Here is a 144,179-nt window from a genome sequence, read left to right as displayed (position 1 = left end):
GAAGACTGAGAGGGGACATGATAGCAGTTTTCAGGTATCTAAAAGGGTGTCATAAGGAGGAGGGAGAAAACTTGTTCACCTTAGCCTCTAAGGATAGAACAAGAAGCAATGGGCTTAAACTGCAGCAAGGGAGGTCTAGGTTGGACATTAGGAAAAAGTTCCTAACTGTCAGGGTGGTTAAACACTGGAATAAATTGCCTAGGGAGGTTGTGGAATCTCCCTCTCTGGAGATATTTAAGAGTAGGTTAGATAAATGTCTATCAGGGATGGTCTAGAACGTATTACTCGATGACCTCTCGAGGTCCCTTCCAGTCCTAGAATCTATGAATCTATGAAACTCCGAGTGTGATTTGGCCTTCCTGATTTCACTCCTGCATGCCTGAGCAATATTTTTATACTCCTCCCTGGTCATTTGTCCAATCTTCCACTTCTTGTAAGCTTCTTTTTTGTGTTTAAGATCAGCAAGGATTTCACTGTTAAGCCAAGCTGGTCGCCTGCCATATTTACTATTCTTTCTGCACATCGGGATGCTTTGTTCCTGCAACCTCAATAAGGATTCTTTAAAATACAGCCAGCTCTCCTGGATTCCTTTCCCCCTCATGTTATTCTCCCAGGGGATCCTGCCCACCAGTTCCCTGAGGGAGTCAAAGTCTGCTTTTCTGAAGTCCAGGGTCCGTATTCTGCTGCTCTCCTTTCTTCCTTGTGTCAGGATCCTGAATTCGACCATCTCATGGTCACTGCCTCCCAGGTTCCCATCCACTTTTGCTTCCCCTACTAATTCTTCCCAGTTTGTGAGAAGCAGGTCTAGAAGAGCTCTGCGCCTAGTTGGTTTCTCCAGCACTTGCACCAGGAAATTGTCCCCAACACTCTCCAAAAGCTTCCTGGATTGTCTGTGCACCGCTGTATTGCTCTTCCAGCAGATATCAGGGTGATTAAAGTCTCCCATGAGAACCAGGGCCTGCGATCTAGTAACTTCTGCTAGTTGCCAGAAGAAAGCCTTGTCCACCTCATCCCCCTGGTCTGGTAGTCTATAGCAGACTCCCACCACGACATCACCCTTGTTGCTCACACTTCTAAACTTAATCCAGAGACTCTCAGGTTTTTCTGCAGTTTCATACTGGAGTTCTGAGCAGTCATACTCCTCTCTTACATACAATGCAACTCCCCCACCTTTTTGCCCTGCCTGTCCTTCCTGAACACTTTATATCCACCCATAACAGTACTCCAGTCATGTGAGTTATCCCACCAAGTCTCTGTTATTCCAATCACATCATAGTTCCTTGACTGTGCCAGGACTTCCAGTTCTCCCTGCTTGTTTCCTAGGCTTCTTGCATTTGTGTATAGGCATTTAAGATAAGTCGCTGATTGTCCCGCTTTCTCAGTCTGAGACAGGAGTCCTCCCCTCTTGCATTCTCCTGCTTGTGCTTCCTCCCAGTATCCCATTTCCACACTTACCTCAGGGCTTTGGTCTCCTTCCCCCGGTGAACCTAGTTTAAAGCCCTCCTCACTAGGCTAGCCAGCCTGCTTACCTGGCTGGAAATGGGCAACTGGGGATGGATCACTTGATGATTACCTGTTCTGTTCATTCCCTCTGAAGCACCTGGCCTTGACCACTGTCGGAAGACAGGATACTGGGCTATATGGACCATTGGTATGACCCAGTATGACCATTCTTATGTAAAAATTAATTATAATAATAAAAATGTTTAGTACAGAAACTCCCCAACGTAATGATCTCTCAAGATAGCAACAATGTGAGATAACCTTGGGAAATAAAGCATTTTAAAAATCTGGGCCTACTAGGAAACATATTTATATAAGTTTCCATTTCCAGTCACAAATCTAGCATTCTGGAGCAAAGTCACTAAAATATAATCCAACAAACAAGTGTTTATTTAACATGCCCCTCACTTTTCCCTCCACCGTACCCCACTCACCGGTGTTGTCCTTGGTCAGTGGAGACTCAGAGTTGCTTTCACGTGAGTATACCTCCCAGGTGGGGGGCAAGAAGGCTCCTTGCTCGTTCCTCCAGCTGCTCACTGTTCGCTCTGGCCACTGCTGTTCATTGTGCCACCGTTCACTCCATCACTCGGTTGCCAATGGCCCTGCGCCGTCACCTTCTGCTGCCACCTGCCACTGTGACCTCTGCGAGTTGGTCTCTTGAGGTTCCACCAGCTCTCAGTGATTTCAGCTGAGCTCTCAGTGGGGGAACCTCGCTGCTAGTGCAGTCTGGGCCGTCTCTTCCATGGAAACACTGTCCCCACAACAGGACTAAGCACTTAGACCTGATTATCAGTGATTTCAGCTGCAGTGGTCACTTAACAGAACAAAAGACTATCTATGGAGCCTAATCAGCTCTGTCTTTAAACAGTGGAGAGGGGCAGGTCCCCACCCTCTCTCTTGATGCCCTCAATCAGCACAGGCTAGGTACAGTTCTACTGGCCTTTACTCATACAATAAGAACAACAACATTTCATTCCCCTGCCCCGTCCCCCGCATTCAAGTGATTTGTAACCCAACCCCAGCCAAAATCTATCACTTGGGCAACACAGCTCTGTTTGCTGGATACTTAGGTAGATTAGGTGTGAATGTAAATACAATCTGGTCCTGAAGCCTTTCCCCCCAGCCCCAGCTCATCACTAGCTATCAGGGAGATATCATCATTTGAAATTACACCTCTGCCCCGATATAACGCTGTCCTCGGGAGCCAAAAAATCTTACTGCGTTATAGGTGAAACCACGTTATATTGAGCTTGCTTTGATCCGCCGGAGTGCGCAGCCCACGCCCCCCCCCCCCCCCGAGCACTGTTTTACCGCGTTATATCCGAATTCATGTTATATTGGGTCGCGTAATATCAGGGTAGAGGTGTATTAGGTTGGCAAAAACAACAAGGAGTCTGGTGGCACCTTAAAGACTAACAGATTTATTTGGGCATAAGCTTTTGTGAGTAAAAACCTCACTTCTTCGGATGCATAGAGTGAAAGTTACAGATGCAGGCATTATATACTGACACATGGAGAGCAGGGAGTTACTTCGCAAGTGGAGAACCAGTGTTGACAGGGCCAATTCAATCAGGGTGGGTGTAGTCCACTCCCAATAATAGATGAGGAGGTGTCAATTCCAGGAGAGGAAAAGCTGCTTCTGTAATGAGCCAGCCACTCCCAGTCCCTATTCAAGCCCAGATTAATGGTGTTGAATTTGCAAATGAATTTTAGTTCTGCTGTTTCTCTTCGAAGTCTGTTTCTGAAGTTTTTTTGTTCAATGATAGTGACTTTTAAATCTGTAATAGAATGACCAGGGAGATTGAAGTGTTCACTTACTGGCTTATGTATGTTACCATTCCTGATGTCCGATTTGTGTCCATTTATTCTTTTGCGGAGGGACTGTCCGGTTTGGCCAATGTACATGGCAGAGGGGCATTGCTGGCACATGATGGCATATATAACATTAGTGGATGTGCAGGTGAATGAGCCCTTGATGGTGTGGCTGATGTGGTTGGGTCCTCTGATGCTGTTGCCAGAGTAGATATGGGGACAGAGTAGGCAACGAGGTTTGCTACAGCGATAGGTTCCTGGGTTGGTGTTTCTGTAGTGTGGTGTGTAGTTGCTGGTGAGTATTTGCTTCAGGTTGGGGGGTTGTCTGTAAGCGAGGACTGGCCTGCCTCCCAAGGTCTGTGAGAGTGAGGGATCATTTTCCAGGATAGGTTGTAGATCGTGGATAATGCGCTGGAGAGGTTTTAGCTGGGGGCTGTATGTGATGGCCAGTGGTGTTCTGTTATTGTCCTTGTTGGGCTTGTCTGAATGCACTGACATTGTCATAAAAAACAACAGCTGTATAAGGAAGCTAGTCTATGTTCATACTTTTCAAAGCTATTATACTTTTTCAGATACAGGTATTTTATCATACACTGTATATGCTTTTAAAGTGTGTATTAATGTTTCAATTTCAATTCAAATTTCCAAACAGTCCCTAAATTGGCATGTCACTAGTTCACAAAACTGGCGGGGGGGTTGGGGAAATTCAGGGGGCATGTAGGGAAATCACTGGCCGCGGGGCTTGCTGAGCTCTGGCTGGGCGCGGGGCCCGATTCGGGGGAATCTGCCTAAAGCCAGCCCTGTCCCCCTCCACACACAAATTTGGAATTAAACAATTGTTTTTAAAATCCCATGAAAAACAATTGCCACTTTTCATAGCTCTAGTCAGGCCCCAAGTTACCCTGAGAGCATTTGAATACAAGATTGGGAGGGGGGGAAATGACCAAGAACTGCACAGAATGAAATTAAACTAAAACACTTAAACTTCACATACAATAAACTCTGCTGAATGCTGGTCACTTGCTTTAAAAGACTAAAAAGGCCTGTTGTAGAAACGGTGCGAGGAGAAGCAGCTAGGAAGAGCCTGGGAGCTTAGCTCTAGAGACAAGCCAGGTTTGAGGTGACCTGGTTAAAGCAGACAGAACCCTGCGGGGACTGGCTAGCGGAGCTTATATAAGAATTCTTGAGCAAGTGTCACATACAGGACCTGGGGGGCATGAACTCCCGCTCAGGAAAGGGCAGTCCCTGCAGGAATTTTAAACCAAATATCTTTATGACAGAAGTCACTTTATGAAATAGAAGGCGGGGGAGGAGGAAGGAGCAACAAATGCAAATAACTTAAACATAAAGGAGGCAGGCAAGTACTTAGGGAGAAAGAGGATGTGCAGGGTACCATTGCTGATTAGAACAGACTGGAAGATCTCAGAGGTAGATGAGCAGCCTGCTGCCTGGATCCTTCCTTATGTTCCTATCAGCATCTGGGAAAGATCTTTCATTTCCCAGCTGGTCCCCCTCCCCCTGGGGCCAGTGTAGAACTGATCCCTATTGTGCCATTATTACTTGTATTCTGGTAGCACATAGCAGCTCCTACTGAGATGGCAGCCTCCTTGTGCTAGCACAGTGAGAGCCAGACCCTGCCCTGAAGAGATTACAATCTAAATAGATAAGGCAGACAAAGAGGGGATGTTTCCCCCATTTTACGGTTAGGAGTCTAAGGCACAGAGAGACGAAGGGACATCTTGAGGTGGAGCTGGAAACTGAACCCAGAGTTCTTGAACTCTGGACTTTAATCACATGACTATCCTCCCTCTCATCTCCTGAATCCCAGCCCAGTGCCCTACCCACCGGGCCTCCTTTCCTTCCTGAAGTCTATTCTCCAGCCTCAGTTTAAATGATTCAGGTTTCCACTGAAATCTATTCCATATCTAGCCCCCTACTCCCAGTCATACCCCAATGTATTACACAACATTCTTCTTCCTTGCTTTGGGCATGCTTCAAAGCCGCGCCCACGCGATTTGTAGACTGCTCGCTGGCTGCCCATTACTCGTCATTTAGCCAAGCTATTGAGGGCTCAGGTTTCTAAATTTTTCTTCATACGTTGATCCCCCCTCCACCCCCAGGCCATTCCTCCTTTTAGTTGCCCTTCTCCCATTTCCTCCCAGTTTGTTTCCATTTCCTCCTGGCACGGAGATGCCCAGAACTGAACTCAGCGATCCCTCCATCCCCTCCTCAAATGCGGCAATGCAGCTTGCTGAGTGACTATCCTGCGAGACTGAACGGTGGCATTAATGGAATGAGTGGATTGTGGTTACCCACGTAGATGGCTATCAAGCAGTGCCGCGGGCCCTCCGACTTCCCTTACCACCTAGAAGGCCTGTGTCTTTTGGGTTAGTGCATTCGGCTCATATCACTGCTGGCATCAGACTGCCCTCTCATCACATCCTGGTGGGCATAAATGAAGTGTCAGGCCAAGATGAGTACCAGTGGTTCACCTCATGCGCCACTTACCTGTCAGAAATGTCAGTCTCGGTCCCTTGCTATTTGCCAAGGCTGAAGGCTTGGCTTGAGTCTCCCCGGCCACAGCTGGAGAACTCACAGGTAGCCATTAAGAAGGAGGCAGGTGCATTGCTGTGTTTCTTTACAGTCCCTGGGCCGATCAGACACATCAACATTTACTCTGCATGGAGCTTTCACATGCCAGCTCTTCAACAGAATGACAGAGGTCAGAGATAAGACAACATACCTGTTAACTGGTCCATGGCTTTAGCCAGAATGCATGGATGGGTAGGAACAGCACCAGAAAGACACACCTCCTCTTCAGCCCACTGGGAATGGCTGGATGGACAGGAGGTCTTTGCCTAACAGTACAGTTGAGAAGAGATAAGGGCTGGTGATGTTTCTGCCTGCAGTGAGCTGGGAAACATTATATCCTATATGGGTTACATGAGCAAGGAGAATATCTTGAAACCCCATGATTGATCTAGTCCAGTCATTTTCGGCTAGTGGCCAGCACCAGCTGCTTGAGAAGAAAGTGGAAGAAACCCTGCAGTAGGCATTGCGAGATAATCTGCCCAAGGGAAACTTTCCTCCTGAAGCATATTAGTTAGGGTTTGGCTTATGCCCTGACGCATGAGGGTTTATATCCCAGACATAATTCTTCGCTTGGTTTTTTAAATCTTTGCTATTATAACAGGATGTTCTTGTTATCCATAGAAACATACAATCCTTTTTTGGATCCTACTCCTCACATACACTTAATAATATCTTGTGGCAATGAGTTTCACCAGCTAACTATGGGTGGATGAGAAAATTATTTCCTTTCCTCATGTTTAAACTGTCAGCCTGTCATTTTCACTGAATGGCTTCTTGATCTCATAATTCTGGGACTGGAAGTTAGAACCTAGGTTCTATTCCCAGCTTTGCCTGGTGGGTGACCTTGGGCAAGTCACTTCACCTCTGTTTGCCCTCACACCCTTTGTCTGTCTTACCTATTTACTCTTTGAGGCAAGGACCGTGTCTCCGTGTTTGTACAGCATGTAGCACAATAGAGCTCTGACCTGAATAAAGTGTCTAGGGTGCTGCTGAAATAGAGATAATTAGAGCTGGTCTAAAACACAGGAAAATAGTTTGTGAACATTTTCATAAAAATATTGTCCCTTTCTTTTATCCAAAACAATTCAAAATTTGAATTGCTGTACCAGCAAATAATTAACAATAATCTGTAGAGCTGGTCCAAAAAAACCCTGAAAAGTAATTTTGATGAAAAATCTCTTGGTCAGAAACTAATTTCTTTCTATGAAAATCTTCATTTCAATGGCATTTCCTGGATTTTTTAAACCAAAAAGACAACTTTTTTTGAGCAAAACACAAGTAAAAATGACCAAACAGTTTTGAAAACCAGTTTTTATTCCTAAAAATGTCTTCTGAAAACCAATTTTTTTTAAAAAGGTTCTTCAAAAATGTACTTATAAAAATTGTGTAAGTTTCTATGAAACCAAAAGAAACATACTTAACATTTCCCATGGATAATATGTGGCATTTTTCAACCAGCTCTAATAATCTTGCTGGAGTAAACAGTCCCAAATAAATAGGCCTCCTCTGAGCATTGGTGCTGAGCACAGCTAATCTTAACTTGATTGCCCTAAAAACAGCACAACATTTCTCCTCACAAGGGAATAGAAAAAGAAGAAATGATTGTTTGACCTTGAAAATCTTTGCTCATTAGAACAAGCTCCTTTCCTACCTCTGTCTCCTATCCCATCCCAATGGTGCCTCCTTGCTTTTCAGGTGTCTTCTTAGGGCATCAAACTGTTGGCCGCTCCCTTGATGGCTGGGGGCAAAGAGCTTGGAAATTTATGCACAACATTAAGTGAGATGCCTTGGTCTCCAACTAGGTTAAATTGCTTTCTATATTTAAATTGCCTGCTAGCTGGTTAGATGTGAGAGGCACAGCTGTGAAATGGATAGTTCCATCCAGTAAAAAGAAGAATGTAAATCTTAATGGATTAATCTGTTATAATTAGACAATTTGCCATGACTTTGACACACAATCCACAAAACCATTTGGTAGGGGCAGCAGAACTGTAGTCCGAGGAGCAGCAAGATGGTAGCGGGGGGGGGGGGGGGGGCGAGATGCATGGTGCTGGCTCTGAATGTCAAATTGCTTTGGAAAAGAAGCAGCATCCCTCAGAGGTAGGAGCTCACGCACACAAACAAAATTCTCAAATTAAAGATAAGAAAGAAATAAACTGTTGGTAACAAGGAACTTGTTCTGCTTTGTTTTTTGTCGGCATTAGCTGGAGATTTCCGCTTGATATCATCCCTGAAACACTCTGTTGGAATCCCATTAGTTTCCGTTCAGTCCTTTTTATCTAAAGGGCATTACCCTGGATAGCTGCAGCACCGTGGAATGATTAGAACTTCTCAATAAAACTTTGTATGTTTGCCTTTTGTATTCCCCTTGCCCCGAGCCCCCCTTTCCTTTCTTCATGCCATTCAGATCCAGTTCAACGACTCCTTGTCTCCAAAGTGATCCAGAAGAGATGATGGAAATACCTGGAAGGGATGTTGAGAATGAAACCATAGCAGGCAGACCATTGGGAGGCCTGGGGCAACACGCAGAAGGGGATGACCGGAAGAATCCCTCTGCTGAATACTATTCAGAGAGGACAGGCACAGAGTGGCCCAGGATAGACTGGGATGGCAATGGATGTCATTATGGCTTTTCTCTACTTTCCAGGGTCCATAGGGGATCCTGGGAAGCAGAGCAGCCTTGAGGCTGCTCTACCTTTGCATGGGGGCCAGGCAGGACCCCAAAAGACCCCAGAACACAAGGGGGCTTATCACCACACCTACCCGATGCATGAGAGCCCAGCACCTGAGACAGAGAACCGAGTGCCTGTGTCATCCTAGCACAGTGTGGGTGCTACTATAATGCACTTAATAAGAAGCCACTCTCCCCTCACAGTAATTGCCTGTTGCTAAACCTGCTGCTATATTAGAAAAGCTGATTGAGTAAACTGAAGCCAAAGCCTTGCTCTTTTCACAGCGTGAGCCCAGCATTGTATCCCCTACTCCTGCTCCCGGGGGGCGTACCTCTGCTTGACACAAAGGGCACCAGCAGTGCTACATTGCCTCTCAGCTGGGAGCCCTGGACCCTCTATGGTCTGCACGTGCCCTGTTATTGACCCCATTGTATACATCTAACTACTTAACAACTGCAATCTAATTACATTCCCTTTCTGAGCTAGCGACAGAGCCATTCCCAGGGAATTACACACTACTTTGGGGTGGGGGGTTAATGCTGCTAATAGAAAGCTGCAGCTGAGCGCAAGCTGTGCCAAGACCCTCACTTTCTTTCTTTAATACATTGCAAACCTCTCTGTTTATTGAGTTGACTCACATATTTGAACACTGACTCAAAAGGGGCCTTCTCCCAGACACTGTATATCTGACAAATAATTCCCCTTACACTAAGATATGCATGAAATTCAGGGCAAGCAAGTCCCTGCCCCCCTTAAATTTGCCTACAAAGCTAGGAGAAGATATAAAATATTCTACAGTTAGTTCACGTGTGCACACACCTCACCAGATACACCCCACAGGATCCCAAAAGGCAGACGGGGGTTATGTGCGCACACACACACACACACAAGTACACAAAGAACCAGAGTCAGACCCAGTGTGAGCAGTTGCAATTCCACCCTTCTTAGCAGGGATGCATGCCCTTAGGTCTGACTCCATTCAGGGCCAGCTCTAGGCACCAGCAAAACAAGCTGGTGCTTGGGGCGGCACATTTTTAGGGGCGGCATGGCCGGCGCCAGAATGCCACCCCTAAAAATGTGCCCCGGCCGCCCTAGCTCACCTCCGCTGCTGCTGCCACGGCGCGCGAAACAGCTGATTCGCGTGCCGCTACTCGCCCTCCCTCCCAGGCTCTCAAACCTGGGAGGGGGAGATCCCGAGTGGCCGTTTCGCGCACTGCTGCTCCCCCTCCCTCCCAGGCTTGGGGGGAGAAGCGGCGCCTGCGCCGCGGCCACTCGGAGTCTCCCCCTGCCTCCCAGGCTCTCAAACCTGGGAGGGAGGGGGAGATCCCGAGCGGCCGTTTCGCGCACTGCTGCTCCCCCTCCCTCCCAGGCTTGGGCGCCTGGGAGGGAGGGGGAGAAGCGGCGCCTGCGCCGCGGCCACTCGGAGTCTCCCCCTCCCTCCCAGGCTCTCAAACCGTTTCGCGCACTGCTGCTCCCCCTCCCTCCCAGGCTTGGGCGCCTGGGAGGGAGGGGGAGAAGCGGCGCCTGCGCCGCGGCCACTCGGAGTCTCCCCCTCCCTCCCAGGCTCTCAAACCTGGGAGGGGGGGGAGACTCCGAGTGGCCGCGGCGCCGCGCCGCTTCTCCCCCTCCCTCCCTCCCTCCTAGGCTTGAGAGCCTTGGGGGAGGATGCAGGGCTGGGGATTTGGGGAAGGGGCGGAGTTGAGGCGGGGCCGGGGATGGGGTAATTAAATAAGGGGGGGAGCGGCCAAAATTGTTTTTGCTTTGGGCGGCAAAAATCCTAGAGCCGGCCCTGACTCCACACCTTTGTAACTGTGACTATTTGCCTAATCTTAACTAACCCCCAAATCCAGGATTTACTCAGTGAATTCAAACTGTACCCCTAAATCTCTGCATCCAATTAGGGAAGCAGCTAACGAGTTCTGGGCTGTAGCTGGCACAGGGCAGGTTGTTGTGTAGGTAATTGCAGAAACTTTCCTCAGTTCAGTCTTTTCCCCAGAAGGCCCCTCTTTCTCCTCTGGTCTGTAGAAGCTGCTGCATTTCTCTCAATTAACTCCTTGGCTGGCGTCGTTCCAGTAACAGTTAGCGGCGTTCACAGGACTCCCGTGTCCTGCGTTACAGCTTCCTAATATAATTACCACAGCCAATTAACAATGAATTGAATCAAGGGGAAGGGGAGGGCGGGGGATAAAATTGTGTACAACCGCAAAAGGTCAGGACCATGAGTGTCTGATGAGAGGTATTTCTCAGAGCTAGTTCAGGGCTTCTATCCTTCCCGTTCAAATATGGGAAAGGGACGATCCCAAGGGGTAAGGCTGTGAAATCAACTTGGAATAAGAGACTGAGGGGAAAGGCCAAAATGCATTGTGAGACAGCCCAAGAATCCTGGCAGAGATTTCCTATGGGGATGACGTCATGAATTTAGCGCTGGCATGGCAGTCTGCTCACTGCAAGGGAAGATAAGGCAGTAAAGGATCACAACTGGGCTCTGGTGCTCACCGAAGCAGCCTGAGTGCATGGAAAGGAGAACTAGAACTGGATTTCTGTGACCTGTGCCTCTGGGTACAAGTCCTGGGAAGGGGAGAACCTGGAATAGTTGGTCTGATATAATTTGGTAGTCCTAAATAGAGCCCTGTGCGGACCTGTTTTTAATCCTGTTCCTGTCCCTCTCCAGCTATTATGGTCAGGGCCGGCTCCAGGGTTTTGGCCGCCCCAAGCAGCCAAAAAAAAAAAAAAGAAAAGCCGCAATCGCGATCTGCGGCGGCAATTCGGCGGGAGATCCTTTGCTCCCAGCGGGAGTGAGGGACCGTCCGCCGAATTGCCGCCGAATACCTGGACGTGCCGCCGCTCTCCGGAGCGGCCGCCCCAAGCACCTGCTTGCCAGGCTGGTGCCTGGAGCCGGCCCTGATTATGGTGGTAGCTTTCAGAGTTTCTTTTAATTCCCCAGTTCCTGCATTCATGTCATTACAGGACAATCTCAGGTCTCTTTGAAACACCAAGAAGGTTTCTCATAGAGCTGGTCAAAGAAAATTTGACAACAGTCTGCCATTAAATACCGCAGTTCCGTCAGAATTGAAAATGGTTCAGGGGAACATTGATTTCCATGAAGTTTTCAAGGGGAAAAAGCTGAAAAAAATCATTTCACTTTTCGTCTTTCATGTTCAGAATGTTAAAACATTTTGTGTCAATAAGATAAAGATGTTTCATTTTGACTTGATTGTTCCAAAATATTTCATTTTGACTTTTATACTAAAATATTTATTTTATATTATATTACATTTCAGATAGAAATGTACACCAATGCGATGGGAAGACTGTCATGAGAAGCATGAAGAGCAAAGGTCTGGAGCTCCAAGACGTACAAACACACGCTCTGGCACCTCTGACCCCATCTAAATGAGAAAAGGAGTCAATAAGCGAAATGAGGTGATATTGCCGTTTATATTTTAATATATATGAAATATGATAAAGTCAAAGTGAAACTAATTGAAATGCTAGTGGAAACATTTTGACTTTTAGAAATGAAATGTTTTGACATCATCAAATAAAACTATTCTACGTTATCAAAACAAAGCGTTTTGATGGGGTCCTGAACCAAAACGTTTGGAATTTTTGTTTTGTGGAAGAATTTGAAAAATCCAGCTTGTTCCAATTCAGAACATAAAAAACCAACAGCAGCTAGTCAATTTCCTAGGACACTGAAATTCTGATGTCCAACCAGCTCCGGTTTCTAGCCAGAGTTGCATAGAAAAACTGGAAAAGTGGCTCCTAAAGGCTCACAAAAGAGAAGGCACGTTGAAATATATATTTGTAAGTCTCATTATTTGGGGACAGGGGAGGGGGCTGACTCATGGTTTTTGAACATTTGGGGTTGGCCATACTGAAGGCACAATGAATATTGCACCAAAGGGCACAGTTAGAATCATAGAACTGGAAGGGACCTCGAGAGGTCATCTAGTCCAGTCGCCTGCACTCAAGGCAGGACTAAGTATTATGTCCAGTTGGGCCTGGGGGTGAAGATAGGATGGCTCCTATCCTAGGCTTTATATACTTGGTTGGGTAATATCTGTGACTTGTATTACCGTAATGTCAGCTGAGATGAGGGTTCCATTGTGCTAGGGAAGAGCCTGAATACAAGTGCTCTACAAGTCTCATATGGGGTGTGTCCACACTACAAGCAGGGGGTATAAATGCAGCACATATAGCCGTACCTGAGTTAGCGTTAATCTAGCTAGCTTGTGCACTGATGCTACACTAGCATGGACTTCAGCAGCATGGATTTCAGCATGGGCTAAGCCCTCTGTGATTACTCAAGCTTACGCAGCCCGTGCTGCCGTGGCTTCACTGCTATTGGTACTCGCACTAGCTCGATTAAAGCTAGTTCTGGGAAGTCTGCACCCCCTGCAGTCACACACCGCAATTACAGTGTGCATATATCCACAGAGAGACAGGTCCTGCCCCGTGAACTTATAGTCTAAATACACAAAAGGTAGGAAGGGAAACAAACACAGGGAGGGAAGCTTGACCAAAGTCACACATTGAAGCCAGGAATAGGCCCCAGTTGTTCCAATTCCAAGCCCAGTGCACCATCCATTGGGCCACCCTTATTCTCAGGTGCACCGGCTAAAGCGAGCGAGCTAACAACACTGCTTGGAGCTGGGAATGGTGAGGACAAGTCCTTTGCTAGCGTCTTGCATACACAGCTTATTCATTGCCAGAGCTGCGGCGGGGATAGCTCACCCAACCCTGCACTTTGCTCCAGCCTGAGCTACCATCCCAATAAAACACTAATTCAACCCATCTTTCAAAACTCCAGCTAATAACACCAGAACTGCACACTCAGCTCTCCCCAAATCCTTTAAATCCCTGGGCCTCCGGAGGCCTTGGGACCTGTACTAGTCCTCTGAGCTCCATTCATAATATTAAAGATAAGCAAAGAAATCGATTCCGCCTCCTCCAGGACCTCATCAGACAAATGATGGTTTCGCCCAGGCATTATCCCCTGGGATTATCCAGAATAGACTCCAGTTAACCTGGCATTAGAGAGACTCCTTCCCCCTAATAAAGTGCCTGCTATGTGCCATCATGCTTAAATCCACAGGCCCCGCTCTGAGCTATAAGCTGCTGCTCTTCCCTTTCATGACCTGTTTGATGCATAAAGGCCCTGTTCCCATTGTGGCACTGACTAAATCCACCCAGCTCCCTTCAATTACATTAAGCAGTGGCCATTATGTCCATGGAGCTGTATGTGCCCTATTCCTTCCTCTAATTACAGCTGGCTTATGGGTACAAAGCAATTGAGGGACAGGAGGAGGGGCCTTTCCCATAATAAGACAATGAGATGGAGCCTCTTGTTATTTCCTTCCTCCTCTCCCAGAGTTTACTTTCCCATTGGCCTCTCATCCCATTCAACGGCTCCTGCTTCATGCATCTCCAGACAGGCATGTGAAACAGCCTTTGTCCTGGTGAAATCTTGGCTGGGTTACTTGGCCCCCAGGGCCAGAAAAAAAAAAAATCAAGCACATAGAGGAGAGGCAGGACCCGGCTGTGATGACTAGAGAGAGGATGCTGTTGGATACAGACACACCATATGGTTCCACCTGGCTTTCCAGCTCCCAGCCTGACTCATGCAGCCCATGCCGCCCAGGGGCTAATTCTCAGTGCTAGCCAAGCTCCATTCCAGTACAGGAAATGGGACACACAGAAGTGGCATGTTTGTGCCTTCCCACATCATGGAAGTGGCTGGCGGTGTGGGGGTGTAGCAGGGTGGACACCCGCTCCTGCCCTGAAGGGCTTGAAACCAGCCCTGAAAGAGGGCTGCAGGGGTTAAAAGCAGCCCTGCTGAGGGCTGCAGCTCTAAAAGCTGGGCTGATTGGGGAAGTGGCTGCAGCTGGGCCACGCCCCAATCAGGCCCCAGCTGGCCTGTATAAAATGGCTGTGAGCCAGAGGCCCAGGATAGTCTCTCTCTGAACACAGAGAGAGAAGGGCTTGGCTGCAGGGAGCTTAACTAAGTGCCTAGAGTGGAGCAGGGCTGGGGAAAGGCCTTGGCGGCAGGGAAGCCCTTGGCCAGCAACTCCCCAGGCTGCAGGGCCTGGTCCTAGGTCCACCTAGGTATTGGGCTTGCAGGGGGCAGTCCATGGGTAGGCAGAGGCAGCAGGTCGGAACCACTTTGCCTGTGATGAGTGGCTGATACTGCAGTCTGCCCCAGTGAATGGGGGCTAGATGGAGACTGGGCAGTAGCCAAGACTGAGGTGAAGTGGGGGTTCCCCAGGGAGGGGAGACCCTAAGACTCAGGGGTTACTGCCAAGGGGCAGCACCCCAAGTACAAGGGCACTAAGGTCCTGGGAGGGACAGGGGGCCACAGGTAAGGCTGATCACTAGCCTGCAGGGGGTGCTCCAGATGCTGGAAGAGCTAATTCCCGAAGTAACCAGCAGGAGGTGCCACAGGGGTGAGTCTGCTCCTCTACAAGGGGTGTCTCACCACCGCCTGACTTAAGTTAGAGCATCCTCACAGCAGCTGTAGTTGATACACTCAACTGGCCACAGTCCTAAGGCACCACTCCAGGATTTCCAGCAGACAAAGATAGCGAGAGCACAAAGGAGCTGCTGCCCTGTGCCCGTCTTCCAGCCATGCCTCTTACATCGGGGATTGTGAGGGACACCACACAAGTGCTATGATTCAAAGGAGCCCCCTCCATGCTGGGGGCCATTCCTTAGTGACTGATCCACCAACTTGCAGGCTGCTGGCACAGCAGCTAGGAGCCATAGGTCAGTGGGGAATAGGGTCCAGGTTCTCCATTAGAGCTGGTCTGTACTAATCAGCAGTCTACACTGCTGCTGTTCCCCCGGCGGTGTGAATACCCAGACACTCCATACCACACAGCCAACCAAGTCCCACAGGTGGCACAAACGCCACACATCCCTGGGAGCTCGCTGACCCCAATTCTGCCCCCAACCAATGTGCTGCAGCCGATCACTGAAGAGGTGCTCGGAGCCCGGCTGGTATCTCAGCACAGTGCCTTTACACCTTTCACTGCCTCATGTGCAAGTGTGTTCCCATGCCAGGAGCGCACAGCCTGTACAACCTCCCTATGGGATGTAACGCTGGTTGGCACAGGCCCAAGGAGTGCAAACCAAAACAAGGCTATTGGGAACTTAGCAGCTGCAGCACAGCTGTCTCTTTGTGGGAACGCAAATTGGCTAGTGCCAAGAGAGCTGGCTATCTGATGCTGGAGGATCCTGGAGAAGAAGTTATTAGTTAATATCTGAGCTAGCCACAGCTGGAGACAGGTGTGCAAGAGATCCAGGAAAAAAGGGAATGGGCTTGCTATGTATATCAGTTGTCCAAGTGCAGCTGGGATGTGAAATATTGCTCATACCAGCCCCAGGAGATGGAGCTGCTCTTCCACTTCGTAACTAAAAGATCTCAGGGAAGCACTGCAGATCACTGAAGCGTGGGCTACATTGGCGAGAGGTTGGCCTGGGAGCTAAGGTACATGGCTGGAACTCAGGAGATCTGAGTCCAGTTCCCAGCTCTGCCACAGCTTCCCTGTGATACCTTGGGCAAGTAATTTAATCTCTCCCTTCCCCACTTCCTATCCCCACTCTGGGATAACAATACTTCCCTTCTCTCACCCTTTGTCTTGTCTATTTAAATGATAACGATTTTTGGGCCTGCCTTTTACTGTGTGTCCGTACAGCACCAAACACAATGGGACCCTGTTGCTGGTTGAGGTCTCTGGGTGCTACTGTAACAAATAACAGCATAAGTAAGAGTGACAGTCTGCACCCCCTATGTAAGTTCTACTTATTCTATATGCCATATCTATCATCATGGCATCTGCGTGGAGCTGCTGTTTACAAGTAACCACAGGTCTTGCTTTTTCTTTAAATCTCTTCAAGGTTTGCAGTCTCTCCCTTTCTTTCCCACTGCTTCCCCTCCTGCCCACAGATGGTGGAGGCTGAGAGACAATTACCATAAGGGAAGCAGTTTGGCGCAATAAGCGATTTTATGAAGTTCTGTTGGTTCTCTGCGCACGTTAGAATCTTTCAGTTTCATCGTCCTCCCGAGATTGGATCTATTTCCTTCCTCATTTGGACAGGCAGCTGTTGAGCTCACGTGTAATGAGCATGGTGATTTCTAACAAGCACCACAGCCTGGCCTGTGAAGCCCTTTCGCAATTACCTACCTAAAGAAGTGAGCTCTGATTTTTTTTATTGTCCTCTTAAACAAAATGATCTACTTCTTCCATTTGGTCTCTTTAACCCTGCTGCTGCTGGACTTCCACAGGGATCATAAAGTAAGCTGCAAGCTGAACTGGTGTGGCCAGGTCAAGTGGGGCCATGTTTTTCTCCCCAAAGAGCTCAGCTGTAGGGCTGGTGGAAACACCTCCCTCAAAAATTCTTCAATGGATTTTTTTTTTTTTTTTTTGACAAAATGACCAGTTCCGTGGAAAGTGCCTGTTTGCCTGAAAGTTTTTGATTATTCAAAACAGGACAAGAATGTGCGGAGTGATGTTTTCAGTCAAAAACTATTGGATTTATTTATTTTGGTGGGGGAAAAGGGGTGATGAAATGTTAGAAATTGCTGGCGAAAACTTGAAATTGTCTGTGGGGGGAAAAAACCCTTCTCCTGACCAGCTCTGCTCAGCTCCCAGGGTGCTGAACGGCTGGAAATCAGGCTCTTAGGGGTGTTCTTACTCCTGGGAGGCTATCCAGCACTTTGCAGAATCAAGCTCTCAATAATTCTGCGCCTCGGTTCCTTGTGCATAAAATGGGGGAGAATAGTCTGTTCTTAGCCCCCCCCCACCTTCTCTATATAGACTACAAGTTTCCCAGGGCAAGGACAGTCTCTTACTGCAGCACCTGGCCTAATAGCTCTCTGACCTTGGCTGAGGCCTCCAGCTACCATTGCAAGGCAAGCAATGCCAACCGAGTGTCCCAGCCCTCTTTTAAAGGGCCTGGGCCCAACTTGGGGAGGGATAGCTCAGTGGTTCAAGCATTGGCCTGCTAAACCTAGGGTTGTGAGTTCAATCCTTGAGGGGGCCACTTAGGGATCTGGGGCAAAAAATCAGTACTTGGTCCTGCTAGTGAAGGCAGGGGGCTGGACTCAATGAACTTTTGAGGTCCTTTCCAGCTCTATGAGATAGGTATATCTCCATATTAAAAAACAAACAAACAAAAAATACTCTGTCTAGTCACTTCAGCTCAGGCTGCCTCCCAGCAACTCCCTCTGAAAGCCCATTCAACACCCTGAAATCCTGTCCATCTCTGGGCTTTCCCCAGCGGGCACCAGAATCCATGTCAGCCAAAGAAGAAATAGATATAGCATATGCTCATTGTGCAAAGTCCTTTGGGACTTCCATCGCTGCTGTAGATGGCACTAGCCAGTGCCACCCAGCTGAGACCTGTGAGTTAGGATTCGTGGGTTAGACCCCAGCTCTGTTATCAGCTTGCTGCACAGCTTTGGGCCAGTTACTTCCCCTTTGCTGGGCCTCAATTTCTCCCCTTCCGGAATGTTAGTGGTATTTATCATTTTGCAAAGCAGTTTGAGGCCTGGGGCTGGAAAAAACACCATGCCCATGCAAAAGGCTATTATTGTGTCTTTAAAATTAAACACAGCACAATGGAAAACAGTTCCTGGGAAGTGAAGCAGCTTGGAATTGTTAATGAGGCAAAAGTATCTGCTCACAGGAAAGCGAGAAGTGTCAAGAGAGCCCCAAGGTGATAACTTATGTAATAGAGAATTAAGAACAGGGGGGCAAGAGGGCACCTGTCTCAGCATGCTGGCTCTGGGGTGCTTATTAAAGTCTGAATGATAACATCAAGTTAATTAGAAGGGGGCAAAGGTGCCATTCCATCTATTTTAAGTACCTCTGCATGTTGCAAAGGTCGTCGGCTGTCACCGGTATTGCCCTCACTGTTTGAGTCAGGCCAAGGCTAAGCGCTCTCCGTGGCAGATGAAATAATCACTGGTTGGATTTTGTTTATTTGATCGAAGGAGCTGCCTCCGTTTGCAGGAAGAGGCATGGATATTTCTCCTTCTTACCTGCAAGAGCCGCTGCATCCAGGGTAGCCATAACAAAGGGATAGCAGAGACCATAGAAAAGAAGGGGGGTTGGCCCTTGGTACTACAGTGATGGGTGTGAGATGGCCATCAAAAGAGAGAGGCTGTTCTGTGTGTCAGGCTTTTCATGGGCACTCAAAAAACCTGGGCCCAGGCAAGTCACATGCATCAGATTTTGAAGAACTCAGGGTCCAAATTTCAAAGGCTCAGAACCCACATTTGGAGCTGTGTTTTCAGAGGAGCACAGTTCCCATTTAGGTACCTAAATAAGGGCCAGATTTTTAGAAACATTCAGAACCTGGCAGCTCCCATGGTGACCTTTATGGCCAGATTTTCCATAAAGCCCAGCACCTGATGGGTACACACGTCAAACCTTTTGGAAGGGCTGACCACCTTTTTCAAGTGCAAAAACGAGATGTGATCTCTCCCCGTGACCTCAGTTCTCCAGCTGTGAAATGGGGCTAATAATGCTTCCTCCCACCTTTGGCTTGCCTATTTCGATTGTAAACTGTTCAGAGCAGGGACTATGTCTTCTAATGTGTCTGTGCAGCACCCAGCACAATGGGCCCCGGATCTCAGTTGTGGTCTATAGGTGCTACTGGAATACAAATGCATAACTATAAGCATTGGGGTAGAAATGCATGCTGTGCTCATAAAGAAGACTGGAAGAGAAGTCTTCTGTTCTCTCTCTCTCTCTCTCATTTCCCTGTCTTTTAAGAGCTGCATCCAAACGAGAATGGTGAAGGAAGATTTCTGTTCTTCTAGCCGAGCTGAAGCTGAAACCGGCTGAAAAACGCCAGAGCATTTTCCCTTCCCTCAGAGGATTTCTCTGAACTGCAGGGCCTGGCTCAAGACGTGAAAATTTGAATGAGAGAGAGAGAGGAGAGAAAGAAATTATGAGGGAGATTCTCAGTGGACCGCACACTACAAAAACTTCCATCACCAGAGGGAAAGATTTGAAAAGCTGCCTAAACATTAGCCCGAGATGTGGGAGTCTTATCATAGGGTCAGAAGGGACCCCCAAGGGTCATCTAGTCTAACCGCCTTTTAGCCTTCTTCCAGCTCCCTAGGAGATGAGACTAGGCCAGGGTGGAAGGGAGAGCTGCTCCACACAGCTTGAGTTCCTTCCATTCATGCCTCTCCTCAGAAAGGACTGTTCCAGAAAGTTTTATGCAAATAAAATCCTTTTCTCCATCAGATAAGGTGGCTTCAGTGTAGCTGGAGTTCCTGTGATTTACAGCAGTGTCGGTTATTCAGAAAAAATTCCCACCTCCTTTTTCCTTCCTGTGACACGTCAACTTCCCGTCCCTTCATGTGACATACAGTCCAACCTCATTCTTCCCTGTGACGTCACTTCCCTTCTTCTTGATATGCTGTCTGATATTATTGCCTTTCCTGTGACATCACTTGTCCTCCTGTGACATGGGAGCAAACATCCTTCCCCTCATATCACATGCTCTTTGTCCCATCAATCTAATGAAATCAATGCTGCCAATTAAAAGAAAATAACCTAACCGTGATAAGATCCATGCTCTATAAAATCTGGTAACCCTCCCATCACCAAAGGAAGGGGCTGTGGTCACACCTGCCAATCACCAAAACATACATCAGGAATTTATTGCAAGAGTTTGGCTTAAGACTCACCATCTTTGCCAGGGTGGCTTCACAGTGTTCCATGAATGGCTGAAATACAGCCACTGAAGTGTTCTTCTAAAGAGACTGATAAGCATAGGTCCCTTGCCCAAACGCCACTTTACTGCCTGCATAGGATCTGATGTCTGTCATTGAGATAGAGCAGTGTTGAAGTCGCCATGGTAGCATCACAGCCACACAGTTAAAAAATAAAATAAAAAAATCACTCACTTTGTCTCCTGCTACATTAGCTCTGGGGAAAGAAGGAGGGGGGTGTTATATTTCCCCCGTTCTTTTAACAAGAGGGAAGCTGCAAAGTTTCACAAAGGGAGTTATGATGGGCAATTTGGCACCAGGCTCATTACACAAGACAAGGGGTCTGTAGCGAAGCGACGACTCACCGGCGCGGCGCCTCCTGCTGGTCTTCTTGGGAATTAGCTTGTCCAGCACTCAGAGCGCCCTCTGCTGGCTGATGTCTCACTTGCCTCAGGCCCCTGTGTCCCTTCCGAACCCCGGTGCCCCTTACTTTGGGGTTCTGACCTCCGCAGTACCCCCGCTCTGGATCTCCCCTCCCAGGGGAACCCCCAACCCTCTAAACCCACCTTGCCTCAGCGGCTACTGCCAGTCATCATCTAGCCCCCTTTCCCTGGGGCAGACTGCAGTCTGTAATGGCCACTCATCATCGGCAAGGGGATAGGACCTGCTGCCTTTGCCTATTGCCAGGCTGCCCCTCTGCAGCCCCAGTACCTTCATAGCCCTTCAACAAGGCCTGCAGCCTGGGGGTTTACCACGCTAGAGCTCCCCAGCTCCCTTTGCCCTTCTCCAGCACTGCTCCGATTCAGGTACCTTGCTCCCAGGCAGCTAGCCCTTCCCACTCCAGGACTAGTAAGGGCACGTCTTCGCTACCCGCCGGATTGGCGGGTACTGATCAATCTATCGGGGATCGATTTATTGCATCTAGTGTAGACGCGATAAAATCGATCCCTGATCGCTCTGCCGTCGACTCGCTGCCATCCTCACAGCCAGGTAAGTCGACCTAAAATACGCAAGTTGCGTATCTTAGGTTGACCTCCCCCCCGCATGTAGACCTAGCCTAAGACTCCCCTGCCTTCTGGCCCTGCAGCTCTTTTATAGGGCCTAGCCTGGCCCTGATTGGCTGCCTCCCAGCCTTTTCCTATTGGCTCCCCGGGACAGCCCTTTCCCTTCAGGGCCGGAGCAGGGTAATGACCCCGCTACAGCGTCATTGAATAAAATTAAAAGGTGGCACACCCAAAACAAATAAAAACTGTGGAACTCGCTGCCACAGGAAGTCACTGAAGCCAAGAACTTAAGAGTCAAAGAGGAATTGGACATTTCTATGGAAAAAAATATCCAGGGTTATCATGATTGAAAACAAAAATATCAGCAGGGATATTAAAACTCATACTTAGGGCTGAAGCCAACTTTTAACTCAGAGATCACTATGAGACCTCTGTGGGGGGCAGATTACCCCACATCTGCTTTGTTTCTTGTATGTGGCCACTGTCAGAGACAGGACACTGGACTAGATGGGCCAGGGGTCAGACCCTATGTTCCGATGCTTCCCTAGCAGCTAGAATGGGTGCCTTCCATCCCTGCTCTTTGTGACATCAGAGGAACACTCCCTTCAGTTTATCTCAGCTGCATCAGGCAGTCAGCACTTTGTTCCTCATGCCGACTCCCTGCTTTGACAAAAAGCAGTTTGTTTAAGAAGAGAGGCTTAGCAAGGCTTCGGGGGATATTGCCAGGATTTTTCATCCTAAACCTGCTGCCGTCAGCCCCACAACAAATATGTTCCGCCTAGAAGCTACAATGCATTCAGCGGCACAGTAGGTATGAGCTACCTGAGTGGAACTGGCACATTCATCAGTACAGCAGATATAGTCTGATCTCGGATATAAATATTTAGCAGCGCCGGTACAACCTGTGTGGCTGGAACTGAGTCAGGGAAGGTATAATTACACCTACATGCATGGGGGGTGTTCAGCTGCACAACAGATACATTCCACCTGGCTGAATGGGGAATGCTTGGCAGCACTGCTGGTGGGTAGTACCTAGTGGTACTCAGAATAGCCAGCAGCACAGAGAGGGTGCATGACTTAGATACCCTAGAATAGTGCTTCTCAAAGCCGGTCCGCCGCTCATTCAGGGAAAGCCCCTGGTGGGTCCAGGCCGGTTTGTTTACCTGCCGCGTCCGCAGGTTCGGCCGATCGCGGCTCCCGCTGGCCGCGGTTCGCCACTTCAGGCCAGTGGGGGGCTGCGGGAAGGGCAGCCAGCACATCCCTCGGCCTACGCTGCTTCCCGCAGCCCCCATTGGCCTGGAGTGGCGAACAGCGGCCAGTGGGAGCCGCGATTGGCCAAACCTGCGGACGTGGCAGGTAAACAAACTGGCCCGGACCCGCCAGGGGCTTTCGCTGAATGAGAGCCGGCCCGACTTTGAGAAGCACTGATCTAGAATATTTGACGTCACAGAGGTGTCTCCCAACTGGAGCATTCAGGCAGCACAGTGGGTACAAGCCACTTGGTGTTGGAACTATTAATATTAGATATTATTAATATGGGAGGCAAGACACTAATTTAACCATAAATTCCTTTCAGTCCAAAGGCCAAATGGCATGCTATACAATAGCTCTAAACATGCCTAACAGCTTTAACATAAGCAGTCACTACATCCAATACAGTAATATAGTATTCCTAAGCATGTGATCAGTACACTTACAATTAGGCCAGACCTGGGGAAAACCCTGTCATCCTGGTGTGCGCCAGTATGATCAGATAGGGTTTGACTAAGCACCCTCAAAGTCATAACTCTTTTTAGAGCCTTTAACTAACAAATGATGTCATTGCTAATTACTGACTTCAGCTACAAACCAATTTGAGACAATTTACCCCTAGTTTCCATCTTAATCCAGATAAAAACCACAGCCTCTTTCCTTCCCAAGGCCTTTCCTCCCCTCCTGGTTGCTGTCCAACAGTTTTTCCATTGCGCCTGGGTTCACATAGGCTTTACTTTTAAGAGAACATTGGTAGGTGGGGTGGGAAGGTCCATGTTGGCTCCTTTTTCTTATTTAAAAAGGCCTGAAGTCACCTCAGAGACCTTCTTTTTCAAACCTTCCCCTTATCTCAATTGTGTGAGCCAGGCATCCTCCCTACTCCATCCCTTCTGGCTTGATCACTCATTATTTTCAAGGCCTTCTTTCACTTGCTAATCAGGGTCTTTATTTACAACACATAGCACCAAACTTAAGCTAACCAGTTCTTTAATTTCATATTTTGCCTGCACTCGGGCACATGGAATGTTTCGCAGCAGCCAGTCAGTCAGTCAAGACTAAAAACCCAGCGACATTGGCTTCCTTGGCCTCGTCTTCCTTTTGGAACAATGAAGATTTCAGCATCTTGCCTGGCACTTTGAAAGGACGGGGTGGTATCTCATGTTATGGGAGTTGCAGGGATATCTGAAGGGGGCACTGCATAAAACGAATGACATTATCTGGCAGGACGAAAGGGAAGGGGAAAGTCTCACCATGGCTCAGTCAGGCCTCCTCTTGTGAGAGGAGCTTGCTCTGAACAACTGGATGGATGGTCCATAACGTTAACACCAGTTTACTTCCTCAGCTTCCCTTCCACACTAGCTGCAAGCTGCCTTTGATGTGCTACACAAAAACCCCAGCACGTTGTGCCATTGAGTGACAAGCACGTTCCAGCACAACACCTACCAGCCCCCGCCAGGAAACCACCGCCATGCTGCCAGAGTAATTGAAATAGCGCAGCTCAGAGAGTTGCCAACGGGGGCCATGGGAGTCACTATGTTGAGGAGGAACCTGCCAAGTATGGGAGATGTGTTTGCCAGATCTCAGGGGCTGCAAGCTGAGCCGGGCTCTAACACGGAGAGCAGCGCCGCTCAGACAATTAGCACCCTGGCTTGAGATCTTTGTTCAGCAACCCAAGGCCGTGCTCTCTGTTTAGGAAAAAATACTCAGTGAGTTTGCAACCTCCTGAACTACTTTGAAGTGAGAAATACAGCCCTGCGGGAACAAGCCTCTCTCTGCAGCAATGCCATCTCAGGAGCAAACAAACCCAAGATCACTTTATCCCTGGGCACATGAGAAAGGAAAAGGGCTGAGTACTGCAGTGTCCATTGGCCTCACTGAAAATCAAGGGTGTTCATCGCCTATTGGAAGTGGGGGTCAAAGTTCCCAAGAACGCTGCTCAGCCCAAGTGATTGCAATCTCTTGGGGCAGGGACCACCCCTTTGTTCTGAGGTTGTACAGCACGTGGTTCATGACTGGGGCTCTTAGGCATGACCACCATCTATGCAAGAAGATTCCAGGATTGTCTCTCTAAAGCCTAGACTAGCTATTGAATCAGCGTGAAGCATAATTGGGAGGGTTTTTTTGTTTAAAATAGGAGTAGGCTTAATCATCACTGGGCCCTGGAAGAACCAAATGGAACAGAGGCGAGAGGTTCTGGGGTGGTTGGAACGTGACAGCTGAGCAGAGAAAGTGGGGTCTGGAGAAGTCATGGTTTGTGCCTTTTGTGCTTCTTCATGTTGGATGGAGAAGGCCAGAAAGTCAGGGATGGGTTTGGATTTTTTCTATTAGAAAACAAGACTCTATGGAGGACCAAATTCAATAGGGTTATGACATCAGAGAAGCCATGCAAGTGAAATTCAACTAACCAAGAGAGGGAGTGATTCTTGACTCCGGCTCCTTTAACCCTTATGTTTCCTGGTGATTATCTCTTTAATGCTAATGCCTGAGAGACTCTTAAGGGAAAGATCCTTGTTAAAGACGTGCTTAGGGATTGAGAGAACTCTCAGTCCATATTTCCAGCTAAGACCCTCTGCAAAAGATAGCATAGGAGAGTGCACTCACCGATAGCATACTCTCTCATGGCTGGGCGTTGGCATAGTAGGCTTTTCTCCATCTGGCTCCCTCTGCTGACAGCTGTTCCCACCTTGCAGTGGTCTCTCTTCCCATAACTCAGCCCTCTGGCAGAGTCACGATTCAGTCCCACCCCAGTCTCACAACTAAAAGTCCAAATGTTCTTTTTAAAAGGGGCTTGAGCCAGATTCTGGGCCTCATGGTCATCACACCCTTCTCTCGGGGCTCTCCATTAACTTTGTCCTCCTCTCAGGGCCCCACACGACCAGCTAACAGGGGAATCCAGCCCCCCAACCTCCTCCACTGGGCTCCAATCAAAGGACCCCAGGACAGGCACCCAAGGTTCATGCCACCAGACTTCTTCCTACTGGGCCTTTTTCAAGCCCTCTCCCCCACAACCGCTCTAGGTTCACCCAACTGTCAGTGTTGGGACTCACAGAGCCCGCCCCTGGCATCTCCCAATAAAATAAAAAACCAACAAGTGTATTTAAACCTACTGCCACCTTCCTTGGGCTTGACCTTGCATCCCTCTCCAGCTTCCCCTCCTCTATTCCCCAGTTAAACGCCTCCCGGGTTTCTCCCTAGCAGTTCAGCCCCTGCTCTCTTTTCAGGGCAAATCACCAGAGCCTGCTCCACCCTAGATCATTTCAGAAAAATTTTGGGGGGAGGGGAGGGCACAGGGGCAGGGCACAGCTCAAAGTTGCATTAACATAGAGAATATCATATGTGATTATATTACATCCTGCAAGGTCAGCTGGGGGGGCACCCAAAATATGGACATAATGGAGAAGATAGGCCTATGAAAAGTCTGGGTGTGGCAATTGCCCCCCTTGTTCCATAGTAAATGACATCACTACACCCTGGCTGCTTGCCAGCCTTCTCTACTCCGGCAAGGACCCCATGACTAGCAACTCTCCATCTGTCTATCCCCCAGTCTTTCTCCTTGATCCACTCTCATCCCCAACACTGCTTGCAAGGTTCCTCTCATTTTCCCTCCAGCCCCATTTCTGTGCCACTCTTTCCCGGTGTATAGTCCTCGCTCAGCCCCTTCCCAGCTGGGCTTCATCTTCAATTAAGCAGCTGTGTGTTAGTTGGCTTGCAGGCTCACTTTAACCCTTTCATCCCTTGTGTAGGGAATACACCCCACCACTGATCGAGATGACCATACTGGCTCAGCCCGAGAAGGGGCAAGCAGCTCTGCAGTGGGCAGATATGGAATAACCTGCCTCTAAGAGAAGTTTCTTTCTGATCCCGCTCTGTTAGGGGTGACAGGTTTCAGGGTGGTCGCCATGTTTGTCTGTATCAGCAAAAACAAAGAGTCCTTGTGGCACCTTAGAGACTAACAAATTCATGCCTGGAAGCAGCAGGGTTGATATTCCCTTCCAAAACTTGGATATTATTTTGAACAAGGCTTAATATTCCTGATATTTCTAGGGTTAAAAAAAAAACAAGCAGGGGAAAAATTCAGATTCCCCCAAAAGAAGACCCAATCCAAGTTGTTTTTCCTTTTGAAAATCAGCTTTAAGGGCAAAATCCTTCAGTCCTTTCTGAGGCCTAAGTCCTGCTGATTTAATTGGAGTTTAGCCAGCAAAAGGCACACAAACTTTGGCCCTAAACAACCCACACGCCAGGCATTCAATTACTCCCTCTCCCCCGTCCTCTGGAGTCCTGGATAGCTGTTGATATTTTTCAGCACCAAACTGCTTAGCACATCTGGCTTTCTGTTTACAGTGCCTGTCATTCCCTTAGCTGTTATAGGAGTGAATATATTAAAGAGCAGTCTGGGTTTGCAAAGTGACTTCTGCAAGAGATGTGACATATTTATCTTCCCCTTGGCAACTTCCACATCAAATTTGTTTAGTTTTACAAATTTCAAAGGGGACATTTATTTCTCCCCACTAAATTTTCTGGCTCCAACTCACTCCTGGAAAACTGAGCTGTGCTCTTCTTGCTCTGCTCTCTGCATCATCCCTGACCATGAAGATGAGGACGGGGGAAGAGAATCAGAATTTAGCGGGTAACTGGGTTAATGCAATTGAATCCTGCTTGCTCTGCTGAGAGTGGTAGCTACTGGTTTTGTCAGTAACCGAAGCGTATGTGACACATATGGCTCAAATAGCGAGAGGCAGTGTGGTCCAAAGAGTTGAGCACTGGTCGGAGAGTCAGAAATAATGATCTGTTCCTGGCTCCGCCACTGGCTTGTTGGGTGATCTTGGGTGCGTCATTTTAACCCTCCCCCCCCCCCATTTGTTTTGTTTATTTAGCCTGTAAGTGCTTTGGGGGCAGGCACTGCTGTCTCTTTCTATGGGTGCATCTATGCTGCAGCTGGAGGTGTAATTCCCAGTGTGGGTAGATGCACATGCTTTAGCTCTGCTCAGGCCATCTACTGGAGTATGCACCTAGGATCTCAGATGGGTTTGTACTCTGGCAGCTTGCTTGAGCCGCCCTCTGTGCCGATGTGGCCACACGGCTAAGTTGGCTTGTCAACATGTATCCGAGCTGGGAATTACACCTCCCTGCTGTAGTGCAGGGATACTATGTGTATGTGCAGTTCACAGCACAGGGGAGCCCTGATCTGTAACACGGATACTGGCATCCAAGAAATGATCAGTTTCACTTTTTGTTCCTTGGAGGAGGGGCTGTGCAGTGCTTGCTGCTTACTGTTCACAAGGGGATCCTGTCAGCTAGCTTCATTCCACGCAGCACATCAAACACAGCACTCGGTGCTGAGGGACTGATGCTGAGCAGCTGTAAAGTCTGTTGAAGTCAACTTGCAATGCAGGTGCTCAAGGCATTGTAAGGGGTGAAATTCACCCTGTGCGGAGTGCCAGTGCAAAGCCCGGGTATCAGCTAAGTCCCACTTTGTAACGTGATGCTGGTCCTATACACCGGAGTGAATTTCACCCTCCCACTACTGCTATGGGAGCTCTGAGCACAGAGCAGAGAGCAGCCATTTGCTCCTCGTCACAGAGTCCTAGGGTTTAAGGCCAGATGGGACCACCAGATCACCTACTCTGACCTTCGGTTGGGCCACGAAACACCATCGTTACACCGAACCCAACCGCCAGAATTAGACAAAGTATTACAGTCCTCAAGAGAATAAACTGTTATTTGCCACCGGCAGAGAACTGGAGGGACCAAGGTTCACCAATGCCTGACACCTCTGCAATCGTGAGCTATATCCAGATGATCCCTGCAGGCGAACTACAGCCCACGCTGCAGAGCAAGGCAAAGAACTCCAAGATTACCAACAAGCTGACCTGGGGGAAAATTCCTTCCCGACCCTGAATCTGGTGATCAGTTAGACTCTGAGCCTGTGAGCTAGAATCAGCCAGCAAAGCACCTGAGAACAAATCTCACTGCCACCTCAGAGCACCAGTCCATCCCATCCATCCAGTGTCCAGGGCCATTTATGTGTACAAGAGATCCCCTTTCTTGACGGGAACTTTGCTTATGAAAAAGCTTGATCAGTTGAGCCTCCCTCAGCCCATAAGGAGTTATAGAAAGCAGGAGTGCAGCCCAAATTGTTCTCAGAGGATGCACAACACGGTGATAAAAAGAGGACTGTGGAATTGTGATTGTGCAGGATTCCATTCCTGCAGGAGACTGAGGACTTGTGGCTAAACAACAGGGCATCTGGTGTTCAGTGCAGGCTCTGAGAGGGCTTATCTCACTGCTCTTTGCAAAACTCCTCCCCTGGCAAATTTCAAGTAGCCTTGGGGACAACATGATTCTCCTCTTTGGGGGCCTTTGTCGAATGTGTTCATGCCGAGGGTGGGGGCTTGCATGTGTGTGGTAGGATTCGGGGAAGAATTCTGTGATTTTCTGCCCCACTCCATTGAATCACACAGTTCTGTGTTTCATAAGGAAGGAGCCGTTTCCCCTCCAGTGAAGGGGGCCCATTTCTGCAGAGTTAAGAGTACACATGGCCATAGCAGTGGCTCTTCCTCCCATAATGCAACTCTCTCATTCTGCAGGGAGCCGTCTCTTGCAGAGCTATAAGGTAGCAGGGGGAGACCCAAAGCAGAAGGAGGTTCAGTCTCATCTTGCCCTGCAAACTCCAAGGGAATCCGATAACCAGGACACAGACCTGGCTTTGCAAAAAACCCTCTCAGATCTGATCAACTGTGTTATGCAAACCCTAAACCATGCTTCGTTCTGCCAAATCTGTATCACACAGCTCCACCGCGTCAAGCCCAGGGGCTGAAGATAGCAGGCACCAAGCTCTCTCCCTAAGACGGGCACTGCTGAGGGTACTGTTAATGCCATCAGTAACAGGTGTCATTTCCAGAGAGTGCTAGGGATCCTTCACGCACAGCATATAAGTAGGCACGTGCACGAGTAGCTCCTCATCCCCAATCATTGACAGTGGGAAACACCTGAAGCCACTCACACAGGCATTGAGAAGCATCTCTAAACAGTAAACGCAAGGAGATGCGGGGAGAGGAGCTTGAAGGATATACAAACCAACCGTACAGGAGTCGTTCTACAGGGAAGGGTCACAGAGAAAACCCAGACCCCTCCAAGCAACGAATCCTGATGGGGAACCTGGAGGGTGGGATTCCAGAGTGGATGGGCCAGTACAGCTAAAGGTGGGGTTATGGGAAAGGATGGGGCAGCATTTAGGTGACAGGACTCAGGAGAGCTGGATTCACTTCCCTGCTCTGTCACAGTCTCCCTGAGTAAGTCACTAGAGGCCAGATTTTTAAAGGTGTTTAGGTGCCTAAGGATGCAGCTAGCACCTAGTCAGTGGGAGTTGGGCACTTTTGAAAATCCCATGAGGCACTTAGCTGCTTTGTTCAGGGCCTAGATAGCTTTAAAAATCTGGCCCTAACTACTTAGCAGACTTAGGAGCCTGAGAGAAGGGACTTGGGCACTTTGGAACCTTTGAAAGCCAATAGAACTGAGTCTCTCAGTACCTCAGTCAGGTTTGAAAATGAGACATAAGCTCCTAAGTCACTGAGATGCTTTTGAAAAATCTTCCCTTTAGCCTCTCTGGGCCTCAGTTCCTGGGGATAACAGCAGTGCCCAGCCTTATATGGGTGTGGTGAGAATAAATGCATAGAGACTATGAGGTGAACAGACACTGTGGTAATGGGACCATATAAGTACTTAAAATAGAGAGATTACCTGATCTCCCACGGAACGTAAGATACCTGACTACCGAGTGTGGACAAATGCCTTCTCCCTGCCAGCCCAGTCATCCCTCTGCTTCCAGTTTCCATGAATGTGCCACAAACGGCCATTTAGAAGCCACCCTCCTTGACCGCTGCTGCACTTGGTGGGGGCACTGGCCACAACCAGCACAAGGACATCCACGGAGCAGCAGGGGCCAGGCGCTTTAAACTAAACAGGACACCATTTGCTTCCTATGATGTTTATTTTAGCCATTGGTTAAACTTATGGGTCGCTCTCCTGTTCCCGAAGCCCCATCAGAGGCTGGGAGAATTAAGGTTTTGTTTTTGTTCTTGGTTTATTTTTTTTCCATTATAGACATTATTAAAAAAAATAAATTTTACAATAATACATTTTTGTTGTTGTTTGATCATTTTAAAAAAAGGAAAGAAAGGAATTACAAAAAAAAGTCACACAGTATATGTATATGGTTATGTATATACATACATATATGTAGATATAGGCTGTCTCTATATACATACACTATATATGTATATATAAAACAAAAGAAAATGGAAAGAGAGTAATATACAGAGACCTCCATCCATGGATGGCCTCTCCAATCCAACCCAAACCCAACAGGATAAAAGGAAAAGATCCCCATCAAAAGAGCAATTTGGAAACATCGAGACAACCTTTTAACAGTGGAGGTTTTTGTCTTTGATTTTAAAATTTTCGCCAAACCCAGGAAAGGAAAAGATTTAAAGAGACACCCCCCTCCCCTTGGAACTGGCAAAAGAATCCCCTGGGTTCCAAGCTGCCTGCATTCTGATCCAGTGTTCGCCCATCCAGGCAGGGATGCAGCCTCAAAGGGGAGATTGGGGTCCGCATGTGAAACGTTCATTGTCCCCCCACACACACACCTGCCCCACCGTGATTTGAGTGTGGGACGTAAAACACTAGCATGTGGATCTCCCAGGATACAGAATACCAGACTTCATCTGTGGTGGGAATTAAACATAGAATTCTCAAGCAGCAAAGAGAAACTGAACATGGGGAAGGAAAAAAGGTCTCTGTTCTTCGTTCCATCCTCCTGCAAACAGCTATAGTGATCCTGGCGCTGCCAGAGTCCATCCAGGAAGTGGCAGGTCATTCTCTGTCCCTTGGCCTTCACCAAAGCTTCAGTAGGTCACCGCCTGTTCCCCCTAGTTCTGTTCACAGCTTTGGATCCATTGTTCGTGTGTGCACGCGTGTATGTGTGTGTGTGTGTTCCAGTTTGTTGTGAGTCTCAAGCTCTTGCTTCAGAAAGGAAAAAAACCATAAGTATCTATAAAAGAAAATGATCAAAGTTCATCCGCTGGGATGCATGTCCACCCAGAGGTCGGTGCTTCCAGGGCCAGCGTTAACTCTATTCTTGCACATTAAGTGTCTGACACAAGGATTCTCTTTTATTTAATTTCTCAAAAGCAGAAACCCTGGGAGAACACAACTTGAGAGAGAGAATTCTTGCAAGAGTTTTTGGGAGTGTGCGCGCGCGAGTGTGGGTTTTGTTGGCATTTCCTTCACAATGCGGCTCCTCTCTCCTTTATAACGCCAGTTTCACGAGAAGGAATGGGAGAACAGAGAGGATACCCCTGGCTGAATGTCGGCTGCCAGATGCCTTCTGGTCCACAAAAGTCTTCTGGTCTGGCATAATGTCTGTGGTCAGCTGTGTCTGTGGGCAAAGGAATGGAAAACAGGAGTTTAGTTCAGTGGCAGAGCTCTGTGTTTGCATAAGGGAAAGCATCTGAGCTTATCTTGGAATAATGTATCTGCTATAATAAACACTGTTTGGTGCATCTGATGAAGCGGGTATTCACCCACGAAAGCTTATGCTCCAATACATCTGTTAGTCTATAAGGTGCCACAGGACTCCTTGTCGCTTTTTACAGATCCAGACTAACACAGCTACCCCTCTGATACTTGACTGTTTCTAACTGCTCATAGATTTTAAGACCAGGAGGGACCAATACATCTTCTAGTTTGACTCCTGCATAACTCAGGCCAGAGAATAACAGCCAGTTATCTCTGTATTGAGCCCGGTAACTTGTGTCTATCTACAGCATATCTTCCAGCAAGGGATCCAATATTGATTTGAAGACATCAAGAGATGGATAATCTACTACTTCCCTTGGTAGCTTGTTCCAGTGGCTTTTCCCCTCATCGCTGAAAAATCGTGCTACCAACTGTAGCCAAATCTGGTTGGCTACAGGGGTGGGGTGGGGATCTTTGGGAAATAGTTTTTAATTTTCTTCTGAATTTGGGAGGGGGTTCAAAGAAATCAAAGAGCTTGCATTTTTTCTCTAAAATTGGATTTTCCCCCCACATTTTTGATTTTTTTCAAAACTGAATTTTTCATTTCAAAATTTTGATTATTTCCCAAAATTTTTTAGGGTTTTTCCCCCCCCAAAATTTTGAAAATGTCAACCCTGCTCTATAATTTGTTGAAAAAAATCAACAGGTGATTTTTTCTGTGAAAATTTAGTCCAGAATTTCCCCTTTTTTGGTATTTAAAAATTCCAGCAACATTTCATGATCTGAAGAGAAAAAATATCATGTCAACCAGCTCTTCACAAATCTGCCAGGTCACAGCTGTTCTGAGCCAACTCTGCTTCAGCGGATCTAATCAAAACACCCTTTGAGTCTCAGTCATTATGATGCCAGTATGGACGCGGTCTAGCTGAACAGTAATGCTATGCCTCCCACTGCTATCCTACGATGCACCAGTGGCCTTGTGAAATCTCCCAGAATGCACTGCATACAGAAGCTGAGCTGAGTACTGTGGGAGAGGTACCCAGAGGGCATTGCAACTGTATTGCTTTAGTGTGATGAGAAACAAACCTGCAAGGGGACCTTAAACCGATTCAGCCTGGCTAATGTGGACACGCTAAACCATTTGTGTTTAATCCAGCTGAATAGAAATGGTTCAGTTCTCTAGTGTAGACAAGGCCTAAGATGCTAAGCACTCTCTGGCAAGATGCTTGGCCCCTTCAACTTCCCATTGTTTCATTGCCTGGACAATGCCTAGATTCCTAGGTGATGGGGCAATGGGTATGTCTACACAGCAATTAAACACCAGTTGCTGGCCCGGGTCTGCTGATTTGGGCTGTAAAATTGCAGCGTAGACACTCAGGCTCAGGCTGGAGTCCTATAGGAACACTTCAGATTGAACATATAGAACATTGCAGAGTCGGGCTGTAATTGGGGTTAGCACATATTCTAGAGCCCGCAAAACACAACAGGGGTGAGTAGGTGTTAGGGATACACACATACAGTGCCACTGAGATGTGGAAATGGAGTAGGGACAGGCTCATGGGATTTTAAAAGCTTGGCTGTTTTCTTTAATTCCTTGTCGCCCTGTAGATACAACCCTGGAAAACCAGCTCAGCTTAGAGAAACCTTACTGTCCCAGTAGATATGCTGAGACTCATTTGTAACTCCATCTGACTCCATCTCTTGCCTCTATTGGCATGTATGCATGGCACAAAGCATCCCCATGCTCACACTTCCATGCTCTCCAGCCTGCCCCTTTCTCTCTTCCCAGGAGACGCCATGACACATACCTCCGAGAAGCAGAGACTGTGCTCTTTGGATTTGTTTAGCTTCGGTCCATGTTCCTGTGGAGGAGAAAGAACAAGCCAGGAGGTCTTGCCAAAGGTCTCAGGGTTTCAAGCAACCTGAAATCAGACCTGGTAGCCAACTATCATTACCCCCATTTTATAGATGGGGAAACGGAGGCAGAAAGAGCTAAAGTGACTTGCCCAGGATCACACATTAAGTTTGTGGCAGAGGAGAACAGAGCACAGGAGCCACTATATTACATTCCTTCACAGAACTGGAAATAGAACCCAGGAGTCCTGACTCCCAGGCACTTGCTTTAAGTAATAGGCCATCCATGCTGCACCGTGGACAGGGCCAGCGCTTCCATTTAGGCGATCTAGGCAGTCGCCTAGGGCAGCAGGATTTGGGGGGTGGCAATTCTGCGGTGGGGGGTCCTTCCACGCTCTGGGACCTGCTGCCGAACTGCCCCGAAGACCGGGAGCGTGGAAGGACCCCCCACATAGGGCGGCAAAAACCCTGGCGTCGCTCCTGATCGTGGACAGACTGTGCTTGGTCAGAGATTAACACCTGTAACCGCCATGGAACATCACTGGTCACTCCTCACAGTCTGCGACACAATAAAGTGGGTGTGAGGAACCATCTTTGTCAGGCAATTCCCGAGCAAGCTTCCTCCTTCTTGTCATTTCTCTTTAATCTCAAAAAAAGCAGTAAGATCTACCTCTGGTGTTACGTTGCAGATGAGACAAATCATTCCCTTTAGCTGGTAAGAAAGGAATGTGCTGGCCTGTTCCGTACCCTAGGTTCTAAAGACCTGACTCATTCCACCAGCCCCGCTCAAACAAGCTGTCCCTCCGGAGCACACTAAGCCCAATTTCATTGGAGCTGAACTTTTGTCGTTTTCCACTGTCCTTGCAGAGCCGGCCTACAAGGGCATCCCGAATTGTTTTTATTCTGATCACAGGCCTGCAATTACCAGGGTTCCACATTTGCATGGGGCATTTGAAGGCAGTTCAGAGTGTGTGTCTGGTGTTGAAACATTAAGTCTCTCTGTGTGCTCTGTGTACGCTGGGGCTGCCAGAAAAGCTTTGAGAAGGAGAGAAGAAAGAAAATTCTCATCCCTCGCTCCCTGGGCTGCTTAGCCTCTCTGCTGGACTCCTGCCTAGATCTGGGCAGATAGTGCAAACAAAATAAATCTGCAAATATTCATTCAACTTCTGCAAACTCGATTGACTACGTGTTCCTTGCCTGAAAGTCTTCAAGCAGATGAATCCAGATATCATTATTATTTTTTATATGGCAATACAGCTACCAGGCCCCACCCGAGTTGGGGCCCCCACTATGTTAGGTGCCATACAAACATCTAGCAAGAGACAGTCCCTGCTCTGAGGAACTCACGGCACAAACACTCATGATGTAAAATTTCACACACAGGGTACGTCCACACTGCAATTAAAAAATCGCGGCTGGCCTGTGCCAGCTGACAGGTTTGCAGGGCTCGGGTTGTGGGTCCGTTTAATTGCAGTGTAGATGTCCAGGCTCAGGCTGGAGCCTGGGCTCTAGGACCCCGCAAGGTGGGAGGGTCACAGAGCTCAGCTGCAGCCCACGCCGAATCATCTACACCTCAAATAAACAGAGCCACAGACCGAGCCCTGCAAGCCCGAGTCGGCTGGCACAGGCCAGCCGTGTCTAATTGCAGTGTAGACATACCCTTTGAGAGGAAATTCTGAATCTGCATCAGGATGGGCTAGTTATCTAAGGGCCTGTCTTCCCAGCAGTGTTATCTTGAGGTAAACCAATTTCCATCCACGCACACGCATCTCTAGCTTAAGATAAGTGTTGCTTTCAACTGAGGCTAGCTGGCTTGTTGGATGGGGGCTGGAGTTCGAGCGCTGCAGATGCTGGAGCTAGTGCAACTCGAGCGTTGTTTGCTGTATGGCCACTCGCACTTGAGAGGCGTTAACTCAAGTGTCGATAGCTCAAGCTAACCCTGCAGTGAAGACAAACCTGGAGAGGAGACCTTGCCTTCACTGGAATGCCAGGTTGTGTTAGAACACATCCTTGACGAGTCATGTTAACTGACATGCCGTCAAACATGACTTTGCTGGGACTATTGCATTCAGCATTGTGTTATGGGCGAACCCTCCTGAAACGATATATAGGCTCAATCCCCTCAATCAATATAGACCCCTGTGGACCCTGACTGCAAGATGTGTTTAACATTGTGTTGGTTAACGTGACTCCTGATGGCTGTGTTCTGACATCACCTACATTTCTAGTGAAGACAAACCCCACATCAGAATCCAGCCAGGGAGCAGAAGCAGTTCAATGTAGCTTAGGAGCGAATGGCGCTTGTTGCATGCTGCAGGGCAGGGGCTGTGGGGATGGGGAAATAGCCCTGAGAAGAGTTCAGATTCTGTATCAGGTGTGTTGCCCCTACAGACTATTTTATGCCTGGTCTCCCACCAGCAACAGCCCCGACTCAGCCATTATGGGCCAGCACAAGCACAGACAAGGACAAGTTGGGGTTTGCACGAACTGAGCTAACTGGTGGTGATTCCAATTACAAGTTTCCATGGCTTCAGAGGCCTGAGCTAAAAACTGGAGCATAAGTACCTAGAGGCCACTGCCACTGCTTGTGCTGCACTTGGGTTTGGCAGCGGTACAGCTACTCCGACTTCGGGCCATCAGGGCTACTCCGGAGTGTACACAAGCCTAATTATCCTTCCATTTTGTGTCAGTCTGAAAGGGGCTGTGGGTTTTGCCCAATTTCAACCACTGGTTCCAAGTCTGCGGACTGGCCAATCATACATAAGCCATGCTCTCCCATGAAACTCTTGTGAGAGAGATCTGAGAAAGGTAAGCTGAGGGAGGGGAATAAGCCTCTGAAAGGAGCAGGTACAGTTCAAGAACAAAAGCACTAACAAGAAGCTCTCCCAGTCTCGCTACAATAGGCCTTTTAGTGCTGAAGATGGCCATAAAAGCACTGAAGTCTCTCAATGTGAAGTGAGATGGGGCCATTAGACTCATCTCTTCCTTTCATCCTTTTGCGACTCAAACAGAGTTAAAGGGGAAGTGAACAGACTCAGGAAAGTGGGATTTGTACTATGGAGTGAGTTGCTGGGGCACGGGATTTTCATTCACACTTCAGAGCCCACAGTGCTCCCAGGGAGGCCACCACTGCACAATGGTCAAGCGCACGCACATCCACAAATACACACGAGGACACACACATGGGGCTATCGCTGCTCGTCCAAGAAAACCTTTTACAGAATTTCAAAAAATACAAGCTAACTTTTTCTTTTCATTTTCTTGCCCGGTGTCAGATAGTGAGTCAGTAGCAGACCTAGACCTGAATCCCAGGAGTGCTTTCTAGTCCCCTGGCTCTCACCGACAGAGCACACCTTAATTCTTGACAAAGTAGTACGACCTGCAAAGCTAAGTGCATATTTCTCTTCTCAGCTACACTGGTGTAAATATGAGTAACCCCAGTAAGGTCAATGTTGGTGTAACTGCACTGGGCTTAGTTCCACTCTCACTTGCATTAGTGTATATCTGGAGTAACTCTGGTGAAGTCAATGGAGACACACCAGTGTACATGATAGGAGAATTAGGCCTAATGACTTTAATGGAGATACTCCTGATTTACCCAGCGGGTTGAATCCAGACTTGCTCACTCGGGGTCAGATTCTGATCTCACACAGGTATTCATCAGGAATAACTCCACTGACTTCCATGGAGCTATTCCTGATTTACAAAGGAGTGACTGAGCCTGATTTTGGAGTAAATCCAGTGTCACACCCCTGAAGTCAGTGGAGTAACACAGGCCAAGTCCTCTGCTGGTATATTTGGGGCAGCTTGACTGAAGCCAATGGAGCTGTGCCTGTTTTCACAAGTAGAGAACATGACCCTCCTCACAGTATAGAGGATCAGAACCAGGCCCTGTGTGTTACTCAGTTTTTACTCAGGTATCACTCCTATTACAGTATTGCTAATAATGGGCATTTTGGTTCTCTGGCAATTCTGAAAAAAATCAAGAAAAATTGTTCCAGGGCAAACCGAAAATGAATTTTTCAAAAAATGTCGTCAAGTCGAAAAACAAAAAGAAATAAATAAATGTCAGGTTGAATGGAATGTTTTGTTTTGACAAAATCACAATGTTTTGGGTTCTGGACCATTTTTAAATATCTGGAGGTTTTGTCCAATAAAATTACAGGATATTTTGAAGCACAAAGTTGTTCTGAACCCCCCACCCCAAAATAGAAATATTTTGTTTCATAAAATGTCAAAATGAAACATTTTGATTTTTTCTGATTTTTTAAGGTGTTTTTCAACCAAAACTTGGTTGGATCCAACTCCAATTCCCAACCAAATCTGCATTCTTCACTAAACAAGAGTTACAGCGAAAATATTTTACCCAGCTCTCTTCCCACTGAGTTCTCCCTGAGTAGCAACTGAGCTCAGGGTCTGACCTAGTGGAGTTCACTGGGTTTACTACAAGCAAAACTAGTCCACTAGTTATTGACTCCAGCAATATACCGCCACACCACCACCACCACCAGCACTTCCATCATCAGGTGGCAAATGGAGCAGAAGATGCGGTAACGCTGATAACAACATTGTTTTTCCCTTTCTTCCCACTTAGAAGAAGAACAATTCTGCCAAGCGTGTCTCACAATGAAAAGTGAGCCAAGTGCCCACCAAGGCGGCGGCGGGGCCCTGATGTGCCGCAATTCTAGCATGAAATTGAGCTGCTGATTGTCTCACGGAGTGGTAACTAGAAAACATAAGATGTAATTACTCAAGCATGCCGGATCTAATTAGAGGCTGCCCAAGGGTGACATTGCTGCCTTCACGTGTGCTCGCCAGCCTGAAGGAGAAGAAGAGACTTACTTTGTTTCTGCAGAGGTGGACAGAGAATCATCCTCCGGTTGGGACTGTGAGTAGGAGATGCCTGTCTATCTAGCTAGCTCTTCGGGGCAGGGACCGTGTCTTTCTATGTGTTTGTACAGTCCCCAGAGCAGATCAGGGCCTCTGGGCATTATCATCTGATAAACATTAAAAGACAGGGGCCAGCGGAGTGATTCCAATAGCTCTCTGTACACCACCCTGATCAGTGTGGTAGCTTGATGCTTCCCCTGCCTTCAGCAACGCCGCTTCAGATGCAGGGATGAGGGGGAGCAGTAATTTCCAGGTGGGTCTGAGGCTTCATCTAGACTAGGATTGAAGGTTATTGAATGGGGTTAGCTATCTCGATCCCAACACCTTCTAAAACTCTAGACCAGACGAGGTAAATTGTACTACAGTACGTGCTAAACGGGTTGAGTTAAAGCCTTGCTATAGTGCAGTTTACCTTGTCATTACTAGAGTTTTAGAAAGTGTTGGATCAAGCTAGCTAACAACACATCTTTCAGTCCTAGGGTAGAGCTATACTGCAATCGTTTGGTAGAGTAGACGTACCTGAGCTGGCTTTAATCTAGCGATCTTGAGTAGAGTAGCGCACAAGTTGGACAAACCCACCTGGAATCCTGGGTAATTACTTGGGTGGGTAGCCCCTGCTGAAGCACATGCTGCTGCAACTTCACTGCTATCAGTACCCCAGCCAGCTAGATTAAAGCTAGCCCAGGTATGTCTCCACAAACTGCAACCACACCTCATGACCACCGCATAGACATATCACTCATCTAGGCAAAGCTGTGAAGGAGAATGCCAAATGGGCGTGGCCAGCTCCTGCTGCAGGATGAGAATAACTCCCAAGCAACTGGAAGTCTGCAGGGCCAGAGGAATTTGAGGAGGCCAAGGATGGAGCTGTGAATTGTGGTTTGAGGTTTAAATTCTAAGATCCTTGCCAGCCCATGTGGGTTTTGTTTTGTTTCTGGATTCGATTCAAAAGCAGAAGGGACCTTATTTTCCAGTTCTGGTTCCTGTTTAGTTATGGCTAAAATCTCAGGAGGGCAGCTCAGAAGATTTCAATACAAGGTGGGGGAAATCCCACAAAATCAACAATAGTCCTAAGAGATTAGCTATTTGGGGTCAACGTCTTAACAGAACCACTTGCCAAGGTTTCATTGCCCTGGAACCTGAGCACAGGCCCCGATTAAGCCTCAGACATAACCTTAATCTTGATCCAGATCCCACCACCTCCTCCCCAGCCCATTGCCAGCAGGATTACATAGCGGTGTGTGCACATAGGAGCATAAGTGCAGGCTGTAAATCTACAGGCTGTGTGTGGATACTGATGGGCACTTTCAGCTTCCAGTGCTCACCCAAAGCAGGAAGGCTAGCCAACCTGGGCAAAAACTGGTAGCCCATGGGGCACTGCATGGGAAAGCATGAGCCTGGGAGATCTCCATCCCAAACAAGAGAAGGCAAAAAGAAATCAAACCATCTAATACACATAACAGTAAGCACACTGGGGCTGGGGCTGTTGGGGAGCCCTGGGGGATTCTGGGTAATGGGGATGTATCAGGGGCTGGGCAGAGCCCGGGGAGATTCTGGGTAACAGAGAATACGGTGCTGGGCATGGGCCAAGAGGATTCTGGGTAACAGAATTTGGCGCTGTAATAACTCAAGAGGTACACTTGCAAACAGCAGCCTTCGATAGACAACCCTCACTTTCCAAGACCATAGGCTAAGTCCCAGCAGGGACATCAATGTGTGGGAGGCTTTGGCCAAGCTAGGTCCATGCATCAAATTAACACGTGTCTTCTGTGAAGAGCGAGCAGGAGCCGGAGCCGAGGTCCTACCTGAACAGAGGTGCAAGTTGTGATCACACTGGTGTCATAGATGGTGTTGCTGTCATTGATGTCATCTGGCAAAGCAGGGCTCTTTTCTGTCTTAGGGGGCAGGGTGACAGGCAGCGAGGGGTTTTTGGGGGACAGATTGACATCCGTACCATTGCCGAAGGCCTGAATGGCGTTTCCTGCGAGTGGGAAGAGAGACAGGGCTTTGGGGATGTGGTTTCACTATCAACTTCTATGCACACAACTCACAGGGCATACAACAATAACTACTAAACATGCTGTGCTTCCCCATGGATCTGAAAACACTTTACTAACATTAGGAATGGATTAAAGCTGACAAACTCCCCCTCCTCATGAGACAGGTCAGCATAATCCCCATTTTATAGATGGGGAAACTGAGGCACCCAGCCAGGCTGCAACGTGCCTGAGGCCACACAGCAAGTTGGCAGTAGACGCCAGCGCAGAGGCCATGGTGGACGTGACATCCTTGCTCCAACCACTACACAGCATTACTTCCTTAGACTGGGAGTGGAACCCAGGAGTCCTGACTCCTGGACCACTGTGGTGATCACTAGACCACAATCCCTTCCCAGGGCAAGGAGTAGCACCAGGAGTCCTGACGGCCCATTCCCTGCTCTAACCACTAGAAATGTTGCTTGCTGTGTTTTAGGGTGGCTCCCAGCTGGTTGTATCAAACTTCATGGTCATCAGGGCTAGGGGCTGTCTTAGATAACGACTGAGAGACAGCCACTGCCACCCCACGTCCAGGCTCTCACACCAGCAGCCTGTGAGAGGAGATAGTTGCTGGGGCTCTGTTGGGCCAGCCGGACAGCCTCCTCCTTGGGAGGGGGTCTGCCTGCTTCCAGGCAGCTGCGGAAGCAAAAGCCCTCAAGCTTTATTTGCACACATCCCACTTTGAGAAGCATGCCATGGCAGAGACAGCCAGGAGTCACTAGCTGTCAGTGGGAGGCCGGGGCCATGGGCGGGAGTGAGCAGGCTTCAAACAATGTGGGCAAGTTATTTCTCTTCCTGTCAGGCTGTCATCTCTCATTCATACTCTTCTTCCTTCCCGGCCTCGCACCTTCTCTCTCTCACACACTCTCTCTACCCACCTATCCTCCTTCCCATTCCCTGTTCCTCATTCCAGCCCTCCTTCCTGCCCAGACCTCATTGCTTTGGGACCCAGCCTGTCACCTTGAGGTTCTGCTTCATTCGCTCTGACACAGCCCCTGCAGATCAAAGTGTTTTCCTCTCCTTAACCCCCCCAAGCCCCAGCCCCAAGCCTGTTTCTCAAATATCACTAAATCCCACCACAGAGGGGATACGATACGTCTTACGAACTCTCACCTCTAGTGGGGACCCCACCTCCTCCCTGAGCCCAGGGAAGGGGATTGAGGGCAGCGGTGCTGGAACTAGGGGTGAGCCACAGCCCCTGGCTTGAAGCAGTAATAACAAACACCAAATGCATGATAGAGGGGACTCTGTGTCTCATGAATCCCCTGGGACGGTCCTGGAGTCCTCCCCGCTCCAGCCCATTGCTCTGCAGAGGTTGTCAGTAGCTCTCCCATGCAGAAGATTGGGGCTGGCAGCAGTTCTGCTGCTCCAATAGTAACTCCTCCTTCCCCATCTCTCTGTCTCACACAGGAGGCCCTAGCCTGTTTCAAGGTGGCAGCCCGGGGCAATTCTACCCAACGGCGCGAGAAAAGCTTCCAAAGGGGGAGAGGGGGAAGGGGCAATGAGGCACCGTGCGCTGACCCGCTGCTCTGGCTGCATGGGCTCTGTGCCCAGCACAGAGATAAATGCCCAGGTGCATTGTCTCCAGCCCCGCTCCCTGCTGCGGCGCCGTCACAGAGAATATGGCAGTTGCTGATGGAAACGGCACAAATTACGCCTTTTCCACTGAGCCCCCGATTCCTCTGCAGCTCTGTGAGCAGGAGAGGCATCTTGGGGGCATGGCAGTAGTGTTTAGGGGAGGCAGAGAAAAGAAGAGAGCAATGGGATGGGAGTGACTGGAAACCAGAACTAAAAATACCATCTGGTAGAGGATCTTCCACGTCCACCTCCCCACCTCCATCCTCTCCCTATCTTCCTTCCCCATCATCTCCCATCCTCCTCTACCACCTTCTCATCCTTCATCCCTCCCTGCCCCTTGCTACCCACACCCTCATCCCCCAAGTTCAGCATCCCTGCTCCCTTTGCCAGGCATCTCTTCCTGCCCATAGGCATTCTCATCGGCCCTAGATGCACCATGGGCAAAGCACACCAGAGGCAGAGGTTTCCAGCTCCCCCAGACAGGGACAATACACAGGAGCCAGAAACCTGGAAGAGATCAGCTGCCAGCCACATGGTTCAAAGCCACTGAGTTCAAGGTGCTGCCCTTCCCCCCGACACACCTTAATCTTTCCTCTCTCCACAACACCCCGATTGCTCATTGCAAAGGAAAAAGAAATGCCAAATGAGCAGGGGGGTAGAAGAGTTAAGTAGCATTGCCAGCGCGTAGGGTTTGACTGTGAGTTTCATGATAGTCGGTGTTTTACTTAGAACCCAGGATCTAATGTAAATGATTGCATGAGAATCTCAGTTCTTTGGAAACAAAAGCTAAGATTCCAGCCCTCCTGGTGTGACAATCACTAGTCAGCCCATCAAGATACATATAACATTTATAAAGTCAGTGTAGTAATCTTTGAATATTCCATGTATCTATAGCATCTGTCACACCTGGTTACAGAGAAAAGCTTGAAAACGTGACCCAAGTGTTCCTTAAAGGCTCAGAAACTAGAAGGCAAAGAAAAAAAGCCCCAACATTGTGTGAGTCGGGGGGTTAAGCTCATGAGTATTAAGCTTATTTCATGATTTTTGCAGCCCAGACTTGGGGGTTGGGGTTGGCAGTACTGGTAATAGGAGAAATTGAGGAGAGCTGTGGAACTCGGAGTTCACAGACCTGGAAGGAATTATACTTGGAGTGAAGACGGGTTGGGGCTTAAGGACACAGGGTACAGGAAGGCTAGCAAGCTAAAGAAGTATGGATTGGCTGAATGGACTATAAGGTGGATAGAAAGCTGGCTAGATCGTCGGGCTCAATGGGTAGTGATCAATGGCTCGATGTCTAGCTGGCAGCCGGTATCAAGCGGAGTGCCCCAGGAGTTGGTCCTGGGGCCCATTTTGTTCAACATCTTCATTAATGATCTGGATGATGGGATGGATTGCACCCTCAGCAAGTTCACGGATGACACTAAGCTGGGGGGAGAGGTAGATACGCTGAAGGGTAGACATAGGGTCCAGGATGGCCTAGACAAATTGGAGGATTGGGACAAAAAAAATCTGATGAGGTTCAACAAGGACAAGTGCAGAATCTTGCACTTAGGATGGAAGAATCCCATGCACTGCTACAGGCTGGGGACCGACTGGCTAAGCGGCAGTTCTGCAGAAAAGGACCTGGGGATTATAGTGGATGAGAAGCTGGATATGGGTCAGCAGTGCGCCCTTGTTGCCAAAAAGGCTAACAGCATATTGGGATGCATTAGTAGGAGCATTGCCAGCAGATTGAGGGAAATTATTATTTCCCTCTATTTGGCACTGTGAGGCCACATCTGGAGTATTGCATACGGTTTTGGGCCCCCCACTATAGAAAGGATGTGGATAAATTTGAGAGACTCCAGGGGAGGGCAACAAAAATGATTAGGGGGCTGGGGCACATGACTTATGAGGAGAAGCTGAGGGAACTGGGTTTGTTTAGTCTGCAGAAGAGAAGAGTGAGGGGGGATTTGATAGCAGCCTTCAACTACCTGAATGGGGATTCCAAAGAGGATGGAGCTCAGCTGTTCTCAATGGTGGCAGATGACAGAACAAGGAGCACTGGTCTCAACTTGCAGCCGGGGAGGTCTAGGTTGGACATTAGGAAAAACTATTTCACTAGGAGAGTGGTGAAGCACTGGAATGGGTTACCTAGGGAGGTGGTGGAATCTCCATCCTTAGAGGTTTTTAAGGCCCACTTGACAAAGCCCTGGCTGGGATGATTTAGTTGGGGATTGGTCCTGCTTTGAGCAGGGGTTTGGACTAGATGACCTCCTGAGATCCCTTCCAACCCTGATATTCTATGATTGTATGTAGGCGGAAATAGACCTGGGTCTATCTAGCGTATCAATGGCACGTTGCAACTGCAGTGGCTTAACTGAGCTACATGATGAGGTGGGGAACGGGTGTGGGTGGGACAAAGCAATAACACATTTGATACCTACCTCTGGACTTCAACATCTCTAGCACTCACAAGTGAAATGAGTTTTGGCAGATCTCCGTCTAAACCCTAGCAGCCATAGAGCCGTACAACAAAACGGACACACGCTTTTGACGGGACTGGTAAGCTCTCTGGAGAACCTCAGGTCTGGAACAGTGGAGGATGAAGCCGGTCCAAAAGTCCCATGCATCATGCAACTCACACAACACTCATGCATTTGGCAGCTCTGTTGTGCCTGCCTCTGTAGCTAGTAAAATGCCGTGTCGCTCTCAAACGTGACATAGCGAGTGTCATTCACTTTGTGGGCTGAAGTGTGCTTGGCTGTGCTGACACCGACCACTAGGCCATACTCTGCTCCCAGAGCTAGGAATCCTGACACCCAGCATTCCAGTGCTGCCTAGCAACAAGTAGTATAACCCACTGGAGAAGTGTGTCCCCCTCTATGGACTAGTCCACGTAGAGGATAACAGCCTGCTTAGAGCAACAGCTCTTCTTATACTATAACTCAGATGGCTGAGGTGTATGCTGTGGCACTAAAGGCCCTGCGTTCAAAGCCTGTTAACTCATGTAGGGAAAAAGCAGCATGTAGTGGTATAATTAAACACTGTGTCCTAATGAACATGCATAAGGGGGCTGTATAGGTAACCTTAACTCTGCCCAATGCCTTTCACCAGCATGAAATCCTCATGATACTTTTAAGGGGAAGTTTAAGAGTAAAAGCAAACTAGCAGCAAATATGCAAATTAGCTGATTTGCATAATATGTCCAACATGGCGCTGTACAAAATGTGGCAGCTGTGCAAGTCTGAACTGAGGTGCACTAGTACAGCTGCATAGGGTGAGCAGGCAGGAATAGTGGGGCGGGAGGCTCTGCAGGCCAGGATTATGGGGCACTGGAAACATTGGGGTAGGGTGGCCAATGGGGGCCATGACTGGAATAGCAGGCGGTGCTACAGGTCAGGAGTCAGGGGAATTGGCAGAACTGCATATGGGGAATCCAGAACTGGAAAAACGGGGGTGCTGATGGTTAGGATTGAGGTGCATTATTATTAATAATTATTATATTATTTCTTTATTTTCTATTTGCATAGTACCAGGGGAGCGAGAGCTCCTACTTCCTTCTCTACAGTGCCTCCTGGTGTGAAAGCGACAATGCCTTCTGTTTCATGAGTGTGCTAGGCTAATCCTGCAAGGCAGGACTAAATTGCAATGGCAGAATAATCCAGGCCTGCTTGCACCCAGTTGTTATCCCCAAAACAGATGAAATTAGCTTGACGATTAAGCAGGGATGGGGACATTGTTAGCACTAGGGCGAGAGAGCTTGACGGTAACATTTTCAGATCATTAAATTGAATAACAACAAATTCAATGGATACAATTATAATAAGTAACGGGGAGAATGAAGCTCCTGGAGCTCAGCACACCAGGGCCTCCTTCATCAAAGGGACCTTGTCAATAGCTATCTGCTAGGTTGTAAGGTTTCCCAAAACTCCACAAGCCAGAAGGAATTTCCTACATCTCCTTCCTGTTCAGAGACATGGAGCAGGAGCTCTGACAAGGTCTTGTGGAGAGGCCAGAATAGCTAGGAGGTTACAGACACCTGCAGCACCACTGCTGAGAGAAGCTTGCAATACAGCAGTTGTGAGCTCCCACCGACACAAAGTGCTCCTGCAGCATAGCATATAGCACTCCCTGGAGTCCCTTGCATCAGACTGCTTCCCACAGCTTCTGCTGAGAGAGGCTGGGACTGGAATAGCTGGCTGCTCCCCCATAGCTAGCGCTCCTGCCTGGCTCCCGACAGCACTCCCTGCTGGGAGAGAATGTGACTAGAATAAGAGGGAGCTCCCCCCACAGCCAGAGCTCCTGCCCTGCTCCCTGGGACAGGCCAAAGCCCCTTCAGACAGCCAACGAGTGAAGAGCGGTGCCTTACGGAGACATGGATTTTCCGTGAAGTCTCTCAGGAACTTCTCACACTCCTCCTCCATGTTGCCGCTCCCTCTGCAGGAGCACCAGGGCGACACTGCGATGCTGGTGATGCTCGAGTCAATGTAGTTGGGCGTCATATCGAACCCTGCTCAGGAGGAAGGAAAGGAAAAGGGAATCAAGGGCCAGAAGAGGAAAGTCTGACGGAGAGAAACAGCTCTGTGCTCCCTCCGGTCCCAACAGCCTCCCCTCACAGCAGGATGGGCTTTGCACCAGCTTGGCTCTCATCTTCCATGCCCAGTGGATTCCCCATGATTCAGGCAGAGCTAAAGGGAACTGCAGATGGCTCGTTCCGGCCCCCAGCTCTCCCCAACCCAAGTGGTTCTGAGAGACCCCCGCTACCAGGGACTCTCCCTCCAGCTGCTCACTCAGAAACCAGCTCAGGGTGGGATCTGCAGCACAGAAGGGGAAGCAGGTATCTCAGTGGGAGATGGAGGGAGGGTAACAATTTGGTGGTGGGCGAAAGGCTCCGTGTCCCATAACTAGCCCCTGGTATTGTCCTGTCTAAGCAGACACATGGCTCTTGGTCCCTCTGAGCTGGCCTGGTCTCCTGTTCCTTCCTTCTCTCTGGGAATCTCGTCTGACTCAGACATGCTGCTTGCCTGCTGAACCTGCCCCTGCGTCTCTCTTCAGGCGCGATGAGCAGAGCTGCCCTGACAGCTTCACACGGGGACCTGGCCCACCCATCATCCCCTCTGCGTTCCTGGTGTCAGGATGCCTTTGAGTCCTGGTGTCAGGATTATAACAACACTCCCTGGTTGCCCTCTGCGGCCCCTGCAACACTGCGCAGTAGTTGTGGCGGGGGGAGAGGAGCTCCGGGTCAGAGCGAAGCTGAGAGAAGCAAAACCCTGGACTGAAGAGTGAAACTGAGTCAGAGTGACAAGGCAGCTGGATTTGCTATCCCTGAAACTCACAGCTCTCTCTCCTGCAACCTGCACCCTAGGATCTAACCTACTGCCAAAGACCTCAGGAGCACCCCTCTGGGGAAAGGCCAGTCGGCATCGGCTGAGCATGCCAAACACCTCTGCCACCTTCAGTTGTTTTCTCCCACGTGCGCCTCTAGAACCAGAGTTGTCTCCAGTAATAATACATCCTCCTTTAGCAACAGAGCTTGCTGTACATTGCAAGGCCAGCATCTCTATCCCCCTTTAACAGAGGGAAACCTGAGACTTACCCAAGGTAACGCAGCAGGTAGAGGTAGGAATAGAACCCCTCCCCCTATCCACTGGGCCACAGCATCTCCCTATAACCCCACCCTGCAGCAGATTCACAAAGGGGTTTGGTGCTTTTGCTCTTGTGAGCAAAGAGGAAGGTTCCTGCAGATACAGATGGTTGTTCTTGCTGGCTACAGCAGCCTTGCTAAACTTCCGACATCTGCATCCACTACCACCCCTCCAATATGCCCCAGCACTAAGTTATTCTGTCTCTAAAGTGTCAAGTCCCCCAAGCCACGATCCATAAACCAGTCCCCCCAAACCCAGACACTGATTGAGAAAGGCAACCCTGCTGTGCTCTGCATGATGAACAAGACAGACTCACCTATCATCCCTGCGTAGGAGCCCAGACACGCCTGGTAATTATCCCCGGGGCAGCTGGTAAGTGACTGGAAAGAGACTTGACAATTTGTGTGAAAATCTGCCAGTCTTGACCTGGTTACAAAACACAAGAGAGAGAACAGGGTTTGGTTGGTTTGTCTGCTTTTTCCTCCCTAAGAACTAGTAAATTCAGTGGTTTTAAAGCAGAGAGAAAAAGAAGAGAAGAGAATGTATTAGAGAGGAGAGCTAAAGGAGAATAATGGCTAGGATCTGCAGCAATATTTTAATGTATATGATCTCATTCTGTAATCGATCACACTCATGCAGTGTCTACCACGGTATGTCAACCATGGCTCAACACCGTTCAGGGAGATTGTGTTACTGCATCACCGTAACAGGGCATTTATGTTATTGGGAGACAGATTTGAGTGTAAACACACGTACAAATAAGTTGACAAACGGTGACTTACATCAACCTCTTTGTAGCGTAGATCCGGGTAGGTTTTGAACATAGCTCACACCCAGAACATGAGGATGCTCTGAGGATCAATTGCCCTTCCCGCTTAGTCCGGCCAGCTTGAGTGAAAAGCACCAGCAGACTCAAGTGAGAGGTTTCTGTGCATGGATGGGACTCTGGTTAGGGGCAACACTTGAGTAGAACTCAAGTTAACTTTGCACTAAAGACACAAACCCTCAGAAGCAAGAATCAGAATGCAGAGAAAGCATGAAGGGGACAGGGTGGGCTGAGGTCCCAAGCCTGCCCCTCAAGAATAAGCAGGTTCCCAGATCTCTTTGCTGATTACAGCCATGCTGATCATCACAACCTTGCAAAATTCCACTCCTCACAGGGATTTCCTGATGGGCGAATGAGCTATTTATAGGTGTTGGGTTGGTGAGGGGGTGTTTTTCAGGATCATGCCAAAGGTTTGGTGAGTAGATTCAAAGCCTGGGCTAGTACATTTCCATTGGGCTTTTGTAAGGCTGGATTTACAGTGAGGAAATGATATGGCTAAACGCATATGGAGAGAATATCAGAGTGCCTAACCCAAGCAGACCCATGCAAATTTCATATGGCTTCTCATGGGAACATAACAATTACCATAACAGATCAGACCTGGCTCTGACAGTGGCCAGCACCAGCTGTTTCAGAGGAAGGGGTGAGACACCCCAGTGGACAATTAAGGAATAACCTGCCCACAGGGGAAGATTCCTCCTGACCCTCATCAGTAGGGTCTGTGCCCTGAAGCAGGAGGATTTATATCCCTCAGCTACTCAGCAGTTCACTGGGGACAGAGTGAGACAAAGCCCTTCCTTTTATACACACACACATTGGGAAACAAAAGGGGAAATATTTCACCTCGTTTCCCCCTCGTTGTTTTAAACAGGCTCTCACAAACACAGGGAGACCCAGGCACGAAGGCCACCGCTTCCCCTGCCAGTAAGAGATGCTGGTTTGGAGCAGGAAGGTCTGGAGAAAAGATTCTATGAAGCATCAGTGACCCAGTCTCTCCTGCCCAGCATCCAGCCACTGCACTATGCACTGCGCACACAGCAAAAACCAGGAGAATTCACAGCAGGCCTCTTGCAACCGTGCTCACAAAGAGAGAGACAGATCAAAGCTCTCCTTCACGGCCTACTTTTTCTGCAGCCCACTTGGCAGCTGTCCTTGGGGTCTCCCTTCCTTGCTGCTGCTAGGGATGGATGACACACTGCCCTAAGGCCCACTGAAGTCAGCGAGAGCCTGGCGCGCTTTTCCCGGCAGTTGATGGGGGAAGGATTTCTGAGCTGTTTACAGTTTGTTCCTAAGCCAGGATGGGAACAGACACTAAGGGCCTAATTCTGAGAGGTGCTGAGTGCAGTCAGCACACCCCGGCTCCAGGGGGAGCAGAGTGCCCAGCACTTCGCAGGATCAAGCCTTAATGCTTTCAAAGCCTGACGGGCTGGACAACCGTTGAGGGTGCTGGGTGACAGGCACTTCAGAGCCCCCACTCCCCCACTCTTCTCAGCGCAAATGCTCCCCGCCTGAGTGGCTCATGCTTGCTTGACTTCAGAGAGATGTGGCTTCTGAGCATAGCCGAGGTTGACGTGCCTGTCCGGCTCGTTCCGAGTGGCTGGGTCCTGCCATCCCTCAGCCCCCGGGGGTGACAGAAACAGAAGGCTTCAGAGCCTCGCCAGCCAGAACAGCAGGAAAAACTCCTTCTCTTCACTTCAAACCTCTCTCAACAGCCTGACCTGCAGGCTCCTCTCTGACCCACTCAGGGGATAGTGAGCAGAGAGCTGCGGGGACGTGAGAGCAGCCCTGTTGCAGGGCGTGGGGACGACTTTCCCTGTTGCAAGAGCAATCACTGTGCTGTCACGTTGCCACAAGTTTCATGCCATTAGTATCTGGGTCCATGTACATTGCAAGGTGTTAGCATTACAGATAGGCCGAAGCAATAGCTCCTTCTAGGAACAACCCCGCCCCAGCAGTTGCACCTAGTGCGTGGCTGCAGCCAAAACAGGGCTCCCATTGTGCCAGGTTCTGTGACACCACAGAGCGAGAGAAAGTCTCTGCCCTGGAGAGTTTACAGACCGAAGCAGATTAGACAAACAAGGCCAGTGCCGTCCCCCCGTTTCACAGAGGTGCAGAGAGACTAAGGGTCACCCAAGGAAGTTTTCAGACATGCTAAGGACTGAACTCAGATCTCCTGCATTCCAGGCCAATGCCCAAAGCACAAGGCTACCCTTTCTTGTGCCTGGTGCTCTGGATTAAATGAAACCTGGATCTAAATCACCTTTTGCTGGTTTACACTGCACTGCTACAATCAGCCAGTTACATGGCTAGCTGTGCATGTTACCCTGGGCCATAGTAGCTACACTGGAAATACTAGGAGTAGCAAAGCCATAGCTACACCATTATACAGTTACATGGGTATCCATGCATGTTGCACTATTATTTACCTTGCATGTACTGTGAGTAACCCTATACATTGCATGTACTGTGAGTACCCCTATACTCATTGGTCCTTGCTTACTCAGGGCCCTTCCACTGAGGAAGGAGCGGTGAGGTGGGACCATCATTTATGTTGGTGTCCATGTACTGTACACAGATTCCTAGTTACCCTGTAAATACTATCAGGATGGCATACAAGACACTGCCCTAATATGCTTAGCTAGTTACCAGCAGTGGCTGGTATGCTGGGACATTGCTCGCTCTTTAAGTACTGCCTACATTCCGAGTGCTCTGTAAATTTCATATCCTTGTTTGGCCACGCTGCTGCCAGCATCGTTCCAGGATTGTATAATTTCACTGCTGGATCTTATCGGTCCCCTGGAATGTTAGAGGCTGGCATGCAGTTGAAGCGCTGGGGTTGGGTTGTTTTTGTGATTTGCCGGTGACATTGAAATACAAAGTCACAGGTTTACAAAGGGAATAAGAAACCAGAGGCTCCGCTTGCCCATACTAGCTCCCCTCTAGGCTCTCATGCTCACCCCAGTGCACCACTGACAGTAGCTCTAAGCTACAGGGTGGGCAGAATGAAGGTGACAAACAGGCCAGAAGAAAGAGAAAGGATGTCAGTGGTGTCAGGGACTAGGGGCAGTGGGGGAACAGACCAGAACATCCTGCTTCTGAGCATCACATAAAGATGCAAATAAAGCCTCTTCCCTTTCTTCCGAGCTCATCTTTGCTTGGGCTAGTGGCTAAGTCAGCAGACTGAAAGCCAGACAACTTCAATTCTGTTCCTGGCCCTACCTCAGACTGCTGGATAAGTCACTTTGCCTCTGTTTTCCTTCACACCCCTTGTTGTCTTCTCTTGCTTCTCGGTGGCAGGGGAGAGAGAGACAACAACCATAATATTTGTTACCTAATGGGAGACTCTCGGATACCAAGGTGATGAGGGCCATATGGGAGCACAGCTATTATTATTATGTGTGTTATGGTAGTACCTAGGGACCCCAACTGAGATCATTGCATGAGGTGCTGTAAAAACACAGAATGAGACAGTCCCTGCTCTGCAGATCTTACAAAGACAGAACCAAGGGCTAGGGGGAAGGATGGCACATACAAGCAGAGCGAACACAGTGATGGTCTGCAAATGCCATGTTAGTGCCGCCATTTTGATTGGTGTCTTCCTTCATGTGTTTTGTTTTAATTCCTTTGGAGGATGGGATTTTCTTGGGGTTGGCTAAACAGGGAGAGAAAGGGAGGAAGAGGGGACTCTGAAGAGAGGGAGGTAAGAGAAACATGGAGGATAGATAGATAGATAGATAGATAGATAGATAGATTTCCATAAAGGCCAATAACCAGGAGTTCCATATAGAGTTAAGGAGTTTGCTTACATTACAGCCTTACAGCTATAAGGCTTACTGCCACCAATAGGGATTTTCTTCTCAGTTACATCAAAGCCGCCTTGCAAATCGTATCATTTCAATCTAAAATTGAACTGGCAGCGCTGGGTAGGGAACTTTCTACAGTTGGGAAAGCTGGCCAAGAAAAAAATGGGGTTTCCTCCCAGGAACAGAAGTAATAATTGAACAAGAGATGAGTCAACAGAAAAAAAAAATAGCTCCAAACATAGAACAGCTTTGGCAAAGCCAGAGCTGCACTCTGTGGCTCTCTAAATGAATACTCTTCTCGATTCAGTCTAGTCAATTCCAGTCATCTAACAAGTGGTGCCTTATTATTATTTGTGTTGCAGTAAACCTGCATACCCCACTGTGCACATACCTATGAGAGAGCGCTCCTGCCCCAAAGAGGTTACAGTCTAAACAGACAAGACCAGCAGAGGAAGTAGTCTACGTGACACACCCACAGTCACAATATGGAATAGAACCTAAGTCTCCTGGCTCCCAGTCCAGTGCCCTAATACCTAGATTATACTGCCTCACTGTAATACCTGGAATAGGTTCCCCACATGCACGGTAAAAAACACCCATTGTGGAACTCAGTAATAACAACAGACTCTCCCTCATCAGGGTTTGCAACATGTTGAGGACTGAATTGTGACTCAGCCAAACTGGGTCAATGTAGCCAGGTCCCCTGACATCATATTGCTCAATGTAGAGAAGACCTTGGCTTTCACAGGGGAGTCTCCCCTGAGCAATTTTTTCTTGCATCTTTCCAATTTTTTTCTTTTTGCTTCCTTGTTAATTAAATGTCAGCTCTCTATAACCAGTGATTGAATTATCCAATACTACCTGCCTAAAGCCATCCGAATTGATCAAAATAAAGGGCGGAAATTGTGTTATTTTTTAAATAGGAATGATTTGGATCCAGAGGTTTTTGATCATATTAAATGGAGGAAGAAACGAAGCCGTGATTGAATGAAGTGGAAGGATCTGTAGTAATACCCCCCATTTATACATTGCTTTTTGTCACAACGGATATCAAAGGGCTCTACAGAATGAGTGACAGATCCTGCCAAAATGCAGCCGTCCCTGGGGTGGAACTCAACAGTTGCTTACTACACTCAGCAATAACAGTTGAGGACAGGATACAAGTGGTTGGAAAACAAGGGTAAGAGGGAAAGTGATGTTACTTGTGCCAGTCTGGCATTCTGTGTGTGTTCAAAACTGAGTGCGGTTGGCTCTGCTATACATGCCAAAGGATTAGAAGTGAAACATGCAACAGCCGCCAGGAAACTGGAAGATAAACAGTCGTCCCATGCGCTGTATCTTATACCTTCTCCTGCTGCTTATTAAGCCCTTAGCATGTAAGTTACACTCATTTTTGCTCTAAATTAGCACTTACACCAGTTTGCTAACCCACTTACTGCCTATCTACAGACTACATTTTCCAGGGCTATGTTAATGGGATGTGCCAATCTTAATGGGATTGGGGCCTTTAGACACTAGGGTAATATAAATAATTAACAGTAATAAATAATAAAATAATAACAATAGTAATAATAATAATAATGCAGATGACACCACCATTTAGTCCACTGATAAATCTGGTCCACAGACCTCCAGTGGAGCTGCATCTACTTTAGACAGAGAGGAAAGCTGGTCTTGTGATTAAGACAGTGGGACTTAAGAGAATGGGGTTCAATTGCTGGCTCTGCCACAGACTCCCTGTGTGACCCTGGGTAAGTCACTTAGGGAATGTCTCCGCTGCAAATAGGAGTGTGCCACCGTTCTGGCTAGCTGGGCTGGGAGGCACGCTGCCAGCTGCAGGGCAGACATACCCTTAATCTCTCTGTGCCTCAGCTCTCCACTGTTACATGGGGATACCCATCTTCCTCCTTCCCACTGCTCATCTATTTAGACTGTCAGATCTTCAGGGCAGGGATTGTCTTTCACTGTATCTGTACAGCACCTAACTCTGGGCTTGCTACTGTAATTACGTAATGTGGACCCAATTTGCCAGGTCTCCCATAAACTCATGAACATCTCTACCTGCAGAACACATAAGACTACAAGACGGGGTATCCTGAACCCCTACTCTCTTGGCTTCCAATGTACCTGGCATAGCCATTCTGTACTGAGAGTAGAAAAGCCCTGACTTCAGCATTAGGGTTAACGATATGCACTGCTATTCAGCTGGATCATGAATTATGGAGCTGCTAAAGCTAAAAGGTCCCAGGGGATTCCTGGATTTGCAGAGCAGCCCTGGTAAAGGGCAATGAAGAGATCTTTCTCTTTCTCTGGATACAACATTCTCTCCCTGGAGTTAGGCAGCCTAAAAACAATAGTTTCCCTCAATTCATTACCAGCCCAGAAACAAACAGCGAGGTATGATACAGCTCACCAGAATTAATGAGCTCAGATATCACCTCCTCCTGCATGTCTCACCCCTGGCGTTTTCAATTCTCCTAAGCAGGCAAGGCGATGCTAAAGGATACAAGTGCTCAGGCAGGAACTTAAAAATGTATCAGACCTGATTCTCAGTGACGCTAAGGCTCACTCTATGCTGCTCGGGAGCGGAAAGGGGACTTAGCATGGGAATAACTGGTCCCATGGGAATAACCTCTGTGCAGAGTGTCTTCCCCGACTGGTGAATAGCTGGTATGAGGTCCATATGTGGAGCCTGGTTCCAGCCCACTTGGGTGGGGAGGTGTCCCCAAAGAGCAGTATATTACAGCTGTTCTCTGCTTCCCAGGGCCTAATGGGGGCCAGCAAGTATGGTAAAGAGTGAAGGATGCAAAATTTCAGCCTTTGCCTTATTCTGAGACTCAATTGTCCTATGCCCTCTGTCTAGTTAGGTGTCTATATGGCCTTTGCCACCATAGGACCTGAGTGCCTCTCTCCAGTTTGAAGGGATTGCCCAAGAGAAGCATTTTGAATAACAGGTTTCAGAGTAGCAGCCGTGTTAGTCTGTATCCGCAAAAAGAACAGGAGTACTTGTGGCACCTTAGAGACTAACAAATTTATTAGAGCATAAGCTTTCGTGGGCTACTGCCCACTTCTTCGGATGCATATAGACCTGTCCTCGCTTACAGACAACCCCCCAACCTAAAGCAAATGCTCACCAGCAACCACACATCACTGAACAAAAACACTGACCCAGGAACCTATCCTTGTAACAAAGCCCGATGCCAACTCTGTCCACATATCTATTCAAGTGACATCATCATAGGACCTAATCACATCAGCCATACCATCAGGGGCTTGTTCACCTGCACATCTACCAATGTGATATATGCCATCATGTGCCAGCAATGCCCGTCATGTACATTGGCCAAACCGTACAGTCTCTACGCAAAAGAATTAATGGACACAAATCTGACATCAGGAATTATAATACTCAAAAACCAGTGGGAGAACACTTTAACCTGTCTGGCCATTCAATGACAGACCTGCGGGTGGCTATCTTACAACAGAAAAACTTCAAAAACAGACTCCAACGAGAGACTGCTGAGCTGGAATTGATATGCAAACTAGATACAATCAACTCAGGATTGAATAAGGACTGGGAATGGCTGAGCCATTACAAACATTGAATCTATCTCCCCTTGTAAGTATTCTCACACTTCTTATCAAACTGTCTGTACTGGGCTATCTTGATTATCACTTCAAAAATTTTTTTGCCTCTTACTTAATTGGCCTCTCAGAGTTGGTAAGACAACTCCCACCTGTTCATGCTCTCTGTATGTGTGTATATATATAATCTCCTCAATATATGTTCCACTCTATATGCATCCGAAGAAGTGGGCTGTAGTCCACGAAAGCTTATGCTCTAATAAATTTGTTAGTCTCTAAGGTGCCACAAGTACTCCTGTTCTTATTCTGAATAACCTGCAGCATAACAAACTTGTCTTTAATGACCAAGTGGGAAAGGGCAGGACAGAGGACAGCAGGGGAGAAAGAGAAACAGCTAAGGGAATTGAATCTATTTCCCCATGTTAAGTATCCTCACACCTCTTGTTCTTTTTGCGGATACAGACTAACACGGCTGCTACTCTGAAACCTCGCACTTCTTGTCAACTGTCCGCAATGGCCCATCTTGATTATCACTACAAAAGTTTTTTTCCTCCTGCTGATTATAGTTCATCTTAATTAATTAGCCTCTTAGAGTTGGTATGGCAACTTCCACCTTTTCATGTTCTGTATGTATATATCTCTCCTTACTATATGTTCCATTCTATGCATCTGAAGAAGTGGGCTGTAGCCCACAAAAGCTTATGCTCAAATAAATTTGTTAGTCTCTAAGGTGCCACAAATACTCCTGTTCTTATTGCACCTTAGCTACCAATTCCCTGGCTTCCATCTCCTGGCTAACACCTTCCGACATGCTGCAAGCAGACACACCAACCGAGGGTACATCTACACTGCAGCTGGGGGTGGGATTGCGGCTGGGGTGGACGTACCCACAGTAGCATAACTAAAACTAGCAGTGGAGATGTGGCAGCGTGGGCTTTGCAATGCGAATAAGTACCCAGCATTCAAGGTGGGCTTGTGCAGCCCACGCTGCAGCCTGCGCCGCTGCACCTACGTTGCTGTTTCGAGCTATGCTAGCGTGTGTAAAGCTAGCACAATCACACTTCAGATTGCAGTGTGGATGGACCCTGAGAGAGAGGAGTGCGTGCTGCTTGCATGTCAGGAGTGTTCCATTCAGGAGCCACGGATGTGGATTTTAATTCCCTCTTCTATTGTGGAAAATGTGAGAACAAAAGCAAATCGGAACGGCTTGGCCCCTGACCCAACTCCCCCACCCTTCAGTGAGCGAACTGTACATGTTGTCAGCCCTCAGGAGGGAAGGACGTCAATGCATACATCAGCCCACCCTCTCCTCACCCCCAGTTCAGAGCCAGCTCCCTCTCCTTGCTGGAAACAAACCTCTCCTTTCTGTCATGCTCAGCTCTTTTGTTTTAGTGCCACTCGTAAATCCAACGCAAAGCTAACCTGATAGCACTCCACTCCTCCTCACAATGCAGCAGATTAGGCTTCAGTAAACCTGCTTGTTTATTTCCCTGGTCTGTGATATTATGCTCCCAAAGGGAAAGGCACTTTTCCACAGCCGGCAGCAGAATCAACGCAGTGACAGGCGCCCTGGGCTCCAGGAGCCTACAAGGCTCTGAGCATTCCATCCCATACCCAGGAAAGCACCTATGCACATGTAGAGTCTCAATGAAGTCAACTCATGTGTTTAAAGTCAGGCATGTGTTTAAGTGCTTTACTGGACTGGCTTTGGAGTACTCAGAACCTTGCAGGATTGAGTTCCCCCAGGGTGTGTCTTCACTGAGGAGTTAATCCAGGCTTTTACCAGTGTTTAACTCTCCCTACAGTCCACACCCAAAAACCGTTTACCCAGGTCTGGAGGTGCTTCAAGCCTGGGCTACCTGGCCCAGCTGGGGATGCAGGGTAGAACCCAGGCTACACTTTCACTTGGGCTAGAACCCGCCTGCTTTGCAATGAGGACACAGGCTAAATCACTCAAGTGCTGATAATCCTGTAATGTCTTCCCATAATTCCCCCAGTAGGACAGACAAGTTGTCCCATAATTGACAACTGGCTGGGAAAGAATCAGAATATCTGCTCAAAGTAACTCAGATAGGGCTTTGCAGCATAGGTGCTCACACCCGAATGAGGCTAACACACGTGTTCAGGTGGCCATGCAGATCAACTGGAATAACTCTGCAGTGAAGACACACCCTAAAAGGGGAAGGAAAGTTGTGCCACCCCTCTACAAAGATTTCACCCTTTCTGCAAATTTTCTAGCAGAAAGGTACTTTCAAGGAAACAGCCAAATTTAGGAGAATATTCATAGGAAGCAAATTTGGAGGGCCAGATCCTCCCCTGATGTAAACCAGTGTAGTTCCATTGATTATGCCAGTTCACCCCAGATGAGGATAAAGCAAAGTGAATTTGCAAACACAGCCATTCACGCTGGAAACCTGATTGTAAGAGTTACACTCCTCCCACCAGGGAATGGAGTCAACACTATGTGACCTAGGGGCGCACGACACTATCTCAGGCTATGTCTACACTGCGGCTGCAGGTGTAATTTCCAGGTTGGGTAGATGCACGTCTACTAATGGTGTGGACAGAGGCATGGACTAACCACCCAAGTACACACCTAGGGTCTTGGATGGGATTGTACTCAAATGGCCAGCTGCTGCTTCTGCTGCCTAGCACCACTCCGGCTACACTGCTATTTTTAGCCTGCTAGCTTGATCAAAGCTAGCATGTGTCCATCTACCCAAGGTGGAAGTTACAGCTGCAGTGTGGACATACCCTCAGAGTTTGAATACTGAATGGTCATGAAGAGCTGCTCATTAAGAACCCACAGACCAATAATTGTTCTGCAATTAATTTTGAATGAGGGTCTGTTCACAAACACACAAAAAAGTAAGAGGGAAACTCACAAGAAAGAACACAGGGATTTCCAGACTGGATCAGAATTGGGGTCCATCTAGCCCCGTACCCCATTTCTCTCAGGGGCCAAGACCAGCTGCTTCCAAGGCAAGAGCAAGAAACCCTGCAGTAGGCAATTATGGGATAATCTTCCCCCACAAGAAGTTTCTTCCTGACCCCCATTAATTAGAGGTTGGTGAATGCCATGAAGCATGGGGGTTTCTATCCCTAACTGAATACATATTTTGGTACAAATCAATCTCCAAAGGCAGCATCTGTGGAGAAAGGAGGAAAGGTTTGCTCTTGCTAGTGGTACAACCGGATATACAACAGCAGGCAGGTTGCAAACAGAAACAGGTCCTGCTGAGCAGTGGCAGCTGAAAAGAGAAGGGATGCCAGGATAGATGCGGAAGGGAAAGTTAAGCAACAAAGCCCAGTACCAACGGAATGGAAAACTGTGGATACAGCACCCCAGGGGGAAATCAGAACACCAGGGCTGAGCCACCTTACAGAGCATCTGGTCAACCCCATAGAGTCGAAGACATTGAATGTAACCAGCTGTGAGCTTTGTCAGCTCTGGGTGTGAAGAGCCCTGCCTGCCTTCCCCGGAGAAAGAGCATTGGCAAGGGTGAGAAAAGAATACAGTGCTGCTCGGCAAGCCACTGCTGCTAGCACTTGAAAAGGCTGGGTGCCACTCACCGCTTACATCTGGGACTTACATTTCACAGCTGGAGTGTGTGCTCTGCTCAAGGGGGTGCTAATAGGGGGGACTAGTCTGTGACTCAGAGGACTTGTGCTCTATTCCCTGCCCTATGCCACTAATCTGCTGGGCGACCTTGGGTGAGTTATTTCACCTCTTTGCACCCCAATCTGCCCATTTGCAAAATGGGGATACTACTACCTCCTGGGGTGGGATGGGGGGCATTTGTGAGGATTAATTCATAATGTACTATGGTGATGGGCACCAATGCAAAAGCACAGATAGCATGCCTGCAAGGTGCCTGGAGATGCAGGGAGGACAGGGACTAGAGAAGGGCAAAGAATTATTATTAGAGATGATCCTGGAAGAGAAACCTAGATCCAAACCAGCCCTGCAGGGGTTGTGCAAAATCTGCACCCAGATCTGGATTTCCCAAATGGCCCCTATCTTCATAATGGGCCAGACCAAATCCCTGAATCCCAATTGCCACCCAGCTCTGGGCCATTCAGCATCCAGGCAGCTTGAGCCCATCTTTGATGATGCAACATGAGACGCAGACCACGTGAATCCAGAGCAGGGGAGACCCCGCTGAAGTGGCGCTGCATTGGTGTGGACCCAGTGCAAGCAAGCTTAGAATCAGGCTACAGGAGTGCAAGCAGCAGGGAGAATGTGAGTGCCGCCAGGGATGTGAGATGCTCCAAAGTGGATCCCCACCCCCCCACACTTCTTTTTCACATCAGCTGGCACAGCTGAACTATGCATTGGAAAGCATGTGGCTCCCATGGACAGGAGGCCACTTCTGAGCATGCTCCTCCTAGGGCATTCATACCCCCTGCAGGTTGTATGTCACTAGGGGCTGCAGCAATGCCTCCCCATGCACAAGGCAGAGAGAAGGGAGGGAGGCTAAGAACGTAGAGTCTAGTCTATCCTAGGAATCTGGAGTCCTGGGCTAAGGACTTGATCCAGCTCCCACTGAAGTTAATGGGACCCTTTCCACTGACACCACTGAGGTTAGATCTGGCCTTAAAAGCCCCCATAACCTCTTGCCAATCTGCAGGCAGAGGGGGACCTGCCCCACTGCAGAAAAACTCTGATGCTTTCTCAACATACTTGTGCTAAGAAGGTACTTGAGCTCCTTCCGTCTTTGCTTCCCCCATCCCCGCCCCCGCCGTTCCTCAGGAGATAAATAAAGTTCATGACAGCATCTCCCTCTCCCAGAATTAGAGACAAAGTTATGTCAATTCCCTTAAAGAACTGTGGCAAGTTCATCACCAAGCGTGATGGAAATTTGTCAGCCCACTCCCCGGGGCCCTGCTCCTGGCTTGTAGCATCCTCTAAGGCAAATGTTATTCTTTTCATAATACATGACAAGCCAGCTGGTAATCTTTCCATAATATCCAAGCCAGATGTCACTCTTTCCGTTATATACAATGAGTTCACAGTCGTTGGATGAGATTCTAACTGCCAGGAATAAACCTTTTTGGAACAGTCCCATGGCTTCTCAGATTTCTGCCTTTAAGTGCCTCGGTGAAGAGAGACAGAGCCAAGTCCGTTTTAGCAGCAATGCGGGGAACTCGTGCCAAATTGCTGCTCACAACTCCAGGCAGCAGGTGGGCCCGGCCAGTCTTTGCCTAGAAATCTGAGACCTGCTTTGGAGTCAGCTTCCCTGGCAGCTGAGGTCAAATCCCATGAAAGAGGGAGGAGGAGAAGAGAGAAAGAGCGCGCGCACCAAAAATCTTGGCTGTCAAGTTATTTTCCTGAAATCCATCCAAGAAAAAAGGAACAAAAAAAGGATTAAAAGAAAAGAACAAATGAGCCCAACCCAAATGCTGAATTTCAAAGTTAAAATTCTCCGGCTTGTTTCCCCTTTGATGAATTCATCTCGGAAATGTGTTTTCCTTCTGAACGAAAAGGCCGGGACAATTCAATTTGGCTGGGATTCCCTGGCTAAGGTTTCCTTGTGCCCTTTAAAGGAAAACAGGCAGAGCGCTGTTGAATTTGACCACATTAAGTTAGCTCAAGTCACCTGCAGCTGTTCCAGTCATGAGAGGTGGGAAGGGTGCAGTGCCAAGATTTTCCAAGTAACTAGTCATTTGGAGTGCCTCCATTTTTCTATGCCCAACGTGGGACAGTTTGAAGGGGCTTGATTGTCAGAAAGTATGGAGCACTCAGAGGTCCCTTTAAGACATCTGAACCTGGGCACCAAAAATCATTGGTCACTTTGGAAAACTTGGCCTGCAGTCACTGATATCAGAGACAAGGTGGTAACAGCAAACCACTGCCAATCTGACCTGGGAAAAAATTCCCTCCCGACCCCAAATATGGTGATCTATTAGAACCTGAGCATGTGGGCAAAACCCATCAGTCAGACACCTGGGGTCATCTACCAGGATGATCAAAGGACTGGGGAACCTACCTTAGGAGAGGAAACTTAAGGAGCTTGGCTTGTTTAACTTAATGAAACAAAGGTTGCGGGGAGAATGATTGTTCTCTATAAATACATCAGAGGGATAAACACCAGGGAGGAGGAAGAGTTATTTAAGTTAAGGGCCAATTCTGGCACAAGAACAATGGATATAAACTGGCCATCAACAAGTTTAGGCTTGAAATTAGGGGAAGGTTTCTAACCATCATGTGTTGGTTTCTAACCATCATGTATACAAAAATCTGTAGAAGAACACTTCAACCTCCCTGGCCACACAATAGCAGATATAAAGGTAGCCATCTTACGGCAAAAAAAAAACCTTCAGGACCAGACTCCAAAGAGAAACTGCTGAGCTTCAGTTCATTTGCAAATTTGACACCATCAGATCAGGATTAAACAAAGACTGTGAATGGCTAGCCAACTACAGAAGCAGTTTCTCCTCCCTTGGTGTTCACACTTCAACTGCTAGCAGAGGACCTCACCCTCCCTGATTGAACTAACTTCGTTATCTCCAGACTGATTCTTGCCAGCATATTTATACCTGCCCCTGGAAATTTCCATTACATGCATCTGACGAAGTGGGCATTCACCCACAAAAGCTTATGCTCCAATACATCTGTTAGTCTTAAAGGTGCCACAGGACTCTCTGTTGCTTTTTACAGATCCAGACTAACACAGCTACCCCTCTGATACTTGACATCATATGTTGGTAATTCATCGCTGATCGTAATGTGGAACTGTATCAAATACTTTACTGAAATCCAGGTAGATTCTATCTACTGCATTTCCTTTGTCTAGAAAATCAATTACCTTCTCAAAGAAAGGGATCAGGTTGGTCTGGCATGATCTACCTTTAGCAAAACCATGTTGTACTTTATCCCAATTACCATTTGCCTCTAGGTCTATAATTACTCTCTTTCAAATTTGTTCTAAGACCTTGCATACAACTAAGGTCAAATTAACAGGTCTGTAGTTTTCACTCTTTTCCCCTTTCTTAAATATAGGTACTTCGTTTGCAATTCTCCAGTCGCAGGGTACGACCCTGAGTTTACAGATTCATTAAAAATCCTTGCTCTTGGGCTTGCAATTTCATGAGACAGTTCCTTTAACATTCTTGGATGAAGATTATCTCCCTGCCCCATTTGGTCCCATTAAGTTGTTTGAATTTGGCTTCCACTTCGGATATGGTAATTTCTACTTCATATCCTTGTTCCCATTGGCCACCCTGCTGCACCTCCAAGCTCCTAATTACCCCTATTAAAAACTAAGGCCCTTCACAATCTTGTAACATATTTATCCTCACAGCACCCTGTGAGGCAGGGCAGTGCTATTATCCCCATTGTACAGATGGGGAACTGAGACCCGAGAGACTAAGCCCAGAGCTTCAAAAGGTATTTAGGCACCTAAATCCCATTGATTCCACTTACATACCTATGAGAATCTGTGCCTCAGAGACTTGCCCTAAGTCACACAATGCCCCCACACACACCAGGTCACGTTTGGAGGCAATTCTGGTTTTTATATGAATCAACGTTCTTTGAACCTATGATTAGGCCACAACTGAGATCACAGCCCCATTGTGCGCATTGCAGTACAGACCCAGAGTGGGAGACAGTCCTTGCTCTAAAGAGTTAAACAGACAAGACAGACAAACGGTAGGAGGGGAAACAGGCACGGGGAAGGGAATCAGCTTGCCAAAAGTCACACAGCCAGTCAATGGGATAGCCAGGAATAGAACCCACATCTCTTGAACACTAAGCAAGGACCCTAACCATTGGGCCACACTGCTAATGCGTATGATTGCTTAGTTACCGTTGTCCCTAATCTCATGTAAGCATTTCGGATGTTGTTTGTCAGTGCCACCAAGACACCCACACTCCAGCATTAAAAGTCTCTTCCAGAGCATTTTTTAGCCAGCAAGGACTCCTGAGGGCTGTAACACTTTGGTCTCATTTCTGTGGTTGGGTTTAGCGTGGGAGTGTAGTGGGTGGCCTGTGATAGACAGGAGGTCAGACTGGATAAGCTGGTTGTCCCTTCGGGCCTTAAACGCCATGGCTCCATGAGAACGGACACCAAGGTGCCTAAGTGGCCCTAACTGTGCTCCTTCCTCAGAGCCTGGCAGGGTCTCGGCACAGCACCAGGAACAGTTTGAGGAATTTGCTGCCCCATGAACCATAATCACGCACTTGAGTATTTCACGCAGAAAATATCCACAACGTGGAAATTACTCAAGATGCATTTTCATGGGCCCTTTACAAGGACCGAGACAAAATGGCTTTAATGGACAGAGGCGTCTGCACACCAGCTCTGACATGCCCCTCCCTCAGCAGTTCAGTGCCTGTCCGAGTCGCTGCGATGCACCATGGAACTCATATGACATGAGTGCAACCAGAGGCAGAAGATTTTCAGCCACCCACCTGGCAGGCAGGATGAAAGCGCTAGAAAGAGCAATGCCCCCATTGCTGCCTGAGAGCTTCCGCGCTCGGCTCGGCCTCCAGCGCCGCACCCCCCTGCCTTTGTTTGGTTAGGGGGAGGGTTGGCTGTGTCAGAGCATCCCGGGAGTGTGCACCTCACACAGACAAGCGCTCACCAAGAGCTCTACAACCCCAACAGGGCACACACTAAACTCGCAGCTGGTAGGCTGGGCTGAGATTTCAGGAGGGATCTGTAGAGGGAAGAGCAGGACTGCATGGGAGGCCAAGAGTGTAGGGAGCCCTGTCCTTCTGCAGCAGCACTTAACGGGCTCCTCAGACTCTGCCCCCTCTGAGCCCTGGGGCCCAATAAGCCATGCCAGGGGAAACCTTCACATGCAGTATCTATGCAGACACTTACCTTCCCCTGCTCAGCAGTGGCCCCTCTCGTTCACTAACCTATTCCTTCAGCATAACCTACCCAAATCAGCACTCAACCCGCCTTCCCTTATGTTCACTCTGCCCGCTCCTCGATCACCCTGCTCACCCCTCTCCAAGGTCCTCCAGGACACATGCCTATGATGCTCATTTTGCACCCTGGGTTCACCAGGGTGTGTGCGCAGAGCACAAGTGGGGAGTCAAAGGAAGGATGACAGATTGGGTAGGGCCCAAGCCTGGGACTTAGAAGACTGGCTTCAGTTCCCTGCTCTGCCACAGCCTGCCGGAGTAACCACGGATGAGTCACCTAGCCTCTCTATGCCTCAGTTCCCTCTCTGTAAAACAGGGATAACAGCACTGCCCTGCCTCACAGAGGTGTGTTGAGGATAAAGAGCGCGAGGTCCTCAGATACCGCTGTAACAGGGTGAGTATAAGTCCCTAGATAGATAGGAACAGAGCTAGGTAGATAACTTACACAAAAATGAAATGTGTAGGGCAAAAAAACGTGTTTCCATTGAAAACAGAAGCCACTAGATGGATGATGCAGTTCCATCAGATAACCCTGGCAAAACGTATGACCAATAAGGAGAATGAGTCTCTATGCATTTAATTGTTCGAGTTCAGAAGTGGTTTATGTCTGAGATGTTGTTAAGAATGCATGTCCATGAAAACATGTGTGCGACACAGAGTTTGGCATTTGTGAGGACTGTGGTTGGTTAGCTAAAGGAGTCCAAAGGAAAAGAGAGGGAAGCAGGGGGAAAATCCACAAGAGGAGCATTTATACGTGTTTCCTCATCAATATGTCACTGAAGAAAGTAAAATATGGAAATTTCACTTGGCCCATGAAGAGCTATTGGCCTGGATTTGGAGACTAAAGTCAATCATTATGGTGTGACACAGAGGAATCTTAGTCATGCTTTGAGTGCAAATCTCAACTGAACCTTAGCTCTGAAATCTGTGCCAGGGAATATCTTGTAATAAATGTACACACACCTGCCACTTCATAAAAACCTTCCTGTCATAATGGAAGTGATGATGAATAAAAGGAAAGAGGGGGAGGGGAAAGAAAAGGAGACCAAAAAAACTAAACCCAGTAAAAGCAGCTAAACCTAGAGGCAGTGAATAGCTGTGTCTTTTATGATAAACTTAAGGTAAATTATTATTTAGGGGACTAAGGATTTTGGGTACATTAGATTAGAGAGAGAGAGAGGAATAAATTAGGTCAGATAGACAATAGGTTGGCTGCAAAGATAAGTCCACTTTGTCTTTGAATTAGGAAATAAAATCACCCATATTTTTTAGGACACTACATTTTGATTCATCACGGATAAGTGCACTTGAAAGATTTTTTTATCCACTCGCCTATGTTCAAAACCTATTATTACCCAGTAAGAGAAGGAAAGAATTAAATGCACACATCATTTGATTTTAATTGAAGGAATGTTCTATTTCATTGAACTGCTAACTAAGCTGAACAAGAGATTGTGTTTACATAAGCAAACCCTGATTCAGTATAGACTGGCTGTCACATTAAGTCAATACTTATGAAGGTTCTCTATTTAATTATTCAGTGAGAATTGACTTATTATTGTGTTAAGAGTGTGGTTAGCCTTGAGCAAGGTAGCCACTGAGCTGAAAGATTTCTTTAAACTTTCTTTGAATGCTGATCTGGTTTCTGCTGAAGATTTGAGGTCTTTTATCATTATCATCTTTGTGAGCAGTGCAGCCACTTCTCTTGTGCAAAGAAATGAATTAGGAGGGAGGGGAATTCGGAGGTTTCTGTTATTCCTCTCTTTCACCACTTCCTTTGGTTCTCTTTATTCCCCTTCAGCATTGCACAGGAGGACAGATCCAACAACCTCTATGCAGAAGTCAAGTGAAGAAGGGACTTTGCATTTTTCTAAAGCACAGTTAGGTAAATCATCAGTTATTGGGAGTTTGGAGGAGAATTTTCCATGGGGGCAGGTCATTCCATCACGGCAGGGTTCCTTGCACCTTCCTCTAAAGCAGCTGGAGCTGACCACCACCAGAGACAGGATATTGGGCTAGATGGAGCCCTGCTCTGCTCTGCTCTGGAGATTTCTAGGTTCCTATCAGAGATTTGCATTTAGGCGTGTAGGGCTGGCTATGGGGAGCGTAAGGGGCTGTAGAATCATTCATCTCTAGCTCACAAATTCAAACCCAGCCTAGGTCATTACTGGTGCAACACTGCTGCCATCTGATAGTTGTACAGTAGTGTTCATTAGGCGGGATGCCGCCCTGCTCCCAACAGACAGGCATCTGCATTGCAAAAATCTCTGCAATCATTAGAAGTCTCTGCCGACACACCAAGGACTCAGTGCACCTTGGCAGACAAATCCTCTGCGCCCCCATGGAAGAGACCCCTCCAGTGAGATTGAACTCATTTGTAGGGGCATAGCATGGAGGAAGCTTGTCACACTGCGTCTGTTGTGTGGATGAGCAATGGTTTTTTTTATTTCCCCCTCTCAAGAGCTCCCAAACCAGTGCCAGATTCACCCTACAAGACTGTAAACTGAAAATATAAATTGAGCATAATTTTAACTGGTGACTGGATAAATAACCCCCTGGCTGTCCCAGTTGGGACCAGTTACTTTGGCACGGCGTGAACAGCAAGGCAAGGAGCAAGGCAACAGAGACTCTGGCCCTCCATGTTTTCCATATACCCATCTGCAGCAGGGAAGGGACAATCCTCGCAGATGGATTGAGTGAGACCCAAAGGAAGGCTGAAGGTTTCAAGCATAGCAAGCATCCCTTGGTACCAAACCAGGCTGACTAATCAGGGAGCGATGCTGAAGGAAGCCACTGTGTAGGCCCCTCCTCACCCCCAGGGATATCTAAACCTCAGTCTAGGGCCTTAACGGGAAAGGGAGGATTCCTTTATCACACACAAATTTTACAGGACAGTCAGAGCATCCTTCATCTATAGCAGTGCAGGCATAAAACAGGGCAGGTTGGATAACAACCTGACCCCCTTTGGATTCCTCTTCACAGTCACCCTTTGGGATCTCATCAAAAGGCTCATCCCACCAGAAGAGCACATCAGTAGTGGCAGTTCAAGTGGGCTTGCTTTCAGCTGGTCTCCACTGGTTTCTACTGGTCAAGCAGTAGGCGGAGGGACCAGTAGTCTGACCCAAGTATTCTGAACTCTAGTTGCCAACAGGAAATGGTTAACATTTGGCAACTGGAATTTCAGCAACAGTGTAACTAGCCACAAATGAGTGCTGACCTGGTGGCCTGACAACAAGCAATGGGGAGTTCCCTCCCACTTCACCATGCGGATATAATAGGGTGACCAGACGTCCCGATTTTATCGGGACTGTCCCGATATTTGCTTCTTTGTCCCGCGTCCTGACCAATGTTTGGTCGGGACACTGGACAAAGAAGAAATTTTCCCTTCCACTCTGGCGCTCGGCCCCCCCCCCCCGCCCCGGCTCCGCCCCCTCCTTCCCCCATTGGCTCCCTCCCCAAATCCCCGCCCTGGCCCCGCCTCTTCCCCAGCATTCCTCCTCCCTCCCAGGCTTGCAGCATGGCGGTGCAAGCCTGGAGGGAGGGGGTGGCGGCGGCGGTGCCTGGATCCTGGAGCTGGTGAGTCAGCTCCAGCACCCGGGCACCGGACGGGCGAGCGGGCAAAGGGGGCCTGGCAAGGGAGGGAGACAGGGAGGCTCAGCTGTGAGGGCCCCCCCCCGCCGCGCCAGAGGGCTTCTTCCCGGGCTGCCTCACCCGGGGCCGGGAGTGCAGCCTGGAGGCTGCTCCAGCCCTGCAGCCCACGGGGCAGTGCGGTGGGTCCGGTCGGGGGCAGCGCGGAGCAGGCAGGGGCTGGGTGGGTGGCGCGGGCCGAATCCCCGCTGCTGCTGGGGAGCCCCGCGCCTCTCCGTCCCGCTCGCGGCTGCGGCTCCTTCCCGGCCGGACGCGCCCCCCCGGCTTGCCCCGCGCACATGCGGCGCACGTCCAGCTGCTCCTTCCCGGCGGGAGGGAGACTAGGCGCGGGGGACGCGCACCGCATGTGCCCGGGGCAGCGGAGGGCGCGTCGCGCTGGGAAGGAGCCACAGCCGCGAGCGGGAGGGAGAGGCGCGGGGCTCCCTGGCAGCAGCGGGGATTCGGCCCCTGCCACCCACCCGGCTCCTGCCCGCTCCGCGCTGCCCCCGCCCAGACCCACTGCGCCCCGCATATGCCCGTGGCGGGGAGGGCAGCGTGCGGGGCCTGCTAATGCCCCAGGCCCCTTAAAACTTTTTTTTTTTTTGCTCCGTTCCCCCCCCTTTTTTGCTCCGCCCCCCTTTTTTGGCTCCGCCCCCATCCCGATATTTTACACTGGTAATCTGGTCACCCTAGGATATAAGCATCCAAAGACACTCGGCCAAATGCAAGCCTACAGAGTGGGGAAAGCGACCCAATAAGATCTAGTCGAGATGATAACGTTAAACCATGCCATAGCCCAGAAAGTCCCCAACAGGCGGCCAGCAGGAATGCCTGCTTCCCATCTCACTATATAAATCTATCTATTCTATTCATTTCTTTATTTGTTTTTCAAAACACTCAGTAAGTCCATGTACATATTTTTTCCCTTCTTCTTCTTTCTGGGGGAATATCTTGACAGCTAAACAGCAGCACTGAGCCACTCTCATTACATGTTGTAATGAAAAAGTTGAGCTGCTCCGATGCTGTTTATCAAGGAAACATCCATTATAAATGACATTTTGCTTGTACTAGCAAAGGATATGAAGCTGGGGACACAAGTTAAATATATATACATACATGTACCATACATACATGTACTATATATAGTCAGTGCCAGAACTGAATAATCACCCTCTCCCCATCCCATAAGCCAATTGTTTTAGGGGGAGAGGACTGGGAAAGGGGAAAGAAACCGAAGAAGAATTAAAAGCTGCCCTGCCTTTGGATGCTGTGGAAAGTCAGCCTGTAGAGGATGGGAAATTCTTAAGTACCAGCATCACTGAAGCATATAAGACCAGATTATTTGTGGTCTTGACTTGCTGATGCAAGATGAAAAATACAGCAAACTGCAGCTGCTGAAATCAGCTTTTTTCCTCCCCCTTCCCTTTCCCCTTAGCTGAGGTTAGTGTTTTGCAAAAGGCTTTTATATTCTGGGAGCTAAAACCTGTCCATTGCAATCAGACACACAGCACAGGGAGTTTGTCAGAATTCTCAGTGGCAGAGGGGAAGGCTTCCTGGCACAAAAAGCCTTGCAAATCACAACGCTCCCTCCTCTCACTCTTCAGCACTCAGAGAGCGGGAGAGGGCCAGGGCTTGGGAGCTGGAGGGTCTCTCAGGGGCCTTTCAAAAGGCATCATAATATAAATGAGGAGGAGTGGCAGGATTTCATGCTAAGGCACCTAGAGATCTGGCCTCTCCAACCTCCCCTCTCCACATCCCAAATCTCTGAATCCAACCATCTGGTGAGGAAGAACAGAGTTTCAATAAGACTGAGCAATGAAGAGGCAGTGGCACGCTGCATTGAACAGAGTCTATTTACAGAACAGGCTGAGACTGTGCAGCTCACTTCACCAGTATCCTGGCCAGCATTTCAAGTCAAGTATCTGGTGGCAACATTTAGTGTATTAACCCTAGTACATGCCCAGGCATTCCAGCTTCGCACTGCTGGAACTGAAAGCTCTGCTGCAGTGAGAGAACCAGGACTAGACTAGTAAGAAATGCTGCAGTAAGGACTGACCTGCCTCATTAGAAGTGAGAGAGAAGCTCAAGACTAGAGGAGCAGGGGGTACCTCAGGCTGAAAGAGGTGCATTGGCTGAGCTACTGGGACAGGGCTAGAAAAATCAATAGATGCCAGAAAATGAGAGTAAGGCACAATGAGAGACTGGGTTAGTTGTACCAGGGCGGGAAGAGCCAAGGGGACTGCAAACAGGGCCGGTGCAACCTATTAGGCGACCTAGGCAGTCGCCTAGGGCACTAGCATTTGGGAGGCGGCATTTTCTTCGGCGGTGACCGCGGCGGCCAGATCTTCGGCCGCCCCAGTCGTCGGCGGCATTTAGGCGGAGGGAGCTGGGTCAGGGGGGCGCGGGGAGGGCCACCTGCAACAAGTAAGGGTGGGGGCGGCACGCAGGGGAACTCCCCACCCCAGCTCACTTCTTCTCCACCTCCTCTCCTGAGCACGCGGCCCTGCTCTGCTTCTCTCCCTCCCAGGCTTGCGGCGCCAAACAGCTGATTGGCGCCGCAAGCCTGGAGGCGGGAGAAGTGGAGCAGCGACGGCGTACTCGGGGAGGAGGCGGAGCAGAGGTGAGCTGGGGTGAGGAGCTGCCGCATGGGGGCCGCATCAGGGCAGGGGGGGGGGGGGGAGCTGCCACGGGGGGGGGGGTGCCTCAGGGCGGGGGGGGGAGGGAGCTGCCGCAGGGCTCGGGGAGGGGGTGGAGCAGAGGTGAGCTGGGGTGGGGAGCTGGCACACGGTTCCCCGGGCCGGGGAGGTGAGGCACTGCCATGGTGGGGGGCGCCTCAGGACGGGGGGGGGGGGAGGTAGGGAGCTGCCGCAGGCCTCAGGGAAGGGGAAGGGGAAGGGGTGGAGCAGAGGTGAGGTGGGGTGGGGAGCTGCCGCACGGCTCCCCAGGCCAGGTGGGTGGGGAGTTGTCACGGGGGCGCCTCAGGGCAGGGGGGGCGGGGAACTGCCACAGGGCTTAGGGAGGGGGGAAGTCGCAAAGTGGAAGTTTCGCCTAGGACGCGAAACATCCTTGCACTGCCGGTGCCCTGACTGCAGATCACAATTACAGCGCATTGGGAAAGTTGGACAGGTAGAGGCGGCAGTCTCAGATCTGAAATAGCAGCATGGCTGCAGGTTGGAGTTAAAGTACATTAACAGAGCTGTGGAAGAGCCCAGGACTAGAGTACCAGGGGGTGCTGCAGCTGAGAATCGGTGCAATAGCTTGTGTGCTCAGAACGGGGATTTGGGAGTGTTGGGCCTCAAATAGCACATTGGAGGCAGGTCAGGATTGTGCGGCGTCAGCTCTGTGCGGCGTCAAGGCTCTGGCAGAGCCGGAGGAGGAGTGAGGAGCCCAGGCCTAGGATGGTGCTCACCAGAGCGAAGGGTGATCGGTGGAGGGCTTGAGCAGGAAGCTTGCCCAGCACTTATCCATGTTGGCCCTGCCTCCGGTCCTTTATGTTTGTGAGCTCAATACTAAAGAAGAGGTGGTGTGTGAATTACAGCAACTCAGAGACCCAGTTAGCAGAAAGTCCTGCTCCTTTAGGGTTTGGCTAGGATTGGTCACTGCTGTTCAGGGTCTTTCATTGGAAGCTGCAGGTTGAAACAGTTCTAGCACATGGCTTAGGGAGGCCTGTTTGCCTCATTCTCCCAAAAAGATCCTAGGACTTTAGAATTTCTTTTACCCTACAGCAGGCAGGAGAGTCCCTTGCCCAAACCATTCACGACCCTCAGGAGTAACCAATCCGAGAGGTGTTAGCACCAAGTCCTCGCGTCAGAACCAAGGGAGTGCCCAGAAATCATGGCATCCCATTGCTTCCTCTGCTTGTGTGTTACAGCCCTTCCCCCACTCTGAGTCTGCCCTGCATAGTTAGTTTGCAAGCTCTTCAGGGCAGGGACTGTCTGCTCCTCTGTCATGCAGCGCCTGGCACAATGGGGACCCATTCTTGGCTGATCCTTAGGCACTACCGTAATAAGCAGGATTAATGCTAATAATAATGCCGAGGGCGTTTTGCATTTCAGTAGACATCTGCGGCCTGTAAACTTTAAAAAGGTAGCACAGAGGCACAAAAACCTGCCTGGAACAGAGTCTAATCAGAAATGCTGATGGCATGGGCATGGACATTGCACTCCAGGAGAAGCAGTACTCACCCAGCCACCACAGGACAGCTGACCTGTTTGTATTGCTAGCGTTACAGTGCAAGCAATTAAACATGCTTCAGCCAGTTCCAAAGCCTAGGCTTGTACCCAAGGACCCTGGGAGCTTTCTGCAAACTTCCCTGTCAACATTCACGCAATGGGTTGATACACAGCTAGAAGCCCAAGTACCTGAGTTTGTGGAGAGGTCTGGCCCCCACCAAAGCCCAGTGGAGTCCCTGGGAACCTTTCCATTGAATCATAGAATATCAGGGTTGGAAGTGACCTCAGGAGGTCATCTAGTCCAACCCCCTGCTCAAAGCAGGACCAATCCCCAACTATATTGAGTTCCATGGGCTTTGGATTGAACATGAAGGGGCTGGATTTTTTTTAAAGGGCTCAGGACCTGCAGCTCCCAGTAAAGTCAATGGGAGTTTGAGGCACTTAGCACCTCTGAAAATCATGCTGTACATGCAGAAACAGTGTTGGTACCTTGGGGCATGGTGCAGGATGGCTGCACTCAGGCTGGTCTACAGGTGTTCAGTGTCCAGCAATAGCATGAGAGGGACCAGTTCTCCTTGTTGGTCACCCCAGTGTAAACCAGGCGTAACGCCACCAAAATCCACGGAGTCGCATCAGGGTGCAGGTGGCACATGTGTAGGAGCCGAGTCTGGCCCAGAGTGGCTTCTTTCTTAGATACAGCCCCAGGGAGCTTTAGCTCAGTCCAAACTCATTTTCCAGGTGAGCAAAAGCACACGGCCCAGCATGCCCGATGTCTAAAGCCAAGTCCTGTATCGGAACTTCCCAAAATGGGGTTGGCTTGGAAATCCAGGTCAGGCTCTGCAGCCTGGGTGCCCTTTCTAAACCCATCACAATTAGGTCATTCAGCAGGACCTAACTTTCAGAAGCGCTAAGCCCCAGGCAGTGCTCAGTGACGTCAGTGGGGGCTACAGATGCAGCTCAGCACTTCTTAAGATCAGGCCACAATGTTGCGATTCACCCCAGCACAAAGACAGTGCACCACTTCAGCCTCCCTGGGCAGCACAACTATAAAATGGGGCTGCTGCATTTCCAGACCCATTCCAGCCAGCAAACTAAATCCAGTTCCAAATCTTCTCCTCCCACCAGGGAACTATACCCAGAGCCAATTCCAGATGGGCACAGAAATCCAGTCCATGTTTCTATTCTCTTTATTCCAGGTGCATGAATCCTCTCTACCTGTAGGAAATGCATGCTCAGCCTGAGGGCTGCACTGTTTCATTTGTGTCGGTCACAAGAAAATCCAAAGGTGGCAGTGTAGGAGTGTGTGGCTCTCGTAGAGTGTGTGGCTGTGGAAAGACACCAATGGCAGCGTATGCAAGCTCACTGCCAGCACAGACTTACATCCAGCTGGCTGGCTAGCAGAGGGGTAGAGAGCGCAGCCTACTGCAGCTCTCTGGGGGAAGTACAGCTGTGAAGGGCAAAGCCATGGAGGGGGAGCCAACCGCCTGAGCAAGGTTTGCGTCAGCTGGCCCAGCCTCTGATGGTCTTAGACAGGGGAATAGCTGATCACGCCATGGTGGGAGTGAACAGTATCCCTATTGCTCTGGCAGCATTTGGCTTCACCAGTGCAGGGGTGAAGCCGTTACTGATTTTGGGTCCCTGCCCTCTTGGCCACCGTGTTTGCCCCTCTACAGTTTGGACTTTTCTAATCTCACCTTGGCCTATTCGGGGCAGCCTGGGGCATCCACAGAACACAGTGGGTGTCTCTTGGTAACAGCAATCCAGCCCACAATGGAATAACGTTAGCAGAGACTGGAGGTAAAGCGCAAGCGGCACGTTGTTCACTTCACCGCCTCCTCTCATACCCGCAAGGCTGTTTATATGAGCTGCAGCCCTCCAGGCTGGTACATTGTCTGCTAGTTAAAATACCTCCATTTCCAGCATTCAGAAAATAGCTGTCTACAGTATTGCTTTCAGCCATAATGGAAAACTGATAGCTTTTATCTCCCCAACTTTATGACTATTGATGGGACAGAGGCCAGTGTCTGACGACCATTTAAAAGCCAGCCCTGTGCAGTCAGAGAGCAGCAGGAAAAACCAGTGAAATCTCCAGAATGATTGTCTGGCTGAGAATATGCCACTGACATCCAGTAAACAAAGGAACTAAAAAAAGAAAGAAAAGAAAAAAACTTTCCATCTGGGGGCAGGGGAGGGGAATCAGAAAAAAAATATTCCAGTATTGACTTCTGCAAGCATTACTTCTCCAAGGTCAGTCTCAGTCCCACGGTGTTAGCCATCCTGCCTGCCCAAGCTTCATAAGGGGAGGACAGGAATTTAAGAACATCGGAATTGCTGTACTGAATCAGACCAGTGGCTCACCCAGCTCAGTCTTCAGAGTTGCCCGCTCTTGCAGTTTTATTATGAGTCTTGCAGCGTTTGATGTTTTTTCTTAAAGCTCCAGCTTCCTGGATTCATGTCATTAAATGAAAATCTCACTTTATGGTTAAAAAACTAAGTTTCAAGACCTAGCAGTTGGGAAGAAAATCTGGAAAATGTGACCTGAGTCTAACGCTAGGGGGTAAGAAATCAGAAGGCAAAGAAAATGAATCCAAAATTATTGCTGTGCATAGGTCGGAAGTTCATTTTTCTAGAGGATTTTGAGATTTTGACGTTTAGCTGCATTCCAAATTGGAGCAAAAATTTCAAAGGAAAGAAAATTCCAAAACATTTCTTTTTGTTTCTGGTCAATCAAAATGTTTTGATTTTGACATTTTTTTATTTGTATTACAATATATAATTGCAAGACACAAATAGTATGTAACAAAATTTAAGGAACTCAGCAAATTGAAGAGACATTTCAAAATGAAAAAATGAAACATTTTTTTCCAAAAATGTTGAAAAAGGCCATTTCAACATTGCTGGAATGCTCCCTCTCCCTCTTCCCCCCCCCCACCCCCCAAAAAAGGAAATTCCAGCAAAATTGACCCAGCTTTGAGAAGTGTTTAGATGTCAACTGAATTGCGTATTCTGACCGAATATGGCTCCATTGGAGTTTCTCCAAACAGCTTTAGCTAAAATGTATCTTTTTTAAGCCAATCTCATGATTGGTTGAGGCCTGACCCATGATGTTTGAATGCTTGGGGCTGGTGCTACTGAGCATCTTGTCTCCAATGATGGCCAAGACCAACTGCTTCAGAGGAAGTTGCAAGGATCCTGAAGTGGGCAATTATGGGATAACCTGCCCATCAGGGAAGTTTCTTACTGACCCCATCAGTTATTGGTTGGGTCCTGCCCTGAAGTAAGAGGGTTTACATGTCTTCTAGCTTTCTATCTTCTCTAATGTAGCTGGGGATGTTGTCATTACCCAGTGAAGTCTCCAATCCTTGTTTTGAATTTGCTTCTGTTTCTGGTTGTTTTGTAAGGTTTTCTTATCAGAGCTTGGCCCTGTTTTCTCCCCCACGATCTCTGGGTTCTGCTTGGTTTGGAGGTTCTAGCCTGTGATCAGGGTACAATGAGGAAGTTCTGGGGTAACCCAGTATGTGATAAAGGAAGACAAGTTTCTGCTGGGAGACAGCCAGTCAGTGCACTAGACTTATCACATCTAGAGATCTCAATCCTGACCCTCAGAACCCTCTGCCATCCCAACGCGACTCTTCCAAACTCTGCCCCCAGTCCTGAAGGACAGTTCTTCCTGGGGTTTGCACACAATTCTGCCAATGCCCTTCCAGCTTGCCCAGCAATCACAGTCCTGGGTCCTTCCTGAGCAGAGCCTGCCTCTCATGCCAGACTGCCTGGTACTTCTGGGATAAGGAACTCCTGGCCACCCAGGCTGCAGGCATGCCTTTGCTATTTTGTAGCAATTGGCTTTGAACAGCTTCTGCCGCGATTCCATGCAGCTGCTTTCTCGCTGGTGGCTGTGCACCAAACCCTCCGAGAATACGCAGAAACCTTTTTGTAGCTACAGCGGTGTCCATAGCCAGCACGCTGTCACAGCTTGTGTCTGTAATCTAATCTTGTACGCTCCTTCTACTAGTACAGAATTTACACATGCTTCATCACCTAACACAGGCTATGGCATCCAGCACCACAGCAAACAGCCCCATCTGCCTTTTGCCATCACAACCCCGTCCAGTCTGTAAACGCCCCTCCTTTCAGGGACTGGGGCCGCGCATTGCATTAAAACCCAGCCTGTTCCCAAGTGATTGGGGAGCGGAGTGAGATTTTCAAAGCTGACTAAGGAATTCAGATGCATAACTTCCATTCATTTTCATGGGAGGAGGTATCTGAATCCCCGTGGCAAACCTCAGAGCTGACTCTTGGCAGCCTGACCTGTGGGGGAAGATGGGACTAGAACAGAGACCTGCTGTCTGCAGAGACCTGAGTGGCAGTGGAAGATGAAACTAGAGTTCTGAATAGTGCTTCCCAGGCTACACTGAATAATGGCACTGGGTTCCCAGCTGTTTAGCTCCTGTGTGCCTATTTCTTCAAATGCCCACTAATCCTCTCTCATCAGCTGAGCTGCAATGCTTTCACCAACTGTTGCATCACTGCTCCAAACACTGGAGGGTGTTTAACTGCACATCCCACTCTCCTGGCTTGAGGATGTTTTGAACTGGGCCAGCCTGAACTTGGGACTCCCTCACTTGCCATTTTGAATCTCTTATCTCTGAACTCTGATTCTAACACTGGAAATTCTGGCTGACCTTCGAAACTGAGCTGCCAGCTGGAATCTAGCCCAGGCCAGATGTAATTATTGCTTGACAGCAGTTGAGTTGCCTGTGTGATGAGTTGGGGGGGGGGGGTCTCATTCAGGCCAGTTCCAATGGGACAAATCACAAAACCAAGTATTTTAATGGATGCCTTTGTGGACAGTCTCAGCAGAGGCCAGAGACTGAATGGATCTTGGAGCGAGAACTCCCCGCTTTGCTCTGACCCTAAAAGAAAGTCCCTCCAAGCCCAGGATGAATCTTGACTGCTGTTGCCCATGTTAGATTTGTTCTGTAAGAACGTGACATCGGAGCCTGATCAGAGACTTTCCACTGACTTCAAGTGGGCTTTCGATCAGACCTCCTGGCCAAGATTTTCAAATCTGATTTGGGGAGCCCAACTGGAATCAGCTTAAAGGGGCCTGGTTTTCCAAGGGCTGGTGCTCAGCGTGAGTTGAAAAAATCAGGTGGTCATCTTAAAAAATAGAGCCGAGGTCTCCAAAATCCCGGCTCACTTTGGGACGTCATCTGTTTCCAAGAAGGTGAGAGGCTTCCCCAGCATGATATTCACGAAAGTCTTCCATGAAAAGCACATCTCTCCGGGTGGCTCTGCTTTTTTTGGTTTGTTGGGCTTTTTCCTCTTACACCAACTGCTGTGAGATAACAGCAGAAATCTCTGCTTAAAGGTTCTCCAATTACAGTCCATGTTGCCTTGCATTAGCAGTGGAAGTTGGAGGCTTAATTACCTCCCATCCTGGCAGAGAAGCTTTATCTCTTCCTTGTGTTGCTATTAGGTAGCATTGCTGCTTGTTGATTTGCTTCAGAGTGCAATCAGCACTCTTGGTCCCATGTAAAGATTAACAAGATGAGCATCATGCAACCACTCAGGACTGATAAGTACAGGCACATATCAGGCTCTCGGTGGTCCAGTCAATGAACTTACACCTGTATGTGGCCCAGTTACCCTCCACTTTCAATGGCAGTTGCGTGATTCTAATTCCATCCTATACAGAAGGTAGTGGTGCACACTACCCTAGCTGGGTCATCATGGCTGGAATTTTCACAAGGGGTAAGCACTCAGTAGTGCCAGTTGGGCATCTAAATAAAGGTCACGTTCTCCAAAGGGTCCAGCACCCAGCAACTCCCATTGTCACATTAATGGCCAGATTTTTAACCAAACCCAGAACCCAACATGCTGAGTTCTTGTGAAAATCTGGCCTCAGTTGTGGATGCTGAGCACTTGGAAATCTGACCCTGAGCTCTGGTCCCAAAAGACAGTGCAACTTTATTTGGTATAACCCAAAGCTTGCACTGCTTCCAAAAGGGGGCTACAGGGCGGGACAGAGGCACCACCCAGACATCACTAGGCCAAGACTGCATCTATTCATAATGCAGAAGGAGTATCCACCTCACAGACCCCTTTCTCTATACTCCTTCCCTGACACCTCCTGGCTATGGGTCTGAGAGCCTTCTCCTCTACAGCTCCTGCCATCCGCCTCCCTGAACTCTCTCTGACTGCCCTCTGCCTCTCTTCACCTTTCTTCACTCTTGTCCCATGTACATGCCTCTTAATCTCTTCCCACATCCTCCAATCTCATTACCTCTTTAAAGCATGTTTTGGAATAGACAGCCCATAGAGAAGATGCTCCACTAAACTAACTTGTGCTACTTTATACTGTCCTGGCTAGTGTGTAAGTGTACCACTGCTCTCTACTGGATGGAATCTGAATTCCTCAACTGTGTCCCCCAAGCTCTGTACTGCTAACAGCGGATGGAGATTCTTTCTGAGCTCAGGTGGGTGGCTCTGGGCTTCCTCTGAAGCAGGAAGATCTGTGTCAAGTCTTAGGCAGTTCCCAGTTTGTTAGAGTATCCAGAACTAGTACAAATATCTGGCCGCCACAATGACACCTCTGTGCTATCCACAGAGGATTTAAGAGGAAGCCACGCCAGCTGGTCCTGAAGAACGATGAGGTTGACATCCTCCAAAGGAAGTCAGCGGAGTTCGTTATTGTGGCAGAGGTTCTGGAGCCAGGACTATTCTACACCAGCATAACTGCGCTTGGAGGGGTAACACAGGAGCTGATAAAGGCTGCCTGAGGCTGCAGCCCAATTGAGACAGATGCAAAGTGAGCGAGGCCAAAGCCTGCATGCTCTATTTATACACATTCTCCGCATGCTGAGGTTGAATTACAGCCTTGGCAGTGGCTCATGGCTAATGCCTTGTACGTTTTATAAATAACGTACAGCGCCTTGGAGACAAACAAGGGAGAGGAGACACCATTCCAGCAACAGACAGAACTACAAACAAACATTAGGCTCTTTCTGGTGTTCCCGAGTGAGCGTGGAGCCCGCTTGCCAGCACATCTTGCCTGGAGCCAAAGAGGATGCATACCAGGGGGAAGGTTATCATGCATGGCACCTAACTACCTGCACAACTGACTGTCCCTGAAGGAGCTTGGACTCCCCCAGCTACAGTCTATGGGTATGTCTACACTGCAATAAAACACCCATGGCTGGCCCGTATCAGCTGACTTGGGCTTGGGCTGCAGACCGGGCTCTGGGGGACCCCACAAGGAGGGAGGGTCCCAAAGCCCAGACGTCAACACTGCAATTTTATAGCCCCACAGCTCAAGGCAGCTGACACAGGCCAGCCGCAGGTGTTTAATTGCAGTGCAGACGTGCTCTTTAGGAGCAGAGATTGATTCTGTCCAGCTTCAGTTCTATCCAGACGTGTTTTTCTCTCTCTGGTTTTTCTAAAGGTCTCAGTTTTGTCCCAATGTGGAATCAAATCAGCGCATTGCATAGGGAAGTAGAAGTGCTCTCCCCAGCTCCAAATTTACTGCACCATCGTGGGAAATGCAAATGACATCCCTAGGTGAGCAGAAACCTCATCTGAACAGCTCCAGTAGATTCCTGGATGCTCAAGACTTAGCCGGCAATGGATAAGCCAGTGCCCACCACAGCCAAAAGGCTAATAGCTATGGGAACAAATCTGTAGGCAAGTGTTTCACTTCAGCCTTTCCAACAGCTGTGAGGGAGACAGAGGGCTGGGTGCAGGTTCCAATGGGAACAGCAGGTTCCCAACCCTTCTGCAGGGACAGTGCTGTAGTTAGATGCCAAAGACAGAGAGTCTCAGCAGCTAGATAGACAGACAGACAAAGTCATATAGACAGGGGCAGCGGGAGACTCAGATACACTGAGACAAGACTATCGCTAATGATGTTTTTCCTTGGCCGGCTCTTCCGTGCATTCTTGTAACATCAGTCAAGATTTTCCTCTCTCTGATCTCAGATGACACTCTCCACCCACTCCCAACACAACAAGAGCGCACAGACCAAAGCAACTCAGCTCCCCACGTGCCAACCCCAATGGTCACATCCACAAAAAAACCTTCCCCAAACTGCCTCTGGCACACAACCCTCACATTGGCCCGATCCCCAAATCGCTCACCCCAAAGTGCCCCTTATGACATTCCTGCCAAATCCTCTGCTCCCACAAATCACCCCAAACACACCAAAGGGCCCCAGCATCCAGATAACCCCAACACGGACCACCCAACCCACACATACACACCTAGATTTATCTTAAGACACATGCACCCCAACACACACCCCTTGGAGAGATAGGAAATGCAGGGTTTGTCCTCCTTTTGGTAGCCTGATGCCCACATCACAGCTGACCCTGTGCACTCATGCCATCTGACACCCAGAAGCCTCTTTGCCTCCATCAGCGGATTTTTATTACACTGCCAACAGCTCCACTCTGCTGTTTGTCCCCAGTGGGACTGGCTGGGCTGCCGCCTTCATCTCACTTCAGTAAGACTGGCACTCACAACACTGACGCCCGCTTCTAGCTCCAAGCCCCAAAACAAACAGCACTGAAACTAATCAACCTATGCTCCCCCCAGTATATTAATAACAGTTTGAAACAACCACCCTAACCCCAAGCAGAGGTTGTTGGGATTTTACCCCAAAAGGGGAGAAGTGCCAGAGACTACAGGAAACCCACCAGGGACTTCACTATTGCTATTGATTTTAAGTGGAAAGTGCTCAGATCCCGTGATGATGGCTGGCATCACAGAACCCACAGAGAGTCTCTCAGCACCTTAGTGCTCAGGCTCAGACTGGGCCGAGAAAGGCCCCCAGAGCAAGTATCACCAAATCCACAGCTTGGCACAAACGCCAGCCTTGTTCCAGGGATAGAAGAGCAAGGTATGAGCTTGGGCGGGGGTGGGGGAGGAGCAGGGCCGAATTGAGGGTCACTGGCAAACCTGTGGAGGACCCCAGAATAACTGGGGGTGCTGCTGATGGGGATTAAGGCACCTGGGCAGTCGAGTGGCTCAGGAATTTTTCAACAACACTTATTGTCATTGGAAAAGGCCAATTTGTCTAAACTGAAACTTTTCACTGAAATGGTGCAGGTTCAACAAAACTTTTCCCCAGAAAGTTTCTTGGGCCCAGGATAGAATTCCTGTCAAAATGAGAGAGCCCCAGTGATCAGGGCACGTAGCAGGGATGTGGGAACCCAGGTTCAGGTCCTTGGTCTTCCTGATTTGGAGCAGGGACATAACCCTGGGTCTCCACCATCTCAAGTGAGTGCCCTGACCCCCAGGGTATTCTGCGGTTGGGGTCTCTCCTGCTGGAACTGTTGCTCGTTGCACTGAGCCAGGGCCAGAAAGGATGACTCTATAGCCCAGTGGTAAGGCCACCAGAGCAGGGACTTGAACCTGGATCTCTCACATCCCAGGTGAGTGCCTGGCCACCTGGCTTTTCTGGAGTGGCACTCTGGCTATGTCTAACACCTAAAAAACCTCAGAGCCCAGGTCAACTGATTCAGACATGCACTGCTGGGATAAAAATAGCAGTGTAGACATTCAGATTCAGGCTGGAAACCTGGCAAGAGGTGAGGGCCTTGGAGCCCAGGCTAGTCCAAGTGGGAATGCCGACATTGCTAGTTTAAGCCCCTTGCACAGACCTCATGAGTCCAAGTCAGTTGACCCAGGCTCTGAAATTTGCTGCTGTGGGTACTTTTTGTCTGTGTAGACGTGTTTTTCTCTCTCTGGTTTTTCTAAAGGTCTCAGTTTTGTCCCAATGTGGAATCAAACCAAATGCCAAAACCTCAACTTTTTTCACAAACAAAGTTCTTTTCTAGGGCTGCCAACCCTCCAGAATGGTCCTGGAGTCTCCAGGAATTAGAGATTCATTTTTAATTAAAGGTTACGTCATGTGCACAGACACAGAGTGGTGCACACAAACACCCACCCACGCATGCACCCCAGCTATAAACTCAGCCAGAGGATCTGCTAGAGCCATTTCCATTTCAAATGGCAGGAACCAGATTTCCTCTGTAGCTCGCAGCCTGACAGTTAAAAAGAAAATTCTTCTTTGTTTTTTTCCACCTGCATCCCTCAGGGAAACACAGCTCAGGTGTTGGGCCGCACATGTCTGCAGACAGGTCTCTTCTTCTAAACAGCTTTACAGCTGCAAACAAAAGCAGGTCAAGTGAGCTGCCCAAGCATGTCAGAATCCCATTGCATGTGAACAGGGATACTAGCTACTCCATACTGGTATCTCGGGATGCCTTGGATAGATTAACCCTTTGCAAGGAAGGACATTGTTGTGCAAGACCAGCACTATCCCTTCCTAAAGCCACCAGACAATAAGGAGTCTAAGCAGACAAGCATGACATGCCCTCAGGGCGAGAGCAAGGGACTGGGAGTTACAGCTCCAGGTGCTATGCTGGGATCTGGAAGGCAGTGTAGGTCTATCAGGTAGAGCAGGGGCAGTGGAAACCAGAATTTCTGGGTTCTATACAGGCTGACTTTAACATCTACTTTGTACTTTCTTAGCATAGTCATGAAATGTTCTCCAAGTGTTTAATTAATTCATCACAGCTATAGGTGGGATAGGCCACTATCACTATCTACATTTTACCAAGAGAACAAACAGGCAGAGAGGATAAGCCCAAACTTTTCAAATTCAGTGGCAAAAGATAGGCACCTAAATAAAAATTTAAGTGCCCGTGTTTAACAACTCAAGTTTGAAAATTTGGCCTCACGAGCCACCCAGTTAGCCCATGGCAGAGCCAGGAATGGAACCTCGGGGTCCTGGCTTCCATGCCCCCTTACTCTAACCACTAGCCCCCACTCACTCGCTGAGGCAGAAATAGCATCCTGCAGTCCTGACTCCCCATCCCCTGCTCTAAGCACTAGACCTGCGCTGCCCTCCACAAGCTAAGGATAGAACCCAGAAGTCCTGCTTCCCCAGCCCTAGGGCTCTGATGCACCATTGTAAATTCTCTTCTTTGCCAGGAACATATTTCAAAGTGAAAACACACAAGGCAAATGTCGCACACTTTCCCGCACTCCTGCTGCTCTCCCTCCCCTTTCAGTCTAAACTTCGTTTCATGCTGGAAGGGGTCTATAATTTGTGCGCTGCAGAGCTACATTCTCTCAGGCACTCTCTCTCAACTCTTTCCTAATGCAGGTTATTTCCCTCTGCGAGTCGGACACATCCACAGCATTTAACTTCTGAGCAAGCGTCGGGCTGGCAGACCTGCTGACAAAGAGCTGCCGTTAATTTGACGCTGCACAGAGCCTGCCCCGTATCATTTATTCATAGACACTGGTTTATTGTATTACTGGTGGATGAAAAGCCACATTCAGAAGTTTCAAACATACTCCTTTCCAAGGAGAGGAGAAGTAGATACAGCTTTATGAGGGCAGGGAACTGGACCTCTGGAGGTCCCTTCCAGTCCTAGGATTCTATTTTGGCACTAAACCCCGAGAGCCTGCAGCCATTCGACAGGAAATGAACCCTCCTCCGATATTAAACAAATTCTTTACGCGGCCAATCTGCCACTGGGGAGAGTAAGGGGAGTTTTTGCTGTAGGAATAATAATGCTCAGAGAAAAGTCTGGAGCACGCTCGACTTAGTTTGTACACAGGGAAACCAACAGACGTCACTAAGAGCAGAGATACGGGCGTGGGTTTTTAAAGCAAGAGCTTATCTCTGAGTGGTATTGAAATGTAGTATCTGAGCAGTGAGCACCTCACAGTCTTTCATGGGCTTATCCTCCCAGCACCCCTGTGTGGTAGCGCAGTGCTTTATCCCCATTGTACGATTGGAAGACTGAGGCCGTGGGGACACGTCTACACTGCGTTTTAAAACCCACCGCAGAGCGTCTCAGCCTGGGTCTACAGACTCTGGCTCGCGTTACAACACTAAAAATGAAGACTGGGGTGGGCTTCAGAGCCCAAGCTACACAGCTGTATTTAGCACCATAGCATGAGCCTGAGTCTGTAGTCTGGGGCTCTAAGACTCACTGCCGTGGGTTTTAAAACACAGCGTAGACACACCCAGGAGGCTACGTCTATGGTCAGTCAGAGGCAGGGCAGGGAATTGACTACAGGGGCCCAGGGGCCCAAGCTAACACTCTAACCATCAGGCCGTCTTCCTTTTCCCTACACCTGCCTGCCACTGAAAGGCAGCTCCCCTACACCCCAATCCTCCAGACACAAAGCATCGAATGAGGACTCCTTGTTACTTGCTTATTATTTCTATTACTGCAGTGACTAGGAGCCTGAACAGAGATCCGGACCCCAGCATGCTAGGCACTGTACAAACACACAGTCAGAGACAGCCCCAGGCCCAAAATGCTCACAGTGTATATAGACAAGACAGAGAAAGGGTGGGAGTGGAACAGGAGGCTCAGAGAGGGGAAGTGACTGGTCCAAGATCTCACAGCAGGTCAGTGGCTGAGCTGGTGAATAGAACCCAGGTCTTTGGACTCCCACTCCCTGGCCTTCACCGCTAGAGTCTAGACTATACTTCCCCTTAAGCCTGGGCTTGTTAGCAGTGCTGGTGAAATAAAAACCAAGAGGGAAAACTGTCTCTCCCTTGTTATTCAAAATTCAAAATGTAACGAGGAAGGCTGTCACACACAGAAATACTTCAACCAGCTCCCCCGTAGAGCAGATTCCGTAAAACTCTCATTAGATCTGGGCGCTAAATTCCCTGGCGCTTCCAGCAAGCCAATGACATTAGACAAAAACTTAAAACAAATTCCTAAGTACAGCTGTAGACCTTCCCCATGGAAGGTCGGATGACATGATGATGAGAACGGTGTAAATACCTAGAAAGGTTAGGCTGGGGTAGGCTAGGCAGACAGACAGATTACACATGCCAACAGACAGACGAAGGAATCTGAACAGCTGCGACAGAACATCACTGCCAAGGCAATGCTTGAACCAGCAGAGGGGACACCTCTAGACATCCAAGTCTATGGATAAAGAATAAAGCTCCTCCCCAACAGCAGACAGAGCCTGGACTACACAATCCAGCCTGAGTTCTTCTAGTATCCCACCAAGGAATAATGGAACACTCGGTCTTCCGGATGTATGGGCAGGCAGCCAGCTTACCCGAGTGGCTATACCTCGGTACAGGATCCCCCAGACACCAATCAGCAGAAATGCTGCAGCCATCGGGGATTGTTTACAACACCACACACTCATCCAGCAGCAAGGGGGGTGACCGAGAAGGATCTGAGTTAATCTCTTAAGTCACAGGCTCCTCCCGAGGGAGTTAAAACCAGCAAAGAGAATGCACAGCAGATGGATTACATAGCAAGGTGCCTACTGTGGAACATGGAAGCACCATGTCACGACAAGCATATCAGAGACAACTGGCCCATCCTCTGCGAGTAGGAAGCGGCGCAGCTCCATTGACATCCTGGAGTTGCACCGCCCTGGTCTAAGGGCACATGGAACCGTGCACCAGTTCACACCAGTAGTTTAAAAACCTAGAAGAGAGCCAACCAGCCAAATTCAGCATGGGGCCAGAGACCAGCCAAACAACCAGTACCAGGATCAACCCAGCTGCCAGTGGCTAACCAGCTCTGCCAGAGCATAGTGCAGAAGAGACCACTGCAAACATGTACACAGACCAGCTGCACACCCTGGCACTGCCAGGGAGCCAGAGGAGGCCAATCACTGCATCATTGTATTGATGCAGTGCTGTGACTGTTCTGTGCCTCCCTCCACACTCCAGCACAACATCCCCTCTGCCCACTCCTCAGCCTGGCTCATGCGGGTGCGGGGTGAGAAGAGTTGGGAATGGAAGAGGAGGCTTCTTTTCCCCCCACCTCCAATGTCCTGGCTGCTTGGAGGTACTGGGAAGGATCCAGGCTTGTTGGGAGACCAGGCAGATAGAAAAGGATTTGCCCTCAGGCCTCTGGACCCCACCAGATCTGCAGGGAACGCCCCGTGTGGGTCTGTAGGGCATCCCTATTCTAGTCTTCCCATCATGCCATGCAGGTGGAGAACCAAGACCAAAGCGTGCACTTGTGGATGGCCCGGAAGGGAGGGAGGACAGTTCTTACCGGCAGAGATGGTCCGTCCGGCACATGTTCCGCAGATCCAGGCAGTTGGGCTTCTCCTTGTCCTCATAGGAGCAGCTGGGGACTATGGTCTGCCGGCGGCGCTCGGCACAGGCCTGGTCCTTGCAGGAGCAGAAGAGCAGCCGGTAGGTGTATTCGCTGGGCACCCGGTCGAAGAACTGGCGCAGGGCCTTGTGGCACTTGCGGCGGTTGCAGCGCTCGGTGGCTGAGATCACCTTGCTGCAGGTGGAGATGTAGGCCGAGCGCAGTCTCTTGCAGTTGTCATTCAGGTTGCAGGCTTTGGCCGCATCTAGGCAGTGGTTACTTTTGGAGTTGGTGGCAGGATCCATTCCTGTCCGAGCAGAGAGAAGGAAAGGGGATGGGTGTTACTCAGAGGGATGGCAGAGTGGCTGATGCTGCTGGCATGCCCCAAAACTAGGGAAGAGGAGAGGATGTATGTAACTTGGGGAGCCAGAACAGGGCATCACCACAAAAGGGTGGCTACCACATTCTGGCATGCCCCGGCACCGAGACCCAGCTGCAGTGTCCAGGCACACACCGCACTATGCTACGACTGGGATAGGCATCACCAGAACCCAGCCGAGCCACTCATTCAATGCAGCAGTCATCGGCCACATTCCTGCCAGCCGGGATGCCGCACAGCAGCGTGGCAACCGCAAGTGGGGAGGCACCGAACTGGTTATTTGGCAACGCTTCCTTCCATTGAAAATCCGGGCCTTGAAGAGACACCTCTACATTGCAGGTCCCTGTGGCAAGGACAAGAGGAGAGCAGCTGCTTGGGTGCCACATGGGGCGAGGTGAAGAGGAGAGGGCTGGGGAAAACAAGGGTCCAACTAGGAATTTATGGCCACTTTAGGTTTCCTGGGTGCTTTGCTCCCCCCTCTCCCAGCATATTCTTTCACTAATGCCGCTGTAATTACAGCTTGGCTCATTCCCAATCAAAGCCTGAACACAGAAGATATTTGCTTTTAAAAAGAAGTGTCTGTATATGGACATATGAGCATAGGCAACAAATTGGTACAACTCCTACAAAGATCCATGTGAAAATGCAGCAGCGGCAATGGTTAACTGCGTGGCTACTGGGTAAATAAGCTCCCCGGGGGGCATGTGTGATGCTGGCATCGCTGCACAGCTAGAGGCACGTGGTGAATGACGTGTGTCACAGTTGGTGCTGCTTCACGGTCTCTGTGTAAGCCACTGCAGCCTGACACAGAGGTGCTGGGCCAACTGCTACTAGCAGGGGGTCACCTCAAGCAACTGGGTGAAATATTCCCCTTCGGCCAGAAGTGAGATGCAAGGGCCTCACATGTGTTATCTGCCTAGGCATGAATTGCGCCGTTCATGCAAAGGACAGGGGATGACAACCTGCCGCCCTGCACTGGGCGCAGTCATTCCCACCAGTAAAGTGTGGGTGTAAAGCGCTACCACACTGGTAGCATTTTGCACGGACAGGGCACTGGTGACTGATCACAAGAGGAGCCTGGTTCCTATTTACACTAAGGCCTCAGGCTCCTTTGCACTGCCAAAGCAGTGTCAATAAAAGGGCAAAGGCAGGCTCAGCAGAGCATCGGGCTCAGGGTGTCTCACACAGAGAACTGATTTCCAAGGATGAATAGATGGTTGGATCCCACTTCTCCAGAGAGGGAAACAGAAGACGAGCTGCAGGGGTAGCCCTTAGGAAGGTACAAGTCCACCAACAGACACAGATTTTACCCTTCATCCATCGGCACGGTGGCCCAGTTGAGCAAATGGAGCTTTGGGAAGACTAGAGCATAGTCCATCTGATTGGTCAAGCACCGTAGCAAACCACCTGCCCCTCACAGACCCATCCACCAAGGCAGCACCCCAGAGGCCTAACCCAGACCCCCCTAGGGTGACCAGATGTCCCGATTTTATAGGGACAGTCCCGATTTGGGTTTTTTTTTCTTATATAGGCACCTATTATCCCTCACCCCCATCCCGGTTTTTCACACTTGCTATCTGGTCACCCTGCCTGAGCCAGCCTGTCTCTGGAACTCCAGGCTGAGGGCAAAGATGCAAGTATACTAGGTACACTATATGCCCCAGCGGAGAGGGTGGACTAGATGGCCTCTTGTGGTCCCTTCCAGACCTGTGTTTCTATGATTCTACAAGCAGCTGCAGGGTTCATTGCTGTGTGCAGCTCAAACCGAGAACCATTTCCTGGTCTCTGCTGAGGAAACACCAGGCAATTGGAGCATTTTTTTCTTTTAAGTGTGTTAATACTTTGGAAAACTTATTTGCCAACTTGGCACAGGACCCCTCTCTGCCCTCATCTGATGGCAAATTCCAGCCCTCAGCATCACAATGGGCCAGACCCAGAGCAACCTCCACTCCCCCACTGACTTCAATGAGAGTCACAGGAGCTCAGACCCCCTTAGTCAGGCGCTCTCAGGCATCTAAGTCAGAAAACATGGGCACTGTCACCCGACTGAGACATTGGCGTATTCACCCCTGCGATCCGCATTACCAATTCCTATTAGGAGGGTCACAGACAGCTGCCACCAGATCAGTGTGTAAATCTGCAGCCAGAACAGGACCTGTATTTAACATGAATTTCCCTAAGGTCTGCTCGGACTAGAGGTACGCATCTGGCATGGAAGGGGTTAACCTGAGCCAGGCGAGAAGCAGTAGGGGGATCAGAGATCATCAAATAATATTCAGTGCATAATTTATGCCATGAATTTGCAATATTTTTCTAGTCCATGATTCAGTGAATAGGGATTAATTATTCGCCCAACTCTAGAACAGAATCACCTCCTATGATGTGCTGGGTCCCAGCCAGCTAGCACCTTCCCCACTGGTTCCCCCAGGGGGCCACGTGACCACTGCCCATAGACACAGTGTATCCTAGGTGCTTCCGCAGCAAAGCAGCTGCATCACTGCAGCCCCTCCAGTAGAGATGCACTAACCTGGTGTAAGACAGGGCTGGCTCTGGTGAGGCATATCTGGAGTTCGCCATACCAGCCCAACCCTCCCCCCCCTTTTTTTTTTGCCTGCATTAATAACTTGCACTAGTATCGTCCCATGGACGTGGACAGCCCCTAGTCTAGGCAAGCTAAGAGCACTGAGCTAGAGACCCAACAAGACCGCTTGCAGCCAGGCAGGACCAGGGAGAAGGGGAGCGGTGCAGTGAAGAGAGCTGCTGGAGAAGCGGAAATGCCGGCCTGCCAAGTGCACAGCTGGATTTGCAGCATCTGCTCCCGGAATCCCAGCAATCAGCAAAAACAAAAAACAAAAACACACACACACCCCGGAGAAGGAACAAGGGCTAACTTTTTGTCAAAATGATGAATTGCCCAAGGAGAGCCAGGTGCTATTTTAAAGTCACCCAACTGCATCAGTAATTTCTTCCCTAATTTCCCCTCCCCCACAAACCAACCAGGATCCTGGATTCGTCCGCTGTTCCCCAGTTTCCACTGGCAGAGACAGATGGCAGCATCAAGGAGGGTTTCCTAACAGAAGTATTTGCAGAGCCCTGGTAATTAGCAAATGGCAAGCAGCTACCTAGGTGAGAAACCTTGGCTTTGTTTTTTCTGCTCCCTGCTTTGTTCCATCAGTGCTCACAGGCCCCACCAAGAGCTCCCCCACAGCCAGCCCTGCTAAGCTGTTGTCTACCAAAGCAGCTGTTAAGAGAATCAGACAGCTTCTAAAGCCATCTCTGCAACTGAGACATTTCAAGCCTCGTTTGGAATACAGCCTTCCAGCACCTCTCCCTGCAGCACTCCCTGCTGGGAAAGGCCAGAATTGGAATGGCCCTACAGCCAGTGCACTTGCACCATTCCCTACAGCGCCTCCTGCTGGGAGAGGCTAGAACTGGTGTAGCCGTGATCACACCCGCAGCTGGCTCTGATGTGCCATGTCAAACACCCTACTTGAAAAGGCAGGGATGGAAGTAGCTACAGTCCCCCCACCCCCGACACATGCACAGCCAGCTATTTATCCCACACCCTTCCCCAGCAGTGGCTTGGGGAGTGTTCTCTGCTGGGACGGTTGCTTGCCAAGCTCTAGACAAGTGCTAAGTACTAACACAGCATATACGTTAAAAACCTACCCTGCGAAATACAATACAGAACACAGAGTTTGCCCAGATTCCTGTCTTCCCAAGCTACATACGTTCTACCCTGCAACTTCCCCTTCCCTAGATACCAGAGTGAGAAGCAATAGACAGATGATAAGCAGGCAGACATGCCTGGGGGCAGCACATATGGTAGTAGGCACATGGCAGTTCTCGCTCTCCAGCTCCCAGGGCCTTTTTTCACCTTGTCCCACACTCGCTGAGCATTTGATCTGGGATCTGGTTTAGACCAGAAGGAATCAGGCACTGGTGCAGCTGGATCATGCTCTCTCCGGCCAATCCTCCTCAGAACACTTAATAGAGCGGAGCGCGCAGCATTCTGATGCACCGGCATACGTGTGGGATCAATGCACAGTGCTGGCTTATTGTATAATCCTCGTGAGCATCTGCTTCTGTCCTGCCTGAGACCTGCGGGGACCTGGATGCATTTTAATAGAGCCTGCACTTGGAAAAAGCGCAGTTTCTGGGGAGCTCGTTAATAAGGCACAAGCATTAACATTTCATGAGGCAGAAAGGCAATGGGGTCTGTGAAGCTGGGGCTTCTGAGGGAGCTCTGGAAGAGTGGCAACTCCATTCCCCTCACCCCCTGAGCTTATCCCAACCCTCACAACAGGCAGGACAGGGCCCAGGGCCCTCCAGGGATAGGAGATGGTGCAGAGACTTCCAGGGTAGGAAAGGGGAGGTTTCCTGCAACCCTGTGTATGCTGCCTACTGTGCACAGATCAAACATACAAGAGCTCGAGCCTGCATCAGGGCCTCCAGCACAGAAGTTAGATGCTTATCAGCAGCACCCCAGGTCCATCTCCCTCCCCATCAGCCTGTCAGGCTTCGTAGAATCTCCAGTACAGGTGCGTCTGGAAGAATTTTGAGGCAAAATACTGGATATAAAGTCTGAGTCTCGTATGAATCGCTGCTAACGTCCATTAATGCTGTCGGAAGCCATGTCTGCTCTCCCTAGGATTGCCTTTGGCTCTTGAGACAGATGTGTCATTATTCACCCCTTTGCCAACAGCCAGGCACCGCTAGCACAGGAAATGAGTGAACATTCGTCACCAACTTGTGGCCTAAGCTCAGAGCGCTCCCTTGTCCAGCATGGGTTCCCTTCACTGCAAACATTGGGCAGAGACAGTATCAGGCAGTAGAACACTGTTCTGGCTTGAGCTAAACCTTGTTATGGGTCAAACATGGCCACTGTCTTTCATTCAGAATAAATGTAAAGAATCCATTGTGATCACGTGACTGAAGCAACAGCGGCAGCACCCAAAACATAGGCACCCGGAAAAGCAGAGCAGAAGCTGAATTATGTGGCTCAAAGGGTTTCAAGTGTATGGACAGGGCTTTGATTGGGGGAACAGTTTCTCTGGTCTGTGAGCGCACGCAAGAGGCACAAGACAAGGAGACAAAAGACAGAAGCAGAGAGAAAAAGCCAAGTAGACGTAACCTGGAAGCACAGTAATGTGGTCCTGAGATAAAGCTAAGAGACAAAGCTCTTTGCATACAGAGTGCTGGCTGGAAAAGCAGGCGTGGGACAACCAACAAAGGAAATGTCTGTGGGTTTGTTTGTTTTGTTCCTCCTGTGTTTGGGGAAACAATTTCTCCTCCCAACTAGAACAACTGCCAGGGTCCCAATTTTAACCAGCTGCTCAGACCAAAAGGGTTAACAATAAAATGTAATGGTTTCTACTGCAAGGGAGACTTACAGGCAAAGTATGGCAAGCTTTTAATGAAAGGGGAGGAGAGAAGGAATCTGGGATAGAGATAGAGACAGGGGAAAGCTGGTCTTGTGCTTAAAGAACTGGATGGGCACTCAAAAGATTTGGGTGCAATTCCTGGCTCTGCCACAGACTCCCCTGTGTGGCCTCAGACAAGTCAGTTCATCTTTCTGGGTCTCAGTTCCCCCACCCCAATCTGTAAAATGGGGATAATAATCCTCCCTTTGTCCCACCCTGTGTCTGCCTCATCTGTTCAGATTGTGAGCTCTTCAGGACAGGAACTGTCTCTCACTATGTGCGCATACAGGGCTTAGTGCAAGCGGCTTCTGAGCCAAGTTGGGACCACTAGGCATAACAGTAAGGATACCAGAGACAGAGGCACAAAAAGCTCTGGAGGCAGCTGGTCTCCAGAAGGGAAGCTGTGTGCACAAATGGAGGAGAACAGAGCTGAAATTGACCCCATGATGGAAGTGCATTTAGCAGCTTCCCCCACATAGCTGTGCCAACGCCCTCTCACCTGCTCTGCAAGCAACCTGCTGTTCCATGCCTTGGCTCTCCACAAACAGCTCTACTGATGCATATGAGCAGGGCCGGCTCCAGGGTTTTGGCCACCCCAAGCAGCCAAAAAAAAAAAAAAAAAAAAAAAAAAGCTGCAATCGCTATCTGCGGCGGCAATTCGGCGGGAGGTCCTTCGCTCCAAGCAGGAGTGAGGAACCATCCGCCGAATTGCCACCAAATAGCTGGACGTGCCGCCCCCCTCTGAAGTGGCCGCCCCAAGCACCTGCTTGGTAAGCTGGTGCCTGGAGCCAGCCCTGCATATGAGTCCTGCCCTCTAGCCCCCCTGACCTTCCACCCCCTGCCTCTCCAAAGCACAGACTGCTAATTGTGCCAACTTGGGCATTGGGTCTATTGATGCAGGAAACAAACACACACAAGGGGCTAGGGGGAGACCCACTACCAAAGCCATTGGTGTTGGCATTTCAGGAGTTCCCAATCAGGTCAGTTGCTCTGCAGCCAGCAAGCCTGGCGTATGCAATATCTCCCTCTTTGCTTCCACAGCCCCTTTTTTAAAAGGTTACGGTAATCCCACGGCTACCCCCACAGGCAATTAATGCCAGGCTGGCCCAGCCTTGTTATCGACAAACAACAGTAACAGCTCGTTTGCTTCAGTTGCTTCGGCTTCAGGTCGGGGGGAAGCTCCCGCTCCCTTCGCAGCCTCATTACTGCCATGCATGCATGGACACAGCACCAAGGGTGGAGGGCAGAAGGAATGAAGGGAGGGGCTGGGAGAAGCAGCTGCACCGAGCCACGTCCTCAGCTGCTCTTAAAAGACACCGGAGAAGAAACTTGTAGGAGCGCAGGATAGAGGGAACATCCTGGGCAGGAGGCCAGGACAGGAGAAAAGCCCTCAGCAAACGGGCACACAGGGTGGTGGACTAGGGCAGGAATGGAGATGGAGTGGCGTCTGAGGCAGGACAGGTGGGTGGGGTGTAGTCAGGGCAGGAATGGTTGGATCCTCTGCAATAACAAGAGAAGAGCAGCAGGAGGGTAAGGGATGGAGCTGAACAAGGGGTGGGAAAGGGAAACCGTAGGCAAGAGGCAGTGCACACATGTGTGCGGGCGGATGAGTGGAGGACATTCAGGCTTTAGAGATTCAGGCTTTTCAGTCCCTGCTTCAATCCCCACTGGGTTGGCCAAGATGGTGGCAGTCACATATGCACCACTTAATCCATCAAGAGAAGGCTAAAATGGGACTAGACTGGGATGCAGGCCTAGCGCGGGCTCGTCCACTCAGGGCTGAATCCCACACTATGCACAAGGGAGGTGCAACAGACCAACATACAAATGTCTATCCGCTCCCCGTGTTTCCAAACCGGCACCTCCTGCTCACGTCCCCTGGAGCTAGTGGTGATTCCTCCAGGAGTTTGGAGAGATGCCCAAGCAGCAGCTCTAACCTGCTTTGTGGTGACACTTAGCAGCTCTGACAGCCATTCGGCGAGGAATCGGATCTTTTTGAAATTTAAATAACATGTTTTCCGCATTTGGCCTGGGAGACAACCTGAGGATAATCACGTTATGCCCTATGCAACCGTGAAAGCAACACTCTCCTTTGCTGAGCATTTCCCCATCCCATATCCCAGCCTCCCCCTCTGGCTGGCAATTCCGCCCCCTCTCCCCTGCCCCCCACAATTGCCAGAAACATTTCCTGTTAATCACGGGTTGGTTTTCAGAATAGATCAGCCCACGAATTAATAATCCCCGACGCCAGACACTTCACTTTTCATATTTTTCCACCAGCTAAATGTTTCCCTGATGATAATTTAATCCAAAATACGGGGGGAGAAATGGCCGTGCTGTCTGGAACCCAAAGGCTGAGCTCCCTGGAGCACTTTTGCTTCAGAAGTTAAAACCAGGAGTTCAACTCAGCAACAATATGATTTTACTTTCCATTTTTAAATCCTTCCTTTGAGCCACCTCTCAATTAGATTGAGAAGTCTTCAGGGCAGGGATTAGGTCAGGCAAGGCATTTGTACAGCACCTAGCACAATAGGGGTCCTGATCCTGCCTGGGCATTACTTCAGGGAAAACAATATAGCCGCTGCCTTCAGTTAACCCTTTCAGTGCTGAACAGAGAAGGGCACTGATAGATCTATGATCCTCTCCATCTGTGACCTGTCTGCTGAGCTCTTCCCCCGGCTCCATTGTACTGCTAGATGTTTTGTGAGGTGGACAAAACTGAGAACCGGCAAACTCATTTCACACAGGCCACTGAGCTGACAGACAACAACAGCTTGATCTCTCTGAGCCTGTGACTAAGGAGCATAAATAGGACCCTACCAAATTCACAGCCATAGGATTTTAAAAATCATAAATTTCATGATTTCAGCTATTTAAATCTAAAATGTCAAGGTGTTGTAATTGTAGGGGTCCTGACCCAAAAAAGGAGTTGTGGGGGGTGAGTGTCAAAAGGCTATTGTAGGGCAGGGGTCGGCAACCTTTCAGAAGTGGTGTGCCGAGTCTTCATTTATTCACTCTAATTTAAGGTTTCGCGTGCCAGTAATACATTTTAATGTTTTTAGAAGGTCTCTTTCTATAAGTCTATAATATATAACTAAACTATTGTTGTATGTAAGTAAATAAGGTTTTTAAAATGTTTAAGACGCTTCATTGAAAATTAAATTAAAATGCAGAGCCCCCTGGACCGATGGCCAGGACTGGGGCAGTGTGAGTGCCACTGAAAATCAGCTCGCGTGCCGCCTTTGGCATGTGTGCCATAGGTTGCCTACCCTGTTGTAGGGGGAGGTTGCAGTACTGCTACTCTTACTTCTGCCCTGCTGCTGACAGCGATGCTGCCTTCAGAGCTGGGCAGCTGGAGAGCAGCAGCTGTTGGCCGGGAGCCCTGCTCTGAAGGCAGAACCACCAGCAGCAGCGTGGAAGTAAGGATGGCATGGTATGGCATTGCCACCCTTACTTCTGCACTGCTGCCTGCAGAGCTGGGCCCTCAGTCAGCAGCCGCCACTCTCCGGCCACCCAGCTTTGAAGGCAGCAGCGCAGAAGTAAGGGTGGCAATACTGTGACCCCCTAAAATAACCTGTCAACCCCATGCAACTCCCTTTTGGGTCAGGGCCCCCAATTTGAGAAACACTGGTCTCCCCTGTGAAATCTGTATAGTATAGGGTAAAAGCAGACAAAAGACCAGATTTCACGGTCCGTGACGCATTTTTCATGGCTGTGAATTTGGAAGGGCCCTAAGCATAAGGCTCTGTGGTCCATTACCAATGCCCCAGAGTAACCGGTCACTTGTTAGTATCTGCCCACCATTCAGTCAAAAGTCTAATGGTGGCAGGCTGTGCTCACGCCTCCCCTTTCCTTCACCCATGCCCTGAGCTGCGGCCCTGGCTGTGGAACGTGAGCCCTCTAAGGCAGGAGCATTCAGCTGGCCAGCACAGTGCGTCACCGTTATAGGCGCACGAGTTACTTCACTGCAGTTAAGAGCATTAACCTCTCACCGGAGCAGAGCAATATGTCACTTCACTGCTGACAAAAGCAGCCATTTGTGCCCTTAACTGGTTTTATTTGGAAGCGTCTGAAGGGACATTTTTCTATTAGCCTACCCCATTCCAGGAACGTGCTCTTAAAGAAGCCCTAACCTTCCAGACGGTGCAATGAGCCATGTAATGTACCTCTGAAGAGTAATAAGATTCCGACCCTTCCACTCCTCTCCTGCCTCGTATATTACCACAACCGAACTCCGTAGCCATAGTGACACGGCTGCTGGGGAGCAGGGTTCGTGTCACGCACAAGGCAAATGGTACGGGCTTGGCTTTCATCTCCAGGGTTAAAAGGAGAATGAGTGAAAATAAGTCAAGGCATTGCAAGTCCTGATTTTAGCTGGCTGGAGATGTAGGGGACTTGAGAAGAGGGAGAAGCCAATGGAAATGCAGCACCAAGGGGTGGTCATGGAAACTGATGGCCAAAAGTTACAAATGGACTGAGACGACGTTCCAAAGGATGCTCAGTGGGTGGCACTGAAGGAAAGACACCTAGACACAGAGAGAAATCTGAGGTTCTCAGATTCCTCCTTGACAGACAGACCACTGAATTCTGTCCAGCCAGTCTGCTCTTACTTGATTTCAGTTGCCAGGGCTAATGAGTGACTTGTGGGTCCCAACTTGAGACTCCTTTAAAGGGTTTAAAGATTTTCCAAGGGAGGGCACTCAACCTTGTCTGAAAAGTCAGACCCCTTTAAATTGTCTTAAGCTGGACACCCCCACAAAAATAAAGATGTAACAGCCTTGTTTGGATCATTGGTAGACATTGAACCTGGGACCTCTGTATCTAAAACCATGAGCTGCTATTGCCTGAACCGGAGGATCAAACCTCTAAGCCTGAAACAAGTAGCAAATTCAAACCTATTTTTCAAGACAGAAACCTACATTACGATGGATGTAAGATGACAGTTCCTACCAGTAGCTTAAGCGTAAAAATCCTTACCAGGATGTTGTGATCCCAAACCCAACTATTAAATATTCAGGAAATTCAGTGTTAAGATTATATTAAGGATTGGAAATGCAGAGTTATAGCACCCAGACAACCTTAACTCCAGGCCCACAGTGACAGACAGAGAGGCCCATGGTGTTAGCGTGAGTTACAACTAGAGCTGGGAGAAATTTTCCATCCACAACTTTTTTCACTAAGAAAAAAAATGCAGATTAGGAGACACCAAAATGCTTCACAAATTCATGTCAAATTCACTGACTTGTTTCAGTTAAAAAACAAAAACCCTGAAAAAAAGACCACCCCAAAATTGAAATGTTTTGATTTGAAACAATTTTTTCATTTCAAAATTTACTTCAATCTTATATTTAAAAAGTTCTAAAAGGCATAAAAAAAGCTCAAAAATGAAGCATTTTGTTCAACCAAAAATATATTCTTTCTTCAACATTTTGGTTCACCAAAACATTTTTTAAAAGTTTGTTTCAGGTTGACCAGAATTATTTTCCACCCCAATTTTACAGGACAGCCACAGACTGAAAAATTAGTTACTGACACAGCTCTAGTTACAACTGGTCTCTTTGGCAGACCTAGACCCAGGAGTCCTGACAGACTTGACCTCAGGTAAGGTTCTTCCCTCCTCTTAGCAGCTGTACCCAGAGTCTGTTCCAAATACAGCATGGGTTCTTCTCGTGGGAATCAAGACAAAATTGTGTGCCTGATCCATCTAGTCCCTTTCCCCCTCACTGTCAGGGCAGAGAGCTCTCGCTAAGCAGTAAGGTAGACCCAGGTGTATACAGATGTTTATATCCTGAGTGTATAGCTGATCTGTCTTGCTTTTAAACCCATTGATTGGAGCTGATCAAAAGTTGGAATTTCCGACATATCAACATTTGCTTTCATCCTGAAACAGGATGAAAAGTTGAAATTTTAAAAAATAATAATTATGGAATGGAAATTCAAAAAAAATGTAGAAACTTTTCATTTAGACATTTTTGAAAAACATTTTGACATTCCTGAGGGAGCCACCTTGCATTGTGTGAGATATAGTCCTCCATGGAGCCCTGCTCATAGGAAACAACAGGTATCCAAATGACAACACCCATAAGGCAATGAGCTAGAAAAATGCAGCTGTTATTTTTTAACTGATTCAAAATTAAACATTTTGGGTCACTTCAATAAAGTATTCTGATCTGGGTCAAACTAACCCACAACAAATATTTCATTTACTGAAATGAAATATTTCATACAGAAAATTTTGATTTTGCAGAAACTTCATTTTCCACTGGGAAAATCATTCAACAGAAGATTCCCACCAGCTCCACCATTCGTGTTTTTTTTCATAGAAACAGAGAAATGTCAGGCTTGGAAGGGACCTCGAGAAGTCATCAAGTCCAGCTACCTGTGCCGTGGCAGGACCAAGTAAACCAGGACCTGGCAGGTATGTATCAATCTGTTCTCAAAATCCTCCAGTGATGGTGATTACACAGTCTCCCTTGAAAGCCAATTCCAGAGTTTAACTACCATTACAATTACAAAGTTTTTCCTAATATCTAACCTAAATCTCCCTTGCTGCAGATTAAGCCCATTACTTCTTGTCCTACTGTCAGTGACATGGAGAACAATTGATCACAGTCCTCTTTAGAACAGCTCTTAACATATTTAAAACTTATCAGGTCCCCCCCTCAGCCTTCTTTTCTCAAGACTAAACATGCCCAGTTTTTCTAACCTTTCCTTACTGGTCAGGTTTTCTAGACCTCTCATCATTTTTGTTGCTCTCCTCTGGACTCTCTCTCCAGTTTATCCACACCTTTCTTAACATGTGGCACCCAGAACTGGACACTGTACTCCAGCTAGGGCCTCACCAGTGCAGACTAGAGAGGGACAATTACCTCCCATGTCTTACATATGACACTTCTGTTAATACACCCCAGAATGATATTAGCCTTTTCCAGAACTGCAGCACATTGTTGACTCATATGCAATCTGTGATCCACTATAACCTCTACACCCTGTCCAGCAGGACTATCAGCTAGCCAGTTATTTCTCATTTTGTAGTTGTGCATTTGATTTTGCCTTCCTAAGTGAAGTACTTTGCACTTGTCTTTATTGAATTTCATCTTGGTGATTTCAGACCAATTCTCCAATTTGTCAAGGCATTTTTGAATTTTAATTCTGTGCTCCAAAGTGCTTGCAACCCCTCCCAGCTTGGTGTCATCTGCAGATTTTGTACACATATTCTCCACTCCATGATCTACATCATTAATGAAAATATTGGCTAGTACCGGACCTAGGACTGACCCCTGTGGGACCCCACTAGATACATCCCCCCAGTGTTCTTTAACATGTTCTTTCACTATTTTGCCATGGGACTAACATGTGGCTGGATGTTCCTCACTCCTACTCTGCAATTGTGCAATCCTTAGTCAGGTGAGTACTAACTCCACAAGGGGTCTTATGGCCTTCCATAGGCAAGTGCTTACCAATGGGACACAGGGCTGCACAAGTTGGCCATCAGAGAAGAAGTCTTTTCTCCCAGTAGAACATTTAAGGCTTTCTGCTTCTTCATACTGGTACCCTTCTTCAAACCCTACCACTATAAGGTCCTTTCATGTCCATTTTGGGCATCTGGAAATCAAGATCCTTCAGGTAAAAAAACAAAAACAAAAAAAACCCCAAACAAACCAACCAAAAGTCAACTCTGGTTTTTCTCCAGAGCTCTTGCTTTAAACCTGCCAGCTGGACTTGCCCCCACCTCTGGACTCTCTCATAAATCACAGCAAGTCCAGACTGACACAAATGCAGGTGACACAAATGGCCATCTGCCCTCTCCACCCAGGGCTGGCACTTGGTCAAACAGCCTCCTGGAACTCCAGCACAGACGCCCCATTACCCAGTCCCTCATTCCCATTCCTGTTCCCCTCACCACTGACTCCCCTGCCCAAAGCATGGGAGTGGCAGCAGGGTCTCAGCCCCCCAGAGGGAGGGGGGAGCTGTGTCTAAGTGTCTCCCTCTGGGAAAATCTTTGCTTAATGGACTTGACACTCTGCTGGGCGAGAGAACACGTTTTGTGTGTCTACGAGACAAATGAGCAAATTACGAGATCTCCAGCCCACTTTATCAATTCCTTATTATCCGATGCTTGGAGGCAGCTGGGTCCAAAGGGAAAAAAAAGTCAAACACCAAACCACAACAGCTTTGTAAAAAAAAAAAAAAAAGAAATCCACTCCAAGGAAGAGCCTGCGCTCTTCGCACTGATAGTCATGCCACAGAAGATGAGAAGGTAGTGCGTTCCAGCTTAGTTCTGTCTTGCCAATTTCTCCTCATCTGCACCCCCAAATGCCCCTCCGAGCCCTACTATGCTTAAAATTTAGATTGACCTAGCTACATCACTCAGGGGGGTAAAATTTTTCACACCCTAGCGCCATAGTTAAGCTTACCTAACCGCCAGTGCCGATGTGGCTACTACCACTTAGGGAGATGGATTACCTCCATCAGTGGAAAAATGCCTTCCATTGGTGTACGTAGCATCCACGCTACAGAGGCACAGCAGCAGCACCGTATCTGTGTCCCTAGCACCCATAGCATAGACATGACCCTAGGTAAGTGACTAACAGAGACAGACCAGGAAAATTCTGTGCTGCTGTAAACTGGCACATCTCCACTGAAGTTAATGGAGCCCTGCCGATTTCCACCAGCCGGGAATTTGGCCCTGGATTCATTGCACCTTTCTGGCTATTTCCCCAGCTATCCTCTCCCAGGGGCATGACCCAAGGCTTCCTCAGGATCTGTTGGTCATCCATTGACTTCAGCGGGAGCAGGAATATGTTGCTTTGCTGGACGCATCTGGCAGATGGATTCCAATGTCAGGAAATGAGAGGCACCAGACACAGCTATACCCCTGCTCCCACTGACGCCAATGGGAATCTTGAATGTCTGAATGGAATGGAGCTAGATAAGAAAGGGGAGGACCCGCAAGTGATGCCTCAACAGTTACACAGCTGCAGCAGGGAGGCCCTTGAAGGTGCATAAATCAAGGAATGCATTTCAAATAGAGAGGAAGAACCAGAGCCACATAGAATGCACACGTGCACATGGGTTGTCTGGCTTGGGAAAGGGTCCCACAGGCCTGGAGACAATACAGAGGGGGCAGAGAGAGGGAAGAAGAAAGGAGATGAAGAATGGAAGGAGTCACAGAGATAGAGGGAGCCCTTGAGGGCCAGGAAAGAAGGCAGTATTGGGCTGCAGAATTAGAACTACCCTGAATACCCAAAGGCAGAGAATAGTGCCCAGAGGTCCCATGCTGCTCCCAGACTCCATCTCTGCAAGGTGTCCCAGGACTAGAGCACTCCCCAGAAGATCCAGTTACAAAGTCTCAAGGTCTCACCCAGCCCTGGGATCTCAGGCGGTGGCTCTACGTAACCGGCTCCAACAACTGCACAAAGCCATTCATCTTTTCTAATCCCCCTCACCACAACGGTTAGTTACCGAAGCCACTGTGTGGTTGCAAAGAGGACTCCTCACAGCTCAGAAAAATGAGCAGGGGGAAGACCCAGGAGATCCAGTCTGGTCTGTCTCCACCAGGGACCAAGATAGGGTCACCCCTGCACTACTCTCTGCATTTGCCTCCTATTGGACTCTGCAGCAGAGTGTTATTAGTTCATTCATGTTGGTCCAGCACTCTGCTCTCAGTTACGCTGATTTAAACGCCAAGTAACTCCACAGAAATCAGTGCAGTGCCACCAGATTGGCACAAGCATCACTGAGATTAGACTCTGGTGCAACAAGCATTAATTATATATCTATACATGCAAACCCCAAGAGCCTGCTTCTGTTGCCCTGTATTTCGTGGCACCATCAGTGCACAGTGTATGTGAACCGCTAACAAATGAGAACAGTAAGGCTCAATTCTGCTCTCAGTCACACCAGTGCAATCCAAAGCTCCCCTGACTGGAGCTACTCTCAATTTGGACTTTTACTCGCTTGCTGCTTTATGTGAAGAGCATCTGCCCTGTAGTGTTTCACGCCTGCTTTGCACGGGTGGAAATAACATCATGAGGTGCAGGGCGATTGAGAATCAGGCCCAGAGCATTCTCAGTAGCAGCGCTAGAGATGTCACCGTTATCCATAGCTCCAGGCTGCAACATCTTAGTCACAGAATTATGATTGCAAGGCAGCCAGGGGAAGGGGGACGCAATACGAGATATTATGGGGTGGGAGATATGCTGGAGAGGAAGGGATTGAGGAATGGGAAAGGGAGCTAATGTTTTATCATTCCCCTGGAGGTTGGCAGAAGGTCTGTTCACAGGCAAGAGGAAGAGAATATAAAACAGTGAAAGCATGTTTTGTTTTGCTTTTATTACCTGAGAAAATTGAAGCGAGTCTGAATATATCAGAGAGACGAGAGGTGACCGGCTCGTAAGGGGAAGCTTCATAAAATTCTTCTCCTGGAGTAGGGGAAAAAAATAAAATAAAAGAGATTGAAACCCCGCACTGAATCAACCCAACAGCCACCCACACTATTACTGAGCTGCCCCCCAAGCCACTGTGGGGGAAGCCGGTCATAAGGCACTAAGGGGATTAGGTGCTAAATCCCACTGAATTTGAGCCGGTTCCAGCCACGGAAATGCCTTCGACTCCTCTACAGATCCTATTCATCCTGGGAATGTTCTGACCATTCATTTCTGCAGAGCTGGTCAAAAAAATTTGACCATAAAAATTTGCCCATAGGAAAATATAATTGTCAAAATTGACACTTTCCCCACAGGAAAATGTCAATTTCACCAAAGCTTTTTGATTTCCTGTTTCAGGAGAATTGAAATGAACGTTCATTACAAATGGACACTTCAAAACTAAATGAATTTTTTTTTTCAGTTTAAAACATCTCATTTTAACATGTCAAAAATGTTGACGTTTTCCCAGATTCAAAACTTTGGGGGATTTTTTACCCCTGCTTTGCAAAAAGTGTCAGTATTTTGATAGTGCCTTCTGATTCAGAACAGAAAGTTATTTCAACATGTCAAAATTCTCCCCTCACCCCCAAACAGCTCTAGTTCAGGGCTTAGTCTTTATTAGAATTATGGCATTTCCAACCTTGAATCATACTGATAAGCAGTTCCCTACAGTTCCTAGTATCATTGGGTCCCTATCTAGATAATTATACAGCGTTCAGCACCATCATATCATAGCTCCTCCCAAACATTAATGAATTTACCTGCAGAGCCCCACTATAAATCTGTTGTCATCCTCATTGTACTGATGGGGAAACTGAGGCACAGAGAGGTGTTTTTTTTGTGTGAACTCAGCAAAGTCATCTTGTAGCAGAGCTCAGAACAGAATTCAATTCTCTTAACTCCAAGTCCATCTTCTCACAAACACTTTCCCTCATGGCAGAAAGGTGTATATTTGCGGGGGTGGGGGGGATTTGGGTGAATATTTTAATTACAATTTCAAATGTTTTGCTTCCAAGACCTTCACTGGGGTTTAATAACCCCAATCTACAGACCCCAAACAGGCTCGGCAGAATGTAGCAGCCCCTTGCTAACAACCCCACCCATGGACCATAACTCTGCCAAAGACCATGGCATATTAACCCTTGGAGCACTGGTATTCAGAGAGCCCAAGAGCTTGTGGCTTTTCTCCAGGGCGGCTTCACATCTCCATGGAACTGAGTGAAGCCGCCAGTATGACCAGTATACATAAAACACCACACTAGGGGCCAAACCTTGGGAGCACTCCCATTGATTTTAATAGGGTCAGATTTTGGAGAATTGCTCTCCAGGGCAATGAACCCATTACTAAATTGCCTTCAAGCATCTCTAGGACAGATACTAAAACTAGCTCCAGGTGATGATCTCTCTTGCATGCGCACGCACACACACAAATTCCTAAACCAAACTGCACCCCCAAAGAGCAGCCGTCAGCAAAGTCAAGGATAGGACGACAAGCAATATGGGTCATGAGAGCATTAGTCCTTCTTAAGGAGAGATTCATGAAAGGACCATTAATATCAGTCCTGGACCCTGAATGCTCCCATTGTGCAGGGGCTCTTGCTAGAGAGAAAAAAAAAAAAAAAAAAAGATCAATGGAAGACCACTCCGAGCTCTCAGCAGAAGACTGACCAACAGCCTCATGCATCGATTTCCATTGTACCTAGCCATGCTTTCAGTGAGCTCCCAGCACATCTCTGTGGATTGGGAGAGAGCCAGGGCTTTTGGAGAGGGCCTGTCCAAAGACATTTCCTGCCTGGAGGAAGGGTTGGCAGATGCTGAAGTGCCCATCCTGCTGATAAGTGAGCTGGGGTTGCAGTGGAGGGATTAGGAGCAGATGAACTGCCATGCCACACATGGTCCCGTAAACCAAGGAGAACACTGGGTCTAACCACACTGCCCACACTGGCTTCCTGGAGATGGAGGCTGGGCTGGGGCTGCTCCCTTCCAAGCTAGCTCTCAGCAAAGGGGATTCTCCAGGAAAGGGGCAGATGATTAAATAGAGCGGCCTATTTCCAAACCCAGCAGCCAGGCCCAGAGCCTGCTCTGGGTTACATCAGTATAGACCATTGTCTTTGGGGGGCATTGACGCCGGCGTAGCTGAGTGGAGAATCTAGTCCTGTCTGCCCAAACTGGTACTAGGAGCTGTGGTGCTAGAGTGGGAGGGTGCCTTGCAGATAAGGCACGGTACCAGAACTCCGGGGAGCTGGGTTCAATCCCTGGCTTGGCCACAGACTCCTTGTGTGACCTGGAGCAAGACCCTGAAGACCTGATTCTTAAAGGTGTTTAGCTGCCTAACTCCCATTGCAATCAAGGAGAGTTAGGTGCCTAAATACCTTTAAGAATATGGGCCTTAATCTCTCCATGTCTGTAAAGCGGGATGATCATCCTTCCTTCAGCTCTTTGGACTGTAAGCTCCTGAGGCGGGGACTGTCTCTGCTATGTGTATGTGTAGGGTGACCAGACGGCAACTGTGAAAAAACGGGACAGGGGGTAGGGGGTAATAGGCACCTATATAAGAAAAAGTCCCCAAAAATGGGACTGTCCCTATAAAAATGGGACATCTGGTTACCCTATGTATGCGCAGCCCCTGCCACAATAGGGTCCTGATCTCAGCTGGGGCCTGTGGGCACTGCTGTAACACAAATTACAGCTAGCTACTTTTCACTGTGGTCATCGACTTGCACCCGTCACAACAGAGCCGAGAAATAATCATGAGGATCTCCAAGCAGTTGGCGATCGGTGCTGAATTCATCCTCCTGACTCCTTGCCCGGAAAGTATGTATTATTCATCTCTATTCTACATTACCCACACCACGTGCAGTCAGCAGGGACTGACTCCACCACCTCCAGTGGCAAAGCAGAAGCCTCAACCACTTGAGCTAAAGGAGTCACTATTAACTAGCAGCAATAACAGGCTCTTATCCTCGAAGTGGGCCAGCCACTGGCATGAGAACACAAAGTGATTTGGCAGAGCATACAGAGGGGGAAGTGAACCATGAAGGGATGGGTATGGACGGGTGACTCTACAGCAAACCAAGACATGAGGTTGGTATGACAAGTGGGTGTCAGGAGTAACAGCGGACCTCCAAATTCCACCTTCCGCCTGGGTTTCAGGTCTATAGATGTGAAAAGAACCAACTCTTTTTGGTTCACTGGTGATTCCAAAATGTTTGTTTTGAACTGAACCAAAACTTTGAGCAAATCAAAACACAACTTGATTTTTAAACATTTGAGTTTTGACTTTACCATCTTTAAACTGCTTTGATACTAAAATAAAGAATTTGAAACAGTCACTTCAAAGCAAAACACAAACATGGAGATTTTTCACAAATTTTTTTAGCAAAACAAACCTCGCAATCTGTCAGTTCTGGTACACCATATAGATGGTGAAGTAAGGCATGGAGGATTCAAATCAGCCTTGATCTGAGCAGCTGCAACTCTTTGAAATCAATGGAAGTTCCATCCTCTTGTGCCAGAGCTGATTTTGCCCAGATAGTTCAAGTGATTTGCCCACTGTTCTCAAAGGCAGAGTCAAAATCAGAACTCAGGAGTCCCAACATGGGGTTCCCTGCTTGCTCCCTAACATCAACACACACCAACATCCACACTCTCGGATCTGCTTTTTCTTTCTCTCTCTTCAAATTTAAATTTGCAAGACTGATCTGGAGTAAGGCTCCATGCAGAAAAAAGGGGGCCTTCTCCTCATAAGACAAGTACTGGGATACAAGCCTTTATCACCAGGTCATGGATTCAAATCCAACCTAGGTACATAGCGACCAAAAGCAATCACTCCCATGAGATTTATGTGATGTAACTTGAGCAGGATTCAATTTCATTCCTAGTGTTTTAAATGATTTGTATGATAGTATTTACAATCCCGCATCAAGCTCAGGGCTCCATTGCCCTGGGTGCTGTACAAATAGAAAGTAAAAGATACCTCCTGCCCCAGGGAGCTTACAGTGTCACTAGGTAAGACAAAACAGAATTTGTTCCCATCTGTAGGGTGGGGATAAGGCACGGGGAGATGAAGTGACTTGCCCAAGTCACACAGGGAGTCGGTGGCAGAACTGGAAATAGAACCCAAACTTCCGGAGTCCTAGTCCAGAGCCTTAACCATGAGACCATCTCTCCAACAGCCAGACCTTGCCACCAAAAGAACACTCATCATGCTAATTGTCCTATCTTAGACTCAGTTGCCCTCTCACTCCTGGGGGTAGGAGGGTCTCTCTCTCTCTCTCTCTCTCTCGTGAAGGGGAACATGGAGGGAGCTTGCTCTGGCCCCCAGGTGATGCACCTACTCTGTGGATGAACGGAGATCTCACACAGTGACCCATCAGTTAGTTCTCTTGACAGGGAGACAGGAGGCTTCTGTTTTTAAAAAGATTTACAAGCCTCCTAACAGACTGTGGCCCATGCCCACTCTTCCAGGCTCTTCTGGATTCTTCAGGATATTATTAGCCTGAGCAAGGCTGCTTTGGTCCCCCATAATTAAGAAGCCACTCAAAACCTGCTGGAAAAGGAGCAGGAATTAATGAGCAGTAAGTAATCAGGCAGGGCCGGCTCCCCTTCCAGCAGCTCCTCCATGGACGGTTATAAATGCATTTCACTACAGGAAATCCTTCAAAAAGGATCGTGAGGCAAAATTGGTTGCTGGGAAGCTGGGACTGAGACACCCTCCATCCTGCTGCAGTCAGAGCAGAAGCAAGACTGGGATGGGACCTGGATAGTGGGGAGAGCAGCAAGAGGAGAGAGAGAGAAAGAGGCTCCCACCTGGCTCCAAAAGCTTTCACTGCCGTTTGGTGGCCTCTGAGAAATGAATTGGTGGGTCAGGTGTCTTCATGGCATGAAGGGGCTAAAGAAGTAACTCGTGCTTAGACAGCACGAGCGACAACAGCACAGCTATCGCGCCGTGAGCTGAAACGCAAGCCCCCAGATTGCGTCATGGTCACGCTGGCCATTCCAGACCTCCCCATCTCAACTGAGCGCAAATCACCTCAGCTCAGACACGGTACAGGCAGTCTCCCACAGGCTGTCCCATGGCCTCACTCTCTGTCCACCTACCTCACCTCTACTGCCCAGGGACCAACCTGGCCGAAGCCACCTGGAGTACACATTACACAGCACAGACACGCCGGCCCCAGTTCCAAGCTGTTCCCATGGCAACCAGCTCCTTTCGGCAATGGACTCCTGCCCTGCCCACTGAATGTGCCTTGTGAGGAGTCCCATGATCAGGTACCTAGCAGCCAGGGGGAAGGTACCAATCACCTTTTGGGAGGGGGCAGCAGCGCTGCAGGCCCACAGGAGACACCAGAAGGCACCTGCTGGAATTAGAGACCACGGACTGACCTCCTGGAGGTGATCAAAGCACACTGAGAGGAGCCTCAGTGATGTGAGAGAACGGAATTCCAGCCTCCAGGCTGGAAAGGAGAAGAGCAGGAGGAACACAGAGAAAAGGCAAGCTACAAGGCGGCAATGTCGTCTAGTGCATAGAGCACTGGACTGGGGACTCAGGAGACCTAAATGCTATTCCTGGCTCTGCCCCAGACCCTGCTTTATGTCCATGGAGGAGCCACTTCTCCCTATGCCTTCCCTTCCCATGTCTGCTCTAGCTAGATTGTGAGAGCTATAGAGCAGAGGCTGCCTCTGACTTCCTTGGTTGATGCCTCTGCTACAGTACTACAAATGAATATTGAAAACAACAACAACCCCACCCTCTTCATGTGTTATTTTGGCCTATTACCACAGGCTGGTGAAACTGAAAGGCCATTAAAAGAAAAGGAAATACTTACGCTCATCCTGTAAGAGTCCCTCGTTTAAATCGTGCCAACACATTCGCCGTGCTGGGTTTGCTAATGCTCTGATGACAAATGGCACCTTTATTAAAGTGTGTTTAGGAAACACTAACCTCTCACTATATTGCTTTGCCAATGCAATAAATAATTAAACACCGGCTGAACCTTGCTGCTTGATAGGAAAATTACCCAGTATTAAAAGGGCATTGAACTTCCCCTAAGCTGGCTGAGATGCAATTAACCTCTGGGAAAGGCGCTGGGGTGAAACCAGCCAGGCTTAATGCCGGGGACTAAGCTGCCATGCACCAGGAGAATGCAAAATTTGCTCACTTGGAAAGGTGAGTGGAGAGCAGTCTATTGGCCAGATGCATTGTGGGAGAATCTAACCTCTCTGAAGCATCACATATTGGTAGTGCCAGAGACAGGATCCTGGCTAGATAGACCACTCTGATCCAGTGTGATAGGTGGGGGATCACTGCATTGAGAGATCTAAGTTATGGAAGGAGATGGGATACTGGACCAGGTTGCCCAGAGGTCTGCTGCACTACAGTGAGTCTACCTGCAAAGTGAGGTCTCTGAAACAAGGTGGGATTTTGTATGATGGCTTTGGATGGTCCTGCAGCAGCTCCCTGCTATTCTGGTCCTGGGTTCCCCACACAGCTCTGCCAATGCCCCTCCATGCTGGGCATCCGCACAACCTTCTACAGCTGATCTGTTACTACTGGCCACAGGAGTGGAGTCAGGAGTCATCCTGGATTCTATTCCTGGCTTCCCCACCGATTCTGTGCATGAATTTGGGCCCTTTGGCCTTGTCATCACGAGAGGAAAAGGTGTGTTCTTACCCCGTTAGCTAATATGTGGTAACACAAGGTAAAATCTGAATGAAGGCAAAGCCGTGCAGTTCTCATATGAGTTAACAGGTTGAGGTAAACCTAGGATCCTGGCCAGAGTCACCATCTCACCCTGCTAACCTGTGTGAAAGCTACAGCCTGCCTTCCAACACATGGTAAGAACACACCCTTTTTTCCCTTCTGTGCCTCAGTTTCTTTTGGTGCCTCAGTTTTCTGCTCTGTGAAATGGGGCTAGTATTCTTCCCTCCCTCCTGAAGGTGTTGTTAGGCTAAATTCATTCATGAGTGCAAAGCCCTTTGAAATTGCTGAATGCACGGTGCTGAGGGGCAAATCACCATTAAGCAGAGATTCCTGCTTCCAGCCTGGGTTTCTTGCCATCCAGCAGCAGAGCTGACCTAGAGGCTAGGGTTTACCTCCACCAGCTGACACGTGTTAAAACTACAACTTGCCTCATTTTCACTTGCAATTTAACATCGGGAAAAAGTGTGTTTTAACCAAGTGTGGGTGAAGGTCTAAGGGAGTCACCAGGGGCCAAAGTTTTCAGAGGCACTCAGCACCCACAATCAGGTCCAGATTTTCAGCACGTTGGGTGCTGAGTGCTTTTGGAAATCTGGACCCAATGTCAACACAGACCTACAATACTTTAATTAAATGAGTGCAAACCTCTGGGCGGACACACTTATTCCAGTTTAAAAGCTGGCTCTATTGGTTGAGCTTACCCCTATACCTTTACCGACATACTCTAAAACAACACAAGCCCAGTTTAACCTAATTGAAGAGCGTACACACATAGAGTTTCACTGATTGAACTAAACTAGTTTAAAAATCACACTGATAGCTGAACAGATGCCACTTTGTGGGTAGGCCGCATTCTATTCTACCTCCAGCCTAGAGCCGCCGGGGAGCCACCTCTGGAGGAGAGACCCATGTAAGGAAAAGAGGAGTGTTACAGTTTTGGTTGTGCTGCATGGTTAGAAAGAGGAACTATTCCCCTTTAACTCCCTGCCACACTCCCTTGGATCTTAATTACATGAGGAAAATAAATGAATTGCTTTCATTTGCAGGATGCACTACTATGACCCTCTCTCCCCCCCACCTCCTTTTATCCTCTCTCTCCTGTTCTACTTTCTCTGCTTTATCCTTTCTTCCTCCAATTTTTCCTCCCTCCACCCCACAATCAGGCCCAGGCTTTCAGCTGAGCTCAGTTCCCACTGAGGCACCTAAATAAGGGCTGGGTTTTTTATGAGACCTACTATATGCTGAATCTGCTGGCCACTCCATTCAGGTGCCTAAGCAGGAGCCTTCGGGTACAGAGCTTTTTGAAAAAATCTGGCTCTGAATCTTTAATGAGGCAGCCTGGTCCAGCGGCTGATGCATCTGACTGGGAGTCAAGAGACCTGTGGGCTAGTCCTAGCTCTGGCACTGACTTGCTGTGTAACCCTGGGGAAGTCATTTAATGTTCTCTGAGTCCGTTAACCCAATCAACTTTAAAATGGGATAGTGATACTCACCCCCACTTTGTAAAACACTTGCAAATCCAACATCCTTTGTAAGTGGCAATTATTATTTCCCCAGGGCTCTTCTGAGTTCCCTACATGCTACCTTACCAGTCCTGCTGGGCACTAGAACGTCCTCACTCTCTAGCACCTGCTTTCTGCATGGAAGACACCCCAGTACATATACACCCACTTTTCACCTCTCTGTTACAATCTGTCTCTCTGTCTGCAATCAGCATCGTGGGCAAACATATGGAGGAAAAGCTACAGAGCTCGCTACGGATAGGGCTGGACGTGTCTTGGCTGGCTTATCGTTGCAGGACAGCAAGGATGGATGATGCACCTCTGGCTGGAAAAGATCATCCAGGGGGCAGCCCAGGTGCAAGGGAAATGGGAGGGAGGAAGGAAATTTGCTTGCTACAAAGAGCAGCCTCATGGCAGCTGGGATTGAGGCAGAGACTCAGGCTCATTCTAGTCACCAGTGACACTTTTTCACGTATCACAGAGCAACCAACTGGGGGATGCTCAGAAATGACTGGCAGCTCCTGCTCCACGCAGACCCAGGACAGAAATGACCAGGGTGGCTACAGATTCAGGATTGAGGGGCATGGGCAGAGCTGCATGAAGGAAGCTTGCCAGCACCTGCCCACAATACACAAAATTCCAGCCAGCACTCCCAGCCCTTCAGGTCTGGGGGGAAGGGGGTCCCCAATTCCACACCCTAGCACAGCCAGTCAGCCGAGCCACTGATTGTGATGTGATAGCGATGGGGAGGGGAGGGCCTCTGACTTGCTGATGTGGGGAGGGGAGGGATGGGAAGAGACAGCTTCCTCCCGCTTCCCTTTGATGAGGAGGAGAGAGTAGATAATCCTCTCTCCAATAAACAAACCGGCCCAGCACTGGCAAAATCCAATTTCAATTACCTGCACTGCTCCCCTCTCTGATTTACACCCTCACTGGCCTGCAATCACAGCTGCCTCTGGTGCATCTTGAGGCAGTTCATTTATGGAAACAGCCAGCTCTGAGATCCCCTCATGCCCTTCCCACTGCTCTCACTCAACCCCCACCCTTGCCAGAGAATGGGCAGTATTAAGGAGGTGCCTGGTTTTCTCCCAGACAGTGGACTTGGGGCAGCTGACAGGCTGCACATGGGGCTTTAGTACAGCCTACAGCCTGTTCCTAGCACATGCCCCTCCATGGCATGCACGCAGCATCAAAGGGCCATAAAGAGTCAGCAAAGCCTAATGGCCAAAGCAATAGCTTGGGAACTCCTGAGTTCTAGTCCCCTTCCTCACTCTTCTTTTTGGGGAAACTGAGGCACAGAGAGCAGACAATCAGTCCCATCCTGAACTCTAGCGGGGTTGAGGCCAGAATCATATTGTAACAGATACAAGACCACCGAAAGATTCTTGTCTAGAACAGGGATCGAACCCCAGCCCTCTTGCTCCCTGAGCACAGGCCCCTGCCGCTTGAGCTAAGGGAAAGTCTGCATAAACTGCTAGCAGTGCAGGGCCTGTGGCACACGGCTGCACAGGTCCAACACCACCCAGCAGTACTGGCACATATCACTGTTAGAACAGTCCTTTCTGCACTTATATAGCCTCTTGCACCTGAGGCTCTCAAGACACTTTACAGAGAAGGGGAAGGAACTTGCCCAAGGTCACTCAGCGAATCAGTGGCAGAGCCAAGAACAGGAGCCAGGGCCACAGTTTGCTCTCACTGATGCCAGAGTAAGTCTGAAGCAACTCCACTAACTCCAGTGCAGTTGCCATAATCCAGGCTGGAACAGAGCAGAAGACAACAGGGAGTTTGCTTCGCCAGCCATGGGCCCACCCTGCCTGGCAGATGCGAATTCCCAGAGACAGCAAGCAAGGGGATGAGGTGCCGTTCCCACCTGGCAAGCCTGGGCTTCCACTGGACACAGACAGGCAGGAGCCAATACAGTGCAGGGGAGGGAAATGCTCTGCAAGCAAGGCCTGGGGGACACTCATAGATACACCGAAACTAGATTGACAGCCCGGAGCCTGCTCTGAGAGGGGGGCAGGCAAACAGCCCACACACAGGCACCAGCTGGAGACCTGGCCCTCTGACCCCACTAACGCAAACTGGAAATTAACTCCCCGCTGCCTGCGCGATGGGCTCCCTTTTCCGTGACCTGTCTCGATGCCCCGACGTGTCTTCTCATTACAGCCCAATCTTCTCCAGTGTGCGCGGCCCCTTCCGGGGTGAGGCTGCCTGGGATCAGCCCGGCATTTGCAGCTTGGCTATGAAAAGGCAGCCGCACCAGAGAACAGCCCAGCCCCACACTCATCTCACCCCCATCAACCCCTGTTCCAGCCCAGTCTGGTTCTTGTGAGGATGCTCCTTCCAGAATACTAATCAGCTGTTTAACATGGAGAGGGAGGCAGTGACAGAGCTAAGAGAGCTGCCGGGCTCTGGGACTGCCCTCTGCATTGGTGCAGCAATCCGAGCTCTCAGCCCCTGCCATTGGTGATGGCAGTGGGGGTGTCTGCAGGCACTAGGAAGCCTCATGGGTTCTCCAAGTCTGGCAAATTCCCAAGGCAGGGGGGGGATGTGCCCGAGTCTAGAGGAAGAGAGTCTGGGAAAGGGGGATGGCGAGAAAGAATCTAGAGGAGGAGAATGGAGAAAAGGGGGAAGAGTCTGGGGGGGAAGGAGAGAGTTTGGTTCCTTCTTCCCCATCCCCACCCATTGATTTGGCTTCTGTTTGATAATGAACAAGGTGAGAGGTCTACCTGGGATTGAAACACTGAAACCTTGGGGGTTAAAAGCTGAGACATGCCAGTCCAAGACAGCCCTGCTGATACCCCTCCAGCTCTACCCAGGCTTACATCAGCCCATGCTATAGAATAAGGCACAGAATGAACTTGAACATTCCCCACGTAATTCCACTAATGCCCCTCAGTCCTTTCCTGCAGAACACCCCATGCTGTTCCAGTCCTGGACCCCCGCAACAGCTCTCCAAATGCCAGTCAGTCCTTTCCTGCAACACCCCCTGCTGTTCCAGTCCTGGAATCCCCACACACACACTGCTCCACTCACTCCAGACCAGCTGGCCCCCTCTGCCATTCCCGTAGTAAAGCCTCCTCCCAACTACACTAACGAAAAATCTGATTCTTCACTGCCTGGCACTTGTGTCACCCATTATCCCACCTGTGCAGAACAGGTGTGAATTGCTCCAAATCAGGACAACAGCAGGAATGTTTTACTTCCACTTTGCACAGGTGTAAATGGCAACGAGAGAGAGAGAGAGAGAGAGAGAGTGTGTGTGTGCGTGTGTGTGTCAGGCTCTGAACACATCTCCTAACTCACGCCTGCTTCACCAGCTCCCAGGACTAGCCACATGGGGTTCCTGCCTAGCTAGAGTGGATCAGAGCAGTTAGTGGATCAGCACTGTTCCCTCTCCACCCAGCCACACACACTACTACTGAGCTAGCAAATCAGAACCCACCCACCTACCAACAATCCAATGGGCCGGAACCACCCCTCCAGCCATAGCAAATGGATCAGAACCACTTCTCCCAAGGAACCAGAACAGCTCCCAGCTACTCCTGAGCAAATAGACTGGAACATCACATAATGGTGCAGAAGGGCCCCTTTACCACTTGCCCATGGGATCAGACCCACCCTCACCCTGCTCCGACGGGGCTAATCCATCAGAACAGCTGCCTATAGGGCACCTCCCTCCCGATGGGCCAGACCCGCCCCACGCAGGATGCTTACCCTCCGTCAGCCCGAGGTGTATACTCCAGTAGATCTGAAGGCACTGCAGCTCCTTCTTCATGCCCCGCTTGCAGCGGCAGTCGTAAAGCGGGCTCTCCTGCAGCACCTCGAGAGCCGCCTGGCACTCCTTGTTGGCCAGCATGGTATTCCTGTCCCGGCCAGCCAGGCACTGGCGCAGCGTGCGGTAACGGGAGCTGCAGCTCGACTCGGCAGCGCACAGCTCATTGGCCCGGACACAGTCCACTGGGGTACGCCAGCCATGAGGGTCTTGGCCGGATGCCAGGGAATGGAGGATCTTGTCTGGACAAGGGGCAGGGGAGGGGAAGGAAAGAAAGGCCAGAGCGCGGTGAGTGAGGATAGTCACGTGGCAGGGACGAGAAGCAATGCACCGCCCTTTGACAGCCCCTGATACCGACAAATAGCCTCCCACCCAGCCAGCATCCCACTACACCTGGGTCCCCTCTCCCAGTCCTGCTGATGCAACATGATCCTGACCCATAGTTCCTACTGCTCCACGAGCCACGTCCGCACACACACCCCACACAGCTCTGGCAATTCAGTGGGATCCTGACCTGCAATCCCTCCCCCACTCCTCGTACATCAGGAAGCATTTGGAGGAGAGGAAGGTGATCAGGAACAGTCAACATAGATTCACCAACAGGAAGTCATGCCTGACCAACCTGATTGCCTTCTATGATGAGATAAATGGCTTTGTGGATATGGGGAAAGCGGTGGACATGATATATCTTGACTTTAACAAAGCTTTTGATACAGTCTCCCACAGTATTCTTCCCAGCAAGTTAAAAAAGTATGGATTGGATGAATGGACTATAAGGTGGATAGAAAGCTGGTTAGATTGTCGGGCTCAATGGGTAGTGATCAATTGCAGCTGGTATCAAGCGGAGTGCCCCAAGGGTCGGTCCTGGGGCCGGTTTTGCTCAACATCTTCATTAATGGATGAAGGGATGGATTGCACCCTCAGCAAGTTTGCGGATGACACTAAGCTGGGGGGAGAGGTAGATATGCTGGAGGGTAGGGATAGGGTCCAGAGTGACCTAGACAAATTGGAGAATTGGGCCAAAAGGTTCAACAAGGACAAGTGCAGAATCCACTTAGGATGGAAGAATCCCATGCACTACTACAAGCTGGGGACCGACTGGCTAAGTGACAGTTCTGCAGAAAAGGACCTGGGGATTACACTGGATGAGAAGCTGGATATGAGTCAACAGTGTGCCCTGGTTGCCAAGAAGGCTAGCAGCATATTGGGCTGTATTAGTAGGAGCATTGCCAGCAGATTGAGGGAAGTGATTATTTCCCTCTATTCGGCACTGGTGAGGCCACATCTGGAGTATTGTATCCAGTTTTGGGCCCCCCACTACAGAAGGGATGTGGACAAATTGGAGAGAGTCCAGCGGAGGGCAATGAAAATGATCAGGGGGCTGGGGCACATGACTTACGAGGAGAGGCTGAGGGAACGGGGGTTATTTAATCTGCAGAAGAGAAGAGTGAGGGGGGATTTGATAGCAGCCTTCAACTACCTGAAGGGGGGTTCCAAAGAGGATGGAGCTCAGCTGTTCTCAGTGGTGGCAGATGACAGAACAAGGAGCAATGGTCTCAAGTTGTAGTGGGGGAGGTCTAGGTTGGATATTAGGAAACACTATTTCACTAGAAGGATGGTGAAGCACTGGAATGGGTTACCTAGGGAGGTGGTGGAATCTCCATCCTTAGAGGTTTTTAAGGCCTGGCTTGACAAAGCCCTGGCTGGGATGATTTAGTTGGGGATTGATCCCGCTTTGAGCAGGGGGTTGGACTAGATGACCTCCTGAGGTCCCATCCAACGCTTATCTTCTATGATTCTATGACCCCAGTTCAGCTCTGCAGCCCACCTGCTATTTCAGGCCTGGGATTCTCTTGAGCAGAATGTCTGTCATGCCTAGCTCACAAGAGACTAAGTTGGTGCCACAGCCTCATTTTTCCTGTGGCCAGGTTCCCAGAGTTCACCACCTCTCATAGCACTTGTAGATTGGTCCTGACAACCCTCAGTTATCCACATTTTCCAGGTGGGGAAACTGAGGCACCACACCATGAAGCAACTCAAACAACGTCACATAGCAAATTAGGAGCAGAGAGGGGAATAGAAGCCTGAAATCCTTGCTCCCAGGCAGCTGCTCTAGCCACTCGGTAACATTGCTCTGCACATATAAAGCAGTATATGTGTAGTCAGTGATCACATCAAAATGAGTTTCATTGCTTTTCAGCCTGAAGTATCCTTACAATGTAATGAAAATCCTGCATATCAAAAATATGAGAGGCAATGAAAAGTTGTACCATGCAATAAATCTCGCTTAGCTCTTATGGTGACAGTCACAGAAGGGTTAATTTTTCCACTCTCTGAAGAGCTAGGCAACAGCCTTCCACGGAGTCCATCAGCAGGGTTTGAACTCCCTGCCTTCAACACCAACTTCTGCCATTTGAGCTAGATAGATAAGTAAGTCCAGTAGCTAGCAGCAGTAGTAAAACTGTCATCCCCTAGGGGAGCAGCCACTACAGGGGAATGTAACATACACTGTGCTAGCATGAGACATTGGGAAACATTAGCAGGTACTCAGGATCACTGATCAGCTACAGAGAACTCGTTTCCAGGGCTGCAGTGTTTGTTATTGACTAGCCTTATTAGCGCTTGCAAAGGAGGTGGAGCAGGCCTAGTCTCTCCTGCTGAAAGAAAAGACCAGCTCACAAACCTGCAGTAAGTCATCTCTCAGCAGACACTAGAGCAGGACTCCCAAGAGTCAACCTCCTACTGGACTCTTCAACCCTCTCCTCCTGGTTATAAGAGTTTTACTCATCCACTTAGGAGGCAGAAAAATACCATGTGACCAATGCAACCAATCGCAACACAGCTCAAAAAATGAAGGCCGTCTCAGTGGATCATGTGCTGTCAATCCATAGGATAAAACAAAGCCCATTGACTCCATAGTGTTACTCCAGGTGTGTCCCAATGTCAGGCTCACAGAACCCAGGATGTTCCACCTAAAAGGGTCTTTTTCTCAGCTTGTGGCTACCCATTGAAATAAGGGCAGGACGGGGATCTTTGTAAATCTGGTCACACTCCACTTCCAGGTCTCTCTGCCCCTCCTGTCCCAGGCTGCACTGATATGTCAAGGAAGGCCCATGTTGTCACCTGTTTATGTGTAACCTCTATGCACATTAAGGGCCAGATTTTCAACAGAGCTCAGTGTCCATCATGCATCTGCTGGTCCCCAACTCAATGGGTGTGTTGGGGTTTAGTCCCCCACTGGTGACTGCAATCACTTCATTATGATGACCCCCCTTTCCCACCAGCATCAGGTTATGGACTAGTGGATAGTGAGCCAGACTGGGACTCAGGAGAGCTTTGCTCTGTTCCCAGCTCTACCAGCGCGCTGCTGTGGGACCATGGGCAAGGCACATCACTGCCCTGTGCCTCAGTTTCCCCTCCTGCTTTTTGTCTGTCTTCTCTATATAAATTGTAAGCTCTTAGGGGCAGGGACTGTCTCTTACTGTGTGTATATACAGCACCTAGCACAATGCGATCCACATCTTGACTGAGACATCTAGGTGCTGCCATAATGCAAATAATAGTAATAAATAATCGATCCTGTTGCTGCTTATTACTACATCCCCCAGTGTGGAACAGCCTGCAGCTAAGGCTGAGTTCAGGCATACTGGGAAGGCAAGATAAACAAACCCCACGAAAATGGTGGGAGTTTATTTCTCATCTTCTAGGTTGAAACCACCGGGCTCCTCTCTCCCGTGGCCGGATCTCTAGAGGTACAATAACTCCCAAAGCCCATCCTTGGCCTTTACATAGCTCGTGAACTTGTCCGGGAGATAGACAGGCACATGGAATAGGCCCACCATGACAGAGGAGGAAACTGAGATTCAGCAAAGTGAAATGACACATTCCAACCCCTACAGTGAGTCAATGTCAGACAGAACCCAGGATTCCTGACTCCCAGGTTCCTGAGTTCAGCCCACTAGATCACACCTCTTTTCTATATAAGCTCCGATCCTCTATTCCTTCCTTGCTCCAATCCCCAGTGACTTCAATGCAGCATGGTGGCTCAGGACTTCCTGTATCTTACTGTTTAATTCCGAAGTCAACAGGGATCCTGACTGGTTGTTTGTAAACCAGCCCCAGCACAGGGATAGCCCAACACCCTGTCTTGTGAATCTAGAATGAGTCTGCTGAAGTGACTCTGGATTTGCAGCACTGTATCCTTGAGCAGACGGTGGCCTGGCTGCACCAGATGGGGGCGAGCGGAAGAGGGGAGAGTCCAGCTCGCCAAAAGAAATGCCTCAAAAAGCAGCAAATTCCAAAAGAAATAAGTAAAACTGGAGGATTCTGTGCTAATGGAAAGTCCTGACCCGACAGTTTTCGTGCAAACAGCAGAGGAGCCCTGAGCAGTCCCCCACTGCTAAGAACTGGACCACAGCCTAGAAGGCAGCGCCCCCCTTCTCCTTCCTGCAAACCCAAATTCTGTTTCTAGAGGGTGGCCGACGTCTGGAGCTCTCTGCCCCAGGAGCTGCTGGCAGATTCCACCTTCCTCAGGGTTCTGGGGCAAGATAGTTAATATGCAGGTCCTGGTTCTTCTCCCATTCACCCCAGAGGGAATCAGGAGCTGCTGGAGTTCCCAGAAGGAATCAGCTGTGGTGGGCAGCTCAGAGTATCAATGCAACGGAATATAGAACCACTCTTGCTCAAGCTCACTGCATTGTAACTGATGAGTCAATTTAGGAGTAAGGAGCAGCTCCTCTCCCCACACCCAGAACACACAGGGGCTCTTCTCACCTTCTGAAGCATTGAGCACGGCATATCTCACATGACCCATCTCCTTCAAATGCCAAGGGGTCCTGATGGACATCAATCCTGGCTTCTCTTCTTGCCTGGCTGAGTAGTGCCCTGAGCTTTCTCAGCCGCACGTCACTAGTGGGTGAAAGCATTTAACACCCTCTCGCTTTGAAGGGGTTCAGAACCTGGCTCTGCTTCCAAATCCTGCAGCTCAGCCCTGGCTCTGCTTAAGCCAGCGCCAGGCAAAGGGTTGGGTAACCCGCTGGCTAAGTGTGTGTCCAATCACCCTCTAGAGGCTGGTTCACATAGAAGATAAGAGTCTACTCCTGCTGCCAGCGAGTGAGTTTCACCTACCACTCAAGCAGTAGCAGTCTGTGCGGAACCATTGCAAGTTAAAATCCTGTGGAGAATCAGGGCACTGGGTTATTCTGTTTGGATCAAAGCACAAACATGGAGCTCCCACTCAAGTTCGCTAAGGCTCATGCAGCCTCTGAGGGTATGTGTACACTGCAGCTGGGAGATGTAATTCCCAGCTCAGGTAGACATACCCATGCTAGCTCTGCTTGAGCTAGCATGCTAAAAATAGCAGTATGACCATGGCAGCTCAGGCAGTGGCTCGAGCTAGCTGTCAGAGTATGCACCTAGGATTTCACATGGGGTTATACGCAGGCAGCTCACCCAAGCTGCCACCCGGACCGCCACATTCACACTGCGATTTTTTGTGGACTAGCTGTAGCTAGCATATGTACGTCTACTTTACCTGGGAATTACACCTCTCAGCTGCAGTGTAGACACAGCCGAGTGAATGTGCAACTGTTTCACATCAAAATTACATGAAATTCCCCTCTGATTTCCAAAAAAAAAAAAAAAAAAAATTGAACAAAACTTGCCTGTTTCAACGAGCAATCCTGAAGCACCCAGCTGCTTTTATAGAGTGATTACATTCACAGGAACTTGAAAGGTAAGGAGATATGTAATTATCCAATAAGACTAGTGGTCTGATGCAGCTTATTTGGGGCTCTATAAAAACCCAGGGCTCAGCACTACCTCCTTTCCCTGCCCCAGCCTCCCCTTCATCCAGCCAGCTCCCAAATATATTCCCCAGCAGCCCAAGTTCTGATTTGTTGTGCAAACTGGATCCAAGACTGGCCATCAGCCAGCTGAACCATCTGGTGTTCCCCGCCACAATATCGGGCCACAGCTCTCTCCCAAACTAGTTTTTCCCTGTGCGATTCCAGCAGACCCCAATGAAACATTCACACACATGCTTCATCCCTGACCAGTCCTTCTTCCAGAGTGTGCAGGCGTTAAATACCTCACACCTCCGACAGGTTTTAAAATGGGTCTCACAGCTGTATTGCATCTGTTGCTAACTGTACGGCAAGGTCATGCTGGCCAGTTTGGCTGCGGGGTCTGCTCTGTTAGCGAAGATTGCGCAGGACGTGTATCCTTCCCTCTAGTGCGCAGGGACATATCTCCTTGGACTAGCATCTCTGCAGTCTTTCTAAGCACAGATCTAAAGATGGGAAATAGTACATCCTCCATCGAGTCATTCCAGAAATTCAGCAGCTGCAGAGCACCAGCCTTTCACCCCTGCAGAGTTAGGGGCCAGTTCTAGTTCAGGTCCCCAGTGAATTGAGTCTGGCAGGTTTCATTCTTAGCCCCGGTGAAAGTTTGTCCACCTTGTGCCATAAACACGCCACTGGAAATGTCAGCTGCCAGTCCTGGAATAGCAGAGAGGGCTGCAGGCCAGGAGTGAGGGGCATCAGCACAGCTGCCTGTGGGGGAGCCTAGAGCTGGAATAGCAGCAAGGAATGGGGGCTATGGGTTGGCAGTGATGGCACCAGCAGTGTTGGAATAGCAGGGGTGCTGTAAGCCACGGCGGAGCCGTGTTGAGAGTTCAAGGTTGATCAGTGGAGTATGCTGGAGGTCTACGTTGAGCCAAACGAGCTTTGGAGGTATAGGGCCTGATTCTTAGTTACACTGTTGGAGCAGCATAAAGGGCCAGGAAATAGCCCCCTAAAGGAGCCCCTAGTTGGTGTAGTGCTGCAGAGCTGCATAAAAGCAATATACTAGCCCAGCTCCCCAGGAAGGTGGGGATGGGCCAGTGGCAGAGAAGGGGCATGGCTTGCATATTGCACTACGACTATTCTCTGCTTTCATGGGAAGGAGAACATATGTTAGAGCAGCCCTGAGGCTTTATTGGCTTTCCATAGGCCTCGCCCTGGAAAATGTTACTGAAGTGAGCAAACGAATTTGAGGGGAAGAGAATGTAATCCCTAGCCTAGGGCCAACTCCTGTGATTTTACAATAATTGCTTTATTTTCTTAAAGCCCCAGCTCCTGGAGTCAGGTGAATACAGGAGAATTTCAGAAAAGAAAAGAAAAGAAAAGAAAGCTTGGTTCTATCCCTACTGGTTGGGAGAAAAAGCTTCAAGATGTGACCTGGAAAGGCTCAAAAACCAAAGGCAAAGAAACAAACCCCAAATGGGATTTTTTAACCTCATGAATTTTGGGGCATCGGACTCAGGATTCTTTAACACTTGGGAGTTGGCGATGCTGTACATTGGATACAGCCATGCAGGGTATACTAGCTACTCAGTTTACACACAGCTATTGCTGACCTTCACATGAGCTGGCAGGAGATCTAATAAAAACGGTGTCTCTTTCCCTTCCACTTAGCTCCTGCCCCTGAGCAGAGTCATGCCCGGACTCCCTGCCTCCCCCGTCTCTCTCTTCCTCCTTCTCCAAACAGTATAATTGGATCCAGACATCAGAGTCTCCATATCTAAGCAGAGGTTTCATTGGATTTATTCAGGGAGGAGGGGGTATCTCTTTATATTAAACAACATTCCACCAAATTTAAAACCAGGCCTTGTTGGAAATGAAACCTGCGCAGCCCCGTCGACTGGCGACGATGATTCCATATGCAAATCAGGAGGGCGCTAGAGTCTAACATACGGGTAAGAGTGGAAGAAAAATGCCTCTTTAAATGCCCAGCCAGGAAGGCTCCCTTCTTCTCGCTCCGTGCCTGGGGTGTGAAGGATTGTACCCCCCACTTCAGTCCTTCCTAATGCCCATGGGCCTGCTCCGACCCAGCCTTCAAAGGCAAACTGCTGATTTTACAGCCCTGCCTTCTGCGCCACGGAAGTGATTATTTCCCATCGTGTGCTCTGGTAACGAAAAACACTAGATATAAACAGAAAATGTCAGGCTGGCTCTAGCCTCAGTGTACCAATTCCATCCTATCCCCCGCTGCGGGTCACTCTGGCCAGGTATGGAAGTGAGACAGTGACACCTAGAGGCAGCTGGGAGGCCCATGCTAGCTTCATTCTGAGAGCAGATCCGATTTCACCTGCAACAAGCAGCAGGGCAAGGAGAGTGAGGGTCACTTGGCTTTGTTTTGAGTTTCTTTACATTGTGTTCACAGCAACCTCTCACCTCCTCGCTTCACCGCTTGGATCTGATGTCCTATTTCAGATTGAGCGCGGAACAGTGCTCATTGCTTTCCTACCGCCCCGCATAGCTGCTGAGAATGAGCTTTTCGTTTGCTATTATGTCCATTGTTTGCTCTTCTTCTCTGCCACTATCAGACACGTGCCGTCCTGGGAGCTGAGTGGTGCCCTAGGTTAGGCACCAAACACAAGCTTTTCATACGTGGACCTGAGATCAAGCCTTCACTTACGTTGCAAGTTAGTGATTTATCCTGCGAGTCCTTTGAGAATATTAGTACACCATTCAGTGCACAGGCAGAGTGAAAGAAAAGATAAGGATTGGGAATAACCAGCATTGAAGGCGAGTTGTACAGTCCAGGACTGAAATAGCAGGAGGGATTGCAGGTGAAGACTGAGGGGCACTGGCAGAGCTAGAGGGTGAGGTAGTAGCCACAACTAGAATAGCAGGGGGCGCTGCAGGTCAGGAGTGAGGTGCCCTGGCAGAGCTGTGTGTGGGGAGAGGACTGGAATGGCAGGGGGTGTTGGAGGTCAGGACTGAGGGGCATTGGCAGAGCTGGGGGAGGGAGCCTGGGACTGAAATAGCAGGGGGCGTTACAGGTCTGGATTGAGATGCCTTTGCAGAGCTGTTTACTAGAAATGTGTCCATCACTTGCCCTCAGGACAAAGAGCAGAGAGCAGATTTACTTCTGATTTCAGCAGATGTCTGACCTTTGGGGTCATCACTGAATCTTGTTCCATTTGGACAGACATGAAAGGTGTCCCGGTAACTGGCACTGTCGGTACAAGAAATCATCGCTCAAAACCGCATCCAGCCAAGCGATGGGGAGCAAATTTACTCTTGCCGTGCTGGAAGTTCTTCTCATCCTTCCAATGCTATACTCCACGTGGGCTGGAGGAGGGATCCATGAGGCATAACGGAACTGGAATATTGCTATCAGACCTCCGGTTCCATGCACGATCTCAGTGCTGCGCAGGCTTGTTCTCCCCATTCCACAATCGCAGCCACCCTGAGCCAGCCGCTCACATAATGCTTTGCCCAGGCAACCAAAAACTCCAGAAGGGGCTGGTGGAGGGAGGAATAGGATCCAGCGTCTCCAGGTTCCCATCCTTCTAGGGACCAAACAGGAGCTCATCGTTGCAAGAAGAATGAAGATTTGGATTGGAGAGGTGCGAGGTCCGGAGCTTTGCCAGTTGTGGGATCCAAAGAGCTAGACAAAAAACTACAACAACCCAGGACAACCACACCCCATCCAAGAGAACCCACCACAACTGGCAAAGGCGCTTGCCCCCGGAGATTTAGATCCACCAAATCTGCCCATCACCCCAAAGCTGACTCTTCCTCCCAGTCCCCCATCTCTGCACACACTCGGATTTACATCAGGGATGACGTTGACACTTGGTTTCTCAAGGACTTGCTGCTGAGTTAAGCCCCAGTAGGCCTAGATCCAGACCCAGGTCTCAGGAGACAAAGGGAAATCCACGCTCCAGTCCTTCCCAACAAGGTTCCACAGCTAGGTCTGAAGTGCCTTCTCCATCCTGCCATCCTCACTGGATTCCATCCAGCCATGCTCCTCATACCCCAGATCCCCCGGTAGAGCACAACCCAGCCTCCAGCTTGACTCCGCATGACTCCCGAGCTGCACGCAGACGTGTGAATGCATGGGATTGGTTTACATCAGGGGCTGAAGGGCAGGCATGGGAAAGGGGGAGCCAGGTCCGGAGGCCATGCTGCCCCAGAAAATGCTGCCAAGGCAGATGAGAAAGACAAAAAGCCTTGTTCTGATGTAATGAAAAGAGAGCCTGGGGTTGTACAAAGAGCCCATGGGGAGGGAGGTCCGGTGTGCATATGGAAAGGCATTGCTCCTGCACTGACCCTGGCATGGGCAGAGATGCCCACCAGTGGCAATGATGGGAAATGCAACAGCAAATCTACCAGCTGTGACATGGAGAGCTGGAGATGGGCATGTTCCAGTGGCCCTATCTCTGCTACCTGGCCTGCCCACTCTAGTGCTAGGACCAGAATTTTTCCCTCTGGCACAGCCATCCCAAACCAGACACCACCCCAGCATGGCTCTTGGCTGGCGTATTCGCTGGGACTGTCCTGGTCCGGTAGCCAGTGGGGCACCATGTTGGGGCGCAATCCAGCAAAGCACCAAGCACCCTAAGCTCCCATTGCGGGCACCTCTGAAATGACCCCTACACAGATAATGCCCCAGCTCCTGCTTCTTAAATCCCGTGGAGCTTGTGCATTTAGCTCATTACAAGCAGGGGTCGGAAACAGGAGGGGGAGATAAGGGAGATCACTGTTCCCCAAGCCAGCTAGACAAGGGGGAGCCCCCCTCTGCTTTCAGAAGATGACTGGAAGTTGGGTGTCCCTGCATGCCCCCCTTGCTTCCACCCCAGATTATAAGCTCCTTCTTTAAAACATCCCCCTTGTCATCCCAGTGCCAACCAGAATCTGCATCACAAGCATCAATGGTGCCGGTTTCTCTGCTCTGTGCCCCCAGCAAAGAATAAACCCTCCCTGCTCAGCCCATCCTGCCAGAGAGGCGGTGGTCTGGGACAATCACAGACCAAACACACGAGGCCAAGTTCACTCCATTGACTCCAACGATACATTGGGCCCTGCCGTCCACCATCCCCAGCCCACACCCAGCTGTTATATCAGCCTGAAGTTATCTGATGGTACCTTGCTCACCTCTCGCATACATAGCATCCTCAGAGCTCCCAGGAGGGAGTTTGCATGGAGGGGCAGGGCGAGTGTTTTCCTACACCCGGCGCATACGCACACACTGAACTCATATCAATAAAACATCTGCAGAAAATTTATATCTAATCCCCAGCAGTCTCCAGGGCATCAGAGCACGGTGAGGATTTGTAGCTGGATGCACAAACCTCAGTCACAGAGCCAGCAAACATTCCTCAGTCAGAATATCCCTCTTTCCCCACAGCTTCCCCGGATGGTTACTCGGTCACATCATCTGCAATATGGGGCTAAGGTCTTGGCAAAGCCCATTGGACATGGGGTGCTTTATAAGCAAATATTCACTGCCCTAGCTTAACCCAGTAGTACTGCTCTCTCCTCTTGCTGTACATGCAACCCCTGCGCTCCATTGTTGTGGTGGCATTTGTTGCGCCCCAACAGCAATGGCTTTCTTTGCTCATTGGAACGAGGGGACAGATTCTCAAGGGCTCAGCACCTACCGCTGGGGCCAGGCTTTCAGAAAAGCTCAGCTCCCATTTAGGTAGCTAACTAAGGCTCCGCTCAGCATCCAGCGTGCGTGCAGCCTGGCAATTCTGGGCCCCACCGTCTAGAACCGTGCGTAAGCGTTGCCTGCAATGAGCCTGTTAGTCCTTCAATTTGCACCTCTCCCTGGTTCCTCTCCACACCATTCTCCTGGCCCAGTCTGAGCCGCAGAAGATTGGGACCATTACAAAGAAACAAGGACCCAAAGGAGGAAGGTCCTGTTTCTAAACAGCCTCCTCGTGGGGGTGAAATGAAGTGGGCTTGTGCCTGCTCAGTATCCCAGCCCGCTGCTTAGCTGGAGGGTCCTGGGTTGGCAGGGCTGGGAGGCGGATTCTATGACTGTTCCCTCCATCCCCAGACTCTGGTGTTTAGCTCACGGGAGGCCTCCCAACCAGCCAAATGTGCATGCAAATAAACCAGGGGTTAACTCCTAGCAACTACAATAATTTGGTGGCTGATGTTTCCCACACCCCAACCTCTTCTGTGAGCAGAGCCTGAGTCCCCACTGCACCCCCTGCTCTCAGCACGGAGCCAGTGCGGCAGGGGGATCTGGGCATTCACTTTCTGACCCCTTCCTACTTCCCACTCTCCCATTCTTGCTGCCCGCAAAGCCCCCAAGCCATTGGGAATGACAACATGCCCTACAAGTGGCTACTCCATCTTCCATCATCCCCAGCCCAGAGACATGCCATTCCCCCCCCCCACACACACACACCCTCTATGGAGTCAGGCACTCCCACGTGCTGTCAAAAGAGAACCAGGCAGCAAGCTATCTCGCCTCATACCCACGCTTATCCCAGAGACCCTGCTACAGAGACACTTTGATGTGTAACGCACTGATTGTAAAGGAGACTATCACCCCCTGCCCAAGGCAACCATTCAGACCCTCCTAAGGCAGAGGAGAAAATATCCTTCCATCCGCCTGGGTCCACAATGACATCCTTCCCCCACACCCTTCCCTGGCCATCAACGAAAATAGCCTTTCAAAAGCCATGCTCTTGTCACTGAAGTGTTTGCAAAATTGTGCCCAGCAGCAATAGAGACCAAGAGAGGGGCATTTATTCTCCTACTAGCCAAGGACACAGGGACCTATTGTGGAAATATTAAACATATATAGATCTCTTGCTGGGGGCTTCCCATGCTGTGCCCCCCCCCAACCAAAACAAAAGTCCGGGGGAAGGATCCTGAAGCAGATTTGCTCTCCTGAACTCCCACTCGTGCCATGGCCAACCTTTAAGTCTCCCTCATCCCTCTTTGCCCCCATTATCCTGAACATCCTTCTGCCCCTTGTCTCTCTCGTCCTCCAACCCTAGTCCACCGTCCTCCAACCCTAGCCCACTCCATGCAGGGTTAAATTCGTAAAGCCAAGGGGATTTCAGCAGAGTTCCCCAGGAGTTCAGTGCTGCAGTGTTGTATGTGAGACCCAGAGACAGAGCTGCAGGTACTGTCTGTAACTGTCTCCATGCGCGAGTGGAATTGTAGCACAAGGGACATTACCTGCCAGATGAGAATACTGGGAAGAACCGAGAGGATAATTTGCCAAGGTGATAACGTGCTTTGGGGAAAAGGGAGCTTTTTGCTTTTATTTAACCTAAAATACATTGCAACTCCTCCCTTGCCAGGGCTGCACCTTCCCCACCTCTGGATGAGGCTGCTCCAGAAATACAAGCTTTCCTTTTGGCAAAATAGCCTGCTAAATAAGTCACACATGATCTAAAACAACAGGCACTTGGATTGCAACAGAGATGGCAATTCCTTCCTCCTCCCCCCCAACACACAATTAACTTTCTAAATCAGTCCTCCATGCACACTTTAAAACCAGCCAGCAAAAACCCCTGAGACTTGCCTCACACCAGCCTGGAATCAAAGGGTCTTGAAAAGTGATTGAATCAGGGGGGTTCTTTTTAAAATAATAATCCTAAAAAGCCTCTACCATAAGGGCTGGTATAGAGGGGAATTAACACGCAGCCGGGCAGCTATCTGCAACATGCTGCGTACCAATTCGCCAGCACTACTCCTGTTCAGATGGAAGGAGAGGGTTCGATCAGGATATCTGACTCAATTCCTCCACAACTTGGAGAGGTGAGGCTGTGCGGGAAGGAGAGGCTTTGGGGGGTCATCGTAAGTTTGATAGCTTAAAAAGTTGCCCCCTAGATAAGAGCTTGATTTCTGCTCATTTCCCTCCCCTTCCCTGGACCCCAATTCCTTCCCAGTATGAATCGTTGCTGAGACATTTAGTTGAATTGAAATCTATAAGCGTCTCTCAATCCTTGTATTTCATTCCGGACTGTAGCCCACTTTAAAGTGAGGGTCTGTGCCAAGCTTTGTCGTTGTGTTTTGGGTTTGTCTTTTAATATAAAACATGTCCACTCTTAAACGCTGTCCAAGCACCAGAGTTTCTGGGGTTCGACAAAGGACTCACAACCACCAAACAAACCAGAGAGTAATGATTTGCATCCGAATCAGGATTACTCACCTAAAAAGAGGAGGATGCAGAAAACGTTTGCTAAAATCATGTTAGTAAATCCAATAGTTCCCCACGTGTAAATAGATATTTATATCTCTCTCCCAAATCCAGGCAAAAAGAAATCCTGAGATTTCTCTGATGAACTTAAAAAAAAAAGGTTTCTTTCAGCTCCCACCCCCCCAAAAATACACCCCAGCTCTGCAGCCAGCCAGCTAGCCTCTCTCTCTCTTTAGCTCTTCCAGTGATGAACAATTCTGGTTCTATTCCTCCCAAGCATCTTTCGGGGGCGAAAGGGTAACCGAGAGGAGGTGGAAATGGGGGGGGGGGAATAGACGAATATCCACAGCGTGATCTGAGTAGACACAATCCAACGGTATCCTTTAGACAGCGGGGAATGTGGGGCGCTCACGACTCTTGCCTTTCCCCCCTTGACTCGCCCAGTTTGCTGATGGAAATTCCTGCAAACTGGGGATGTCTGCGTGTCTCTCTCTGCCTTCTGGGGGAGGGTGGAGAGAAGGAGCTGCACTCTGATATCCCCGGAGGTGGAAAGCAGCAGCAGCAGCAGAATCAACAAGGGAGCAGCAGCGGCAGCTTCCTCCAGCCCTGCCACTGCCCAGCTCGCCTCTGGGACTGAAACTGACCAGAGCCTGGAGTGAAACGCGCCAGCCCAGAACGGCCCCTTCCCTTCAACTTCGCCTCCCTGTCTCAGCTGATTGTCCGTTCATCACCCCCACCAGGAGCAATCCAGAGAGGCCGGAGGGGTGGGGAGGCAAAGCCGGATGATGGGAGAAGACAAAGGGCAGCCCGCGATGACCAGTCGCCTCCTCGCAGAGCGCAGCGGGCGGGTTGAGGCTGTGCCTTTGCTTGGGGAGGCGGAGAGCGGGTGTACAGATAAGGCAGGCTGCCCCCCCCCCCCCCCACACACACACTATTTAAAGAGGCGGAGGGTCTCCTTGCTCTCAGGCAAGACGCAGCCCTCCCGCTCCAAGGAAGAAGCCAGGAAACTTTGCCACCGCACAAGGATGCAGGCGCTGGCCCGCTCCAGTCCTTGCTGGGAGCGGCGTCCCCATCGGCTGGGCTCTAAAGTACTTTTCTCTCCCTTCTGTGCCACAGCGGGAGACCCTGTGGCGAAGAGAGCTACATAGTTCCAACGCTGGGCTTTGGGATTGGGCTCCCACCCCACTCTCTCACGGCAGCAGGGGATGGGGCTGCATCCAAGCCGGCACCAGGGAAGCAGCCCTCTCCTGCGCACACAGTCCCAGCTCGCTGGGAGCCTTCCTCGGTCGGCGAGGGCTGGCTCTGTCGGTGAATGTGCAAGCTCCCGCGGAGCTGCTTTGAACGTCAGGAGGAACGCAGAGAGAGGAAACAAGGGAGCGAGGAAAGGCATGGAGCGGAGGGGTGGGGGGAGTTTGTCCCAAGGCAGATGCACGATTCACCTGCAAAGTGCATGGCCTGGCCCCTCTTTTGGGGGCGGGGAGGAGGGTGCAACATAAACTATACATTACCCATTGGATTTAATCGGAATTTTAAACATTAAGTAAATGAATTAATTAGGAGCCGCTTCCTTGGGGGGGAAATGAAGCGAGCTGCTAGCTGATCTCAGCCTGTGTGTGTAGGAGGAATGTCACACACACACACACGTCTGAGAGACCACTGACAGTGAGATCTTCGAAGCTCCAGACAGTGCCACACTCAGACCTCGCACTGGGCTTCATTTCTCTTCTTCTTTTACAGACGGACAAAAAGCTTTTTAAAAATACATATACACATATATATATGATGCTGCAAAGCAAGAGTGCCTCCCACAAATGTCCCCTACCGGTCTCCAAAGCCTACTGAAATCAGTGGAAACATTCCCAGTGCGCACACAAGCAATCAACTTTCCTGCTCGGGCTCTCAGCTTTGCTGCCCTCTTCATTGCTGTGGGCTGAGGGGACAAGACCCTGTGGTACCTCTGCCTTTGAGAGACCCCGAGGCCTAGGTTCCAGTGCCTGATGGTTCTCTGCTGTGGATTGCTCTCTTGACGTCCAGCCCCTGTTTCTGCACTGGGGGAATGTCCATGTGGAGGGTGCCCTGGACTCTCCCTGCGGCTCAGGGCTGGGGAAGAGCCTTGCTCTCTGGGGCAGTGGGGTTGTGACCCAAACTGCCAAGAGTTGGGAGATTCCAGGTGAATTTAGCACTGGCGAAAGCTGCTGGGTGGAAAGTCCGGGAGACTGTCCCCTCCCCCCCGTTTATGTCAGAGCAGGCAGAGCACAGGAAGGTGCTGTGCCAGCTCCTCGATGCATGCAACTCTGCTCACCTGGAGCGCTCCCTGCTCTTCTGCTCCTGTTCCTCTCTCAGCAGCTCTGCCAATGCCCTTCAGTATTGACCTGAAGCCAGGACCCCTTCTCTTGTGCCACTCCTGGGCTCTCCACTCACAGCTCTGCTGCTGCCCTTCAGTCATAAGAACATAAGAATGGCCATTACTGGGTCAGATCAAAGATCCATCTAGCCCAGTATCCTGTCTTCCAACAGTGGCCAATGCCAGGTGCCCCAGAGGGAATGAACAGAACATGTAATGATCAAGTGATTCATCCTCTGTCGCCCATTCCCAGCTCCTGGCAAACAGAGGCTAGGGACACCATCCCTGCCCATCCTGGCTAATAGCCATTGATGGATTTATCCTCCATGCACTTTTCTAGTTCTTTTTTTGAACGCTGTTATAGTCTTGGCCTTCACAACATCCTCTGGCAAAGAGTTCCACAGGTTGACTGTGTGTTGTTTAAAAAAATACTTCCTTTTGTTTGTTTTAAATCTGCTGTCTATTAATTTCATTTGGGTGACCCATAGTTCTTATGTTATGATAAGTAGTAAACAACACTTCCTTATCAACTTTCTCCACACCAGTCATGATTTTATAGACCTCAATCATGCCTCCCCTTAGCTGAAAAGTCCCAGACTTATTAATCTCTCCTCATACGGCAGTTGTTCCATACCCCTAATCATTTTTGTTACCCTTTTCTGAACCTTTTCCAATTCCAATATATATATTTTTTCAGATGAGGCGACCATATCTGCATGCAGTATTCCAGATGTGGGTGTACCATGGATTTATATAGAGGCAATATGATATTTTCTTATTATCTATCCCTTTCTTAATGAGTCCCAACATTCTGTTCACTTTTTTCACTGCCGCTGCACAGTGAGTGGATGTTTTCAGAGAACTATCCACAATGGCTCCAAGATCTCTTCTTTGAGTGGTAACAGCTAATTTAGACCCCATTGTTTTAATGTAGAGCTCGGATTATGTTTTCCAATGTGCATTACTTTGCATTTATCAACATTGATACACAGTCTTGACACACAGCATCTCTGGCTGCTGCACACAGCTCTGCCAGTACCCTTCAGTCCTGACCTGCCGCTACCACCCTCTATGCTACTCCAGTCCTGAGCAGAGACTGCCAAGCATGCTGAAATATGCAGTGGTTTCTGAGATGTGGTCCAATATGCAACAGCAAAAATAAAGATCCCTCTTCACCAGCCTAACCAAACTCTGACCTTGGGTCTCCAAAGACAGGTGGCCAGTGCACTAAATCACCGTGTTCCAGACATAGGCGTGTGCACTGGGTGTGCCGGGTGTGCACAGGCACACCCTAATGCAGGGATGTGCAAATGGCTCCACTCTCCCGTCAGCAGCAAGCCGCCGGCCCCTCTTCCACCTTCCCAGGCCGGCCCCCACCTGCCACCTCCCCTCTGCGGGTCTCTCCCCCGCAGGTCTCGCCTGCCACCCCCGCGAGTCTCTCCCCCTCACCCCGGACCGTCCCTGCCTGAAAGAAAGCAGCGTGCACCTCTCCCTTGCCTGCTTGTGCTGCTGGTGTAGCACATTCCTGCTCAACTGCTGTCTGCTGCCCCAGGGTCCTAGTGCCCCCCATCCCCTAATGGCAGGACAGGCTGCCCTTACCCTGCCCTTCCGCCCTAGCCCTGAACTTCTCCAATGTCCCAAACCCCTCAACCCCAGCCCTCATCCCCCCACACCCTAATCCTCTGCCCCAGCCCTGAGCCCCCTCCTGCATCATGAACCCCTCATCCTCAGCCTCACAGCCCTCACCGCTGCACCCCCTCCTATCCCCAAACTCCCTCCCAGAGCATGCACCCCACTCCCCCTTCCTATACCCCCTCCTGCCCCCCAAACTCCCTCCCAGAGCCTGAACCCCTCACCCCCTCCTATGCCCCCACCCCCAGCACAGAGCCTGCACCCAAATTCCGTCCCAGAGCCTGCACCCCTCACCCCTGCCTGCACATCGACCCCCTGCCCCAGCCCGGAGCCTGCGCCCAGCACCCAAACTCCATCCCAGAGCCTGCACCCCAGACCCCTTCCCCCACCCAAACTCCATCCCAAAGCCTTAGGCAGGTGGGGGACGGATACTAAGGAGCGGCACTCCGGCCGCTATTGGGGTGGCACGTCTGGGTCTTCAGCGGCAATTCGGCGACAAGTCCCTCTCAGAGCGAAGGACCTGCTGCCAAACTGCCACTGAAGAGTGGAGCGGCATGATCGCACTGATGCGGCTTTTTTTTTTATTTTTTTATTTTTTTTTGCTGCTTGGGGCGGCAGAAAACCTGGAGCTGGCCTGGTTGGATAAGGGCAGTCAGGGGACAAAGTGGGTTGGATAGGCGGTGGGATCCCGGGGGGGGGTAGTTAGGGGTGGGGAGTCTCTGGAGGGGGCAGTCAGGGAGCAGGGGGGTTGGATGGGGCATGGGAGTCCCGGGATCTGTCAGGGGTGGAGGATGGATAGGGGTCAGGGCAGTCAGGGTACAGGGAGCAACAGGGTCTTGGGGGGGGCAGTTAGGGTTGGGGGGGTCTCTGGAGGGGATAGTCAGGGGACAAGGAGCTGGGGGGGGTTGGATGAGTCGGGAGTTCTGGCGGGGGTTGTCAGGAGGCAGGGGTGTGGAGAGGGGTTGGGGCAGGCAGGGAGCGGGGGGGTTGTATGACTCGGGAGTTCTAGGGGTCCTGTCAGGGGGCGGGGAGTGGTTGGATAGGCGTGGGAGTCCCAGGGGCCTGTCTGGGGGCAGGGGTGTGGATAAGGGTCAGGGCAGTCAGGGGACAGGTAGGGGGGTAGGGTCCTAGGGGGGCAGTCAGGGGACAAGTAGCAGGGAGGCTTAGATAGGGGGTGAGGTCCTGGGGGGCAGTTAGAGGCAGGGGTCCCAGTAGGGGGTAGTCAGGGGACAAGGAGCGGGGGGGGGGGGGGGTTGGGAGTTCTGAGGGGGGCAGTCAGGGGGCAGGAAGTAGGAGGGAGTGGATGGGGGAGGGGCTAGGGCAGGGCAGGACTCCCTGGGTGCACACCCTAATGAAATGTGCTGCGCACGCCTATGGTTCCAGACTGGGGCAAGGAGAGGTGATTTTCTATTGCCACATAATAATGGATATGCAGATGTCAAGGTGGCATGAGCCCTGTTGCAATCAGAAGGCCTGGGACACCCAGAGCAGGGATTCAGCAGCTTTGCAGGGGGGTTACTCTGGCTGTCATTATGAGCTGCCTGCTTAGGAAAATTCCACCTTGGCCCTTCAGGAGCAAGTGCCCAGCTCACCCGCCATCCAGCACAGCAGGCAATGTTAGCTTCTGTACTGGGTGATGATGAGGGCAGGTGAAGTGAGCCTTCACAAAGGGTGCCCATCCTGCCAGCTGCTGAGTACCCTTTGTTTCTGCTGGGATTGAAAGCACTCAGCGCCCTCCAGGATTGGACACTGATGTGTGCAAGGAATAAAAATTAAAAAACACTGCGCTCAAGAGCCGTGGGCATTGCACTGTAACTCAGGAGCTGGCCTGAGACAAGTCTCTTTGCTCCTTAGTCTATTGTGGGCACAGATTTTAAAAAACTCGATGACATTGTTGCAACAAGTGTTCTAGCCAGAGCTGACAGGTTTATCAGTTAAAACAGAAGATTTCAAAGGCAGTTAGATGCCTACGTGTTTTTGCAAATCCCAGTAGGCACCTATCTTCATCTTTAGGCATCTAAGCACCTTTACAAATCAGGCCTTAAGCCCTCCTCCTCTGAATTTGGAAAACACGGGGCATATTGTGAGCATCAGTGCAGTGTCAATAGTAAAAACAGGTCACAACAAGAGGTTGGTTCACACTCTTGCTAGCTGCAAAATGGTTTCCCAATGGGATGGTCTTCTGCAAAAGGGGCGCTGTGTGATTTTAGTGCCCAAACACAGCTAGCTTGAATAACAATGCCTTTCCCCCTGGGCCATCTGCAGGAATTGAACCTGAGACCTCAGGATCTATATTAAAAAAAAAAAAAAAAGCTTCCACTGCCTGAGGTAAAGGACCTAGCTCATTAAGTTACCACCCTACTGCAGACACAGCAACCGCTAGGCCAACAACTAGCTAGTAACACAAAATCCTGGTGAACATGAACTACATTTGCATTACAGAGCACTGATCCTGTTACATTACAGCCTTTGATTTAACATGGAGCATCCAGCAATCTGCACTTTGATTTGTAATTTACTTCAAAAATAATGTAGTGAGAGCTCCTTAAGTCAAGGCACTGAGTCTTGAAAGGGAAGTCCATAAATGAGGCACGATGCCTGCACTGCCTGGCTGTCTGCACAGCATTGCCTAACCTCCCAGGGTCCTGATCCAGAACGCAGTGGGATCAGAGTAAAGGCCAGTCTCTTCTTTGATGATTCCAAAATCCTAGCAAGGAGTCAGGAACTGGATGTCCCCAGGTCATCACTGAGATTATGGTACATCCAAACATGGTCCTGCTGGTGGTGAATCATGCATAGGCAACTTTAGAAGATGCATTTGCAACTGTGGCCCTAATTGTATACACAAAGCCTAAATCATATGCTGAATTTACAGGCAAGATGAACATTAATAGCACAGCATGACCAGATACGGGCTGACAGTGCAATTGTACTAAGGTATTTGCACCATACAGTGCAAGTAATGTGATTAATTCCAAAAATAACTCCATTTGCACATCAACAGAGTGTCTTCTTTATTAACAGTACTGCATAGACTAAAACATGCCTTTCAGACCAGCAACATTTTACATTACACAACCCTGCTGGGAAGAGCTAGCGTGCATGGGCGCCAGCTGCTTTCATCATGTAAGAAGACAGAGAGAACCAAAAAGCAGCTCTGACTTCCTGTGAACCATGGGGCAGTTTGTGCAAACAGGTCCCTTTCTTTCCTATGGGCTGAACTGAAATCCTAGATCCAAGCAATCCTGCTTTTGTGATGCTAGGCAGAGCTGAAAAAGGAGGACTGAACCAGGAAGGGGTGAAATGGGTCAGGATTGAGGCACATTCGCAGAGTTGTAGGGGGGTCCCAGGGCTGGAATAGCAAGGGGTGTAATGGGTCATGATTGAGGTGCATTGGCAGAACTGGGGGGGGGTCCCAGGGCTGGAATAGCAAGGGGTGTAATGGGTCAGGATTGAGGTGCATTGGCACAGTTTTGGGGGTTGGGATCCTAGGGCTAGAGTACCAAAGGTAGGGTTACCATATTTCAATACTGCAAAAAGAGGACACTCCACGGGGCCCCGGCCCCGCCCCAACTCCACCTCTTCCCCGCCCCAACTCCACCCCTTCTCCAAAATCCCCACCCCAACTCTGCCCCCTCCCCTGAGCACCCCGCATTCCCCCTCCTCCCTCCCGCCCCCCGGCTACTGCTGTGCTGGGGAAGTTGCTTCAGCCCCCGCTGCGGTGGAGAGTGGCGGGAGCCGGGAAAGTTGGAGCCCAGGGAGGAGGCGGTGCCTTACCATGCCTCCCTATTTTCTCGGACATGTCTGACTTTTTGGAAATTCCTCCCGGACGGGGATTTGAGGACCAAAAAGCCGGACATGTCAGAGAAAATCCGGACATATGGTAACCCTACCCCAGAGCTGCCTCCCGCCCGCCCGCCGGAACCCCCAGGCCTCACCTCAGAGCCGCTTCCTCCCGCCCGCCAGACCCCCTCCAGGCCTCACCCCAGAGGCGCCTCCTGCCCGCCCGCCCAACCCCCCAGGCCTCACTCCAGAGCCGCCTTCCACCCACCCGCCAGACCCCCCAGGCCTCACCCCAGAGCCACCCGCTCTCCACAGGGCCCATCCTCAGCCTTCTCCTGCCTCAGTGCCTCCTCTCCTGAGAGCCTGCCCTCTGCAGCCCCCCCACTCTCCACAGCCCCTGCCTCAGAACCCCCCACCCCCTCCCATAGCCCCCACCTTCCATAGCACCCCCATCTCAGTCCTCCCCTTCACCTCCCTCCATAACCCCTACCCTTTATTTCCCCACCTCCTCCCATAGTCCAACCCCTCCACAGCCCCCCACTCTCCACAGCCCCTGCCTCAGAGCCCCCCACCCCCTCCCATAGCCCCCTCCCCTCAGAATCCCCCGCACCCTTCACCTCCCTCAGGGGAGCCTTCACCCTGCTCCCAGCTGGACCCGGGGAGGCTGCGGCAGCTCAGGCTGCGGGAGGCGCTGCAGCGCAAGCCCTTCCCGGGTGGGGGAGCTCGGGCTCCCGGGAGCCGCCGCCGCCGCCGCCGCGCGACGAGAAACTTTCCCCTGCACCAGGACCCGCCCCCAGGCAGTGGCTCCGCCAGGGGGAGACAGCCCCGGCTGCACGGACCACTGGCGGGGGGCTCCTTGCATGGCCAGGACGGAGGGGGGGAGACTGAGGCTCTGCCAGAGCCGCGGGGGATGCTCGGAGGAGGGAGAAGCGGCCGCGGGTCCCCCGCACCAGCAGCTGGCTGCAGAGACGCCACCACTCCTAGCCGTGGGGCGCAGGGTTGCAGCAGCATGGGGGGGTTGCAGTCCGCAGGCTGAGCGAGCTGACACCCCAAGAGGAGAGGGGGCAGTGGGTAGGGTTATCATATGTCCGTATTTTCCGGACGTTTTTATATATTTAAAAAATCCTCCCGGGTGGCAATTAACAACTAAAAAGCCGGACATTTCCGGGGAAATACGGACGTATGGTAACCCTAAGCAAAGGGTGTAATGGGTCAGGATTGAGGTGCATTGGTAGAGCTGTAGGGGTCCCAGGGCTGGAATAGCAAGGGGTGTTGTGGGTGCACACTGGCGAGTGTTGCTGTGTGATAGGACCTCAGACTGCCTGCCTGCAGTAGGTGGCATTATCATCTCTCAGCCTCGAACAATGCATTTCCCCACCAATACTGATACATGTTTGTAACACTATTCTGTAGCTGTACCGGGCAATTTCAACCCCTTTGTGCAATGCCAACACTAATCACACAAGCCGAATTCAGAGAGAACACAGGCTGGCAGTGCTTTTGGGATATTCTATCCAGTCTCCTCCTGTGCCTCACAGGTACCACTGACGAAGCCACAAATTCAGGACAGCACTTGATGCTTGGCCTTGTTTGGAGTTTATATTTGGGATCACAAGATGCAGTTCCTGTACTCTCCTTGAGTAAACCGGCCCAGCCTTCTAAATGGTCCTATTGGCAAGCCTATGTTGGAGTCCATGCTAATTGGAAGGGACTGTTCTTCTTGGGTCTCACTTTATTTCTTGGGTAAATTGATAAATGTGACCAAAGGATTCCCCTCCCCACCATTTCCATTTAAGTCCCTTTAATACGAGCTGAATTTGCTTACCCTCTCGCCTTTGGAGTCTAATTCTGTAAGGAATTACCACATTAGCTGGAGTCAAGGTTGTTAAGGTGATGGATTACTCATTAACACTGTAATCCTCGGGTGGGTGGGATCGGTCTGAGCACTGTCCAAACTCCAAAGCCTCAGCACTGATTCCAGTATTCTCCCCCTCCCCCCGGTCTGCCTTGTCTGTTTAAACTCTTCAGGGCAGAAGCGGTGTACAGACAGAACCTAGCACAAGGAGTTCCAGATCGGTGCCGGCAGCTCAGCGGGCTACTGGAATGCTAAGCACACCTCCAGCCACGTTCTGAGGGCTGGGCCTCTGTTTCCCTTCCTAGTCTTTTTGTCATCAGTTCATTGAGTGAACTTCCTGGGGCAGGGACTGTTCGTGCAACATCTCGTCCACAGGGGTTCTGATCTCAGGTGGGGCCTCTAGACACCTCCTCGGTGATACCAACAGCGATCTCCTCAGGAAGGCTGCGGCTGCCGTTCCCAGTGCACTGAACAATGCTCTGGGCCCTGTATGGCCATGGGACGACCAGCCAACCCAGACGCACAATGCAAAAGAAACCTCAGTCCCACCCAATGATCTTGCCCCAAGCCAGTGCTGTTGGAGTGGAAAAGCCTGAGCTAGTGGAATGACCACTCCAAGCCTGGCTGCCTCCCTAAACTTCTTCCTGCCATAGCCTGTCAGCAGGCTTCTTCCCCAGCATCTCCAAAGTCACCCTCCTCGCAGAGCCTGGGCTGGCCCCTCGCCAAAAATATAAAATTAAACCAACTGCCACCTTCAGGTCCCCTTGGCCTACTCCTACACTTCCCAGCTTCTCACCATTCTGTAGTCCTGGAGAATGGCCTCAGAGCTGCTCCTTCCAACCCCCTGGGCTTCCTTCCTTCATAGTCACCACTGAGTTCTTCCCCCAGTGGGGCTCATCTTCAAATGGGGCTGGCCCACGCTCCAGCTGCAGCTAGATGTGGTAATTGGCCTCTCAGGTCCCATTAACCCTTTCCAAGCCATGATGGGCTATATAGCCCAGCACCAGGCCATATAGATACTATAGATGTACCACTGAGGAGATATGGAGTGGACTTATCCATTCTTTGCTTTGCTTTAAGGAGCTCCCCGAGATGCATGGCTGTCTTCCATCCATCCATTGGCTCTGCTCTGTGGATGGCTGCCATATTTCTTAGCCTTAGCGACTGCAGCTGAAACAACTGCCTTTGGAACACAGATGCTCCCAAGTGGTTATTAACGACTTCATCTCTCACCAGTCAAAATTCTGGACATGCCTTGCCAGGTTGATCATTTGTTCATTAGCCACCTAATGGATTACTTGTTAATTACAAATCTGATGAACAGCCAGTGATCCCCATCTGCCTTGATGAAGAGAGTAGCTGGAAGTGCAGAGGTTCAGGAGGCCTTCTGTTATAGGAGTAAGGAGGCAAAGATGTGGCTTAATTTTACTACCACTATATTTCTTTTGATGTTACCGGGGGGCAGTACCTAGTAGTTAGAGCAAAGGGGTGGGGAGCCAGGATTCCTAGGCTCTACTCCCAGCTCTGATGGGAGTAAGATCTACTGATGAAAGCAGGGGAGTGGGATTCAGGACACCTGTGTTCCATCTCCTGGCTCTGGGAGGGGAACTTGGCCATGTGGTTAGAGCAGCCAACTGGATTCTCATTCCTCCTCTGCAGCTGACCCTCTGTGTGGCCTTGGGCAAGTCTCTTCAGTGCTCTGTGACTCAGTTTCCCCTTCTGTAAAAGAGCTGGAATAATGCCTCTCACCCTGAGCTGTTGCAAGGGTTAATAATACTGGTAAAGTGATCTGAGATGCTCAGATGAAAGGTGCTAGAGAAGGACAATGGACTGTATTATTTATTATAGTAAAGGCGATACCTCTCCTCTCGGGCTAATGGAAACACATTCTGTCTGTACACCAAGTGCCTAATGCCTGGGAGCTTGCGGTATTCTTGTTGCACAACAGCAGTAAGGCAGAGCCTTCAGGAGCCAGTATCTGCAGTGAGTGCTGGCTGCTGCCAAGACCTGAACCAGCTGGGTTTCAACATGTGCTGCCACTGAGGTTTGGACTCTGGCCTGGGGATGGGGAGGGGGCAGAGCTGTTGCTCCTCAGCTGACCATTTAGGCTGGGCTTTCCCAGCTGAGGATCTCACTTTTCGGGCAATGAAAACCAGTCCAAGGAAGGAACTGGGCTTGGCTCTTTTCTCCTGGTTCTTCCTATTCCTACTAGGGGGCTGGGCTCAGATTCTCAAAGGTCCTTAGGCTCTGGACTCTTATTCCAGCTAGACTAGGTCACCTCTGGGCCATTCCCCAGCCCTTGATCTCCAGGAAAGGAGAATGCAGAGTCCACCACACCTCAGGTTGCCCAGAGAGTAGGGTTGCCAACCCTCCAGGACTGACCTGGAATCTCCAAGAATTAAAGATGAATCTTTAATTAAAGACTATGTCATGTGATGAAACCTCCAGGAATACATCTGACCAAAATTGGCAACCCTACCGGAGAGGCATGTTATCTTGGATCTCTGACTACTGGTGGTCATTGCTGAGCCAGGGTCAGTGCTTCCAGCCAGGACTTTGCTCCAGTCCCTGACACAAGTGCCTTTTCATCTTGTTAATAAAAGCTCCTGACAGAAGGGAAAACAAATGAACAAAACCCCAAGGTCTAGGAGGTAACAAACCCGAAACAAATGGAATAGACCCTCTGCGAGCGTTACCTGCGCAGCTGCCCTGCCATAACTTACTTGCATCTCCTGGCACGGCTGAGTTATGGGGTACTTATGCGCAGGGCCGGCCTCCCATTACTTACAGCCCCGTGGAATAGCCTCCAGCAATCAATACATGGGACATTGCAATGGTACATGAGTGCCGGGCAGGCCCAGGCAGAGGCTGGGGAGACACAAGGAGCTCTGAGCAGCAGTGCTCCGTCTCTCCATCCCAGAGTCTGGCCGGGCCTGGGAGCGCTGCATAAAGCCTGGTGTTTGCCAGGGTGCTGCTGCACACAGATCCCTGCGTGGGAGGGTGATTGCAGCCCAGCAGGCAGAGGGATCGGATCTGGCTGGCTCTGATTGGCAAAGGGCGCCTGGCTGTGGGGACAGCCTCTCATTCCGCCCTGCTTGATGCGGCACCGTTAAGTTTGGACATTGACTTCACAGGGAGCAGGGCCTTACATCTTTTCTGTGCTGCTGGGAAAGCAAGCAGGATTCAACAAGTATGGCCTTCACCTTCCACCCTCCCTGAATCAGTAGTGCCCTGAGCCACCCATTCCCCTCTGTGGTCACTAGGGGTCCTGCTCCCTCTGTGTCCTGTTGCCCTTCCTGCCTAGGCTGAAGCTCCTGGGCCAGTCCCAGCACTGCAGCATGGATCCCTGGGTGCAAGAGGCTGTGACAGCCCCTCCTTCCAAGCAGCCACCAGATGGAGTCTTGGCTTTCCTTCCCGGATGGAACTCTGAGCCAGGACAAAGCCCACAGGGGACATTGCAAGCGGTGGAGAGAGGTCCATTTTAACTGCTCGCAAGCACATCAGATCTACGTCCACATGGATGCCACTTTGTTAGGCTGGCAACATACATCCAAGGGCACTGATGTAGTTAAAGTGTGTTGTGGGGGCGGGGATACAATCAATAAGCACGTGCAAAGGGCAGCTGGAAAGAGACCATTGCCACTACTTTACTTTTAAGTGTTTACATTGCAGCAGTACCTAGGAGCCCCAGGCATGGGCAAGTCCCCATGGCGCAAGACCCTGTAGAGTCACTGCTTGCACTAAAAGTGCATTAGCAGATGTAATTCTCTCTAGGAAGGTGGGTCTTTGTCCACCTCTAGTGGTTGGTCTGAGGAAAAGAGTCTACTACAGCTGCCAGCCAGCAGAGTTGCTCTTTAGCTCAAGCAGATGAGGTAAATGATTTTAGTTCTCAAAGCCTGTCTCATTGGTGGCTCATAGCATGGTTGTTATACAAGCCTACAACCTGCTTGTGCAAAGGCACCTGTGTTGTAACAGGCCAGCTGGAGGGGGTGGGCACGCTTCCCTGTGTTGGATGAAATACTGGGTTGCTCCAGGATGTGTGGCTGTCAGCTACTAACGGGTACAGCCCATGGGCCTTTCTGCTTCAAAGTGAGTGGAAAGAGACTGGATCAGGCCCTGCAAGGACAGAGTCCATGGGAGTTTTTCCATGGTTGCTGGATCAGTAGGTTTTGAGCTCTATCCTCCTTCACAATCATGCAGGCCCTCGAGTTTGAAGTCCCGCTGACGGCAGTGGAACCAGGGTGGCCAGCAGATAGCGCCAGGCTGCAGGAGTCCGTAGAACACCCCTACACATGCCCCTTTACAGCAATACACCTCGACAACCATCCCCAAGCTCAGGCTATTTTTACCCCCACTGATGTTTTCCAAGCCACCTCTCCCTCTTCAACCGCCTCAGGGGAATGCACCCCCCCGCCCCCGCTGCCCTCCCTCACACAATTGAGGTCTCTCTACAGACGTAATTGTTAGTGTGGAAAAAGATGCTCGGTAATAGCCGCGGCTTTTACAAAAAAAAAGCGAGCAGAGGAGCCAGGCAAATATAGAATCTCCTGCTTGGTCTGACCCCTCTGAGTAAACACTCCTCTATTTGTCAAACGTTAAACCTCCTGCATATGAAGTTGATGGAACAGTGTCTGCCAGCTTGGTAATGTCCTTGTCTGGAGAGTTTGCTCAGAGAGAGACATCTGACCAGGACAAGTTTCTATTAAGAAAGCCGGCAGTTTTGTATTCTCTCGGAATGATAGTAATTAAGGCAAAGTAATTCAGCTCTGATGCTGCTCGTGAGCCTGTCATTCCCTTGCTGTCTACGAGATGAGATTCTTCCAAGGTCACTCCTGTCGTTCTCCTTTGCTTTCCCTTCTCTGGCTTTCCTTTCCAAACCTCCTACGCACCCCCCCTCCCCAGGGGATAAAGCACCAGAAAACTTGAAGCAATCATGTCAGAATCATAGAAACATGGGGCTGAAAGGAACCTCAAGAAGTCATCCAGTCCATCTCCTCACACTGAGGCAGGATTAGGGCAGGTCTACACTACAGCCTCAGTTGCTATAACTTATGTTGCTCAGGGGTGTGAAAAAGCCACTGCACCGACAGCTTCCGCTTCTTGCCGAGGTGGAGTAATTATGCCAACGGGAGAGTGCTCACCCATCAGCATGGTGTGTCTGCACCCATAGACTTGCCCTAAGAGCATCCCGTGTCCTTCTCTGACCAAGCACCCCCACCTAGAGGGGTCAGAACCAGCCGTTCTCATTGACTTCAACTGAGGTTAAGCTCAACACAATCTAGCCCTTTGTCTTATCACACACACACACACACACACACACACACACACACACACACACCCTCAAGTGATACAA

The 144,179-nt window shown here is 49.6% G+C and overlaps 1 protein-coding gene across 3 annotated transcripts; it reads right to left on the bottom strand.

Moving 5' to 3' along the window:
- Positions 1–30,536: 30,536 nt before the first annotated feature.
- On the bottom strand, positions 30,537–131,649 carry GFRA2 (GDNF family receptor alpha 2). Of its 3 annotated transcripts, none has more exons than XM_065584612.1 (9): positions 131,515–131,649; positions 115,217–115,516; positions 103,208–103,291; positions 87,024–87,372; positions 48,386–48,495; positions 46,794–46,934; positions 40,634–40,809; positions 33,893–33,946; positions 30,537–32,004 (listed from the first exon to the last, which is right to left on the bottom strand). In XM_065584612.1, exons 2-9 carry the CDS (start codon positions 115,356–115,358, stop codon positions 31,876–31,878), a joined length of 1,185 nt encoding a protein of 394 aa, XP_065440684.1. In that variant the 5' UTR covers positions 115,359–115,516; positions 131,515–131,649; the 3' UTR covers positions 30,537–31,875. The 3 variants fall into 3 exon arrangements, with proteins under 3 accessions (XP_065440684.1, XP_005285146.1, XP_065440683.1); XM_005285089.5 differs by lacking the exon at positions 131,515–131,649 and adding an exon at positions 129,225–130,569; XM_065584611.1 differs by lacking the exons at positions 103,208–103,291; positions 131,515–131,649 and adding an exon at positions 129,225–130,051.
- Between the last annotated feature and the right edge of the window lie 12,530 nt (positions 131,650–144,179).

The sequence above is a fragment of the Chrysemys picta genome, chromosome 2, assembly GCF_011386835.1.
Source record: "Chrysemys picta bellii isolate R12L10 chromosome 2, ASM1138683v2, whole genome shotgun sequence".
NCBI lineage: Eukaryota > Metazoa > Chordata > Testudines > Emydidae > Chrysemys > Chrysemys picta.
This window is presented reverse-complemented; position numbering and strand designations above follow the sequence as displayed.

What these genes read in the sequence shown, in the direction of transcription:
- GFRA2 (XM_005285089.5), bottom strand. Translation starts at nt 129,264, where the DNA reads ATGATTTTAGCAAACGTTTTCTGCATCCTCCTCTTTTTAG. An exon ending in ACTCGCTTCAATTTTCTCAG is followed by an intron (nt 87,373 to 103,207) that starts GTAATAAAAGCA and finishes CTGCTCGGACAG; the next exon opens with GAATGGATCCTGCCACCAAC. An exon ending in CTCCTACGCAGGGATGATAG is followed by an intron (nt 46,935 to 48,385) that starts GTGAGTCTGTCT and finishes CCTCCTGAGCAG; the next exon opens with GGTTCGATATGACGCCCAAC.